Below are 144,179 nucleotides of genomic sequence, written 5' to 3' on the forward strand. Positions count from 1 at the left end.
GCTGTTGATGAAGGGCTGGCCATGCTGAACCTTAATACAAACTGTGTTTTGTTTTACGTTTGTTCTAAAGCTACAAAACAGACAGTAAGCTACGTACAGTAGCATAAGATAAAACAGTCAGTAAGCTCAGTCAATCAGCATAAAGTAAGCTACTTACACAGTAGCATATCATGAAACAGACAGCTAGCTAAGTAAAGTGGCATGTCATAAAAGAGATGGTAAGCTAAGTAAAGTAGCATGTCATTAAAAAGACAGTACGCTAAGTAAAGTAGCATGTCATAAAACAGGCAATAAACTAAGTAAAGTAGTATGTCATTGAACAGACAGAAACCTAAGTAAAGTAGCATGCCATAAAACAGACAGTAATTTGAAAGGAACGACTTTCTTATTACTATGACTATAATCAAGCCTGCTATATATGAAATAAACCTGAAGATAGTTGAGCAGATGGATTCAGTCTTTATTGTATTGGCGTCGGTTTGACCCCAGATGACGCCACTGAGCTGGTATGGAGATATGCACACACACTGCTTTCACGGGAATCCCGTGAAAGACTTCTGAAAACCTCAGCCATAAATTTCCTCTGACTTTCTATCACTCAAGAGACACGGTGCACATCTGCTAAAACTGTATATAATTTGAATAGCTACAGTTCGCTGCTCACAGAATACGTTAAATGAAACACATCTTAGTGATCTTTGTTTGGTCTTTGACTCATAGATAGACATCAGAAATATGTTACTGTTTCCACCACTCACTATGCTCTGGTTCCTATGTCTTGGTGAGAGACACTCAATGTTTTTTGAGACATATTTTTACATGTTTCTTAGTTTGTATCTGCATAAATCTTTACATCTCTCTGAACTACTAAGTGACAGAAAATCAGCATGACACACATGGGTCATTTCAGCAGCAGTGGCTCTTTGACTGACCCTGGTCCACTGAATACAGTGAACACACTTTACAAGGACATCAACACAACCAACACTTTGCTCATTCAGAGATGCACACTAAAGCTTTAACCCATCTTTCATAATGGTTTTGAAGTTTGTTTAATAAAGATAACAGAGGTGTTATACACTCATTAGAAGCAACGCTAATTTGAAAATACAGAAGATAAACAATAGTAAATGATGAGAGGAAAGAATTTATTCTATAGATCTTTATTAAATATTCAGCATGTTACAACCCCAAGAAAGGGATACAAAACAGAAAGCATAATGTTAATGGATCAATATTTTTTTTTTTTTAAATCATCAATTATACTACAACAATAGCCAAAACTAATATTTTGGAAAACACATAATGAACAAGGACATATATGAAACAAATGTAGCTAATTATACCTAAAATACAAAACTCTGTACAACAGTATATATTTAAACTGTGTACTCAATTTATCTAGCGAACAAATAACAATCAATAAAAAGTATAAATAACTTGAATTAGTTTCAAATCATCCAAGCTAATTTATTCTACAACAGTTAAATATGTAAAAAAAATTGCAAATGCAAAGAAAAGTGTCCTTCTACTTACAGTCAACGATGAGTTTGGTGCCTCCACCAAAAGTGTTCCACAGTGATACAAACGCTTTGAGGGGCTGTACAAAAACCTTGCGTACATTAAAGACTCATCTTGCTGACACACAAACGTCTTGCTTTTCACCCAAATGCATGAATTAGTCGATATTTGGTTCACTGGAAATATTATTTTTTATGTATATTAATTCTTTGAATGCAAATTGATTTAATGAAATACATTTATCTTACATTTATTTTCGTAACCTTTTTTAAAGCACACTTATAAACGGTTGTATGGTTGAACAGTATTCCGATAATTTGACTAAATAAAAAACATTTAGGAAGATGTTATAATCATGCATTTATAATAAACATAACAATATGTTTTTTATCTATTATTCTAGTCTCATGTTATAATGTTATGAGAATGTTTTTCGTACAAATTAGAAATTTGAAAGATTTCATACAAACCAAGATAGAATTCATCCAGATAAAATGTTATAAACTATAAATTCCAATTGCTTACACAAAATACATTTTTGTATTTCAAAAGTGTGAATGTAGAAGAGTGGTCCCCCGAGAATGTCTGCAGTAACTCTCACCCCCAGACTGATGAGTGGAAACAGGTCATTTCCATATAGAGGAAGCTTTGCATGCTCAGCTGAAACTGGGGTTCTGAGAGGGGTTAAAGTCCTCTGAGTTCAACACTGCAGGACTCTGAGCTGTCACTCAACACCCCAGAAACCGTGGACACCATGAATCACCTCTTCCTCCTTTTCTGGACAGTGCTCTGTGGATCCTTAACAGGTTGGTTCATTCCACTCAATCAAAATGTGGACAACACTTCTTTGTTTGCGTGTGTTTTCTATTGGATAACTCATTGTTTGTTTGTTTTCTATAGGAACCAGCAGTCAGGTGACGGTGACTCAGACACCAGTAGTGTCTTTTACTTCAGGATCCACAGTCACTCTGACCTGTAAAACAAACCCAGCCATTTATAGCAATGTTCTAAACTGGTACCAACAGAAACCTGGAGAAGCCCCAACGCTCATCATAAAATATACAAATACACTTGTATCACCAACACCAGCTCGGTTTAGTGGCAGTGGAAGCAGCACTGACTTCTCTCTGACCATCAACGGCGCCCAGCGTGAAGATGCAGCAGTTTATCACTGTCAGAGTTTCCACTATCCCACCAGTGTTGATGTGTTCACATAGTGATTGAGAGCCGTCAATAACAATTAGGGCATTTAGCAGACGCTTTTATCCAAAGCGACTTAAATTGGTTAATACACACTTTTGACACACCGACGGCAGGGTCAACCATGCAAGGTTAAATTCTGATGAAACAAAAGCATACTACCCCAGATTATTTAAGTTATTGTTAAAGAGGTGAACAGAGTTGAGTTGAGGTGAACATCGGTTCTCATTCTCCTTGACTTGTCTGCAGCATTTGACACTGTGAACCACCAGATCCTCCTCGCCACTCTCGCCGAGCTTGGCATAGCTGAATCTGCCCTTTCTTGGTTCACGTCCTACCTGATGAATCGCACTTATCAGGTAACATGGAATGGCTCCTTGTCCAAACCTTGCACGCTTGATACAGGTGTCCCTCAAGGCTCGGTACTGGGGCCTCTTCTGTTCTCCCTCTACACCAGATCTCTGGGCTCTGTAATTACATCCCACAGCTTTTCCTATCACTGCTATGCTGACGACACTCAGCTATTTCTCTCGTTTCCCTCATCTGACAAAGCCCTGATTGCAACACACATATCTGAATGTCTGGCAGAAGTCAGCACCTGGACAACTGCCCATCACCTGAGGCTTAACCTCAACAAGACTGAGCTCCTCCTAATACCAGGGAAAGATTGCCCACACATGGATTTACTGGTCACTGTTGAGAACATCACTGTATCTCCTTCTCCAACTGCCAAAAACCTTGGTGTAGTGTTGGACAATCAGTTATGCTGCACCGCAAACATCACTGCGGTGGCCCGGTCCTGCAGATTTGCACTTTACAACATCCGCAGGATCCGGCCCTTCCTCACAAGGGAAGCAGCTCAGCTTCTAGTCCAATCACTGGTCATCTCCCGCCTCGACTACTGCAACTCGCTCCTGGCTGGACTCCCTGCCTCTGCGATTAAACCCTTGCAGCGGATCCAGAATGCAGCAGCGCGCCTCGTGTTCAACCTACCAAAGTTCTCACATGTAACCCCCCTCTTCCGAGACCTCCACTGGCTCCCTGTAATAGCTCGCATCAGATTCAAGATGATGGTACTGGCATGCAAGGCATTCGATGGAACTGCCCCTGCCTACCTCCAAGCATTAGTAAAGCCACACACCCCAGCTCGATCCCTCCGCTCAACTACCTCAGCTGGACGTCTGGTACCGCCATCGCTAAGAGCAAGCAAAGGTCGATCAGCGAAGTCCCAACTTTTCTCTGTTTTGGGACCTCAGTGGTGGAACGAGCTCCCTACCGATGTCAGGATCGCAGAATCGCTCACCAGCTTCCGCAAAAGAACTCACCTGTTCAGAGTTCAACTCGACTCTGTATAGAAACCAATGCACAGCCACTATTGAATGTTGTACGTCCTGGCACTTGTACATTGCACTTATTCAAGGTACTTAATTATGTAGCATCTACAGTAGCTGCTATCTTTGCTTTACATGGGGAATGGGTTAGCCTGGCGATTGTAATACTTGCACTTGGTTCTATGAACATCTTTACTGTACCGACAGCGATATATTGTTTAACTTCTTATGACAAATGTACTTATTGTAACAAATGCACTTATTGTAAGTCGCTTTGGATAAAAGTGTCTGCTAAATGCCCTTAATGTAAATGTAATGTAAATGAGAATGTTTTCCAAGCGATGGGCCAGAGCCTTAGCCAGGATCTTAGCATCCACATTTATTAACGAGAGGGGTCTATATGAACTGCAGAGCTTAGGGTCTTTGTCTTTTTTTAGAAGCAGACTTATTGAGGCTTGCCTCAAAGTGGGAGGCAGAGAGCCATTCTGTAAAGATTCAATGTAAACAGAATGCAACAGGGGGGCCAGTTTATGCTGAAATAATTAAAAAAATTCAACTGGGTATCCGTCAGGGCCAGGAGCTTTATTATTTTGCATGGTTTTCATAGCGCAAGTGATTTCCTCTACCGTTAGTGGTGAGTCGAGTTGTTTGGCAACGTCTGGATTAATTACAGGGAAGTTTATACTGTCTAAGAAAGAATTAGTTTCGGTGGGGTCAGATGATGACACTGACTTATATAGGGAAGAATAGAAAGATGAAAAAAACGAGTTAATGGAAGTAGGGTCAATATGTAAATTGTCAGACGAATCTTTTATCTGAGCGATTATACGCGAGGCTCCTTGGCAGCGTAGCTGGTGAGCCAGGAGTCGACCTGCCTAATCCCCATGTTCATAATATGTAGAGCGTGAGCATAAAAGCAGACGGTCCGCATCAGTGGTTTTGATCTAAATTACCAATATTATTGGAGAGTTCTTGAAGTTTATTTATACGGGTTTTGTTCAAATATGCAGAATAGGAAATAATTTGGCCCCGCAAGACCGCTTTTAGTGATTCCCACAACAATGACGAAGATATAGGTTCCAACTCGTTCTGATTGATCGCAATAAAATCATAAATTGTGGTCGCAATGAACTTATTGAATTTTTGGTCTGACAAAAGTAAGGTATTGAACCTCCATGAACCAGAGTACATAGGTTAAGGGGAGAACTGAATATCCAGAGAGAGAGGGGCATGGTCAGAATTAACAATAGGATGATATTCAGCAGCTTTCACTTTAGAAATCAGTTTGGCATCAATAAAATAATCTATCTGAGAAAAGGACTGATGCATTGGTGAAAATAAGGAGTATTCTTTTAAATGGGGGTTAAGGAATCTCCAAGGATCAATGCAACCCTTTTTTGACATAAAGTCAGAAATTTCCTTTGACATTGACGATGGGGTCAGGGAGCGGGGAGTAGAGCGGTCAAGTTTGGGGTCAATTACACAGTTCATGTCGCCACCAAATATAAGCAGGGTGTTCAACAAAGAGAGGCGCTCAAATAGCTTATTCATAAAGTGTGGGTCATCAAAATTGGGGGCATATATATTTACGAGTAAAATGGGAATATGAGACAGTGTACCTGAGATGATTAAATATCTGCCATTCGTATCAGAAATAATTTTGGAAGCTGAAAATTGAATTTTACTACTAATTAAAACGGCAACCCCTCTGGCTTTAGAGTTGAAATTTGAATGATATACCTCAGAAACCCAGGTGCATTTTAGTCTGACCTGGTCCTTAGTGAGTCTATATATATGAGTCTCCTGTAGAAACACTAAATCAGGTTTTAGACGTCTCAAATGAGCAAATACTTTCGACCTCTTAATGGGGCTCCCCATACCTTTAATATTCCAGCTCACAAACCTCACAGAGGAACCAAAGTGAGGGATTCCCGAAATACTAGTATTAGTAGTCATTTGTTAAATGCTAAGATATAGAAAGACAATGAGCACGGAGCCCCACACCCACCCAAAAAAAAGGGAGAAAAAAAAAAAAAGAAGCATGACAAAAGAAAAGTAAACACAAGGTAGACATAACAGCCAAAATAGCAAACAAAGTCCATTTCCCCCCCCCCCCCCCCTTCCCTCCCTCCCACCCCAAAGCACTTACAACGACCCCATCCCCAAACGATGGAGAACCCAGTGCTGACTCAGAGAGTCGAATCAGTAAGAGACATACTTACAGCTTTGACCTAACAGGAGCAGAATAGTTAAGCTTGGGCTCCTGCAAACTTGGCAGTGATGAACATTAGGGCAAATATAAACAAGTCCACTTTAACGTCATATAACTTGGTGTGAAGATCAAATAAATAGCGAGTGACCATTAAGAGGTAGATTGCAACATCAACATTATTACTCTTTTGACAGTCCTCTTACTTGCTCAGTGTTGTGATGAACGGCTTGGCACTTTCTGGTGATGTGCATTCCCTCTCAGCATCGTTGTGCGTAATAGGGAGGCGCGCCGGGTAGAACAATCCAAAACGAATCCCTGGTATCTCACGAACGTCGTTAAAAGCGGCTCGAGCCCGGGCCGTTTTCGCTGTGTGGTCAGGGAAGACAGAAATAACCATATCGCCAATCTTGATCCGCTGTTCGGCTCTGGCGCGCCACAGGATGTCAACACAGTCCGTGTGATAATGCAGACGAGCGATTATAGGGCGGGGGCGGTCTCCGGGTCACGGCTTCAGTTGAAGAGTACGATGAGAGCGGTCGAGGAGGGGCTCTTTGTGAAGTTTAAATGCCTCCTTGAGCAGAGTAGAGACGGCCGTTGTAGTGGAGGAGTTGGGCGAACCCTCGGGAATACCCAGGATCCTTATATTATTGTGCCGTGATCTAGCCTCAAGATCCTCACATTTATTATCCAACCTTGCGAGTTCGGCTGCCATTTTGTCCACTTTAGCCTGGAGTTCGGCAACGTCGCTGGTGCAAGTGGAGAGGGAAGTTTCCATTTCGCCTACGGTGCACTTTAGAGTGTTTACCTCGGACTGGATGTTGGTTATACTTTGAGATAACGCTGACTTTACTGCCTGAAGCTCCGTCTTGATAGAAGATAAATTCTCGCCCAGAGCTGTATGAAGCTCAGTCTTGAAAATAGCAGCCATCACGGAGCGAGCGGAGCAGCTCGTCCATGTGTGGCGGGGATGTGGTATTCGCGGCAGGCCATTGTGGTTGTGGAGGTAAATTGCTCCCGGGTTTCGGCTTAGGAGGCATTTTGGAAGGCAATAAATCAAAAGTAATGTGTTGGGAAATAAATTCACACCAAAAAAAAGAGTAAAAATGTGCCAAAAGTAAAGAATTTAGCAAATGTTGCAGGAGCTTCCAAAGTCACGTCTTACTCCATTGATCGCTAAGCTGGAAGTTTGTTATAATTAATATTAAAAATAATATTTATTTAGCAAATCCAAAATAACCAAAGTATCGCCACGCTATCACAAGTTTACAGACAAGCTAGGCCTTAAGTCACAACCAACACATTGTCTAGAAATACAAAACTTTGTCGAACATTATACTAGTAAAAAATGGTTATATGCAAAAACACAATGAAAGTCCAACAATAAACACAAACTAAGCAGACGGCGCTGCCATAGTGAAAACAAAAGGGCCAAAAAACGGTGTAACAGCAGTGTTTCCCCTATATGCACCTAGCAACGGCGGTACGCCGCTGCAAGGTGCATATAGGAACAATTTAGGAACAATTTCAATAGCGTCGCCATTATTGACTCTAAAGCCCCAAAACTTGTTCTATAGAGGCATGGCCTCTTTATGGTTCTACTACATCCTTTAGTTTTGAAAAATATATCTCTTCTTATTTTTGAGGATTCTTTATTTAGGAACATTCAATAGCGTTGCCATTATTGACTCTAGAGCCCAACCACGTTTTCCATTGGCATGGGCTCTTTATGGTCTTACTGCAACCAATGGTTTTGCAAAAAGAATATCTCTACTTATTTTTAAGGAATTTGTTTTTTAGCAAAATTGTCAATATGCTTCTTTTTTTAGCAACAATTTCAGTAGCGCCGCCATTATTGACTCTAGAGCCCCAAAACTTGTTCAATAGAGGCATGGCCTCTTTGTTTTTCTTATTGATTGGAGGCACAGACCTTTTCGATTGTTGTGGTATTTGTTTTATGTGATTTTAGTGTAAAGGGTGGTTGTTGATACAATTTATTTTTTGGTAAAAATATGTAAATAATTGTGTAGCAGGTTCAATAAGTGAATGGACACCGGGTTTGCTTGGAAGCACACGCAAGTCTTTTATTTGCTTCAATTACGACAGCCATTGTTGTTCAGGGGCTCCAGTCCAAGATAAAGCAGGCACGTTAATACACACTCCCTGATTGGTCTGATCGCGAGCAGGTTTCCGTAATCAGACCCAATCCCCCCAGCCGATCCGGTGTGCTCCCAACATACTCCCCCCTGCAGGCCAGACGCCGTATGTCCCCCCACAAATTGTTTTAAAGATTAAACTTGTATTATGTTCAATCTCTCCATATTTCCCTTGCTCATTACTGTGTACAAATGTACTGTATTTACACCCTTCTGGGGCCGGCAGACACATAGAAGCCTCCCGGCAGGGTGCACTTTGCGAGCAGGAAAAAAAAAACATTTCATCTCCGCTGCTGCAACTCCACCCTAGGGGAAACACTGAACAGTGTTACACTTGATGTTGCTTTTCGTTAGGCAGGGAAACAGTCACAACTGAGCAGGCAGCACTGCCATAGTAAAAAAAGGTGTGAGGGTTTGAGTGAAGGGGTGAATTGAGATTCACTGTAAGTGTGGTTATGGACCCTAGACTAGTTGACTCATCAATGAGAACTGATACTTTAACTCCTATGGCTTGAATTCTTTTGCCAGGCTTTCTTACCAACCTGCTGCTATGTGGTCTGTTATCTGCGCCGCATTGTACCGAGAGTGCAGGCCTACTCCAAAATCTACCCCTTCTCACACTGTAGATCCAGAGGTCTAAATTGGTCCAAAAACGGCCTGTTGCTCAGGGCTATCATGCACAAGTAGTGTGTTTTTTTTCCAGTGTTGTCCATAATTCTTTGTGTTGATCTTATAACGAAGAGACGTCAGCATTTTGCTCTTCTCTTCACCACACGTAGCGATTGAATAGGAGCGCCATTCATCTCCCAGTCATGGGACTTGGATTTTATTGACTGACAAGTCAGTAATATTAAAGCAAACTTTACAGCCCAACTTCCCGTTCTCCTTGCTGTCAAACCAGGGGTACACCTCCCTTTTCCTGGCCCACATCTTCTCACTCCATATTCGGAACGATGAGCTGCTGGTGCCGGTTGAGCTCCCGACCGCCTCAGCCCTAGCGCTACGGCTAGAGCAAGCCGCAGGAGTTGAGGTGATATCCTCCTTGGTGCTGCCAGCTGTGTCCTTGTGCGACACTGTTGTTCCCATGCGGTTGGTTTCTTTATGAAAATAAAACTTGGTAACTCGTCTTCTAGCCATGTTAAGATAGAGCAATAGAGAGGCACAGAGAGACCCATACAGACCCGGAAAGACCTAGAGAGTCACAGAGTCACAGAGTGCCCTACGGAGACCTACCAAGAGATCTAGACCCAGAGAGCCATAGAGATTCACAAAGAGGCCCAGACAGACCCAGAGAGACCAATAGAAAGATCCAGACCGAAGAACTAGAAAATGCATTTCCTGCAGAAAATGCGTTGAGTGATGTAGTATAAAGTGAGTTTTGAAAATATTTATTTTTTAATAAAGCCACATAGATTAAGACATGAAGAAGTGTTAAATGGCTTAAATCAAGTTAAGGGATTTGAACAAAAGTTCAGTCTAATTGGAGTAAACAATGTAAACATGCACACCATTTAATGTTATGGAACAGAACGTGGAAGGCAGCGGAACCCGGAGGAAAGGCTGGGTGTGGCCCCTAGGACCGCGCACCACACCTGAGAGGTGAACTGAGGGCCCCTGTCAGAAATGATGTCTGCAGGGATGCCATGAAGGCGGAACATGTGCCTGACCAGGAGGTCCGCGGTCTCCCTTGAGGATGGAAGCTTGGGAAGCGCGATGAAGTGTGCAGCCTTGGAAAAACGGTCGATCACCATGAGGATGGTGTTACCCTCGGACGTGGGCAGACCAGTGACGAAGTCCAGGGCGATGTGAGACCAAGGTCGGCTAGGAATGGGTAGAGGCCGAAGCAGACCGGAACGGGGGCGAGTCGAGGTCTTATTCCGGGCGCAGGTTGCGCACGCTGCAATGAACGCACGGACGTCCGCATCCATGGATGACCACCAGAATCGCCGGCGGATGAAGTCCAAGGTGCGGGTGACTCCTGGGTGGCAGGTAAGCTTGGAGGAGTGGGCCCAAACCAGTACCCTGGACCGTACCGCGTCTGGGACGAACAGGCGATTCGGAGGACCGGAACCGGGGTCTGGCTGCTGCCTCTGTGCCAGGCGTAGCGTGGCCTCAATCTCCCAGGTGAGTGTGGCGATCAGACAAGCGGGAGGCAGGATGTTTTCGGGATCAGTACAGGTGTCCTCAGGGGAGTGCAGACGGGACAGGGCATCCGGCTTACCGTTCTGGGAACCGGGACGGTAGGTGAGGGAGAAATTGAATCGACCAAAGACTAAGGCCCACTTGGCCTGTCGAGAATTCAATCTTTTAGCCGACTGAATGTAAGCCAGGTTACGGTGGTCGGCCCAGACTATAACCGGGTGGTCCACGCCCTCCAGCCAATGCCGCCACTCCTCCAAGGCGAGCATGACGGACAAGAGCTCGTGGTTACCGACGTCGTAGTTTCTCTCCAGCGGGGACAGCCAGTGGGAGAAGAAGGCACAGGGGTGGAGCTTGTGGTCAGAGGGAGAGCGCTGAGAGAGGACCGTGCCCACTCCAGTGTCAGAAGCGTCAGCCTCCACCACGAACTGGAGAGCGGGATCTGGTTGCACGAAGATGGGCGCAGATACGAAGCGCTTGAGGTCCCGAAATGCGGTCTCGGCCTCCGGAGTCCACGAGGAAGGGCTCTTGGTAGAGGTCAGGGTTGTGAGGGGTGCCGCGACTTGACTGTAGCCTCGTGTGAACCGTCGGTAGAAGTTGGCGAATCCCAAGAACTGCTGCAGTCTCTTGCGGGTTGAGGGGGAGGGCCACTCAGCCACCGCAGAGACCTTGGAGGGATCCATCCTTATCTGGCCCTGACTGATTATGTAGCCCTGGAAGGAGACGAATGGCACGTGGAACTCGCACTTCTCCGCCTTGACATAAAGTCGATTCTCCAGCAATCGCTGTAGAACCTGCCGGACGTGAACCCGGTGCTCCTCCATGGATCTCGAGAAGATCAGGATGTCGTCGATGTATACAAACACGGAGTGGTTCTACAAGTCCCGGAGGACATCGTTGACCATGGACTGGAAGACAGCGGGGGCGTTGGTGAGTCCGAAGGGCATAACCAGGTACTCGAAGTGGCCCAAAGGTGTGTTGAACGCGGTCTTCCACTCGTCTCCCTCCCGGATGCGGACCAAGTGGTATGCGTTGCGCAGATCAAGCTTGGTGAAGACCATGGCGCCGTGGAGGGGGACAAAGGCGGAACTAATGAGGGGCAAGGGATACTTGTTCTTCACAGTGATATTGTTCCATCCACGGAAGTCGATGCAGGGAGTGAGGGATTCCCCGATGTACTCCTCCATAGACTCACGCTCGGGCCGAGAAAGATTGAACAGGCGACTCCCAGGGAGAGGAGCCCCGGAAAGGTGCTCGATTGCGCAGCATAAGGACGGTGGGGGGACAAAGCGTGGGATTTGCTGAACACCTCCCCAAGGTCGTGGTACTCCTCCGGAACGGAGGATAGGTTAGGAGGTGCGGCGGCAGACTCGAGCTCTGGCGCCCGAGGTGACTGAGCGGATTGCAAACACTGGGACAGGCAGTGTGTACTCCAGGTCATTACACGACCTGTTCCCCAATCGATCTGGGGGATGTGTGTCTTAAACCAGGGGTAACCCAGAACAACCGGGGAGAAGGGGCTGGTAATCACCAGAAGAGAGATGGACTCGTGGTGATTCCCTGAAACGAGTAGGTTGACCGGAACAGTACGGTGCTCCACCCGCGTGATTGTCCTCCCGTCTAGCGCCAGGGTCTCGATTGGGGGGTCAAGCGGAACAGTGTCGATCTTCAAACGAAGAACCAACTCCCGATCAATAAAACTCTCATCAGCTCCAGAGTCCAGGAGGATAGAGAGCGGGAGGGTTTGATCCTGCCACAGGAGGACAGCTTCCAGGAGGGGACGGGAGACCGAGGGGTCACGGGAGCGGCTCGCCAGGATCCCTCGGGTTACTGGCAAGCCCGTTCTTTTCCTGAAAGAGAGGGGCAGGCTGCCCGGAGATGGCCCGGAAGACCACAGTAAAGGCAGGAACCGGAGCGCATACGGCGTTCCCTCTCCTCGGGGGAGAGATGCATGCGTCCGATCTGCATGGGCTCGGGAGAGTGTCCCCGCTCGGGGCGGGGTAGAGCGGAAAACAAAGGAGAGGGCTGAGGTGTTGCAGGCGGTCCGAACGGGTGCGCGGAGGACGAGCATAGACCTCTCTCTCTGCGGTGTTCACGCAAACGATTGTCCAACCGAATGGAGAGAGCGATCAACTGATCCAGACTTGTGGATTCCTCCCGAGAAGTTAGCTGGTCCTTGATGTCATCGGAGAGGGCACTTAGAAAAAACCCCTGCAGAGCCTCCTCGTTCCAGCCGCCCTCAGCCGCAAGGGTGCGGAACTCAACCACGAAGGAGGCGACGCCGCGGGATCCCTGGCGAAGAAGCAGAAGACGCTGAGAGGCCTCTTTCCCCCGGACCGGGTGATTGAACACCTTCCGCATTTCTTCGGTGGAGGCGGAATAGTCAGAACTCGGCCGTCGCCCAGGCGAGGACCTCACCTCGCAAGGAGCCGATCAGGTATGCGATCCATGACTTCTCGGTGGGGTAGGTCTGGGGCTGTAGCTTGAAGACCAGGGAGCACTGAAGCAGGAAGGACCGACAGGAACCCAGGTCCCCTTCGTAGCCTTCGGGAGCTGGGATGAATGGCTCCCGGGAAGAAGCCGATGGACCAGGGGCTGGGAATGGTGGTTCCGGAGAGACGGGGCGCTGGGAGTGTACTGAGATGGTCAACTCACGGAGGTTGGAGGTGATCTCCTGCAGGATCTGGTCATGCTGACCCAGGACTGTACCTTGACAGGAGATCACCTGGCGGAATGCCTCTGTGTCCGCTGGGCCCATGTTGGCCAGTTCGTACTGTTAAGGGAACAGAACGTGGGGACCCAAATGCTGGACACAGGGAGGCAGAGGCGGGGTAAGGGAAACAGGATTTATTGGTAGGCAGGCGGGTAGTCAGGCAGGCAGGTGTCCGATAACAGGCAGGCAGTCAGGCAGAAAGGGGTTCGACGACAGGCGGGTAGTCAGGCAGGCAGGGGTTCGATAGCAGGTAGGCAGTCAGGCAGGCAAGGACGAGACGGTATGCGGGTAGTCAGGCAGGCAGGGGTTCGGTGGCAGGGGGAGAACTAGAGAATAGGAGAGATGGTTACCACGGGGAGAGGTTACGATACAGATGTCTCAAGAGTGCTGGTAGGACCGATACTAACTGAGTAGAAGTAACGACGAACTGGCGCCGGCTGATAGGAGATCCCCGGCTGAAGTAGGGAATGGTGATTGGTGATTGTAAATGGTGATTGGTGTGTCGGGAGAAGGACCAATGGCCTCAAGTAGCCACTAGATGGAGGTATTGGACCGCGTAGCAGGACGCGGCGTGACAGTGTGTGTGTGTTTTAGCATGCGTGGAGGCGTTATTCGATTGCCTGGTACTAATATTCATACTGGTTTAAATGATACATTTGATAGTATTTCCCATCTTGCTGAGCAAGAGTTTTGTTCGAAAGTTCAGTGACTGAAACAAATAAAAGCCCGGGCTATTGAAGTTTTACGGTACCACTGTCATGCACCTACCCGATGTCAAGTGGACCGGGTTGAACTCACTGCGGGTCTCTCTTCTTGTATCCATCTTACAAAAGATATTTTATTACTGTCCTTCTCAACACTCCCTGATCTCACTAAAAGGCTAGCAGCATGAAACAGCAATGTCGACGAGATGCGCTATGCATAGAGAAGAAAGAATACCGACGTTGAATTTGCAACATTTTGCAACAAATTATTCTAAATCTGCCCATACATGGACACGTCAGAACTTTGCGATTTTCACTCGATACAATGTTGCACCTTTGGCTGCTGGTAATGCAACCACAAAGAAGTAAACTCTACGGGGCTATTTTCAGCATTATTATTATTAATAATAATAAAGATCCAGGGCTATAGCCTCGAATGCCCAGGTCTAACGACGCGCCTCTAGAATAATATCGGAGAAAAAAATTGTTGTTCTATTTATAATTTCTGATTAATATATTATTATTCTTAAGGCACTTATGGAAGCATTATTCACTAATAAAACAAGAAATCATCGGCTGAACATTCAGTTTGATCCACTGATTGTTTATTACAATTATGCTTCATTAACAAATACGACAGAAAAATAGTCCCTTACATATGCACAATAAATACGAGGACTAAAACAACAGAAGCAGCAGACTTCAACAGGTGTGCACGTAGCTTTAATAACTGAACATGTTCTGCGGCCGCTTGGTTCCCATGAGAACACAAAAAATCAAGATTCAGTTTAAAGTAATTTACAACATACAACATTATCCCATAGACCTCTTGGTTATTATGAATAAAATATAAAATCTGCTTTAAATCAGGTTGTAAATCAGGGTTATAACAAAAATGATGATATCAGAGCCCATAGGACCAAAACTGGTGACGTCTGAAAATATACAAACATTTACCATCAATAGGTATTTTATATACATTTCAAATAATACATGTGCTTATCTAACTATGGGAGATCTTAAAGGTCTTTTCATGGTTTATCATGCTATACTTTCTAGAAGAGGGAGAGAGGGAAAGAAAAAGAGGGAGAGAGAGAGAGAGAGATAGATAGAGAGGGGGAAAGAGAGAGAGAGGGAGAGAGAGAGAGAGATAGAGAGGGGGAGAGAGAGAGAGAGAGGGAGAGAGAGAGAGGGAGAGAGAGGGGGAGAGAGAGAGGGAGAGATAGAGAGAGAGGGAGAGAGAGAGAGAGAGAGGGAGAGAGAGAGAGGGAGAGGGAGAGAGGGGGAGAGAGAGGGGGAGAGAGAGGGAGAGAGAGCCACTGAGTCATCAGTCCTCTCAGGCCTCCAAAGAGCTTTCATCAAAAGCCTCTCATCCTCTAACTAGTGTGTGTGTGTGTGTGTGTGTGTGTGTGTGTGTGTGTGTGTGTGTGTGTGTGTGCCCGTGTTCCTCCCCTCCCGCGCCATTTTTTTTTTCTACAACCTACACAGAGTCGCTGAGCCCCCCTTCCACCCTCCCACTGGGGTCACCCACCACCCTACCCTAACCCCAGGGAGGAGGTCCTCCTGGGTGAAGGAGGACCAGAAGGTGTGGAGGTGTGTCAGTGTGTCTGAGGACCCTCCTCCACCTGGGGACACTCTGTAGAAGGACAGAGAGCCAGCAGGCCGGTCCAGATACACTCCTACTCTGGTGGAGCCAGCGGGGGGGAGAGGGAGGACTGTTACTCTACTGATGTACCGGGCAGAGTAACCATCATCAGAACAATAAAGACCCCAGGACTTGTTGTTCGCTCCAAGCAGGCTGTCATCACCCTGTCCTCTCCTTGTGATTCCTCTGTATGTCACTCCTATAACAACACCTCCTTCCCACTCTACCTCCCAGTAACAGCGGCCAGTCAGAGCCTCTCTACCCAACACCTGGGCCCAGGTGTCAAATCTCTCTGGCTGATCCGGATACGACTGGTCCTCTCTAACCAGCGTCACCTTCCTGTTGTCCTCAGACAGAGAGAGTCGTCTGTGGGCCGTGTTGGGGTCCAGTGTGAGTTCACAGGAATCTGAGGGAGAACCAGACATGATATGAATACATCAGTGCATAACACATTCAACAGTGTTATGAATACATCAACAACAGTGTTATGAATACATCAACAACAGTGTTATGAATACATCAACAACAGTGTTATGAATACATCAACAACAGTGTTATGAATACATCAACAACAGTGTTAAGAATACATCAACAACAATGTTATGAATACATCAACAACAGTGTTATGAATACATCAACAACAGTGTTATGAATACATCATCAACAGTGTTATGAATATATCAACAACAGTGTTATGAATACATCATCAACAGTGTTATGAATACATCATCAACAGTGTTATGAATACATCAACAACAGTGTTATGAATACATTAACAACAGTGTTATGAATACATCAACAACAACGTTATGAATACATCAACAACAAACATCTCTCCTTGGATGCAGGACTTACCAAAGACAAGCAGCTGAGCGCTGTGATTGGCCGTGCCAGCGCTGTTGCTCGCCATGCAGCAGACCGTGTTCACGCCATACCCCACCCCTCTGACGAAGAGGAAGCCCCTCTCCACCCAGGCCTCTGATTGGTCGTCTGTGCCGTCCCTCTCCAGGGGCCTGCCGTTGTGGAGCCACTCTACTGTGGGCTCCGGCGTGCCGCCGGCGTGGCAGGTATAGCGGGCCGTTTGGCCCACGGGCAACACGTGGGTAGAGGAGTGGAACTCTGTGATGCTGGGGGCCTCCTCCTCCGTGGGCATCACTGAACCTGAAGAAAGCAGGAGGAGAGGAGTGAACGTTTACAACACGGATCTAGAGATGCAGCGTCAGACACTCCCTTCACTCTGTCCTAACACCTGTCCACTAGAGGGCGACCCAGGGGATTCACCCCCAGTATTCTCGCCTGCCTCTTCATACATGATTGAATATCACAGCAGTGTCTACAAAGATCTCCCAGGGAGGGGAAGTCACTCCAGCGCAGAGATTAACGAGGCGGGGGCGGAGCTTGTAGAGAAGAACGCAAAACCGCTCAAAGAGAAACTTTGAGCAGCTCAAAGAGAAACTAGTGCAAGTGAACCCAGAAAGGGTTGACCCTTGTAACCTGACCTTAGTAGACTACAATAGAAACATGACCTCAATAGACCACGATAGAAACATGACCTTGGTAGACCACAATAGAAACCTGACCTCAATAGACCACAATAGAAACCTGACCTTAGTAGACCATGATAGAAACCTGACCTCAATACACCACGATAGAAACCTGACCTCAATAGACCACAATAGAAACCTGACCTGAGGAGACCGCAATAGAAACCTGACCTGAGGAGACCACAATAGAAACCTGACCTTAGTAGACCACAATAGAAACATGACCTTGGTAGACCATAATAGGAACCTGACCTTGGTAGACCATAATAGAAACATGACCTCAATAGACCACAACAGAAACCTGACCGTAGTAGACCACGATAGAAACATGACCTTGGTAGACCACACTTTCTATTGTGGTCTACTGAGGTCATGTTTCTATTGTGGTCTACCAAGGTCATGTTTCTATTGTGGTCTACTAAGTGGACCACAATAGAAACCTGACCTTAGTAGACCACAATAGAAACATGACCTTGGTAGACCACAATAGAAAAATGACCTCAGTAGACCACAATAGAAACATGACCTCAATAGACCACAATAGAACCCTTACCTTAGTAGACCTAAACACATCCAACAACCTTTCATCTCTTAAAGCGTGTATTTACTGTATCAACGGCACAGAGAACAGAAAGGAGGAACCGTTCTCCACTCATGAACACAAACAAAGTCTGCGGACCCTTTTCGTTCCGCTCAACCTCCAGATGATCCAGGTCTACGCTCTTCTCACAGATCCAGTGGTGCAGCCTGTAACATGGTTCTTCGGACCAGCCGTCCTCCCCTGCCACGACACAGTCTCTTGCTTGGCCGTCATCGCGTGGTTTGACGTGTCTCCAACTGAGAACCACGAGGAGGAGACAGAGGAGGTCACTCTGTCACTCTCAGAGAACAGATGCTGCTGAATAGAGTCTTCAGCCTTACCTTGAGGTCATGGGGGTACCATCCACCCACTTGAAGGTCCCCTCTGTCTCTCGATCACTCAGTCCAATCCAGGAAGGACCCATCAATCTGCTGACAAACCTGAAAACCTGGTTCTAAAGGTAAAAGCATCTGTTGTCATGACCACAAAGTACACACACACACACACACACACACACACACACACACACACACACACACACACACACACACACACACACACACACACACCAGTTCTTCTCTGCTGTTGATGACCACCAGGTCTGCCTTCCTCTGCAGACAGTCTTCTCTACTGGCCCTCCAGCCCTTCTTAGTAGTAGAAATAAGGTAGAAACTCTTGTCGTGAAACATCCAGCCCTGAAGTGTCATTTCATCTGTTGAATGTAAAAGAAAATCCTGAACAAACATAGAACTGCTTATCTTACGGTCTTCATTACTGACACACAACCCTGAGACCTGACCTTAACAGACCACATAGAAGCATGACCTGAATAGACTACAATAGAAAGCTGAACTTAGTAGACCCCAATATGAATCACAAAAGCAGAAGGTGTTTTTGAAATGAATGTTAATGACGCGGTTGATTTAATAACTTGGATAAAACCCTCACCGAGTTCACCCAGTAAGTGCTCTCTCCCCTCCCTCCAGGGTGACGGTGAGTCTAGGACAGGACAGAGGAATACAGAAGATATGAGCTCTAAAACAGAACGACATTGTCTCTAAACATCACAGGACCCACAGCCAACCAAACACAAAGTCCATAATATTAATACTAATTCAAATAGCAATAACTACAGTTATCAATATCATTATCGTTGCTATTGTTACAATTATTCATATTAGTAACACAAATTCTAACAAAAACAATAATGATCATTATCATTGCTATTATTACAACTAGAGGTTGAGCGTGCGCATTGCACGCTCAAGCTCTAGTTGTAATTAAACCCATAGCTATAATGTGGAAACCCCAGTCGATATTGTATTTAATTTCTGAGTGCATAATATAATAACATTTTGCCTATAATTTTACAGCGTATAACATTTCGGTTCAGCTGTTACGTAATGAAGCAAGACTAATAATTTTCTCTTTAGTTATGAAGCAAGCATCTATGGGGTCAGAACAGTCTCATTAATATTGAATCCACAGAGAAGGATTTACAAATGTATTTTGTGATTTATATATAAATGATTCTCTTCTCACAAATACATTTCAATGCACACACAAATGGATACCGGTATGTATAAATGTAAAATAAATCCATAGACAAAAATACGTTTCACAAACACATTTCTGATCCACACACAAATGTGTCTTGTTTTAAATAAATGCAATATAAATCCATAAATATATTAATAAAAAACATATTTGCAATTTTCATAAAAAATGTATTTGGATGTTGTTACATTTATATACAAACTGTTAAACTTGAATTAACAAGACGCTTTTCATTTGTTAACTTGTTTGAATTTGTGTGTGAACTGGTCTGTATTTATGTGTGGATTTTGAGACTCTCCTGACGTGACTGGATTCACAAATGCATTTTTTTCAATAAGGAACTCTCTGTAGCCAATCAGATGCCTCCCTCGTTTTCAGCCAATCACATGACTGCAGTCCCGACCTCTGAAGAATAAGTCCAGCCTCCGAGCCTCCCGGTTCCCTCTGTCAAATGTCTATGGGAAATAACGGGGCTTTTGAATGATCGTACATAACAATCTCTAGGTGGCGAAGCAGTCAAAGCTGCGTCACGTTTTCAACTACACACTTTTTCCATCTAGTTTCGACTGGGTTTGGGATTGTCGGCGCCGTTAAAGTAGTAAACGGCACCGACAATCTAAAAACCCAGTCACTGCAGCCATGTGATTGGCTGAAAACGAGGGAAGCATCTGATTGGCTACAGATAGTTCCTTGTTGAAAAAAATGCATTTGTGAATCTAGCCACGTCAGGAGAGTCTCAAAAATCCACATATAAATACTAGGGTTGGATTAAGTGATTGGTTTCAGCGATTCAGTTTGCGTCATTCAGTTCGCCAAGAGGAGTCGTTCGCAAATCGTTTGTTCGTTCGTTCAGTCGAGTTTCCGGTAGCGGTGAGTCGAATCATGGAATGAACGGCTCAGACTCAGCGCCTCCCTCGTTCTCATTCTCATACGTCAACATTAGAACTTTAACCAAACGCAGCGGGATGGGGGGTGTAGTTGATTATTGGATGTTTAACATATCAGCAAAATAATAGACTTGATTTAGCAATGATGGTGGGTGTCCCGGGTGTTTTAGGCTCCCATAAACAGAACCCTGTGCAGCCCAAGACTAAATCTAGCTGCCAAAATTAACACTGCCTTCAAAACGAGAGCTGTTTAATTGTGAAAAATGCATTAAACTGTCATCAGACAACGCGGTTATATGCTATTGTAATGACCTCGCCGGTGACATAACGATGTCCAGTCATGAGTACATGAAGGAACTTTAATGTAACAAACCAGGTCACTGAAAACCCGTAGTCAACGGCAAAAAGCCACACTAACAACAACCGGTTACCCGGGCAACCCCCCAACCCGGTCCCTTCAACGTGCAAGCCCCCACCCTCCTGTTCTCCCAAGGCCCTCCCCCAGCTGACCTGATGATTCGCCCCCCACACTGATTGACAAGAAGAACATCCAATGCATGCACAGAGAACAACTGGCATAATGGACAACGAAATACAATGCAACACATAACACACAAACTCTTTAAATGTCCCAGGGTCGCTACACTATAGACTCTAGAGTTTCTGGTATAAAGGCTGGGACGAATTTCAAATGATAAATATGTACACTTCATGTTGAAAGTATACTGTCGCGATTCCCATTGAAACGAATTGCGCGGTGGCTAGTCTTCACAACGAGAGCTGGTAGGTTGTGAAAAATGTGGTATAAAGGCTGGCACGAATTTCTAAAATTTCTAAATTATAAATATGTACAATGTATCCTTTAAATACGTCCATGCAACAGATGGCCAATGTGAATAATAGATAGCTGGCTCACTAAGCCCAATTGTTTTTTCCCCATTTAACCGGTTGATTTCTGTCTCTCATTGACTAAAATTCAACGAGAGCGTCCTAGACTCAGTCCTAGAACAGCATACGATTGGCTGGCTCTCGTGAGTCGTGACGTCTCTCAGTCGGTCCCTCCTCACCACTCACACAGTGAGTGAACGAACTGTCAGCAAGTCAGCGACAAGTGGGTCTGGGTGGAGTCGAGTCTGAGAACGAACGAGGCAAACGAGACGAACGAGAGAGAGGAACCAGGTCGGTTCGTTCGTCTTAAAGATTCGTTCATTCGAACTGATTCGTTCGCGACGAGCCAACTCTAATAAATACAGACCAGTTCACACACAAATGCAAACAAGTTCACAAATGAAAAGCGGCTTGTAAATTCAAGTTTAAAAGTTTGTATATAAATGTAACAACATCCAAATACCGTTTGATGAAAATTGCAAATATTTAATTCATATATTTATGGATTTATATTACATTGATTTAAAACAAGACACATTTGTGTGTGGATCAGAAATGTGTTTGTGAGAAGAGAGTAAAATATATATAAATCACAAAATACATTTCTGAATCCTTCTCTGTGCATTCATTATTAACGAGACTGTTCTGACCCCATAAGCATCCTTTGCCGCCAACGGAGCTTCATGCCAATTCATTGTCACCCGCGGCCGATAACCACCGTTGTGTCCTCACCTGTTGTGTAAGAGGCAGAGACGTCGAGAACGCTGATTGGCTGTTACGTTACGTCCCTCAGTGGCAACGCTGTTGAACGCTTATTGGCTGTTACGTTACGTCCCTCAGTGGCCACGCTGTTGAATGCTGATCGGCTGTTACGTTACGTCATTCAGTGGCCACGCTGTTCAATGCTGATTGGCTGTTACGTTACGTCCCTCAGTGGCCACGCTGTTGAACGCTGATTGGCTGTTACGTTACGTCACTCAGTGGCCAAGCTGTTGAACACTGATTGGCTGTCATCACCCGAATTTCGCGGCAAAGTTGAAATATTTAAACTCCAGCGAAATGAATATGAAGTACGGTCTAAGTTCGCAAGAGGCGGGATAAGTGCGGCCACTGGCACTGTATTTTGTTTTGGTTTGACCGCAGACAGCACAGAGGCAGAACGGGCAGAATTAATCGCCATCATCTTAGATGATACTGCAACAATGCATCATATATTCCGTTGCATTCACAACATCCGAAGCAACGATCTATGAAAGATTTGAGCACGAGTTAGAGACAAATTGAAGAAAAGACAAGTAAAAAAAAGGCGTCGTGAACGACTGTGTTACCGGAGAAGGAGAGCGTATTTTATTGCTTAAAGGTCCCATGGCATGAAAATCTCACTTTACGAGGTTTTCTAACATTAATATGAGTTCCCCTAGCCTGCCTATCGTCTCCCAGTGGCTAAAGCTTGTGTTTGGTGTAAAACGAGCACTAGGTATCCTGCTCGCCTTTGGAAAAATGGAAGCTCAGGCGTGCTGATTTGGAATGTGGCCCCATATGTCGTCATAAGGGGCCAAGTTACCTCCCCTTTCTCTGCCTTGCCCGCCCAGAGAATTTGGCCTGCCAATCAGACAATGAGCTATGACCATGCGAGCGCCACATGTGTGGCGCTTTGTAGTTGCGATAACCGTTCTGCTTTGATGTTATGGCGCATAAAACGTTGGTTCTTTGACGTCTCTGGTAATTCCACAACGAGACTGTAGTTGGGGTTATCTCCGCCATGGTTGAGAAGGAATTGGGGGAAAGGAACTTTGGCTTTGACTCCCTGAAGTACATGAACCACGACATGGAGGAGAAAGGGATTGTTGCCCGCAATTGTCTCCCGCTTGAGACCCGCTTCTCGCTGCCGAGGGACCACCGCCTCGGCGCTGCAGGAGGCGGTGGTGCCTAAGCGCTGACCGCTGCCGAGGCCTTTGTATAATATGATATTATTTAAAAATAGAGCTCCAAGACTCCCGCCAGAGCACCCGGAGTGTTCTAGAATATTTACATAACACGGCCAAAGGCTGCGTGCGCCTCGCCATTGCGATACATCCACTGTAAACAGGGGGCATGGTACCGTGGCCCCAAGCTGCTCAGGGCCACACCCCCACCCTCCTCCTTGACCCGCCTCTCTCCTCCTCATTTGCATTAAAGCTACAGACACAGAAACGGTGCATTTGGGGAAAGCTCAATGTGCGACTGGCTCGTAGTGGCTGTAATTCTGCACCACGGCTGAATTTCAGGAACGTCTTTAAATACTGTGTTTGGGGCCTACTAATACCTATATTAAATATCCACAAAGTAGCATGCCATGGGACCGCAGTGACTTGGTTTTTAGATTGTCGGTGCCGTTTACTACTTTAACGGCGCCGACAGCTAAGGCAGCAACCTACCTAACTATAGTGAACTAAAGCACGGGCTTGTGTGTGTGTGTGGGGGGGGGGGGGGGGGTGTGAGGGCAAGATTGCCCTCACACCCATTGGCCATTTCTGGCCAAGACAGGCAGCAGTAGCCTACAGTCACACATAGCCTACACATGAAACATAAGAAAAATAAAACAACTAAAACAGTCGGCAGGGGGGGAGGGGGGATTTCTATATCGCAAGACATTTCGGGAGGCTCAGGAGGTGGATAATGCTTAAAGAAAAATAATGTTTTGCAAAAAAGTGTCTATGATAGACATAAGGCTCAGGTGGGAGAGTGTGTCGACGGCGGGGCTGTTATCTCAATCTTGCCGTTGTCTTGAAACATCTGCATCCGCGTGTGTGCAGTGTGTGTATGCACGTGCATGTGTGAGCGTGCGTGTGTGCATGTGTGTGTGGTGTGTGTGTATGCGGTGTTCTGCGCTGCCCTTGTCTTGAAACGTCTGCATCAGCGCGCCCGTGTGTGCAGTGTGTGTCCGTGTGCGTGTGTGTTCGTGCACGTGTTTGTGGATTGTGTGTGCGTGTGTGTATGCGGTGTTTATGTGTGTGCGTGTGGTGTATGTGTGCTAACCCTATTATTATCACTGAATCTAACAAAAACAATATGTATCATTATCATTGCTGTTATTACAGTCATTAATATGATTATACTGTATTGTAATTCTATTCAGGATGATATGATTTAGACTCACTGAAGCGCAGGGAGATGAGGAGAATACTCAGCAGTCCGATGCTCACAATGACAGTGATGTGAAACCATAGAGCTGTTCAGGAGTAGGACACACACACACACACACACACACACACACACACACACGGTCACTTTGGCTAAAAAAGTTTCCTAAAGATAAATCTTAAATGTATTGTGGCATCCCGGCCCCCACCGGGGGGGTCCGGGGGCTTGTGGTGGAGGGCGTGTACCACCGCCATCCACCAGCCGGCGGCAGAGAGCAACACACCCCTCACCCCCATCAGCCGGATGAGGGACACCTGGCCGGAGGGAGGACACTCGGGGGCAGACCTCTAAAAAGGGAGCGGAGGACTGACTCGAGGAGAGCAGGGATAAGGACGACACGGAGGCCCCAGAGACTACGAGGATCGCGGAGACCCTAGCTCGCTATTACCGTTCTTGTTTTGTTGAACTGCTTTGAATAAACGCCGACAACGACTTTCACCCTTGCTTTCTGTGCTATTCTTACCGGGTACCTGACACTTGGGGAAATGGGCTGCCACAGTATTTGGAGGAAAACATACTTTTTTGGATCATTGTTTTGGACTGGATTATTTCTTTTAAATTCTCTATAAAGGACCACCTACCAAATCTTCTCTTACTGGTCTCCTCCCGGTCCAAAGTCGTGTCCTCAGGTTCCTCAGAGAGTCCAGGGTCCGATTCAGAGATGGTGACCATTGTTACTCCCTGACGGCTTCTGAACTTACCCTTCTTCTTTGCTCTATCAGCTGGAAAAACAACGTCACTTGTTTTCATTCTGACCAATTATCAGCTTGCAATCTGATACCATCAGTGTAAGGAAATGTTTTTCTTCCACTACACACAGACTCACAGACTCACTCAAGCACACACACACGGACACACAGAGTATGTAGACACAGATATATTCATACTGCGTGGCTGTCATTCACAGTCCAGACTCCCTACGGTCTGCAGAATCCCTCCCCGTCTTGAAGAAACACCTGAAGACCTCTACTGAGAACACCTCAGTAAGTGATGACTGGTACTGTGGCTCTCGTGTTTAGAACACACTTAAGCAGAGCAAGTACTGGTCTCTAGCGTACATGTTATTATTCCCTCATTATTGACATAAACGCACACATAGTTTACAGTAATACACACAGAAATACATACGTATACACACAGTAATCGAGGGGGGACCACATGTGGCCTGCGTGTCACCACGGTCTTTCACATCGGCCCACGCAGAAAATATGAGGACATGTATTGTGGGATAATTTGAGATATGTTCATATTGATGACAAACTTTATATAATTATGTTAAATTCATAAGTAAACCTGATATCACTTCAGTTAAATGAGCAGCCTTTATTAAAACACAAACTTGTTGATTAAATAAACCATTGTCACTCTAATGTCACGTTGCACTACCATTAATAATAAGTAATGAAAAAACCAAACTTGTGTTCTGCTCCCTAAAGTTACTCTGCACTCTGTTCCACATATATAAAGAACATATATCATGAAACACACAACTACTTGAGATGCCTATCAATAGTCCGTAACTCATGGGCGTAATCACAAGTCAAGCAAGGTTAATGTGAGCTTTTTGCACAGGTCACACACACATGTGGTTATTTAGGAGAATAAATCTGTCTATACGGTCGCTGGTTCATCAGGTCGGTCCCTTTGGCTAAAAATGTTTTCTAAAATTACATTTTAAATGAATGCAGATGCAAACACTTTTTTTTACTGGATAATTTATTTTAAATCCTCTCAAAAGGGCACCTACCAAATCTTCTCTTCCTGCGCTTCCTCCGGTCCAAAGACGTGTCCTCAGGTTCCTCAGAGATTCAAGGGTCCGGTTCAGAGATGGTAACCATGGTTCCTCCCTGACAGCTTCCAATACGTCTGCTCTCAGGAGTCAGCTCTGCTATATCAGCTGGAAAAACCACCTCACATGTTTTAATTCTAACCAATCATCAGCCTGCAATCATCAGTGTCAGGAAGTGACAGTGTTTTTCTTCTACGCTTATCAGATGTCTTCAGTTGACACACAGACTCACGGATGCATGCAAACACAAACAAACACACACACACACAAGATTATTTTTAATTGAATATAAAGATACAACATACATAGGTATAATATAGCAGATAGCGTAGTGGACATGTCTAGGAGTCCACTACATATTTTTATTCAAATTTGAATACAACTTAACTCACCACATTATGGGAACGGCATAATCAGTTTGTTTTGCTGACGTTATGTGTGTGTGTGTGTGTGTGTGTGTGTGTGTGAGTGTGAAAGAGAGCGAGAGAGAGAGAGAGAGAGAGAGAGAGAGAGAGTCTAAAAGCATTTAGGGTTGTTCCAGTAGTTGATGTTACGGTAACACTTTACAATAAGGTACGCATAAACGTAGGTAGTTACTGAGGAACGAATGAGTACCGATTGATTAACAACTGGGGCCCTAACTGGGGCCCTAACGGAGGCCCTGGTTGTTACTCATTCGTTACTCATTTGTTGAGTAGGACACACCTGTTGCTCGTTGACCAATCAGTGGTCAGCAGGTTAACGTATGCTCACTCTGATCCACAGTGTCGTCCAATCACAGGGAGAGGGTTGGGCTCACAGAGGGAATATTAAATTGGGAATCGGGAATTAGGAAGAGTGTGTGTGTAAGGTGTGTGCGAGAAAGACTGTGTGTGAGCGTGTTTGTCTATGTGCGATGAGCATATGAGTGAGTGAGTGAGTGAGTGGGTGAGTGAGTGAGTGAGTGAGTGAGTGAGCCATTTAGAGGTCTTTTGTGTTTAATATTTTTAAGTAAATATATTTTGAGTCCAAGGCTAAAAGTATGAGTTATAATTTATAAAGTGTATGAAATATTAATCTAATTTTCATTCATATGTATATTTATGCATTTTGTGATGATGTGGTGATTAGTCCTTTGTGTCACCTGGGGAAATAGGTGTGTCACGATCTACCTGGAGCCTATTGGAGGCCCTCATATAGGGCAGGCTAACTACTATTGTTCAGGTTTGGAAGGCAGGGAGCCAACAGTTTTCTGACCGCATTATTTACCATTATTGGATACAATATTGGACGCATTATTTCGCATTATCGGACACAATATTGGACGCATTATTTAGCATTATTGGACACAATATTGGACGCATTATTTCGCATTATTGGACACAATATTGGACGCATTATTTGACTTATTATTTTACATGGAAAAGTCCCTTTTTGTACAATACTAAGAACCCTATTTTGGCCCTAACAGTTACATTGTTTGGAGTCTTTATGTTTTGTTATTTCCTGGAAAGTCAACCAGAGTTAACGCGTAATAAATGAATCAACACAAAGTTAAACACTCTCTGTGCGTGCTTCCCAAGAAATGTGTATCGGATTATCTCTGCCTCAGGAACAAATATGGCGAAAAAAGGGTTCGCCACTTCAGGTGGTGTGATTGAGAGGAGGGATATGGCTGTTTTAGTGATATGGTTGACATGGTGTGAATTATTGCAACTGTTTGTTCGTCTGAATTCTGCATTCTCCCTTCACAAACAACATGAAAAATTATTACTTTTGTAAAAGGACGCATTTTTGCTCGGAAAAGTGACTTTTGTGTCTGGTCAAGTGAAAGGTAAATGTACTTATCCGAGGGACAAGGCCTCATGAAAAAGTTATTGTTGACACACACGCACGCACACACACACACACACACACACACACACACACACACACACACACACACACACACACCTTTGCTGTTGTGCAATCTGTGATGGACACTTGTAGACCAACACTATTCTCATTTCAGTCCAAACTAATTTATTTAAAGTAAAATACTTGCAAGCCAGGGCAACATGTTTGTGTTCAGCTGTATGGCTCTGTTGGGGGAAACTGGAGTAGATCACACCGATCTTCATTTCCTGCCTTGCACCGCTGCATCTCCAGATACGTAGAGCTACAGGACGCTACACCCTGAGTCTTATATGTGGTCTGTGTGTGTGTGTGTGTGTGTGTGTGTGTGTGTGTGTGTGTGTATGTGTGTGTCCGGTACCCGCTCCCCGTTGTGTCGTGGTCAAGGATAGATCTCACTGCGAAGTCAGGGTTTAAGCCACACACAGCGATAATTAGCAAGACGGAGAACACATGTACTCGATCTAGGGTCTCCGAGAGCCTCTAGTCCATTGGGGTTTCGAGCTGTTTCCCCATGTCATTCCTGCTGGTCCATCATGCGCTGGAAGGTGGCCGGAGCGCCATGTACTCCGAAGGGGAGGACGGTGTACTGGTACAAGCCCCCTGGAGATGAGAACGCCGTCTTCTCCCGGGCCGCCCGGGTCAACGGTACCTGCCAATATCCCTTGGTCAGGTCCAGGGTCGTGAGATAACGGGCCGGACCAAGGCATTCGATTAGCTCGTCGACGCGGGGCATGGGGTAGGCATCGAACTCGGACGCCTCGTTCAGCCTCCGGAAGTCATTACAGAAGTTATAGGTCCCATCTGGTTTTGGTACGAGGACTACCGGGCTGGACCAGGCACTGCGCGACTCCTCGATGACCCCGAGCTGCAGCATCCGGCGTACCTCGGCCTGTATGGCCTCCCTCCGGGCCTCCGGGATCCTATAGGGGTGGACTCTCACCTTCACTCCCGGCGCCGTCCGGATATCATGGTGGGCGATCGTGGTCCTCCATGGCAGCTCGGAAAACACGTCCCGGTGCTGCATGACGACCTCGTTGAGGTCGTGCTTCTGGGCCGGGCTGAGGTCCTCTCCCACCGGGACCTCCGGGATCTCGCGTCGGGCCGCCAGCGCCAGGGGAGCAGGGTCAGGGGTCCACCTCCCTCCACTGCTTCAAAATGTTAATGTGGTATATTTGGGTAGGCTTTCGCCTCCCTGGTTGTCTAACCCGGTAGTTTACCTCCCCCACACGTTGAACCACCTCATAAGGTCCCTGCTACTTCGCAAGGAACCTACATTCCGCCGTGGGGACCAGGACCAGGACCAGGTCCCCAGGCTGGAAGGTTCGCAGCTGGGCTCCCCGGTTGTAGACCCTCGCCTGGGCCTGCTGGGCTTGCCGGAGGTGTACCTGGACGATGGGCCACACCTGGGCCATGCGGTCCCTCACCTGTTCCACATGGTCCAGGGTGGTGCGGTGGGGGGATGGCTGGCTCTCCCATGCCTCCTTGGCTATTTCCAGGATGCCGCGGGGCCTTCGTCCGTACAGCAGCTCGAAGGGGGAGAATCTGGTGGACGCCTGGGGGACCTCCCATACGGCAAACAATATGTGTGGTAACAGCTGGTCCCAGTTCTTACTGTCCAGGTCCATGGCCTTTTTGAGCATCTGCTTCAGGGTCTTGTTGAACCGCTCCACCAGGCAATCCGTCTGGGGATGGTAGACTGAGGTCCGAAGCTGCTTTACCTGCAGGAGTCTGAGTAATTCTTTCATTACACAGGACATGAAGCAGGAGCCCTGATCCGTTAACACCTCCTTGGCTATCCCTACCCGGCTAAACAGTAGCATTAGCTCCCGGGCGACCGCCTCCGCGGTGCCTGCGCGCAGGGGTAGCGCCTCGGGGTACCGGGTGGCGTAGTCCACCAGTACCAGGATGTATCGTGTCCCCGGCTGGTCTTGGGAAGGGGCCCCACAATGTCCAGTGTTATTCGTTCGAAGGGAGTTTCTATGATCGGCATGGGGATAAGGGGGTTTCTGACTGTGGCCCGAGGCGCTACCCTCTGGCACTCGGGACACCCCTGACAGTGACGCTCGACATCCCTCTTTACCCCCGGCCAATAGAATCTCGCGAGGACCCGTTCCCGGGTCTTGTCCATGCCCAGATGGGCTCCGAGGAGGTGGGTGTGGGCCATGAACAGCACCTTGCTGACGTATGTGTGGGGCACCACTAACTGCTCCCTCTTTGTGCTGAAGTGTGGGTGCGGGAGGTGACTCACCGAGTCTCGGGTCTGTCCGTCGTGGACCAATACGTGCCTCCAGGCATGTTTAATGGCCTCGTCTTGGAGCTGGGCGGTGGCAAACTGGCCGGGTCGGGCTGAGCCTTCCCCCCTCCCCGGCAAGAAGTCCGAGAACTCGGTGAGGGGGGAACTCTCCGGCTCCTCCGGGGGATCTAGCTGCTCGGGTGCCGTGAGGGTTTCCGGGGTGTCGGGGGAAGGTTCCGGTGACCCGGTCCGGACGGGTCCTCTTCCCGTGTGGAGCGGGGACCCCGGTGGGGAGGGTCCGTTCCCCTCGGACTCCTGGTCCTCCGCCGTCAGCTCTCCGGGGGATGACGGGAGCCTGGTGGCCCCGTAGGCCTGCCGAGCTCTCCTCGCCCCTCCGCGGGGAGGTTCTCTCCGGCTCCGGATTTCTCGCGCCGGGTCCCACAGCCGGTGGAAGATCGGGCAGTCCCTTCTGATCAGTAGCGGCACCAGGAGGTGGGGTACGATCCCCGCCCGAGCCGTGAACACCCCGTGTGGGGTCCGGACGACCACGTGGCAGGTTTCGTAAGTTCGGCTATCCCCGTGCACGCAGGCGGGTTCCCCTTCCCTTCCGCCCGCCAAGTCGGGGCGGAGGAGGGTGACCACGCTGCCGGTGTCCAAAAGGGCCTGCGTGTCCCGATTCATAACCCGCGCCGGTATGGTCAGGCTTCCGGACGTCCCCTGCGCCCAACAGGTCGCCAGCACGCAGGGTTGGCCCGTCCCCTTGTCCGCGTAGGCCGACGGCATCGACGTGTCTCGGTCTCCCGGGCAGTAGCGGGCGAGATGGCTGGGCTGGCCGCACTCGTAGCAGCGCCTCCCCTCGCGACTCTCCTGCATCCCGCTCGGCGGGTCGGGGGAGGGTGCCGGGGCCCCGGTCGTGTGTCCCCATTGGTCTCGGCGGGTCTTGACGAGTCGTGGGGTGTTCCGGTTCTGGCGCTCAGGTGCTGGGCCACCTGCCAGTTCTCCAGCTGTCGGACCAGGTCATCCACTGTGTCGGGATGGTGGTGTGCCAGCACCCGTCGGGCGTCCGGCGGGAGCCGACGAAGGGTGTTGTCTATTATCAGCCTGTCGATAGGGCTGGGTCCTTCTCCTGTTGCCAGCCACCGCTTCACCAGTCAACTGTGCTGGGCGATCTGCGTCCGTACGGCGCCCCGGACGTCGAATCGCCAGTCATGGACGCATTGCACGCGAGCCGTGAGGTTGTGACCGTAGTACGCCAGGATCGCCTGTTTGAGGGCCGGGTACTGTCCGGCAGTCTCCGCCGGTAGGTCCTGGCTCGCCTGCTGGGCGGGCCCGGTGAGGAACGGGGCCACAATATGGGCCCACTGCTCCTCTGGCCAGCTTTCCCTCTGGGCGGTCCGCTCAAAGACCTCCAGGTACGCCTCCACGTCGTCGGCGGGCCCCAGCTTGGTGAGCCGGCTGGCAGGGGCAGCGGTCGGGGCGGGCGGACGGCGTGCTGGGTGAGCCGCACTACGGCCTCGCGGAGCAGGGCAATGCTGTCCGAGGTCTCCCGCTGCTGTTGCTGGGCGGCCGTCGCCGCGGTTCCGTCCGGGTTCTGCATGCCGGACTGGTGGTGTAGTGGGGTCCTTCAGACTGCCTGCATTCTCCACCATATGTGGTAGCCCGCTTCCCAATGTACCAGGTTTCAGGTACGAATCACACGTTGAACAAGGGTTAAGCCGCACTCTGCATTTATTCAACAAGAATCAGAAATACAGGTACTCGATCTAGGGTCTCTGTGAGCCTCTAGTCCGCGGGCGTGTCGAGTAATCCCTTTGTGTCGCTCTTCTCCCGTCTCCCGCTCTGTGGTCCTTTTTAAGATGGCTCCGGGGCTTTCTACTCCCTGCGGCCAGGTGTTCCCCATCTCGCTGATTGGGGGGAGAGACGTGGTGCTCTCTGCCACCGGTTGGTAGGTGGCGGCGGTATACCCCGTCCACCACTGATTCTCGGACCCGCCCGGGCCGAGGTTTAAGGGGCGGGATGCCACACACATGTGTGTGTGTCTATGTGAGTGTGTGTGTGTGTGTGGTGTGTGTGTGTGTGTGCGCACTATAACCAACTCAATGACTCTCTCCTTGGGGTTGGACAGTCCCAGAGAGTCCAGTCCTTGTTTACTGATGACCTGCAGAGAGAGACAGCTAGTTAGCCACAGCTAGTTAGCCACAGCCAGTTAGCAACTGCTAGTTAGCCACAGCCAGTTAGCCATAGCCAGTTAGCCACAGCTAGTTAGCCACTAGTCATCAGGTCAGGTCTCCATAGAGTCATTCAGTAGGGTTGGTTAAGTGCTCTCATACTGGGACTGGTTCTGCCTCTCCGCTGGTTTCCAGTTCCATGCCACTCATACAGATCCAGCCCCCGGCAACCTGATTGGTCGACCAAAAGTCTGTGACCTCCGATGGTCCAGCAGCTCAAAGATGGGCGGGGCCTTCCTCTGAGGTGGGCTTGGCCTCCTCTCTGAGGTGGGCGTGGTCTCCCTCTGGGGTGGGAGGAGGACAGGAAGTGCATGGGGAGGAGGACAGGGAGTACATGGGGAGAAGGACAGGAAGTACATTGGGAGGAAGACAGGAAGGGGAACATGAAGAGGAAAGAATACGTTTTCTATCTACAGTGGTTTCAGTTGGCTTGCTAAGGTGAGGCCGTCCAGTACACAACACTGGACTACACAATGCAGTGACGCTGTGCAGTACTCCCAGTACTGGAACATGGCAGCACAGCCCCAGGAGGAGCCCTGACCTGAGCGCGGCTGCAGACGGCCTCGTAGACGGGGTGGAGGGCTGTGACCTGGTAGTCCAGCAGGTTGGTGGAGACCTGGGCCAGCTGGGGCTCCTCCAGGAACCAGCCCAGAGCCTGCACCTTCTGGGGGGGGTCAGGGGGGCTCCCACCGCACACACGCCCCGGGTCGGACCCCAAGGGGGCCCTAACCCCCAGATGAAGACTATCTAACCCCCCTGTATCTGGTCCTGGTACCTCCCCCCTCCCAGATGAAGACTATCTAACCCCCCTGTATCTGGTCCTGGTACCTCCCCCCCCCAGATGAAGACTATCTAACCCCCCTGTATCCGGTCCTGGTACCTCCCCCCAGATGAAGACTATCTAACCCCCCTGTATCTGGTCCTGGTACCTCCCCCCCCCAGATGAAGACTATCTAACCCCCCTGTATCTGGTCCTGGTACCTCCCTCCAGATGAAGACTATCTAACCCCCCTGTATCTGGTCCTGGTACCTCCCCCCCCCAGATGAAGACTATCTAACCCCCCTGTATCTGGTCCTGGTACCCCCCCCAGATGAAGACTATCTAACCCCCCTGTATCTGGTCCTGGTACCTCCCCCCCCCCCCAGATGAAGACTATCTAACCCCCCTGTATCTGGTCCTGGTACCTCCCCCCCCCCCCCAGATGAAGACTATCTAACCCCCCTGTATCTGGTCCTGGTACCTCCCCTCCCAGATGAAGACTATCTAACCCCCCTGTATCTGGTCCTGGTACCTCCCCCCCCCAGATGAAGACTATCTAACCCCCCTGTATCTGGCCCTGGTACCTCCCCCCCCAGATGAAGACTATCTAACCCCCCTGTATCTGGTCCTGGTACCCCCCCCCCCCCCCAGATGAAGACTATCTAACCCCCCTGTATCTGGTCCTGGTACCTCCCCCCCCCCAGATGAAGACTATCTAACCCCCCTGTATCTGGTCCTGGTACCTCCCTCCAGATGAAGACTATCTAACCCCCCTGTATCTGGTCCTGGTACCCCCCCCCCCCAGATGAAGACTATCTAACCCCCCTGTATCTGGTCCTGGTACCTCCCCCCCCCAGATGAAGACTATCTAACCCCCCTGTATCTGGTCCTGGTACCTCCCCCCCCCCAGATGAAGACTATCTAACCCCCCTGTATCTGGTCCTGGTACCTCCCCCCAGATGAAGACTATCTAACCCCCCTGTATCTGGTCCTGGTACCTCCCCCCCCCCAGATGAAGACTATCTAACCCCCCTGTATCTGGTCCTGGTACCTCCCCCCCCCAGATGAAGACTATCTAACCCCCCTGTATCTGGTCCTGGTACCTCCCCCAGATGAAGACTATCTAACCCCCCTGTATCTGGTCCTGGTACCTCCCCCCCCCCCCAGATGAAGACTATCTAACCCCCCTGTATCTGGTCCTGGTACCTCCCCCCAGATGAAGACTATCTAACCCCCCTGTATCTGGTCCTGGTACCTCCCCCCCCCCAGATGAAGACTATCTAACCCCCCTGTATCTGGTCCTGGTACCTCCCCCCCCCCAGATGAAGACTATCTAACCCCCCTGTATCTGGTCCTGGTACCTCCCCCCCCCAGATGAAGACTATCTAACCCCCCTGTATCTGGTCCTGGTACCTCCTCCCCCCCAGATGAAGACTATCTAACCCCCCTGTATCTGGTCCTGGTACCTCCCCCCCCCAGATGAAGACTATCTAATCCCCCTGTATCTGGTCCTGGTCCTGGGGGGTCTCCCCAGCTCCCTGAGGTTCAGCCCGGTGCAGTCCTCCTGCTCCTTGGTGATGATTGGTTTACGTTGAAGGTGAACAGGAAGTGACACGCCCCCGTTACCATGGCGCCCCATGAGGGCACGAAGGAGGCGGGGCCAAAGTCAGGGCCCCCATTCATCCTGCTCCAGCTGGGAGGATGAGAGAGAGAGAGAGAGAGAGAGAGAGAGAGAGAGAGAGAGAGACCGGGTCAGAGCAGGTAGAGGGGAAATAGAAAATATCAACTCATCAGGTTCAAATGTGCTCATGGCTCTTAAAGGGGATGGGAGACGGCGCTCTCATTGGTTTATTGCACGTTACGCCCAAACCACACCTACGGGAAATTAGGCTACTTCAGGGCAACCCTTTTTAGATTTGCGTCGGGCGGAAGACTAATGTATCCACCATTATAATAGCAACAGAGGCAGAGCCCCGCCCACAAAGCTACTTCCGTTTTGCGCTTCTCACTTGCGTTTCAAACCGCTAAAATAGGGCTCTAGGAGTCTATCAGCGGTGTTCTGAACAAGCAGGAAGCTTTTCTGACAGTTTTTCTCAATTGTTTAAACACGTTTTCTGAAACTATAGCTCAATTTCTCAAAACGCTAAGGACAAATCTGAAAAGAGTTAACCATTTTGTCAAAACTCCACAAATCTCTTTCAAAATGAACCACAGCACTCAATACCATGTTTTCTCATCTCAAAACAGATTTTATTCCACCAAAACAAGAAACACAATGATCATATGAATATCTATTAGAGAGCATCAATTAAACACTTGTGTGATACATTTAAAACACTTCCATCAAAATACTGTTTACCTTTGTTTTGACTTTATGAGGCCATGTTACATATTCAAATGTATACAATTGTTTAGATAAAACGTCTTTTTCAAAGTTGCAATTATGTGGTACATACAGTATAAATATTCTTGCCATATTTTAATACAATACTGTGAATATATCACATCAATATTGCATTGACACAATTGTATCTCGATAGGATACAATGCATATTTGTCTATCCAATGAGCTTCAATGGGCTAAACTCACAATCAGAGTCACAGAGTCATGCTGTACACCTATAGTTGATACTGCAACATTGTTGGAGTTCTGAAAATACACCAATGTTACCAATTTTGGCAAAACTCACAGTACAGTAATTGCACTGATAAGTAAAATGAAAAACACTACAGTAAGAGAATGTTTTTTCAGGGGATTTAATGATTAAATCAGTGCACAAGTTCAAAAATGTAACTTATTTGTTACTGTAATACAGTTAAATGTTCAGATGAACTGACTGCAAAAAAAGCTTCCCTTAGGCCAAAAAAAATAGAAAGATTATAAATGAGGTGAAGGTGAAACAGATCTATATGTGTTCGATTTCTGCTCATTTCTAAACTGTTTGTAAAGACTGCGTTGTGTATTTCTCCCTCGTAGTAGTAATTCTTGAAGTGGAAATCAAATCAACTTGCCAGGTTGGGTCAGAGGGTTGAATAGCAGGTTTATTGGAGGATGTAATACAGCACAGGTACAAATTTAGGTGGGATAGTCTCAGTGTAGGAGGTGAGGAACAGTCTCCAGACGTGCTCCTTGGCTGTCGATCCCTCTTCTCACCGAACCAAAGGTTTGAGGCCAGTATTATAGGAAAGAAAGCGTGAATAACAAAATAACAGTGTCTCCCTTGATAAGGTATATGGCGGCCCTGGCTATGTCCCAGGCGACCGGGTTGGTTCGTCCTTGTTGGGACATCACAAATGATGGAATGGAATGTTGGAAATAACACCTCGTACAGTAGGAGAGGCACTGGCCTGGTCCTAGACTAAGAGATGTGAACACAGAGAGGCATTAAAATACACCAACATTCTACATTCCTCCCTCTCCATCAAATTAAACGTAGTTTAAAGATCACCCTTTAAAATGACAATTCAGTGGATCTACTGGTAAGAAATTAACAATTATCTAAATCAACAAAATGAAGCATAAAAGGCAATAGCAAACATAAAAAAGTATACTCATCAACCACAAGTAAACCAGGTGTAGGCTAATTAAAAAATAAAAAACTCATTAGGTTACTCATGATTAAACCAAAACAGATTTTAAATTGTAAAATAAAGGAAATGGACTGTCCAGACACCTCCCTCTGCTGGGCGGTGAAGCTCCACCTTTCTCTGACAGCTCTCTCTGTCCCCAGCAGAAAAGTGGTTCTGTTAGTCTAACAACATTAAAGGGCCCAGAGGAAGGCTTAGCCTTAGAAACGTTGGGGAGTTTGGGGCACCAGACCTTGGGACGGGGTGGGCTCTCTAACACAGCTACCCTGAGGGGGGGCAACAAGATCGGGTCAGTCCCCGGGGGGGTCGGTTGGGGGGTCGGTCATCCGGTGAAACACACAGGGAGATAACTCGATGACCACATAGAGCATAATAACGGAAAGGACAAACGGCAGAGCCATTTGGACTATCTGAGAAAACATAGAGCCACCCAACCCGCTGAGCCATCCCACACATGTAAATCAGTCTGTATCCCACCTCCATCCTGATCAGGCCAGAGCAGCTCATCTCCAACACAGCAGAGCTCACCTGAGGCCTCTTCTATGCTCTCACACATGACTCAAGGGTTCTGCCAGTTGAGTTTGAACAGGAGAGAAGTGAGCGAGACCAGTTGGTAATTGGGTGTCTCACCCTCCCCCCCTCCCCAAGCCCCCCTCACACACCCTTCATGTGTGTGTGTGTGTGTGTGGGCGCATGGTTGTGTCATGTATGCATTATGTAATGCATACATACATGTACTGCATTAAGTGTTATGTATGTGCACGCGTGTGTGGTAATATATGAGAGAGAGAGAGAGAGAGAGAGAGAGAGAGACTATAACTGACACAGAGACACTGAGGCCCCTAACCCAGAACACAGGGACCCTCAGAACCCCACTGTGTGTGTGTGTGTGTGTGTGTGTGTGTGTGTGTGTGTGTGTGTGTGTGTGTGTGTGTGTGTCTGTCTACACCCTCAACCCCCCCCAACTCCCACTCAGAGACACTGAGGCCCCGCCGACCCCCGAGGACCCTACCCAGCACCCTTCGTGTGTGTGTGTGTGTGTGTGTGTGTGTGTGTGTGTGTGTGTGTGTGTGTGTGTGTGTGTGTGTGCATGCGTGCGTGCGTGCGTGTGTCTACAACCGACAGAGAGACGCTGAGGACCCCCATACCCAGACCCCCGGGAGGAGGTCCTCCTGGGTGAAGGAGGACCAGAAGGTGTGGAGGTGTGTCAGTGTGTCTGAGGACCCTCCTCCACCTGGGGACACTCTGTAGAAGGACAGAGAGCCAGCAGGCCGGTCCAGATACACTCCTACTCTGGTGGAGCCAGCGGGGCGGAGAGGGAGGACTGTTACTGTACCGTTGTACTGGGCATAGTAACCATCATCATCACAATAAAGACACCAGGACTTGTTGTTCCCTCCAAGCCTGCTGTCACCACCCTCTCCTCTCCTTGTGATTCCTCTGTATGTCACTCCTATAACAACACCTCCTTCCCTCTCTACCTCCCAGTAACAGCGGCCAGTCAGAGCCTCTCTACCCAACACCTGGTCCCAGTAGTCAAATCTCTCTGGGTGATCCGGATACGACTGGTCCTCTCCAACCCCCGTCACCTTCCTGTTGTCCTCAGACAGAGAGAGGAGTCTGTGGGCCGTGTTGGGGTCCAGTGTGAGTTCACAGACATCTGAGGGAGAACCAGACATGATGAGCTGCTGAACCGCTCTTCATCCTCATCATCATCACTGGTACTGTTCTCCTGAACATGACATGTGAGGGGGGGGGGGGGGTCATGTGATGTTATAGTAACGCTATTGCTTCAGACTCCGCCTTCACCCCCCCCCCCCCTCCCCCGAGCCCAGATGTTATCTTCATGATGATTGGACAGTATTAATATATGGAAGATACATGATGTCAGCCATCATCCTCATTCCCAGTAGGATCTGATCTCACTTCCTGCTGTGTGGATGGACTTTCCATCTCAGTAGTGAGTGTGTGATGTGATGAATCAAACAGACACTTACACTTCTTTAGAGCTGGTTTCAGCCTCCACACTCCACCGTGCTCCACACTGGGGGGGAAACAAAGTGAGAGCAGCACGTTGACACATTCACCTTCATCATCTGCCGTCTCATCACGTTCTACACAACGTGAGTGACAGCTGCCTCTTCAAACCACTTCATCTAGCAGCGGCTTGAATCCTCGTAGGAGACTTTGTCCCTGAGTGGTGAGCTGTCCTCTCCATACCTGAGAGTGTCCAGTCTCCAGCGTGGATCCTCCAGTCCAGCAGAGAGCAGCGCAGCTCCAGAGTCTCCTGGGTGATTGTAGCTCAGGTCCAGCTTTCTCAGATGGGAGGGGTTGGAGCTCAGAGCTGAGGCCAGAGAAGAACAGCCTTCCTGTGTGACCAGGCAGCCAGACAAGCTACACACACACACACACACACACACACACACACACACACACACACATACACACACACTTTATTATATTTATTCTGGTTGAGAGCAGTTCATACTAAAGTAACCACATTTATAAAGTGTATTCATTCCATTTGGAGGACAAGGAGACAGGAAGAGGAAGTTGGGAGATGACATCATCACAGACATCAGAACTTCCTTCACTTGGATGTGAAACAGGATCATACACAAATGCTCCTTTCTCAATAGCTACAACTCAATGAGATATTGTTTGGTTAGAGTCAGGAGAAGTCCGCTGTGTTTGGTACGCTGAGACCGTTTCTTCACAGGTTCTAACATTGTGTAGAACCAGGGAGAGTTTTGTCAGCAGGCAAAAGAGCAACAGAAAGGCATCGTACATGAGCAGCACTACACCAAACTAATGTGAAGTTAATAAAGTCCATCTTTAATGTTCAATATGATTCACTTTACCACGGCCAGTGATGTTCTATGGTGAGGTGTACATTATATTCAGATCACAGCACAGCTAAAGCCTCATCCCCATGTCTACACTAATGACAACCCCTAACCCTCACATCAGCTGGCCAGAGCTACATAACATATAACATACATAACATACTAGTAGTTAACAGGTCAACCCCAACCCTCACATCAGTGGTCCAGACTTACATAACATATAACAAACATAACATACGAGTAGTTAACAGGTCAACCCCTAACCCTCACATCAGCTGGCCAGAGCTACGTAACATATAACAAACATAACATACTAGTAGTTAACAGGTCAACCCCTAACCCTCACATCAGCTGGCCAGAGCTACATAACATATAGCATGCATACCGTCTTGTGTGTTCTTTTCGATAACGGTCCAACTAGTCGTGGACCATCCCTTACATATTAAACAACCCCAAGACCCAGTTTGAAGAGGCTGAAAACTGACCTGAGAGTTTCCAGTGTACAGTGTGGACTCCCCAGTCCAGCAGAGAGCAGCTTCACTCCTGAATCCTGCAGATCATTGGTACTCAGGTCCAGCTCTCTCAGACTAGAGGAGTTGGAGCTGAGAACTGAGGCCAGAGCTTCACAGCATCTCTCTGACAGATTGCAGCCCTTCAGCCTTCACACAAAATAAAGAGAACAGGTTAGGAACTGTGATTAAAATAACTTACATCTTCAACTTATTACATAATGAAGAAATTGTGGTTATTCAAATTGGGTGTAAAATGTATAACAATAAGATAGTTGTTTTGCAGCATTTGAAAAGTCGTTTGTATATTAAAATTACTTTTTGTTGCAGTATTATGTATATTATGTATTGTAATGTTATCAGTTAATCTAAAGCAATGTTTTGTATATAATTAGAAGTTTTATTCCAATATTTTGTATATTGCGTTGTGAGGAGAATAAACATCACAGCGTTCAGGAAAAGACTTTGCTAGCACGAGAACTAAGACAGCATTTGTGCGCTTGGCGTTGTCAGTTTCGTGCTGCTTCACATTATGTGTGCAATTTTATGGTGTTAAATCTGTTAAATTTCTTCTGATATTGAACCTTGTGGTGTAACTGTTTGACAATTGGGTAAAACGGACCTGAGAGTTTCCAGTGTACAGTGTGGACTCCCCAGTCCAGCAGAGAGCAGCTTCACTCCTGAATCCTGCAGATCATTGGTACTCAGGTCCAGCTCTCTCAGACTAGAGGAGTTTGAGCTGAGAACTGAGGCCAGAGCTTCACAGCATCTCTCTGACAGATCACAGCCCTTCAGCCTTCACACAAAATAAAGAGAACAGGTTAGGAACTGTGATTAAAATAAAATACATCTTCAACTTATTACATAATGAAGAAATTGTGGTTATTCAACTTGGGTGAAAAATGCATAACAATAAGATAGTTGTTTTGCAGTGTTTGAAAAGTCGTTTTGTATATTAATATTACTTTTAGTTACAATATTATGTATATTATGCATTGTATTGTAATACATGTTATCAGTTAACCTAATGCGATATTTTGTATGTAATTAGAAGTTTTATACCTATATTATGTATAGTGTGTTGGGATGAGAATAAACATCATAGCGATCAGGAAAACACCTTGCGAGCACGAGAACTAAAGGTACGGCCACACTGAACGCGTTACGCGAGTTTGATTAGGCCTAACCTGCCGCTTCATCATTGTGTGTCACAAAAATGGTTCAACACGCCTACGGAGCTAGATGAGCCGGCCCAAAACTTATTTTACCCCGCTACTTTTCATTTGCTCCACAAACATGGCTGAGATCACCACCATCGCTGCGCTGTATATGTTGTGGGAGTTCGAGGAGAGCAGTCAACCCAAACGCCGTCGTGTTTGGGTGCATGACATCCTCCGTAGGCGCTCACAGCTGGGTGAGTTTCACCACCTCCTCCAGGAACTCCGCCTGGATGACGGCCGGTTCCAGCGGTATTTTGGGTTGACTGGGGCCATGTTCGATGACCTGCTAGCCCGGGTTGGTGCCAGGATCTCCCGTCAGGACACCAACTACAGGCGCTCCATATTAGCTGCGGAGCGCCTGTCCTCCGTCACTCTGCCAGTGACGTCGGGTCAAGCTCAACGCTGATTGGCTATCGCGGCTAAGCGTCACGCGTAGGAGCGTAAAAAGTTCAGTTTTTTGAACTCCGCACATAGGTGCGTTGGGCACGTAGGTGCGCTGGGCGCGTTATTTAGGTGCGTAAAACGCGTCTAACACGCCTAAAGCGCTACTTTTAGCGCGTGTAACGCATCTACGCCCCAAAAACCAATGGTTCCCAATGCAAAAATGCGGATTTTCTACGCCTTTAACGAGCATGAAGCGTTCAGTGTGGCCGTACCTTTAGACAGCATTTGTGCGCTTGGGGATGTCAGTTTCGTGCTGCTTCACTTTACGTGCACACTTTTATGGATGTAAATCTGTTAAATGTCTTCTGATATTGCACCTTGTGGTGTATCTGTTTAACCATTGGGTGAAACTGACCTGAGGGTTTCCAGTGTACAGTGTGGACTCCCCAGTCCAGCAGAGAGCAGCTTCACTCCTGAATCCTGCAGATCATTGGTACTCAGGTCCAGCTCTCTCAGACTAGAGGAGTTGGAGCTGAGAACTGAGGCCAGAGCTTCACAGCATCTCTCTGACAGATCACAGCCCTTCAGCCTTCACACAAAACAAAGAGAACAGGTTAGGAACTGTGATTAAAATAACTTACATCTTAAACTTATTACATATTGAAGAAATTGTGGTTATTCAATATTGGGTGTAAAATGTATAACTATATGAAATTTGTTGTGAAGAGGCGGCAGTAGCTCAGGAGGTATAGCGGGTTGGCTGGTAACCTGGAGGTTGCTGGTTCAATCCCCTCTCCTCCTAGCTGAGTGTTGAGGTGTGCTTGAGCAAGGCACCTGACCCTAACTGCTACCGACGAGCTGGCTGTCGCCTTGCATGGCTGACTCCGCGGTTGGTGTGTGAATGTGTGCGTGAATGTGAGGCAATATTGTAAAGTGCTTTGGGTGGCCAATCGTTAGAAAAGAGCTATATTAATGCAGTCCATTTACATTTGTTTTGCAGTGTTTGGAAATCGTTTTGTCTATTAATATTACTTTTTGTTGAAGTATTATGTATATTATGTAATGTATTGTAATACATGTTGTTAGTTAATGTAAAGCAATGTCTTGTGTATAATTAGAAATTTTATTCCACTATTACGCATATTGTGTTTAGAGGAGAATAAATATCATAGCGATCAGGAAAACACTTTGAGAGCATGAGAACTAAGAAAGCATTTGTGCGCTTAGGGATGTCAGTTGCTTGCTGCTTCACTTTATGTGTGCACTTTTATAGATGTAAATCTGTTAAATGTCTTCTGATATTGCACCTTGTTGTGTAACTGTTTGATCATTGGGTAAAACTGACCTGAGAGTTTCCAGTGTACAGTGTGGACTCCCTAGTCCAGCAGAGAGCAGCTTCACTCCTGAATCCTTCAGCCGATTGGTACTCAGGTCCAGCTCTCTCAGACTAGAGGAGTTGGAGCTGATAACTGAGGCCAGAGCTTCACAGCATCTCTCTGACAGATCACAGCCCTTCAGCCTTTACCCAAAATGAAGAGAACAGGAACTGTGATTAAAATAACATACATCTTTAAGTTATTCAATAATGAAGGAATGATATTAGTTTAACAAAAAAACCTAAATAATTAGATGTATAAATAAATAATCCTATATTCTATTGTTCTGAATGTTCTCTTATGTGTACTATAATACACTACCCATTAATAGGACACCTACAGAGATGTTTTGTATATTATTATGACTAGTATGTTTATTCTGTTATGAGCAGAATAGTAATACATGTTGTAATGAACCTACAGAAACCTACCTTATATTTCAGTTGTATTTATATTGTGTAGTGTGTATTGTAATACATGTTATCAGTGAACCTACAGAGATGTTTTGGAGGCTTTGACCACTGGCAGCAGCCTCAGAAGACCATCTTCTGAAGCAGAGTATTTTTTCAGGTCAAACACGTCCAGCTCCTCTTCTGATGTCAGTAAGATGAAAACCAGAGCTGACCACTGAGCAGGGGAGAGAGATTCTCCGGAGAGACTTCCTGATGTCAGGTACTGTTGGATCTCCTTCACTAGAGAACAGTCGTTTAGCTCATTCAGACAGTGGAACAGATTGATGCTTCTCTCTGGAGATAGGTCTCCTTTTATCTTCTCCTTGATGTAAGACACTGTTCCCTTATTGGTCTGTGAGCTACTTCCTGTCAGTCGCAGCAGACCTGTTTTAATCTGAGTGGTCAGTGATCTTTTTTTCTGTCCCAGCAGACCTCGTAGGACAATCTGATTGGTCTCCAGAGAGAGGCCCAAGAGGAAGCGGAGGAACAAGTCCAGGTGTCCGTTCTCACTCTGTAAGGCCTTGTCCACAGCACTCTGGTAGAGGAGGAGTTTATCTTTCCTGGAGTTTGAGAGCAGATTGACACCAGTATCGATGAAGGACAAAAATACATAAAGGGCAGCCAGAAACTCCTGGATGCTCAGATGGACAAAACAGAACACCTTGTCCTGGTACAGACAACCCTCCTCTTTAAAGATCTGGGTGAACACTCCTGAGTACACTGAGGCTGCTCTGATATTGATGTCACACTCTGTCATATCTGCCTCGTAGAAGATCAGGTTCCCTTTCTCCAGCTGGTTAAAAGCAAGTTTTCCAAGAGAAAGAATGATCTCCTTGCTCTCTGAACTCCAGTCTGGATCTGTTTCAGCCCTCCCATGGTACTTCCTGTCCCCCTGTATGGACTGAACCCTCAGGAAGTTGCTGTACATCTGAGTCACGGTCTTGGGCATCTCTTCGATCTGGGATTTTTTGAAGATATCTTCCAGAACTGAAGTAGTGATCCAACAGAATACTGGGATGTGACACATGATGTAGAGGCTTCGTGATTTCTTGACGTGGGAGATGATTGTGCTGGCCAGCGTCTCCTCTCTGAATCTCTTCCTGAAGTACTCCTCCTTCTGTTGGTCGGAGAACCCCCTCACCTCTGTCACCATGTCAACACACTCAGCAGGGATCTGATTGGCTGCCGCAGGGCGTGTTGTTATCCAGATGCGAGCAGAGGGAAGCAGTTCACCCCTGATGAGGTTTGTCAGCAGCACGTCCACCGAGGTGGACTTTGTGGCATCATTCCATATCGGGTTGTTCTGGAAGTCCAGAGGAAGTCGACACTCATCCAGACCATCCAAGATGAAGACTACTTGGAACCGGTCGAATCTGCAGATTCCTGCTTCTTTGGTCTCAATAAAGAGGTGATGAAGAAGTTCCACCAAGCTTAACTCTTTCCCTTTCAGTAAATTCAGCTCTCTGAAAGTGAGGGGAAATGTGAAGTGTATGTCCTGGTTGGTTTTGCCTTCAGCCCAGTCCAGAGTGAACTTGTGTGTTAAGACGGTTTTACCAATGCCGGCCACTCCAGTTGTCATCATTGTTCTTATTGGTTGATTGTGTCCAGGTAATGGTTTAAAGATGTCTTCACATCTGATTGGTGTTTCTTCCTTGGCTGGTTTCCTGGAAGCTGTTTCAATCAGTCTGACCTCATGATCCTTGTTGACCCCACTGCCTCTCTCTGTGATGAAGATCTCTGTGTAGAAGTCGTTCAGATTTGTTCGCTCTCCTGCTTTAGCGATTCCCTCAATCACAAACCTGAACTTCTTCTTCAAATGAGACTTGATTTTATTTTGGCAATCGACAGCATCAGATCCTAAATGAGAAATCAACAGATGATATCAGTTAGTGGATGGTGATCAGTGGAGCCAGGTCAATATTTCCTGTTAAATGACCAACTTCATGATATTTAGTGGCTTCATTACTTGTGGTCGGAAGAGCTGGTTGTGAAGGACTGCATGTTACAGATACAAAATGATAAGGACTATTGTTTCAACAGCAATATGATTGGTCTAATAATAGTAATAATGATAGTGAATCAGTGTAAAGTGATTTGCTATGCTGATACAACAAGACAGGGTTTCATCACTTCCACTGAGTTGTTCTGCTGTTGGTCTGCAGTATTATGTTTAATGTTAATGTGGCTTCATAACTTGTGGTCGGAGAAGCTGGTCGTGACAAAGACTGCATGTTACATATTCAAAATGTTCAGGACTGTTTTTTCCACAACAATATGATTGGTCTAATGATAATAATAATGACAGTGAATTGGTGTACAATGACATGCTGATATAATAAGACAGTGTTGCATCTCTTCCACAGAGTTATTCTGCTGTTGATCTGCAGTTTATGTTTAATTTTATTAATAATAATAATAATAATAATAATAATAATAATAATAATAATTACAATTGAATAAGTTTTCTTTCAAGGCGCCTTTCATGACACTCAAGGTCGCCTTACAATTCATGAAACAATCTAGGGTCAAAAACAGCAAGAGCTGCATCGCCAACAGCATGATCAAAACAAGACACAAGACCCAAGTAGGAGGGGGTAAGAACAGTGAGGAGACCCAGGTAGGAGGGGGTAAGAACAGTGAGGAGACCCAGGTAGGAGGGGGTAAGAACAGCAGTGAGGAGACCCAGGTAGGAGGGGGTAAGAACAGTGAGGAGACCCAGGTAGGAGGGGGTAAGAACAGTGAGGAGACCCAGGTAGGAGGGGGTAAGAACAGTGAATAGACACAGGTAGGAGGGGGTAAGAACAGTGAGGAGACCCAGGTAGGAGGGGGTAAGAACAGTGAGGAGACCCAGGTAGGAGGGGGTAAGAACAGTGAGGAGACCCAGGTAGGAGGGGGTAAGAACAGCAGTGAGGAGACCCAGGTAGGAGGGGGTAAGAACAGCAGTGAGGAGACCCAGGTAGGAGGGGGTAAGAACAGTGAGGAGACCCAGGTAGGAGGGGGTAAGAACAGTGAGGAGACCCAGGTAGGAGGGGGTAAGAACAGTGAGGAGACCCAGGTAGGAGGGGGTAAGAACAGCAGCACAACGGGGATACGAGGGGAACCCACGGTAGGGGGTCATTACAGCGAGCAGGCCAGTGGGAACACATGTGTTTTGAGGAGGGATTTCAATGTTGTCAGGGCGTCTCTTTCAGTTCAGCTGAGAGCCCTAGCACCCACGGTGCTGAGAGCCCTAGCACCCACGGTGCTCAGAGCCCTAGCACCCACGGTGCTGAGAGCCCTAGCACCCACGGTGCTGAGAGCCCTATCACCCACGGTGCTGAGAGCCCTTGCACCCACGGTGCTGAGGCGGGAGGTCGGGACGGTGAAGACCAGCTGAGGATGACGAAGGGAGCGGCAGGGCCTGTCCTCCTGGAGGAGGTCGGGGAGATAAGTGGGGGCCACGTTGTGGAGGGCTTTGTCGGTGAGCAGAAGGGTTTTAAGGTCAATCCGGTGTTGGACACTGAGCCAGTGTAGTTGGACGAGAATGGGGGTGATGTGGTCGGGGGAATTGGTGCTGGTAATGATGATGTTTAACATTCTTTAAGCTGAGACCCCCACTATTACCCTTTATATCTGGATCAAACCATTTAACCTGATACCCAACAACAACCATACATACTGGATCAAACCATTTAACCCCAAAGAGGAAAGATTGTCTCCACATGGAAGTGTGAAATGTGTAAGTCTCACATTATGTCATTTAGTCTGAAGAGAACAAATAATAATATCCTACTGCTCATCAAAATGTGTATTTCTTCTCTGTTTTCAAGATAAGAGTCTCTTACCGCCCCCCAGTGTGTCGGCCAGTTCCTCCTGGTTCATCTCCATCAGGCAGAGCTTTGTGATGTCCACCACTCCCTCTATGGCGCGCCTCCTCTGCTCCTCATTCTTACCATCCACCTCCTCCTCCTCCACTCTCTGACCCTCTGAGCATTGTGGGTAATCTGAGAAGAGATCCCTCCAGAGCTTCTTCAGCTCCTTGTCTAGAAAAGCGTGTGCGTTCTCCTCAGCCCTCTGGAAGAGAACAAACATCAAGGAGAACTTTACTCTGAACTAACTGAGACATCAGAGGCATCTGTCCTGGATCCATGTCCCGCTGGACAAGAGATGCTTTCTAATGTCCATGGAGAGCTGAAGTCAAACGTCTTGGTGGACATTTACACACCTTGATCAGCTCTGTTTGATGCTGCTGTAGAGACTGAGCAATGGTAACCTTTGACATCTTCTGGTGTCTGTGGGGAACACAGACACGCACACACACACACACACCAACACACACACACACACACACACACACACACAATTATATTTCGCCAGACTTGTAGACATCAGTATCAGTAGAGTCTGATAACAACCAACTGGTCCGTTTTCCTCGTCTGTTTGAATGTCCTACCTCTCCTCTCTGGAGGGACGTCCATCTTTAAAGTTCGATGGTATACCCATAGAGCGGTCACTCTTCATGGAGACACAGCTGGGTCCAGGGGAGTCTGCTCTCTCCTTCTTGGCTCTTCTACAAAAACAAAAACCAGGATTTATGGACTTTTGGTAGAAGTTGTGTCTTTATGATCTCTGATAAATCCTCACCTCCTCTCAATAGACTGGTTTCCATCTTTAAAGTTATCACAATGTTCCATAGGGGGGGCACTCTCAAAGGAGTCACAGCTGGAGCTGGATTCAGGGGAGTCTGCTCTCTGCTGCTTCTCTGGGCTTCAACACCCACACACACACACACACACACACACACACACACACACACACACACACACACACACAATTATGTTTCCCCAGACATGTAGATATCAGTATCAGTAGAGTCTGATAACAACAGACTGGTCTGTTTTCATCGTCTGTTTGAAACCCCTACCTCTCCTCTCTGGAGGGGCGTCCATCTTTAAAGTTCGATGGTATACCCATGGAGCAGTAACTCTTCATGGAGACACAGCTGGGTCCAGGGGAGTCTGCTCTCTGCTGCTGCTCTTGGCTTCAACACACACACACACACACACACACACACACACACACACACACACAGCTTTTACTCAGACTAATGATGTCATGATGTATCACTGCTGAGCTCTAAGATGGACAACAGTCACAGACAGAGAGATCCTCTTCTTACCTCTTAGCTTTGCTCCGGCGGCCATGTTCCCCAGACAGAGTGGTCTTAGAGGCAGGACCCCCCTCCTCTCTCTCCTCATCCATAGTAGACTGGAGACCTGGACACAAACACAACTCCATTCTGTTTCTACTGCCACTCGCCGTTGGTTTACTCTCTACTTTTATATGAGCTGTGTATTCTGCTCACAGGGGGCCGTTGTCTCTGTTAACTTTGGACAAGACGCAGACGCAGATTCATAGACGCAGATTCATAGACCTTCTCAATCCCAGACATTTCTCATATACTCTTTAAAAAAGTATCATCATTCAACACAGAAGGTCTCTAAAGGCTACAAAATGTGTCTGATAAGATCAAGTTCACCGAGCGGATATCATACCAACTGCTCCCTGTGCTGGTTAAACCGCTCTGAAGGCAGGACCATACATGGACTTCCTCATGTGGTGACATCACAACCAGATCTGGGAGGCAGGCCCACAGAGAACAAGACCCGGTAAGAGAGGACGTTTAAACACCTTCACAAAGCAAGATGGCCGTCTTCCTGTCTAAATAATGATATCATAATACTGCACCACAAATATAACAGCTGTACATTCTGTCCTAAGTACCTTTAGAGTCACCCAAGGAAACAAGGAGACACAAGAAGGAAAAGTCATTATTAACGTCAACCTGACACCTGACTCCATCATGCGCGGAGCTTGGGGGTGGCTTTCGGGACTGAAGCCCCGAATCTCACGTCAAAAGCCCCGGATCTTTTTTAAGCTTTTGAAGGTATGACAACCCTGACATGTTCCCTCATGTTTCGACTGGTAGTGATTTTCACCTCTTGAATTTGATTTATTTTAATTTTGAAAGAAACAACACATGGAAGCAATGGAAAATGCCATCTCTCGTTCGGTTGTTTAGAACGGTTGCCAGGACAACGTGACGTTTTCTAAACATTCACGTCTCTCAGCAGTCTTGTTAAAGTAGCCTCAGGGTGTGGAACAAACATTACCATGGACATTAGAAATTATTGTTCTAAACCAACATCCAGTGATACCGTAGCAGCAGCAGCAGCCCCAGCCAATGACCTGTCAAATGTTTCAGCTCAGTGAGATTACCTTGATGCGGGCTGGTGCTAGTGCTAACTAGCCTGCCTCGGCTAGCTAGGCTGCTATGATAATTACTCCTTTCACACAAAATAGATTACCAGCGTTGTTTAAAATGTCAGAAATCTGTTTTTCTGATTGCGATTCTGTCTCAGGCAATATTGTACAGTGTTGTGTGTTACCAAATGTTACCTTAAATTAAATGTTGAGGTGCACTGAATATCATGAAGAGGTAAAAAATATCCATGTCTGACTTATCGGTTATTTTAAACCCAAACTTTATTAACGATTTAGATAAGAAATGTACAGATAGCTCGTTGCTGCATTCGCTGTTCGACCAGCAGCCAACATGTTACCGATGTTACCGATGCGTGGCGGGTGCTAGACCGTCTTGTTGACTTTCAGCTTGCGTCCATATCCACGTTCATTGAACTTTGACCCCTTTTTAAATGAGTTCTACCAGAGTGATAAATGCGGACAAACCTCTGAAACAATGTAGTACTTATTTGTCTGCATATGTATAATACTTCAGAGCATTATCATTATTATTTTAAATTAAAATAAAATTAAATAGATAATGATAATGCACTGATATTTCAGTCAGTGAGTAGGCCTAATGATGTTGTTAATCTAGATGGATTCATGTAAAAAAATATATATTTATTTTGACCTACTTTTAGCCCTAGTTGTATTAATTATATTATCTGATATTATATTATATATTTAAATTAGATTGTATCATATCATATTATATAGTCCAAATTTTTATGAGTCTACTTTGTTACACAGATGAGTCAGGTGAAATCAGGGACGAGGCAGAAGAGACGTCACAGCAAGAAACAGCCAGTGGAATTGCTAGGTGTTTGATCCCAGAAGGAGACCAAAACAGGGCAGTGGAAGAACAGGCCGAGCGAGGGCCAGCAGGTGGAATGGCAGGGTGTGACCTAGGATCTCCAGAAAGTGGTCCGGAGCAGGTGCGCCTGTCACTATATCCCTTCAGCCAGTTTGGATCTCAGAAAAGAGCTTTCAACAAAAATTGGTTTGAGAAATTCAAATGGCTTGAGTATTCTGCGGAGGGCAATTCTGCATTCTGCTTTTCCTGCCGTGTATTCGGAAAGCAGAATACACGCATTAATAAAGATTCACTCAGTGGATCTGGTTTTTCCAACTGGAAAAGGGCTTTGGATACATTCCGGGAGCATGAAAAGAGTACCTTCCATGTCTCAACCATGTCCTGCTGGCATGGCTTCAAAACCACAAAGAGCAAAGGAGATGTGATAACCCAGCTTCATGCTACAAATGCAGCTGAAATTTTAGAAAGAAGAGAATACCTTCGGCGAATTGCAGCCATCACCACCTTCCTTGGCAAACAAGGAATTCCATTTAGAGGCCATGATGAGCAAGAGTCTAGCCTTAATCAAGGCAACTTCTTGGAATGCTTCAAGTTCCTTAACGAATTCAATCTTTTTTTACATAATTACACTCCGAGTTCAGCTGCCACCTATCTTTCTCATTTTTCCCAAAATGAGGTGATCACAGGTGTTTCAAGAGAGGTTACAGGGAACATAGTGAAGCAGATCAAGGCGGCAGGAATGTACTCTGTAATGGCAGAGGAGGCCAGAGACGGACACACTGAGCAGCTTGCTGTGTGGGCGTTTCGTGACCAAAGAGGGCCAAGTCACAGAAGGTTTTCATGGGCTATGGAAACTGAAGGGATTTGATGCCAAGTCCATTACAGATGCAATTGAGGAACTGCTGCAGTCACACACGTTGGGAGGTCTGCTGTGTGTTGCCCAAGCTTATGACGGTGCATCCGTCATGAGTGGAGAAGTGGGGGGTGTGCAGGCCTGCTTCAGGGAGCTACACCCTGAAGCAGTATATGTGCACTGCTATGCACACCAATTGAATCTTGTTTTGTGCTTTACATGCAAAGCAGTACCAACAGCTTCCAAGTTCTTTGAGCTGTTGGAAAATCTGTACACCACTTTCAGTACTTCCCTAGTGAACCACAACAAGTTCCTAGAAGTACAGAATGAACTTGGATTAACACCATCTGAACTGGTGCAGCTCTCCACCACACGATGGGCATGCAAGCTGAGGTCTATCAAAGCTGAGCTGAGAAACCTTCCTGCCATCCTGTCCTGCCTCAGCTCAACGAAGACCTCCATGAACAAGGGGATCCTATCAAACCTCTGCAGGCCAAAGACGATGTACATGCTGCTCATGTTTTCCAAACTCCTTGGAATAACGGAAGGATTACACAGGTATCTTCAGGGGGAAAGTGTGGACTTGGGCAAAGCTGCCCAGTACAAAATGGCAGTACATCAGACTTTGAAACGACTCTGCACAGATACATCATATTCAGCTTCCAGCTGGTCCCAGACAAAAGCAAAAACGCTTTGATGATTTTGTGGTGGAGTCAGCCTGTGGATCAACCTCAAGCATGACCAGCTCAGATGATTTCAAATGTCAGCTTTTTTATCCATGCCTGGACAGGATGTTGGAGGAGCTCACCTGTCGGTTTTCAAGTGTGGGAGAAGAGGTTATGTCAGGTATTCAAGCCTGCAACCCAACATCTGAGGTCTTTCTCTCTGAAGATTTCCTCAAAAACCTTGCCCGCCATTACAAGATTGAGCTGAGGTCAGAAGAAGTTCTGGTGACTACAACATTCATCTGGAGAAAGATGGAAACCCAGACCATCCCTGACACTGCTAGTGTCTTCCAAATGCTGGATGCTGACATGTTTCCCACTCTCAGAGCTGTAGTTCAAGTTGCTTTGACTATTCCAGTCAGCAGCTGTAGCTGTGAGCGTTCCTTCGGTGCCTTGCGGCACCTTCACACTTGGCTTAGGAGCACTATGGGCCAAGAAATGCTCAACGACCTGGCCGTTATGATGATTAAAAGAGAAAACGTGTCCGTCATAAGCAGGGATAGCGTAATTGACAGGTTTGCTAATCTCAAACCACGCAGGTATAGCCTTATGTTGCCACCACACAACTAGGATAATCACTGGGGTAGGGGTAGACAATAGTTGGAATGGAGTGTGAAGAAGAAATTAAATGAGAAGTGTAAGAATCCATAGAAGAACAGACATATAAGAGAAAAAGAAATGGGGTCAGAATAAAGATGAATCATTTTTAGACTTGATTCCTTCAGTTAAAACATTTTGGCTCAGCTTTAATACAGTTAATTGAATCAGTCTCTCACCATAATTCATTCAATATTTTATTCATTCATTCAGTCATTCAATTTGTTCTCATTTACAATAAAGAGATGTACCAACTAAGGAATGAGAATCTTGTTTCACAATACTTTGCATTTGTAATATGTTTTCTTTCCATTAATAAAGTTGCCTTATAGGAGAAACCTTTCAGTCTCTTCCTTTTTTAAATAAAAAATAAAAATGGCATTTAACATGACAAGGCACTTTGAATCTACTGAAAGTTAGTCTCAAATTATAATTCTCAATTTTCCCATTGTAGTTTACATAAAAATCTCTAGAAGTCAATAGTTAAGTGGTTATTGTTTCTTTCCATTAAATAGTATTGTCTTGAGCAGGCCCTGCAACTGAAAATGTAGGCTATGAAATAGAAGAGACTTAGGATTTGCCAATGTCCAGCAGGTCACCCTAAAATGGAATAGAATGCAGGAAATCGCATTTTAGAAATTCAAATTTTTCAGGGGGAGGACTCCCAAACCCCCCTCAGGGCTAAGCCCCGGATGTACACAAAGTCTGGCTCCGCCTCTGGACTCCATGCTGGAAGGTTCTGGGTTCGATCCCCAAAGCCCACAGTCTAACATGTATCATTCTACAGAGCAGAAATCTTAAAAATGTTCAACCTACTAATAAGATTAAAAGTTATTCATATTTATGATCTATCACAGATAATAGTGTACTACAGTATCTTACTCTTCTTCCTACAGTGATAAAGTCAGCCAAACCAAACCATCCGACTCTTAACAAGGAAATGGTGAACCAACCAGTTGGACCAGCTCCCCTCCCAGTTCATACTCCTCCCAGACTAACCTCTTATAGGCGGCTGATCCATGACCTCATTCAGTGATGAATAGTAATCACTGTTTTAAATATGAAGAATGGACAGAGAGCTCTGAGCTCTGTCCACTCTGAGTACAGAATACTCAGTGGACAGAGTACTCAGAGTGCACAGAGTACTCAGAGTTCACACACACACACGCAAGAAAAAAATTCACAAATGGTCTACTCTTCTGCAGTCTGTGATTCATTCAACTCCAGCGGTAGTAAATTGGATCATTTTGCTAGGTCCGTTTTGAAACCCTCGAAAAGGTGCACTGCAGCACCACCTGCTGGTGAGAGGATGTCAGTGGGATTGGCTGAGCTGAAGAACACTAACCAGTTGTCACCAGTGACTTCTGTGTTGAGGCGGTCGCGGCAGTGTTAATTCACCTTGAAGGTCATGTCCCTCTCATACGAGTGATGCTCTCAGATATAGAGTAGGCCTATACTACTGCAGAATGATGCAGGCCCACAGAGAACAACACCCAGTACAAGATGACGTTTAAACACCTTCACTAACCAAGATGGCTATCTTCCTGTTGAAATAATGTAATAATAATACCGCACTACACTAACAACTGTCCATTCTATCCTCAGTACCTTTAAAGGTAACACAGGACTTTTGACTAAGAACTAATACTGAATCTGACAGTCATTATTAACCTCAACCTGACGCTTGAGTCAAGGCTGAAAGTTCCTGGGTTCGATCCCCAAAGCCCACTGTCTAACACATAGCATTCTACAGAGCAGGAATCTTCAAAATTATTCAATAGTAATTTTGACAAATAGCAATGCATCCATACATTGACTAATGTTTTTAACCATGTGGTTTACAGGAAACTAACTATCAACCTATTGATAAGACTAAAAGTTATTCATATTTATGATCTATCATGGATCAGAGTGGACTACAGTACCTTAGTCGTCTTCCTGCTGTGATGAAGTGAGCCACAACAAACCGTCTGACTCATATCAAGGAAATGATGTCCAACCAGTTGGACCAGTTCCCCTCCCAGTTCATACTCCTCCCAGACTCTGCTTTAATATGAGCTGCGTTTTTCCGCTCACAGGGGGCTGTTGTGTCTGTTAACTTTGGACAAGAGGCAGGGTGGTCTTTCCTGGACGCAGATTCATAGACCCTCTCATCGAGTACAAGACCCAGTACGAGATGACGTTTAAATGTCTCCACTAACCAAGATTCCTGTCCGAATAATGTTATCATAATACCGGACTGCAAATATAACAACAGTTCATTCTGTCCCAAGTACCTTTAAAGTCACCCAAGGCCGCAAAAAGGCACAAGAAGAAAAAGTAATTCTTAACTTCAACCTGACAGCTGACTCCATAGCTGCATCTTATAGAGCAGGAATCTTAAAAATGATCAACCTACTGATTCAAAGTAATTCATATTTATGATCTATCACGGATAATAGTGGACTACAGTATCTTAGTCTTCTTCCTGATGGACCAGTTCCCCTCCCAGTTCAAACTCCTCCCAGACCAACCCTGAATAGGCGGCTGATCCATGACCTCACTCAGTGATAAATTATAATCAGCTTAATGAAGCATGGACAGAGAGCTCTGAGCTCTGTCCACTCTGAGTACAGAATACTCAGAGTGGACAGAGTACTCAGCGTACACAGTACTCAGAGTACACAGAGTACTCAGAGTGAACACACACACAGACACACACACGGATGCCACCGTGGACGGTGAGGCTCTCGTACCTCTGGAATCTCCCGACACCATTACAGGTCTTACTTCACTGGACGCCATTGTATTGGCAGTTTAGGTGTCATGAGGCTGGTGACGGTGTTGTCTCTTCACCCTGCTCCACCTAGGGAACACAACACAATGATAACCTCACTTTAGTACACAATACAACACAACGATGATCTCACTTTAGTACACAATAGAACACAACCATGATCTCACTTTAGTACACAATACAATGATGATCTCACTTTAGTACACAATACAACACAATGATGATCTCACTTTAGTACACAATACAACAGAATGATGATCTCACTTTAGTACACAATACAACACAATGATGATCTCACTTTAGTACACAACACAATGATGATCTCACTTTAGTACACAATACAATGATGATCTCATTTTAGTACACAATACAACACAATGATGATCTCACTTTAGTACACAACACAATGATGATCTCACTTTAGTAGACAATACAATGATGATCTCACTTTAGTACACAACACAATGATGATCTCACTTTAGTACACAACACAATGATGATCTCACTTTAGTACACAATACAATGATGATCTCATTTTAGTACACAAAACAACACAATGATGATCTCACTTTAGTACACAACACAATGATGATCTCACTTTAGTAGACAACACAATGATGATCTCACTTTAGTACACAACACAATGACGATCTCACTTTAGTACACAACACAATGATGATCTCACTTTAGTACACAACACAATGATGATCTCACTTTAGTAGACAATACAATGATGATCTCACTTTAGTACACAACACAATGATGATCTCACTTTAGTACACAACACAATGATGATCTCACTTTAGTACACAAAACAACACAATGATGATCTCACTTTAGTACACAACACAATGATGATCTCACTTTAGTAGACAATACAATGATGATCTCACTTTAGTACACAACACAATGATGATCTCACTTTAGTACACAACACAATGATGATCTCACTTTAGTACACAACACAATTATGATCTCACTTGAGTCCACTCTTTTGACGTCAGGAGACAAGATGGAGGCCGGTGTTGTGGCAGTTTGTACAGTTGGTGTTGTGGTGCTCCTGGTCTCTGGCGGGAACCCAGGCTGCAGCTACTGGGGCTTTCCACAGCCAACACTCAGCACACCATGTGACCCAGGCAGCCAATCAGGTCACCCAGGCTGACTGTCTCCAAACCAGTCAGATCAGTCCTGGGCCAGCAGCCATCTTGGTTCTACACGCTAGCTGGGTGGGGAACTGAATAAGGATTCATACATTCTATTATTTGATATGCAGAAAGATTATATCTCTGTTTTCTTGATGTTAAACAATACATATTATGGTGTTTTCCCACAAGTAAACAAAGTATTTGACTTCCAGAAAACATGTTTTTGAAGCTCTTTGCCTGAAATAGCTTTTAGGAAAAAACAATTCTCCTATTAGTATTCCTCTCTGTTTCAGTCCCTTCAGAATGCACTGTTTCTGGTGTCTGTAGCTTTAATGCAAATGAGCTGCTGCCCATTGACCAATGAGCTGTCAGACTGAACCACCGCATGGAGGAGAAGGGATTGTTGACGTTTGCGGACTCCTGGAGCTCTATATCTATATAATATAATATAATAATAATATTATACATGGGTATTTATATAATATTATATCTAATATCAAGGCCAAAAGCTATGTGCACCTCGGATGATATTATGAATCATAAAGACTGCGTCTGACGTCTCTGGTACTTCCACAACAAGTTAAGACTCGTAGTGGGGGATATCTCGGCCATGGTTGAGAAGAATTCGGCGAAAGGAACTTTGGCCTTGACTCTCTGAAGTCCATGAACCGCGACATGGAGGAGAAAGGGATTGTCAGCCAAGCTCACACACACATACACACACACACACACACACACACACCTATACACACACACAGATCTGACTGGGGATAGGAGAGGTTAATTCACTTGAGGTGGCATAACCTGTTTAAAAACAGGTTATGTTTTTAAACTGCTTATTCTCTTGACAGAAGGACTATCTAGACTAGGCTACTTATAAATATTTGTGAATATTTTTACTTTTATTTAATTTATTTTACCCAAAAATTATATTCAGGGATAATTAAATAAAATCCGGGGCTTTAGCCCCGAATAAAACAGCATGGTGACGCCCCTGGGTTCAGGGTCTGTGTTTAGGATGTCTGGGTTTAGGTTCTGGGTTCAGGGCCTTATAGACCAGGTTAACACGCGTCCTGCCATCCTCTGAGCTCCAGGAAACGCACCAAGTTCCAGGTGGTTATTATTTAACTCACTCGTTCCCTCAATACATTCATGATCCAAAATGTGACGGCAGCTGACCTCAGATCTGGTGAATTGGGCTTTTATTTCTTTCACTTCATACGGTTTGACCAATCCGGTTGCTGGAGGCAGAGTTATTTGCAGAAACTAGACCAGCACATGAACATTTTAAAATGTAAATACACGCACACATTCCTGTACAATTAATTGAGGTGTATGACAGCTCCCTCTGCTGGACAGTTTGGACAACAGTCTCACACCAAACTACATTTTCCGTTTGAACCAACGTAGCTATAGTACATTGACAGTGTTGAGAAGGATACTTTTAAAATGTATCCAGTTACAGAATACAGAATACATGCCGAAAAATGTAATATGCAACGTGTTCCTTATCATCACTCAATCTGAGTCTTGCATTCTGAATACTTGGATTACTTCCACATTGAATTGCATTGTATAATGGTAGGAATGCGGCATCAAATCCTGCTGACTAAACAGGCCTATTCTGGTGTGTTCTTCTGTTCAAACTGGCCGAATGTGTCCCTGAAAGTGCACTATTTTATATAATTTGCTGTAGTGGAACAAAGACTATAAGGGTATGTTCATGCGAAAGATATTTGCTATTACATCTAACATTTTTTTCACTGAACTAAGTGCATAGGTGTTGCCTATAAAATCGCCTTAATATAGAGAGAGAGAGAGAGGAGAGAGAGGAGAGAGAGAGAGAGAGAGAGAGAATCGTTCAATCATTGGACAAAAAGGTCTAGGGCGGTAGTGGACCGGTCGAACTCCTTCTGCCTCATCCTGATGCTGAATGTGTTAAATGCATCCGCATTTTTATGTGTTTTTTCCAGCATACGTTTTATGTGGGTGTCTGTCCAAATTCCCAGACGGTCCGACAATTTGCTGCTAGTCTTGGAGTTACCTGTTGCGTCCAAAGATGCATGTACTTTGTAGAACTGGATCGGACCGAGGTGCGTTCGCTTTCACATCTCAAGCGAACCGTACCAGGGTTCGTTTGGAGGCGAACCGAGACCAGCTGTTTAGGGAGGTCTCGGTCGGCTGATTTGGTTCACATCAAAGTGAGGTGGTTGCATTCAGACCAACGCACCGAACCAAGGGACCAAACTCGTTTAGTGCGCACCAAATGCTGTTGGTGTGAAAGCACGAAAAAACTGCTGAAACGGAAGTATCGTCATGTTAGCCATTGATTTCAATGTAACTGTATTCTAAATAGCAACTATTAAAATTGTAACTAACGGAATACAGTTAGCTATAATTTGTATTCTGAATACGTAACGCCGGTACATGTATTCCGTTACTCCCCAACACTGTACATTGATGTGAGACCGGGTTGGTGGTTTGAACATGTTGTAGCAGAGAATAGCCTGCGGGGGCAGTATGTACATTGTTAAATACATTAATAGGCTTGAATTTAGTAGAAATATGGATGTTTTATATTTTTACAAAATGGATTGTGAACATTGCTGAATAACATTCATCATGTATATTAAATGTATTGCAAGAGTTTAGCTTAACATTAACCAAGTTAAAAGACAATTAATGAACCGCACCAAACATGCAGAAGTCAATGTAGGATTTTTATATACAGTATAATCAAAAACACTTGACTGAAGTTTAATACACCCTTTTGTAAAGGAAAGCAGAGGAAAACATTTTCCCAAATTAATCATTTCAAAATGTCCCCACCATTCAGAAAGCAACTGAAGAGGTTAGTGTAAAAGCAGTCCTTCCTGACCAGCTCTGTCCCTCACTCTAAACCCTGACTCTCAACCCTAACGCTGAACCCTCTGAGGGCAGGAAGACGCTCCTTCAGTGTAAAGGTTCAAGAAGACACTCCTTCAGAGTAAAGGTTCAAACAATGGAGAAGGAAGAAGAAGGGGAAGGAGTAGAGAGTAGTGAGGTTAGTGACAGACGTGAGGGAAAGGCGTGTGGAAGCACACGGGTACATGTGGGGTCAAGAAGATCACTCCCACTGGAGGTCATTGATCCATCAGCCTCAGACCGCTGAGCTCAGCAGGTCTTCTGGAGGATGAGGCTCAGGTGAACTGAGGAGACGGGACCAGCAGGATGTCAGGATCAGGTGGGGTTCAGCTCAGGTGAGTCTGCCCCCGACCAAACCGGATCATGTGGGGTTCAGCTCAGGTGAGTCTGCCCCCGACCAAACAGCATCAGGTGAGGTTCAGCTCAGGTGTGTCTGCCCGGACCAAACAAGGACATGGATTAGGTTCAATATTCAAAAGATGCAACATTATCTGAACCAAAGAGACATCATTAAGGAGGAGGCAGGCTTTAGGGCGCCTTGAGAATTGAACCCCCAACCCCCTACCTAGTCTACCATGTCCAGATAATGCAAACTTACGAGGAATCCTTGATGGTAGAGCCCTGGTCGTCCTCAGGATTTGCCTTCCAGATGTATGGCTTCTCCGTCAGTCCTCCAGATTCCTGGTCTGGTTACAAACATAATTGGTCTCTAATGTAAGGTCACAAACACAGTAGTAGTTGGGCTCTAAAGCCGCGTAATAAATTAGCAGCTGTAGTTTGTGTGGTAACCAAGCTCAGTAGTATGCCTTAACTTGTACTGGACAAAGTAATCCTGCGTTACATCAAGTCCTCTGTTTACTTTATGCAAACTTATGAGGATCCTTGTTGGTAGAGTGATGTCATCCTCCAGAGTCTTGGCTCCTCCATCAGCGGTCCTCAGAGTCCTGGTCTGGAACAAGCAGCGCAAGTCTGGCCCCAACATCGAGTAACAAACATGTAGTTTGTCTTATTTTTAAGCCCTTTATTTCCACTTTGTTACGTTAATACAAACTTACAATCCTTGTTGGTAGAGTGATGGTCATACTCCAGATTCATGCCTCCCCTACCAGCTTGCCTCCGCTCCAGAAACGCTTTCCAGTAAGAAAACACAGCGGTAGTTTGTTAACACATGTCAAAGGAACAGCAGTATTTTGCCCTTTAAGTCAAACATGTTAAGTAAATACAAACTCACGAGGAATCCTTGTTGGTCGATTCCTAGTCGTCCTCCAGCGTCTCAGCTCCTCCACCAGCTCTCCTCAGACAGAGGCCTGGTCTGGAACAAACAGCGGAAGTCTTGTGTCACCGTGTGGTAAAACAGATGTAATTGTCTGGTATATTAACCAACGCCGGTAGTTTGTGGTAGCAGTATTCTACGAGAAGTGGCAGTGAGTGTGATGATCACTTCAGAGTCAGGCTCCATCTACCCCAAGACAGACATCAGCTCCTCCACCAGGCAGGGCCTCCATCAGCTCCACCACCAGGGAGGGCCTTCAGCACGGCTCCTCCATCAGCTCCTCCACCTAGCAGGGCCTCCATCAGCTCCTCCACCAGCCTCCATCAGCTCCTCTACCAGGCAGGGCCTCCATCAGCTCCTCCACCAGCCTCCATCATGGCCTCCACCAGCTCCTCCACCAGGCAGGGCCTTCAGCAGGGCTCCTCCATCAGCTCCTTCAGCCATGGATTCCTGGTCTGGTTACAAACACCGTTGGTCCCAGCAGTAAATCACCTGGGGACGCAACACACCCCACCTCCTGCATCTTAATCTCTTAAATAAGACAATGTCTACAGATTGACGCGTTCAGCAATTCATCCACTACGGTCGTAGCAGCACTATTAACAATAATGGCTCATATGACTCCTACATAACCCCGGTATGAATTAACTCAAATCACAGCTTGGCACAGATTTAAAGTCATAAGATGTTCAAAACCAGACGTAAACTACCAAGGATTTTAGTGTTTCAGATGAGCTTGGTGATGGTTACCCTCTGGTCCGGTGCTGCAGGCCCCTGGTCTCCAGCCTCAGTCTCCGGTCCATCCTGGCACCACAAGCCTCCGGTCCCCATCCTCTCAGCTACAGCAGCAGGTTTATATCAGCATTTGCCCAACAATAAACTTATTTGACTCTTCCGAAACCGAGTTATACAATTAATTTAACTATTTAATAACTCAAGGCTAGAAAAGACTGGAGAGACCAGACATGAGCATCCCGTTTTGGGAATGAAGACAGAGCAGTCCAAAAGTTTAAAGAAGTGGTTCAGCCCATGCATTGAAACTGACCTGAGAAGACTCTACTCACACACCAGAGCACTGACCTGTTCTGGAGGACTTCTGACAGGAGGTGGAGGTCTGGCTCTGGGTGAGGAGGTGGAGGTCTGGCTCTGGGTGAGGAGGTGGAGGTCTGGCTCTGGGTGAGGAGGTGGAGGTCTGGCTCTGGGTGAGGAGGTGGAGGTCTGGCTCTGGGTGAGGAGGTGGAGGTCTGGCTCTGGGTGAGGAGGTGGAGGTCTGGCTCTGGGTGAGGAGGTGGAGGTCTGGCTCTGGGTGAGGAGGTGGAGGTCTGGCTCTGGGTGAGGAGGTGGAGGTCTGGCTCTGGGTGAGGAGGTGGAGGTCTGGCTCTGGGTAAAGAGGTGGAGGTCTGGCTCTGGGTGAGGAGGCAGACACCTCGGGACAAAGTACATGTTACCTTTTTGACCTTGTACAGTTCTAGAGTGTCTTCTACTGTAACATGTGGGAAAGACGGCCATTATTTTAGCTTTGATATTATCTGGTTGGTAACTCAGCACCAAAGTCATTGTTTGAAGTCATTCTATTGGGTAGGGTTTAACTTCTGTGGCAATTAATGACAGATATTTAGAACGTACAAAAGCTGAAGTAAAAGAACACTAAGTAGAATCGATATAAAGTCAAATATACTCAGCCATATTCAGGTGCAGGGTTCCGTTGAAGAAATGCCAAATCGTCTTCCACCTTGAAATGATTTTCAGCCTTCACTGATGGTCAGAAATGCAAGCAGAACGCTGTTTTGTACGCAGCGAGTCCCGTCAACGTGGTTAAAAGTACGGCGCAACCATCGGAAATTATCAACATATTGTACGATGTACGTGTCAGTATGTATTTAATATCAAATTTAAGTTGTTTAAGATAAGGGGCAACAATTCCCAATGGAAACCGACTGAAATATAGTTTCCATTGGCAACGGCTCGAGGTTACGCAAATAAAATCCAGAACGTTCGGCCAGATACCCAGATTCACGTCCAACTAACTGCCACGTGGGTTCTTATGGTTGTCAAGACTACAACGTTCTATGCTAACCATTGAGGCTAAATCAAGTGACCGCACTCAGAACCTTCCACGGCGGGAAGCACAAGCCATCCGACTGGAATCCGAACATTCCGGCCAGAACCAACCAAAGAAAAAAAAACAGAACCAGCGCCTCACCTTGAGCTGAACAGAGGAAGATCCTGAAGTCCAGCGATGGTCTTCATTAAAACACAGCCAACAGACTTACCTTGATGTGATCTGTTTGTTGCTGTTGGTCATTACTACTATTCAGTGTACCTTTACATTATTATGCACCCAGTGTGTACAAGTTATATCACTCAAAACCGTATGAAGAACTACCATGTACTTCCCACAACAACTTTTAACCTCAAATCCTTGCCTAAAAACAATGGAATCATTCAATACAAAACCGTGTCTACATTTTAGAATAAACAATCATCTAGATTATTCAGGGTAGAAACTATAGAGAGCAAATCTAAATGTTGAGCTCACAGAGAGCCGACCATAGCCCTGCAACGTCACCCTGACCGCCTCATCACCAACAGCAAATCATGCCAGCCAGCCAACACATGTACAGGTCCAGTGAGAAGTGGACATTTGAGCGAAAGGACTGCCCATAACATGAAGACCAATTCCTGAACTATCCAACCATCTTCATGGATTAAAGATTTACAGATTGACATGCCATTGTGTTCTAATCACCTTTGTCTGCTCCCTCGTTACTTATAAAACTCTACATCTCCATTGTCAGTGTTGCATCCTACTCATGAGGGTGTGGTCTGAGTGAGCAGAGATGCATGCTGGGATACAGTGCTGTCTGAAGTCTTCAGTTCTATAGACACGCCCCTCAGGAGAAACCAAGTGTTTGAGAATCTGTCGTGACATCAGTTACATGAGCTGGAATATCCTTCAAGATGGCACCAGGATTCTCAGAGGAGAAAGGCCAAGAGAAAGATGTGAGGGTTCTTCCTCTCAGCCAGTGGAACACAACGGTCATCAGAGTACCATGGAACACTTTGAAATGTTCTCCTCCATACACCGTGAAGCCCCGGTGAAGGTTTCTTTACCTCCTCATCTGAAGAATAAAACTTCAGCTTGAAGAGTGCACTACTTGGAGTTCCCACATTGGTTCTGATTTAAGGGAACCAATCGTTCAGCTAGTCCTGTACGAAACAAACAGTTCAGCCTGAGAAGACGTGCAACTGAGAGCCAGACAAGATCCACAGGGCTCTCCATCAATCCAGCCAGGTAGGAAGAGCCGCCTCACTACAGGTCATCTTGAATATCCATTGAGGTCCCTTTCCAACTTCAGACTCCTTGTGGAATGCCTTTAGGTGTCCATCCTCCATTGATCCTGATTGGTGTAGTCCTAGTTTGAAGTCACTGATCTGAACACGCCGCCCACATCCTTTTACACTTGATTTGGATCCTCTCCTTCCTGCCCAGTGTGTTGGACGTCGCTCCGGGCTCTTCATGTCTACTGGAGGCCTCAAGCAAACGTGTGGCCGTCCATCAGGTATGATTTAGTTGACCATTCCAATATCCCAAGCCAACCACATAGACCCCCGTATGAACATTATCACTGTCAAAGCAAGCAGGACGCACACACGTAGAACCCAGGACACACATAGAACCGCATGGAGACACACGAGTAGAACCCAGGACACACACATAGAACCGCATGGAGACACACGAGTAGAACCCAGGACATACACATAGAACCGCATGGAGACACACGAGTAGAACCCAGGACACACACATAGAACCGCATGCCAGGTGTGAGTGGGACACACACACACACACACACACACACACACACACACACACACACACACACACACACAAACCCTAGTGATGCTCAAATATCATCCATCTCATGTCAAACCCACACACTGAGCCATAAAAGGCCAAACACTCATGCAGGGTAAAAACCTCATGCCGAATAACATTCCATCATCCACCCCAGCTCTCCTGCCAGTACACCCAGAACAGAACAATCATTGTCTCCAGAGACGTAAATTATGTACAACATTCTTCAGTGGCGTCCCACATTGGTGATGGATTATGCTTGGTGTCTCCAAAATGTGTCCCAGGTTGATTCAACGTCTCTGAAGTCATGTCTTTGTAGTCCAGTGGTTTCCTGAATGAGGGGCCTTCACAGATGCAAACGGTGCAGCTTCAGTCAGCCTGAGGACAGGAAGGAGGTCATCTGTTCAGAATACCACCCAGTGGAGGGGGGTGGCTCTTGAGGAGCAGGATCCTTCTTGGAATGGCCCCGAATAAGACCTTCTTGGAAATTAAACTGTTCCTGAGGAGTCACGATGCCTGGAGGGGACTGTTGAATGTGTTCCATGGTTCTCTGTGTCAGACTGAAGTTGTGTTTTAGTCGTTGAGATGAGGAGCCCCCTCATCTCCACCTGGTGTTTCTCCTTCTGAATCCCTGTCACCATCTTAAAGAACATTCTAGTTCATGGAACTGACGCCACGACAGTTTCTCAAACACTCGGTTTCCCCTGAGGGGGCGTGTCTACAGACCTGTAGACTTCAGACAGCTCTGTATCCCAGTATGCACCTCTGCTCACTCAGACCACACCCTCATCAGTAAACCAACACTCATATGATGAAGATGCAGAGCTCAGGAGAGTAGCTGGAAAGAAGACTGAAGACGTCAGAACCAAAACCATTACCTCGGCTTACAACAATAACTTAGTACCTGTAACCATTTTAACAAACCATTACAACCAACATAAACCAAACGCCTAAGTAACCCATGATCCAAATAAACATCCTTACTCCTCAGATCAACCTTCAGCTAAAGGGTTAACTCACCAGGAAGCCAAAATACATCAATGTGCCCAAGAGTAATAAGATACTAATGACTTACAGTTCACAGTCCATCTTCATGTTTAAGTTGGGATACTCACAGAACTGCAGGTAAATATCCATGATAGACCTTTGAAGGAACGAACAGTTTACTCATTATTGTCCCCAAACTTGGCCACTGTCCCACAGTTCAACATCTGCCATCTCCATTAAATCAGATAAATTAATGACGGTATAAAGTCAGGGCTTTTGGGATAATCCAACATTTAAATAATGATTAAGATAATTAACTAATCCAGCTTTTTAATATAAATTATACAAATTATTTGACTGTCATTAGTCAAGAGTGATTTTCCTCTTTAACAAGTTTGAATGTATAGTCTCTAAAATGTTACTTTCAGGTAGAATCATTATTTAAATTTGAAATGAGAGTTATACCACCACAATCCCCGATTTCCTTCACACATTATCAGTGATTTATATTCAACATACAAGTCAACACAGTTGTGCTTTTCTACACATTTCTACTCACATCAGGTCCAGATGAGATGCTCCTCTTTACTTCAAAAAGTGTTTAACCTGTGAAACAGGAAGAGATGACAAATAAGTCACAACAAAGCTCAACAGAACATTACACACACGTTCTGGTTTCTGGGAAAACAACAACATACCGCGTTTGGGAGACGCTACACTGCCAAACAGTGGAGGACACCAACGTACTGTCCGGTTCCCTTTTAAGTGAAACGCACCAGATGCAACCAATTAACGAATTAAGAAAACCACTTGCCGCGCGAGCTGCGGCAGGTGAGCTAATTAGTAAAACTCAACGCAGGTTCGGCGCCCTCTGGTCACCTTGGTAACAGTGAGAGTCTATTTCAGCTCGGTGTTTGATCTTAAACGACCTCTCTCATTTTAATTAAAGGGATGAGTCTGATTTGACTGATTTAGATTCATACTTCAAAACAAAGAAAGTCTTCATTCAATTCACCTTACTGTGTGCATGAGTGTGCGTGAGTGTGTGTGTGTGTGTGTGTGTGTGTGTGTGTGTGTGTGTGTGTGTGTGTGTGTGTGTGTTACTACTGTTTGATGTCAAGTTGGTGAAAAGGAAGTCATGTGTGATCTTGCGTCCCTGTGTGTGTAGTGAGCGGATGTGGACAGCAGAGGGCGATGTTTCCACACGAGAACATCTGCTCTCTGCAAGCTCTGCGAGATACCGTCTCCATAGCAACCGTAACTTGGCAGCATCCTGAACAGCCCTTTGAGGAGCGAGAAGGAAGCCTTCATCAAAGAGACCAGAGAGACTCATTCACTGGTTAAACTGGAGTCATTGCCAACCACCACACATGTCACATGGGGCTCCAGGTGGGATGTCAGAGGTCAGAACATGTCCTTCCTGTATCTGTGGATCAGCTCTGAGACGTCCTCCTTACACACCTTCAACCAGCCGTCCGACTTCATGTGGTACACTACACACACACACACACACACACACACACACACACACAGAACATACAGACACACACATATAGATTCACACACAATATCGATACGCACAACATATAGATACAAACCATATGCACACACACACGATAGATACAAACCATATATATACACACACAGACAATAGGTAGACACCATACAGATACACACACACCATGAATACACACCATATAGATACACACCATAAAGATAAACACACTAAATAGCCACACACAAAAGATGAACTTAATATAGATAAAAACTATATAGATACACACAAACGCACGCACGCACGCACGCACAGACAGACAGACAGACAGACAGACAGACACACTCCATACAGTTCTGGTCACTAAATACTACTCCTCCTCTCTTCTCCTTCTCCCCTCTAATCCTTTTCTCTCCGTCTCTCTGTCTCGCATATCGTTCTGTATTTTTATTGCCTCTATTCAAGGGGGTAGATTTGGGTGGGGATTTCTAGGTTTCATAAACATCTGGGGCTTAGCCCAGAAGGAAAAATAAAATGCGTGCACATAGCTCGCTCCAAATTTATTTGTATGCTTCATTGTGCAATTTGTTTCGTATTGCTTTACCTAAATAAACAAAATATGCGGTATATGATAGCTTTAAATAGCTACCTGACTGCTGTGCTGCTTATCCCCAAACATCTAGTTCCATTAAAGTTATTTCAGAGACACACACACACACACACACACACACACACACACACACACACACACACACAGATCTGACTGCGGATAGGATAGGTTAATTCACTTGAGGTGGTAAACAGGGTATGTTTTTAAACTGTTTATTTTCTTGCCAGAAGGACTATCTAGACTAGGCTACTTATAAATATTTATAAATATATTTACATTTACATTTAGGGCATTTAGCAGACGCTTTTATCCAAAGCGACTTACAATAAGTGCATTTGTTACAATAAGTACATTTGTCATAAGAAGTGAAACAATATATCGCTGTCGGTACGGTAAAGACATTCATAGAACCAAGTGCAAGTATTACAATCGCTAGGCTAACCCATTCCCCGTGTAAAGCAGCGATAGCAGCTACTGTAGATGCTACACAATTAAGCACCTTGAATAAGTGCAATGTACAAGTGCCAGGACGTACAACATTCAATGGTGGCTGTGCATTGGTTTCTATGCAGAGTCGAGATGAACTCTGAACAGGTGAGTTTTGAGTCTTTTGCGGAAGCTGGTGAGCGACTTTGCGGTCCTGACATTGGTAGGGAGCTCGTTCCACCACTGAGGTCCCAAAACAGAGAAAAGTTGTAACTTTGCTGATCGACCTTTGCTTGCTCTTAGCGATGGCGGTACCAGACGTCCAGCTGAGGTAGTTGAGCGGAGGGATCGAGCTGGGGTGTGTGGCTTTACTAATGCTTGGAGGTAGGCAGGGGCAGTTCCATCGACTGCCTTGTATGCCAGTACCATCATCTTGAATCTGATGCGAGCTATTACAGGGAGCCAGTGGAGGTCTCGGAAGAGGGGGGTTATTACATGTGAGATCTTTGGTAGGTTGAACACGAGGCGCGCTGCCGCATTCTGGATGCGCTGCAAGGGTTTAATCGCAGAGGCAGGGAGTCCAGCCAGGAGCGAGTTGCAGTAGTCGAGGCGGGAGATGACCAGTGATTGGACTAGAAGCTGAGCTGCTTCCCTTGTGAGGAAGAGCCGGATCCTGCGGATGTTGTAAAGTGCAAATCTGCAGGACCGGGCCACCGCAGTGATGTTTGCGGTGCAGCACAACTGATTGTCCAACACTACACCAAGGTTTTTGGCAGTTGGAGAAGGAGATACAGTGATGTTCTCAACAGTGACCAGTAAGTCCATGTGTGGGCAATCTTTCCCTGGTATTAGGAGGAGCTCAGTCTTGTTGAGGTTAAGCCTCAGGTGATGGGCAGTTGTCCAGGTGTTGACTTCTGCCAGACATTCTGATATGCGTGTTGCAATCAGGGCTTTGTCAGATGAGGGAAAGGAGACAAATAGAGTGTCGTCAGCATAGCAGTGATAGGAAAAGCCGTGGGATGTAATTACACAGCCCAGAGATCTGGTGTAGAGGGAGAACAGAAGAGGCCCCAGCACCGAGCCTTGAGGGACACCTGTATCAAGCGTGCAAGGTTTGGACAAGGAGCCATTCCATGTTACCTGATAAGTGTGATTCATCAGGTAGGACGTGAACCAGGAAAGGGCAGATTCAGCTATGCCAAGCTCGGCGAGAGTGGCGAGGAGGATCTGGTGGTTCACAGTGTCAAATGCTGCAGACAAGTCAAGGAGAATGAGAACCGATGAGAGGGACGAGGCTCTGGCCGCCCGGAGGGACTCAGTCACCGCGAGGAGAGCCGTCTCAGTGGAGTGTGCTTTTTTGAAGCCTGACTGGTGAGGGTCAAGCAGGTTGCTAGATGAGAGATAGGAGGACAGTTGGTTAGCGACGGCACGTTCCAATGTTTTAGAGAGGAATGAAAGAAGAGATACCGGTCTGTAATTCAGGATGTCAGTGGTATCAAGCGTTGGTTTTTTGAGGAGAGGCTTTATTCTGGCAGTCTTGAAAGACGTTGGAACAACGCCAGAAGTGAGGGAGGAGTTAATAAGTGCGGTTAGAAATGGCAGGATGTCGTTTGACACAGCCTGGAGGAGGGAGGAAGGGATAGTGTCAAGGGGGCAGGTGGTGGCATGGTTAGATGTTATAATTCTGTTGACCTCGTCTGAGGTGAGAGGGATGAATTGGGTAAAGACAGAGGTGGGGGTCGGGGGAGGGAGGATGGTGGCAGTGATAAAAGATGAGCTAATGTCCTTTACTTTCTGGGTAAAGTAGGTAACAAAGTCATCAGCAGTGAGGCAGGAAGGAGGAGGAGGGGAGGGAGGGTTGAGGAGGGAAGAGAACAAGGAAAACAGTTTCCTGGGGTTTGAGGCGGAGGAGTGTCTGCTGTCCATACATTGGACAGCAGACACTGCAATCCATACTGAGGACCCTCCACTCACCACCCCCGATTGCTGGGGGGCAGCCCACTTCTAACCCCCCTGGTTTAACCTGTTTTTATCACCAGATCCACTGTTCTCTTCTGCTTTGATTCATCTGATTGTTTTTATCCCTTTTTATGTTGCCCTTGCCTGGCTTTCTATTCTTGTTTGGTCACCATGTTGCACTAGGGATCTAGATATGAGCCCCGTTCCCACTCTAGTGGAGACACGGACACACACACACACACACACACACACACACGCACACACGGAAACACACACACACACACACACACACACACACACACGGAAACACACACACACACACACACACACACACACGCACACACACACACTCACGGACACACACACACACACGCACACACACACACAGACACACGGACACACACACACACATGCACGGACACACACACACACACACACACACACAGACAACCAGCCCCCAACACACACCCCCTACCTCCACTCACCCACATCACCAAGACATACTTTAAAACGATACGAGCAGTTCACCACCAAGCAGTCATCCCCCCATCACCACCAGCACCCCCCCATCAGAGGGTTAGACAGGGGAACACATGAGCAGAGTCCATTAAACCTGCCCCCCCCCCATACCTTCCACAGGGTGGAGCAGAACACGGACGACTGGCTGAAGCAGAACCTGCTTATTCTACAGCAGCCCTCCGCCTCACTTTAACCCCCCTCCTTCTAATAACGCCCCCCCCCCGCCCGGTACTTCCCTTAGCCCCCACCTTAGACCTCCCGGCCGGCAGAATGGTCCCCGCGGGGGCCCAGGTCCTCAACACGGCCCCCCACTCACTGAGGGGCCCGTTGACCTCACAGCGTTCACCCACCGCCACCCAGAGACAGCCCCCCGCAGCTCCACATAGTTACCCTGGTCTCCCCCTCAATAGAATTACATCTCAGTCCACCCCCCACTCACTCTGTTCCTCCCCCTCCTGTAGATTCCACCAAGCAGCGGCCCCCACCACAGACCCGGACTGGTACAGGTACAGCAGAGAGACTCAACGAGGTGGCTGAACAGAACACCATGATGATGGGTCAAAGCAAAGGGAAATGTCCCACAAAGCAATCCCAATCTGAAGCCACCTCTAACGACACCAAGTCTCCTCCGCTGTCCGTCCAGTCCACGAGCACACCCTCACAGCGCACTGTGCAGCTTAGACTCCGCCACGCCCTTAATTCGGCCACGTTAAGTCCCCTCACCATCACTCCCGAGCGCCGACGGCCGAGTGTAACCACCGACCCGAAGCCTCGACCGAACAAGACGATATTCAAAATGACCAGGCACGATCCTACAGGGCATAAAGTTAGGGATTGGACTCTTTGATCCATTAAGCCCGTTGTGATCATCGGTGACTCAAACATGAGTCGGATGCCTCCCCACACACACACAGACATCCACATTGACAGTTATCATGGAGTCAAATACCAACACATCACACAGATCTTAGATGAAAATCCTCCCAATTCACACACCAAGATTGTGGTGGTCGCTCTGGGCATCAACCACAGGGACAACCTGTTGGAGTCGATGACGGACAAACCCGCAGGCCACCCTCTATGTCCCCATCATTCATTTCTCGCATCATTTAGCTGCACCACATCAGACCCTATTAACAAGACTTAATGCATTCATCACTACATAATACAACTCACCTTTTGAAATACACCACTCTGAATTCCACACAACTCACGACCACATACATTGGACAGCGGACACTGCATCACACATACTACAACATCGCTTGACTCAGTTAAATTTCGGGCGGGGGCTACGTCCCAACAGGGACCCCCCCGTCCCCAGGATTCTAACATTTTAAACCTATCCACCGTCTTCCATCTGTCAGAAACTGAGACTCAGCTGCTGCAGAGGGGCCTTAGTTTCATCCCCACCCCCCGTCCACCATTACAACCGGTCACTTAAAATGATTAGAACCCTTCCATGGCCGTCCCGGTGGGCCCATTCCACCGTTTCAGGGGCAGTCCAGCTGGGAACCACCGCCGGGCGCCTTGTCGGAGAACCTCACCACACTCCTCCGTACCAATAAACACACAGCCATACATAACCACTCAACAACACTTTAGAAACACCCAACACTACTGAACAAGAATATACAGCACTGGACACCTGCCTAATTACAAACACATAGTCATTAAACCTGCAGACAAAGGCTCCAAAATAGTCATCTTAGATACACAACAATACCTCTTAGAAGCACACACACAGTTAGGGAATCCATTACATTACAGACCCATACAGGATTCACTCCAATTGGCCACACAACATCAAACTCGCAATATATTTACTGACCTCCATCAACGCAATACATCACACATAGACAGAAAATATACTTAGACGGTCCAGACACGCGAACGCCTGTTTTATGCTCTGCCAAAGACCCACAAGGCGCCCGAGTCCTGGACGGTCCCTTTCTTAGTGCCGCCGGGGCGACCAATCATCTCCCACTGTGGGAGCGAGTCCTCTGCAGCAGCTGAGTTTATAGAGTACCACCTCAAGCCCATCTCCCAGAAACACCCCAGCTATCACCTCATCCAAACACTGAATAACACACCGGTTTACACACAAGCCTTTTTATTTACAGTTGATCTAGATTCATTCTACACCAACATGGACATGGATTCTGGCCTGGGGGCTGTCCGCTCTGCACTCCTCCGGTACCCAGACCCCCGACAGCCCCCCCAGTCACCTGTTGGAGTCACTGACCCCTCGTCACCCACTCCGTCTCACCTTAACCCCTCGTCACCCACTCCGTCTCACCTTAACCCCTCGTCACCCACTCCGTCTCACCTTAACCCCTCATCACCCACTCCGTCTCACCTTAACCCGCCTGGGGCCTCCACTGCGGACCCCCACCACCTCCCTAACCCTAACCAGCTTCCCTCCTCTACGTCTCACCTTAACCGGCTCCCCTCCCACACTGGAGGGGCCGACTTAGGGTCCGCCCCCGTCCACAGGCCGACTGAGGGGGGCCCCCACTAGGAGGGCCTGGATCCCTGAGTCAGGTGGTCTTCCCGGACAGGTTCCCTGAGGGGACCCCTGACATCAGGAGCGGAGACGATCAGGGGGGGGGCAGCCACACACACACATCATACCCCTCATCAGCACATTGACACCAAACATTACACACACTCCAAAATGAAACACGCATTCACACGCGCACAACACAACAACCCCACACTCCAAAACCATAAAATAATATTGGCCTACTTAAAAAAACGGAACATACAAGATGTCCTGGTGCGAGCCCCCTCTGAACACCAAGGCCATTTTCAGCAGCTGGCAGTCATCAGGAACCAGCACGCCTCCACCTCCAGCCCTGTTCCGCAAAAACTCACCATGCAGGACAAAAACATCATCTACGCCATCACATGCTCCGAATGCCACATCATTTATGTCGGCGAAACAAAGCCCAGGATACTCACCAGACTTAAACAGCAGTTATATACTACACACATAGGCACACTCAACACTCAAACGGTCCAACACTTCCAAACACACCCCATCACCTCACTATTCATCACCGGGCTGGAGATGAAGGCGTGCTGGTGGGACAGACAGAGGAAGGCGGCGGAGCATAGGTGGATAGCCAAGCTTAGGACCCTTCCCCCCTTGGGCCTGAACATCAGGGAGTAGGGGCCGCGCTGGGACGCTGCTGGGGGCGCTGGGGGGTCCTGGGACTCCTCCTTGGGGGTTCCCTGCATGGCGTCGGGTCCACTGTGTGTTTTAATATGTTGCATGTTTTTATCTTTACTGTGTGCTTCCTCTGCATCATTATTTAACTGAGGCCTTCCACCTCTTTCACTCCCCCATTTATTACAATGGAGGCTTCTTTTATGTGAAAGGATGGTATGAATGTGTGAATGGTTTTTGAATGTGTGAATGAGCACTTATTTTTCCCTGTGTGTTTTTAATACTTCTTGCATGCTTTTACCATGTTTTTATAGATATGTATATTTGTAAATTGTTACATTAAAGGGGTTCCTGTATTTTTCACCCATGAATTCCTCAGATTGCAGTGTGCTCATTTTTATTCCTATATTTTGTATTCATGTGCAAGATTTACTATTTATGAGAGGATGTGTATGGATGGGCCTGGATGCGTGGATAAATGTGTTTGTGTATGTCTCTCTCTCTACACATGTTTATATGTGTATATAAATATACATATATATATATATATATACTTTTTTTTATATGCATGTATGTGCGGTCTTCAGATCCCGCCCGTGTGTGTGTGTGTGTGTGTGTGTGTGTGTGTGTGTGTGTGTGTGTGTGTGTGTGTGTGTGTGTGTAGTGTACCACATGAAGGCGGATGGCTGGGTGAAGGTGTGTAAGGAGGACGTCTCAGAGCTGATCCACAGATACAGGAAGGACATGTTCTGACCTCTGACCTCCCCCCTGGAGCCCCGTGTGACCCGGCCAGAGGACGGGCTCTGACCTCTGACCTCCCACCTGGAGCCCAATGTGACCCGGCCAGAAGACGGGCTCTGACCTCTGACCTCCCACCTGGAGCCCCGCGTGACCCGGCCAGAGGACGGGCTCTGACCTCTGACCTCCCACCTGGAGCCCCGCGTGACCCGGCCAGAGGACGGGCTCTGACCTCTGACCTCCCACCTGGAGCCCCATGTGACCCGGCCAGAGGACGGGCTCTGACCTCTGACCTCCCACCTGGAGCCCCATGTGACCCGGCCAGAGGACGGGCTCTGACCTCTGACCTCCCACCTGGAGCCCCATGTGACCCGGCCAGAGGACGGGCTCTGACCTCTGACCTCCCACCTGGAGCCCCATGTGACCCGGCCAGAGGACGGGCTCTGACCTCTGACCTCCCACCTGGAGCCCCATGTGACCCCGCCAGAGGACGGGCTCTGACCTCTGACCTCCCACCTGGAGCTCCATGTGACCAGGCCAGAGGACGGGCTCTGACCTCTGACCTCCCACCCGGAGCCCCATGTGACCCGGCCAGAGGACGGGCTCCTGATCAACTCTCATCATCACATCACTCATGATCACCGAGCGTCGTGTCCAGGAATGTTTTAATAAAGCGCTGAGAGCAGAACGCTGGGACTCCTGTGAGCTCATTACACCAAACATACCCAACGCCTTTAGTTCCAAGACGTTTTCATCTACAAGCTTCAGTTAAAACCCCTAAACAGCGTCGCTCTGGTATATTGGAACTCCCTTGAAAAGGTGATGAGTGATTAGTGACTTTTCCTTTGTTTTTCCTGACCTTCCAAGCCCTCTAAGACAGACTTCCAGTGGTGGCGTCAGATAAAACACAAAGTCTTGGATAAAGTGAAGAGAAGATTCAGTTAATCCTGTAAAATGTGCATCTGAAAAGTTTATACACACAATTTCAATGTGTTTCAATCACACATTATAGCCAAGCTTGTGTTGTTGTTAGTGTAGGATCAATAGGTCGATTAGTGAAGCTCCAGATTGATGCTCCGTTTTCCCCTCGATGCATACCTCACCCAATATCCACAAAAATTAAGTTTAAAAGGTTTACTTGTCAGACGCAAACTACAAAAATCCTTTTCCACAAGATGAGGTTTTGATTAGTGGTGAGAGATAGAAAGAGAGGTCAAAAAACTGTGTGGCTCCACATTGTTATCCTGACTGTCTGTCACCGGTAGGTAACACCAATAAGTTCCTCTCACACTTCAAAATAAAGTAACTAAATGTGAGCATACAACAAAAATATTGCAAGTGAATTTCAAAATAAAATTCTATGTATTCAGAAATAACACAATTGACTATTATATTATTTCACTTCTGAAAAATCCATAAAATATGGATTTTATGGATTATGGATTCATGGAACCCCTAAACAGCATCGCTCTGGTACATTAGAACTCCACTGAAAAGGAAGTTCATAAAATATGAACTTAAATAAAGTAAACAGGCATTTAGGCTCCTACATTAAGCATGAATGCTACGTTCAGGTATCCAAATGATCTAGTGGTATTCAGGTTGGCTACAGGCTACGTGATAACTAAACCAACATCTAGACATTGGTAATTCATGAATAGTAGTGATTGGTAATAAATACATTGTGGTACATCGTAGTACTCGGTGTCCGTGACAACCTGACGCAGCGCGCACTGTGAAGAAAACACCAGCCTGCGTGGGGGGGGGGCTCCTGGGTCTTCACCACCCACCGGGTCCTGACCCCCGTCCCGGGGAAGTACGAGTTGCTAGGCAACGGCGCCCTGGTGGGGCACCGGGTCCAGCGGTCCGAGGGCGGGACCTACACCTGCTGGGTGGGGGAGGGGCGTTGCCAAGGGCGACCACGGCGCTGGAAGTGCTGCTGACTCCGCCCTCCAACGGACGCCGCTGAGAAGAGAGAGACCCCCCCACCCGTCTACAGGGCTAGACACACACACACACATGAACTTACATAGACACACACACACACACATGAACTCACATAGACACACACACACACATGAACTTACATAGACACACACACACATGAACTTACATAGACACACACACACACACACACACACACATGAACTCACATAGACACACACACACACATGAACTTACATAGACACACACACACATGAACTTACATAGACACACACACACACATGAACTACATAGACACACACACACATGAACTCACAGACACACACACATGAACTCACATAGACACACACACACACACACACACACATGAACTCACATAGACACACACACACACACACATGAACTTACATAGACACACACACACACATGAACTCACATAGACACACACACACACACACACACACATGAACTTACATAGACACACACACACACCCACACACACACACATGAACTTACATAGACACACACACACACACACACACACATGAACTTACATAGACACACACACACACACATGAACTTACATAGACACACACACACACACACATGAACTCAAAGACACACACACACACAAACACACACACACACACACATGAACTTACATAAACACACACACACACACCCACACACATGAACTTACATAGACACACACGCACACACACACGAACTCACATAGACACACACACACACACACAAACTCACATAGACACACACACACACACGAACTCACATAGACACACACACACACACACACATGAACTTACATAGACACACACACACACACATGAACTTACATAGACACACACACACCCACACACATGAACTTACATAGACACACACACACACACATGAACTTACATAGACACACACACACATGAACTTACATAGACACACACACACACACACTGAACACACGCACACGCACACCGAAACGGAGGGAGACGGGGGGGAGGGAAACGGGGGGAGAGGGAGAGGGGGGGAGAAGGAGAGGGGGGGGGAGACGGGGGGCAGGGAGACGGGGGGGGGGAGAGGGAGACGGGGGGTGGAGGGAGACGGGGGGGAGGGAGACGGGGGGGGAGGGAGAGGGGGGGAGAGGGAGACGGGGGGGAGGGAGACGGGGGGAGAGAGGGAGACGGGGGGGGAGGGAGACGGGGGGAGAGGGAGAGGGGGGGGGAGACGGGGGGGAGAGGGAGACGGGGAGAGAAAGAGAGACAGAGTGTGTCCGTCCGTCTGTCTGTGGTTTCTTTCCACAACCGACAGAGACACTGAGAACCCCCCCAACCAAAACCCAGGTAGGAAAAACATTTGTGGTTTTATTTAGAATTTCTGATTAATATTAGGGCTGTCAAGCGATTAAAAAACATAATCTAATTAATTACAGGCTCTGTGATTCATTAATCTAAATTAATCTCATGCTTACATTTTTCCGAGAAGGTATTTCAAAATTAATTTAATTCAAGTAAATTATGGCAGATGAGTGTCTTTCATTAACATACGGTGCATGTTAAGATCAAATGAATAACATTTCCATCTCACTCAGGATTCAATGCATCTCAGTCGAGTGTGGCTTGACGAGGCTGGCTGCTAGCGCCAGCTTCAGGGGCGGTGGCAGCTCGTACCTGCCAGCTTGCTACCAAACGTTTTGCGTTGAGGTGATATTTAAGGGTTGATGAACTCCGGTGATAGGAAGATTCCTTACTACAGAGATTGCAGATAACGGTGTTCCTATCTGCAGTTCCGTCTGGGAGTTTAAACTTGAACTTTCCGTGCACGGGGCCGAGCAGCGTCTTCTCGTCTGCCTCCATTTTGTTTCAACGCAAATGACGCACCGGGTCAAAGGGCACTATAGAAGCGTGATTAATCTGCGTTAATTTTTTGAACGCGTTATTTTTTTTGTGATTAATTAATCGGAATTAACGCGTTAATTTGACAGCCCTAATTAATATATTATTTTTCTTAAGGCACTTATTGAAGCATTATTCACAAAAGAAGAAAAAATCGGCTGAACACACGAGAACATTCACTTGGATCCACCGAGTTGTTTATTGCAATTATGCTTCATTAACAAATACAACAGAAAAATAGTCCCTTACATGTACACAATAAACAGGAGGACAAAAACAATAGAAGCAGCAGACTTTACAAAGCATCAACAGGTGTGCACATATCTTTAATAACTGAACATGTTCTGTGGATGCTTGGTTGCCATCAGAACACAAAAAATCAAGATTCAGTTTAAAGTAATTTACAACATGCAACATTATCGCATAGACCTTTTGGTTATTATTAATAAAATATAAAATCTGCTTTAAATCAGGTTGTAAATCAGGGTTATAACAAAAATGATGATATCAGAGCCCTTAAGACCAAAACTGGTGACATCTGAAAACATACAAACATTTACCATCAATAGGTATTTTATATACATTTCAAATAATAAATGTGCTTCTCTAACTATGGGAGATCTTAAAAGTCTTTTCATGGTTTATCATACTATACTGTCTAGAAGAGAGAGAGGGAAAGAAAAAGAGAGAGAGAGATACAGGGAGAGAGAGAGAGAGAGAGAGAGAGAGAGAGAGAGAGAGAGAGAGAGAGAGAGAGAGAGAGAGAGAGAGAGAGAGAGAGAGAGAGAGAGAGAGAGAGAGAGAGAGAGAGAGAGAGAGAGAGAGAGAGAGATACAGGGAGAGAGAGACAGGGAGAGAGAGAGAGAGAGAGAGATACAGGGAGAGAGAGACAGGGAGAGAGAGACAGGGAGAGAGAGAGAGAGAGATATACAGGGAGAGAGACAGGGAGAGAGAGAGAGAGAGAGAGAGGGGGAAAGAAAGAGAAAGAGAGACAGATACAGGGAGAGAGCGAGAGACAGATACAGGGAGAGAGAGAGAGAGAGAGAGAGAGAGAGAGAGGGAGAGAGAGAGACTATAACTGCAACAGAGACACTGAGTCATCAGTCCTCTCAGTGTGTGTGTGTGTGTGTGTGTGTGTTTGTACTGCAGCACTGCAGCCGACGGTCCTCCTCCCCCGCGCCCGCTTTTTTTTCTTCTACAACCGACACAGAGTCACTGAGCTCCCCCTCCTCCCTCCCCCTGGGGTCCCCCTCTGCCATACCCCGACCCCAGGGAGGAGGTCCTCCTGGGTGAAGGAGGACCAGAAGGTGTGGAGGTGTGTCAGTGTGTCTGAGGACCCTCCTCCACCTGGGGACACTCTGTAGAAGGACAGAGAGCCAGCAGGCCGGTCCAGATACACTCCTACTCTGGTGGAGCCAGCGGGGGGGAGAGGGAGGACTGTTACTGTACCGTTGTACACGGCAGAGTAACCATCATCATCACAATCAAGACTCCAGGACTTGTTGTTCACTCCAAGCCCGCTGTCACCACCCCGTCTTCTCCTTGTGATTCCTCTGTATGTCACTCCTATCTCAACCCATCCTTCCCACTCTACCTCCCAGTAACAGCGGCCAGTCAGAGCCTCTCTACCCAACACCTGGAGCGGGGAGTCAAATCTCTCTGGGTGATCCGGATACGGCTGGTCCTCTCTAACCCACGTCACCTTCCTGTTGTCCTCAGACAGAGAGAGTCGTCTGTGGGCCGTGTTGGGGTCCAGGGTGAGTTCACAGGCATCTGAGGGAGAACCAGACATGATGAGCTGCTGAACCGCTCTTCATCCTCATCATCATCACTGGTACTGTTCTCCTGAACATGACATGTGAGGGGGGGGGGGGGTCATGTGATGTTATAGTAACGCTATTGCTTCAGACTCCACCTACACCCCCCCTTCCCCTCCCCCTCCCCCGAGCCCAGATGTTATCTTCATGATGATTGGACAGTATTAATATATGGAAGATACATCATGTCAGCCATCATCCTCATTCCCAGTAGGATCTGATCTCACTTCCTGCTGTGTGGATGGACTTTCCATCTCAGTAGTGAGTGTGTGATGTGATGAATCAAACAGACACTCACATCTCTGTGGAACTGGTTTCAGCCTCCACACTCCACCGTGCTCCACACTGGGGGGGAAACAAAGTGAGAGCAGCATGTTGAAACATTCACCTTCATCATCGGCCGTCTCATACATTGTACACAACGTGAGTTACAGCTGCCTCTTCAAACCACTTCATCTGGCAGTGGCTTGAATCCTCGTAGGAGACTTTGTCCCTGAGTGGTGAGCTGTCCTCTCCATACCTGAGAGTGTCCAGTCTCCAGCGTGGATCCTCCAGTCCAGCAGAGAGCAGCGCAGCTCCAGAGTCTCCTGGGTGATTGTAGCTCAGGTCCAGCTCTCTCAGATGGGAGGGGTTGGAGCTCAGAGCTGAGGCCAGAGAAGAACAGCCTTCCTGTGTGACCAGGCAGCCAGACAAACTACACACACACACACACACACACACACACACACACACACACACTTTATTATATTTATTCTAGTTGAGAGCAGTTCATACTAAAGTAACCACATTTATAAAGTGTATTCATTCCATTTGGAGGACAAGGAGAACAGGAAGAGGAAGTGGGGAGATGACATCATCACAGACATCAGAACTTCCTTCACTTGGATGTGAAACAGGATCATAAGCAAATGCTCCTTTCTCAATAGCTACAACTCAATGAGATATTGTTTGGTTAGAGTCAGGAGAAGTCCGCTGTGTTTGGTACGCTGAGACCGTTTCTTCACAGGTTCTAACATTGTGTAGAACCAGGGAGAGTTTTGTCAGCAGGCAAAAGAGCAACAGAAAGGCATCGGACATGAGCAGCACTACACCAAACTAATGTGAAGTTAATAAAGTCCATCTTTAATGTTCAATATGATTCACTTTACCACGGCCAGTGATGTTCTATGGTGAGGTGTACATTATATTCAGATCACAGCACAGCTAAAGCCTCATCCCCATGTCTACACTAATGACAACTCCTCAGCTCACATCTGCTGACCAGAGTTACATCACATATAACAAACATAACATACTAGTAGTTAACAGGTCAACCCCTAACCCTCACATCAGCTGGCCAGAGCTACATAACATATAACAGACATAACATACTAGTAGTTAACAGGTCAACCCCTAACCCTCACATCAGCGGGCCAGACTTGCATATTAAACAACACCAAGACCCAGTTTGAAGAGGCTGAAAACTGACCTGAGAGTTTCCAGTGTACAGTGTGGACTCCCCAGTCCAGCAGAGAGCAGCTTCACTCCTGAATCCTGCAGATCATTGGTACTCAGGTCCAGCTCTCTCAGACTAGAGGAGTTGGAGCTGAGAACTGAGGCCAGAGCTTCACAGCATCTCTCTGACAGATCACAGCCCTTCAGCCTTCACACAAAATAAAGAGGACAGGTTAGGAACTGTGATTAAAATAACTTACATCTTCAACTTATTACATAATGAAGAAATTGTGGTTATTCAATATTGGGTGTAAAATGTATAACTAAATGAAAGTTGTTGTGAAGAGGCAAGGTGTGCTTGAGCAAGGCACCTGACCCTAACTGCTCCCGACGAGCTGGCTGTCGCCTTGCATGGTTGACTTCGGTGTGTGTGTGTGTGCGTGCGTGCGTGCGTGCGTGCGTGCGTGCGTGCGTGCGTGCGTGCGTGCGTGCGTGTGTGTGTGTGTCAATAGTTACAAAAGCGCTATGTAAATGCAGTCCATTTGCTTTGCAGTGTTTGAAAATCGTTCTGCATATTAGTATTACTTTTTGTTGCAGTATTATGCATATTATGTATTGTATTGTAATACATGTTACTAGTTCATGTAAAGCGATGTTTTGTATATAATTAGAAGTTTTATTCCAATATTATGTATATTGTGTTTTGAGGAGAATAAATACCATAGCGATCAGGAAAACACTTTGCGAGCACGAGAACTAAGACATTATTTGTGCGCTTGGGGTTGTCAGTTGCGTGCTGCTTCACTTTACGTGTGCACTTTTATGGATGTAAATCTGTTAAATGTCTTCTGATATTAAACCTTGTGGTGTAACTGTTTGACCATTGGGTAAAACGGACCTGAGAGTTTCCAGTGTACAGTGTGGACTCCCCAGTCCAGCAGAGAGCAGCTTCACTCCTGAATCCTGCAGATCATTGGTACTCAGGTCCAGCTCTCTCAGACTAGAGGAGTTGGAGCTGAGAACTGAGGCCAGAGCTTCACAGCATCTCTCTGACAGATCACAGCCCTTCATCCTTCACACAAAATAAAGAGGACAGGTTAGAAACTGTGATTAAAATAACATACATCTTTAAGTTATTAAATAATGAAGGAATGTTATTGGTTAAACAAAAAATACTAAATAATTAGATGTATAAATGTTAAATTGTTGTTTAGTTGAGATTGAAAATGTTGAAAATGAATACTCCTATATTCTATTGTTCTGAATATTCTCTTATGTGAATTGTAATACATTACAATTCATTACAAGTTAATAGGACACCTACAGAGATGTTTTGTATATTATTATAACTAATACGTTTATTCTGTTATGATATATTGTTATGAACCTATGGGATCTTTTTCATATTATTTTAACCTTATATTCCAGTTTTATTTATATTGTGTAGTGTCTTTTGTAATACATGTTATTAGGGAACCTACAGAGATGTTTTGGAGGCTTTGACCACTGGCAGCAGCCTCAGAAGACCATCTTCTGAAGCAGAGTATTTTTTCAGGTCAAACACGTCCATCTCCTCTTCTGATGTCAGTAAGATGAAGACCAGAGCTGACCACTGAGCAGGAGAGAGAGATTCTCCGGAGAGACTTCCTGATGTCAGGTACTGTTGGATCTCCTTCACTAGAGAACAGTCGTTCAGTTCATTCAGACAGTGGAACAGATTGATGCTTCTCTCTGGAGATAGATCTCCTTTTATCTTCTCCTTGATGTAAGACACTGTTCCCTTATTGGTCTGTGAGCTACTTCCTGTCAGTCGCATCAGACCTGTTTTAATCTGAGTGGTCACTGATCTTTTTTTCTGTCCCAGCAGACCTCGTAGGACAATCTGATTGGTCTCCAGAGAGAGGCCCAGGAGGAAGCGGAGGAACAAGTCCAGGTGTCCGTTCTCACTCTGTAAGGCCTTGTCCACAGCACTCTGGTAGAGGAGGAGTTGATCTTTCCAGGAGTTTGAGAGCAGATTGACACCAGTATCGATGAAGGACAGAAAGACATAAAGGGCAGCCAGAAACTCCTGGATGCTCAGATGGACAAAGCAGAACACTTTGTCCTGGTACAGCCCACACTCCTCTTTAAAGATCTGGGTGAACACTCCTGAGTACACTGAGGCTGCTCTGATATCGATGTCACACTCTGCCATATCTGCCTCGTAGAAGATCAGGTTCCCTTTCTCCAGCTGGTTAAAAGCAAGTTTTCCAAGAGAAACAATGATCTCCTTGCTCTCTGAACTCCAGTCTGGATCTGTTTCAGCCCTCCTATGGTACTTCCTGTCCCCCTGTATGGACTGAACCCTCAGGAAGTGGCTGTACATCTGAGTCACGGTCTTGGGCATCTCTTCGATCTGGGATTTTTTGAAGATGTCCTCCAGAACTGTAGCAGTGATCCAACAGAAGACTGGGATATGACACATGATGTGGAGGCTTCGTGATTTCTTGACGTGGGAGATGATTGTGCTGGCCAGGGTCTCCTCTCTGAATCTCTTCCTGAAGTATTCCTCCTTCTGTTGGTCGGTGAACCCCCTCACCTCTGTCACCATGTCAACACACTCAGCAGGGATCTGATTTGCTGCCGCAGGGCGTGTGGTTATCCAGATGCGAGCGGAGGGAAGCAGGTCGCCCCTGATGAGGTTTGTCAGCAGCACGTCCACCGAGGTGGACTTTGTGACATCATTCCATATCGGGTTGTTCTGGAAGCCCAGAGGATGTCGACACTCATCCAGACCATCCAAGATGAAGACAACTTGGAACTGGTCGAATCTGCAGACTCCTGCTTCTTTGGTCTCACTAAAGAGGTGATGAAGAAGTTCCACCAAGCTAAACTCTTTCCCTTGCAGTAAATTCAGCTCTCTGAAAGTGAGGAGAAATGTATAGTGTATGTCCTGGTTGGTTTTGCCTTCAGCCCAGTCCAGAGTGAACTTGTGTGTTAAGACGGTTTTACCAATGCCGGCCACTCCAGTTGTCATCATTGTTCTTATTGGTTGATCGTGTCCAGGTAAGGGTTTAAAGATGTCTTCACATCTGATTGGTGTTTCTTCCTTGGCTGGTTTCCTGGAAGCTGTTTCAATCAGTCTGACCTCATGTTCCTTGTTGACCTCTCCACTGCCTCTCTCTGTGATGAAGAGCTCTGTGTAGAAGTCGTTCAGATCTGTTCGCTTTCCTGCTTTAGCGATTCCCTCAAACACACACCTGAACTTCTTCTTCAAATGAGCCTTGATTTTATTTTGGCAATTGACAGCATCAGATCCTAAATTAGAAAACAACAGATGACATCAGTTAGTGGATGGTGATCAGTGGGGCCAGGTCAATATTTCCTGTTAAATTTCCAACGTCATGATATTTAGTGGCTTCATTACTTGTGGTCGGAAAAGCTGGTTGTGAAGGACTGCATGTTACAGATTCAAGATGTTAAGGACTATTATTTCCACAGCAATATGATTGTTCTAATGATAGTAATAATGATAGTGAATCAGTGTAAAGTGATTTGCTAAGCTGATACAACAAGACAGGGTTTCATCACTTCCACTGAGTTATTCTGCTGTTGGTCAGCAGTATAATGTTTAATGTTAATGTGGCTTCATAACTTGTGGTCGGAGAAGCTGGTCGTGACAAAGATTGTGTGTTACGGATTCAAAATGTTCAGGACTTTGTTTTTTCCACAGCAATATGATTGGTCAAATGATAATAATAATGATAGTGAATTGGTGTAAAATGACATGCTGATATAACAAGATAGTGTTGCATCTCTTCCACAGAGTTATTCTGCTGTTGATCTGCAGTTTATGTTTAATATTATTAATAATAATAATAATAATAATAATTACATTAAATAACATTTTATTTCAAGGCACCTTTCATGACACCCAAGGTCCCCTTACAATTCATAAAACAATCTAGGGTCAAGAACAGCAGGAGCTGCATCGCCAACAGCATGATCAAAACAAGACATAAGACCCAAGTAGGAGGGGGTAAGAACAGTGAGGAGACCCAGGTAGGAGGGGGTAAGAACAGTGAGGAGACCCAGGTAGGAGGGGGTAAGAACAGTGAGGAGACCCAGGTAGGAGGGGGTAAGAACAGTGAGGAGACCCAGGTAGGAGGGGGTAAGAACAGTGAGGAGACCCAGGTAGGAGGGGGTAAGAACAGTGAGGAGACCCAGGTAGGAGGGGGTAAGAACAGTGAGGAGACCCAGGTAGGAGGGGGTAAGAACAGCAGTGAGGAGACCCAGGTAGGAGGGGGTAAGAACAGCAGCACAACGGGGATACGAGGGGAACCCACGGTAGGGGGTCATTATAGCGAGCAGGCCAGTGGGAACACATGTGTTTTGAGGAGAGTTTGAATGTTGTCAGGGCGTGTCTTTCAGTTCAGGTCAGAGCCCTAGCACCCACGGTGCTGAGAGCCCTAGCACCCACGGTGCTGAGAGCCCTAGCACCCACGGTGCTGAGAGCCCTAGCACCCACGGTGCTGAGAGCCCTAGCACCCAGGTGCTGAGAGCCCTTGCACCCACGGTGCTGAGGCGGGAGGTCTGGACCGTGAAGACCAGCTGAGGATGACGAAGGGAGCGGCAGGGCCTGTCCTCCTGGAGGAGGTCGGGGAGATAAGTGGGGGCCACGTTGTGGAGGGCTTTGTCGGTGAGCAGAAGGGTTTTAAGGTCAATCCGGTGTTGGACACTGAGCCAGTGTAGTTGGACGAGAATGGGGGTGATGTGGTCGGGGGATTTGGTGCTGGTAATGATGATGTTTAACATTCTTTAACCTGAGACCCCCACCATTACCCCACATACTGGATCAAACCATTTAACAAAGAAGGAAAAATTGAAAGAGGAAAAACTCAAAGAGGAAAGATTGTCTCCACATAGAAGTATGAAATGTATAAGTCTCACACTATGTAATTTAGTCTGAAGAGAACAAATAATAATCTCCTACTGCTCATCAAAATGTGTATTTCTTATCTGTTTTCAAGATAAGAGTCTCTTACCGCCCCCCAGTGTGTCGGCCAGTTCCTCCTGGTTCATCTCCATCAGGCAGAGCTTTGTGATGTCCACCACTCCCTCTATGGCGCGCCTCCTCTGCTCCTCCTTCTTACCATCCACCTCCTCCTCCTCCACTCTCTGACCCTCTGAGCATTGTGGGTAATCTGAGAAGAGATCCCTCCAGAGCTTCTTCAGCTCCTTGTCTAGGAAAGCATGTGCGTTCTCCTCAGCCCTCTGGAACAGAACAAACATCAAGGAGAACTTTACTCTGAACTAACTGAGACATCAGAAGCATCTGTCCTGGATCCACGTCCCGCTGGACAAGAGATGCTTTCTAATGTCCACGGAGAGCTGAAGTTAAACGTCTTGGTGGACATTTACACACCATGATCAGCTCTGTTTGATGCTGCTGTAGAGACTGAGCACTGGTAACCTTTGACCTCTTCTGGTGTCTGTGGGGGATCACGCGCACACACACACACACACACACACACACACACACACACACACACACACACACACACACACACACACACACACACACACACACACACACACACACACACACACTTTAATTCTTCCTGCCTTGGAAACATCAGTGCCAGTAAAGTCTGATAACAAGAGCCTGCTCGCTCCTGCTGGACGCTTTTAGAAAAACAAGAACCAGGATTTATGGACGTTTGATAGTAGCTGTATCTTTATGATCTCTGATGAATCCTCACCTCTTCTCAATAGACTGATTTCCATCTTTAAACTCGTCAGGGTGAGCCATAGACCAGTCACTCTTCATGGAGTCACAGCTGGGTCCAGGGGAGTCTGCTCTCTGCTGCGGCTGGACTCTTCTAGAAAAACAAGAACCAGGATTTATGGATGTTTCATAGAAGCTGTACCTATATGATCTCTAGGGCTGTCAAATTCTGGTCAGTTGGTTGATTGGTTAATCAATATTCACTTGTTGGACCAAATTCTCTTTGGTCGGACAATGGCTGGTGTTCCTTTCATAAGAACAAAGAGCTTCTTAATCCATTATTTTAGGGCTGGGAGGGACAAATGCAGACCGATGTGTTTCATATTTGAGAAGGGCTATATCGTGTGAGAAATAACATGAATTATGAATAAAAATTTGTTTGAAGGCTCCGTAGTTTCTGTTTTAATAATCATATTGTTAAATAAACTATAAGGCTTTTAAGACAAGAGGTCAAACCCCTGGGTTTCTCAACGTTGAACTGGCAGCTAAGGAAGACCGCTAGTCCTAACTTACTGAACCTTTACTCCGCTACTAACTCATTGATTCCAACAAAGTCATCGATGTGGCAGCATTTGGTTAAAAAGGACAACAAAAAAGTATGCAAAGTGTAGAGTAAGTTTGTGGGCAGATCAGCAAAAATGGTAAGGCATGAGTACTTTTTTCTTAATATGTCTGTGATTCTTCATCTCCCTTCATATTTAACGCTCACTAGGCTTTGAGTGGGAACACATCAGAATTGGCTTCTTGGCACGAATCCCAGCAGCAGCCAGTGGGCCCCATTATATTACACACAGATAAAAGCTCAAATCAATTCTTGGGTTGTGTCGTCTATAAACGACGCTGGCCGATGCTCCGTGGCTCGTCCTCTGTCTGCTTCATATTGAACCTCTGCTCTAACCGAGTGGACTCGGACCGAGAGGGGGTCTGAAACCCACTGACCTTCAAACAGCCCTTATGTGATATTGAGGCTTGCAGGTAGAGTAGAACGCACTGTGGTAGATTATGTTGATCTAGAGATAACGTGCGCATTGTTTTATAATCATCTTTTCACCATAGACCAATCGATTGGTCAGAGAGATGGTTGAATTTAAGACTACAGCCCAAATCATCATCTCTAATCAATACTTACCTTTTCTCAATAGACTGATGGAGGAAAATACGTTCAGTCCCATACGGTAAAAAGTTATAAAAGTATAAATGTAAGGGAAGAAAGGGAGGTTAAAGTGTTTATAAAACACAGGTGAAAGGTTTTCAAAGCGGAGAAAGAACAGCTCCTCGCTGCGACGAACCGTTCAGATGAGGAAGTAACTTAGCTGAACCGACCTCTCAGCCCATGTCACATGTTTTCTGGGAAAATGAATGTGTGTGTGTTTGTGCAGTGTGCACGCGCGCACACACACACACACACGCGCACGCACACACACACACACACCGAACTGTTGGAAGGGGAAGTACTTGAGGAACCGAGAGAGAGCGCAAGAGAGAGAGAGAGAGAGAGAGAGAGAGAGAAGAGAGAGAGAGAGAGAGAGAGAGAGAGAGAGAGAGAGAGAGAGAGAGAGAGAGAGAGAGAGAGAGAGAGAGAACAGCAGAAGTAGAGAAGGAGGGGGATAGGGAGAACACAGACAGCAGCAGGGTCAGTGAACTAGTATATTCTGCATTTCTGGTGTGTCAGTTATATATTGTGATTGAATATAGATATATCCCAGATATTTTGAGCCACAAGCAAGTTGAAATGCCACATTGTGACTTTAATTCAAATCCAATCCAGTTAAACGTTAAGTACTACTGTAATTAGTTTCCACTGCAGTGACCCCCAGTGACCACCTGATGTCCCCAAAACACGATAAAGACCGTTCGGATGTTCACACTCAGGGTTGTTTAGGCTGGAAGTGCGCCACATGCCCTGGACCGATCCAGAGGGGTTTTCCATCAACCAAGCTAAAGGCAAAGCCGGTCTTATTTCGCTTAGCCTTGCTACTTCCAGCTAGAGTTGCGTTCCATGAACCTGACTTAAGGGAATCTCCGCTAAGTAACCAGTGCAATTTATCCGACCAAACTAACCTGCTCGGTACCAGGCCAACTGTCAGACTTTCTGGAGCGGTGTTTCAGAGAAGTCCATCTGTCGGAAACAAGTGTATCATCAGAAGGTTCCGCCAAGCCTAGTCCTCACGATTTTGTCATAAATGTACATATATTAAGTACAAACAGCGTATATTTTCACTGTCTAAGATTAAATGATGCAAATAAAATAATTAAATGAATTGCTATCTATTGTTATCGTGGATATTTTCTCAAGACATTTTTATACAAATGTATGTATTCTATAGAATTTATCAACCAGCAGTAGAGTGAGTGGTCTAGCATTTGCCCTGTAGAGCGGGTTTTTCGAGTTCAAGTCCTGAGTACGTCGTTGAATTCTTGGTGTTGAGTTACTTTTGTAATTTCCTTTATATCAGAGAAATTAGGCCTAACAATTGACTTTTTACATAATAAATATGTCTAACAATATCCCTAGGAACAAAATATAACTTGCAAAAACCCATAGTAATGTTAATGTTAATATTAATGTTCCTGTAGTGAAGCCTTTGTCACAATGACAAAGATACTGCTGCATGGGAAATTGTCAGCCACATAAATTCTATTCATGTGAGTTTCTCGGCAGGCTGCCAAGACCACCTCTGTTGAGATAAATACTACGGTCAGTCCAGTGGTTCATTTGAGCCGGATCCTGCCAGTACAAGATCCCAGACCTCTTAAGTTTGCCCTCCCTGTGTTCCGGTACTTATTTGGGCAGATCCGGTACCTCACATAAAAAAAGAAAAAAAAACATTTACAGAACAAATCCCAAGAATTTCATGTTGTTTATTAAGATTTAACGTATTTTGAAAGTGTCAGAGATCTGTTGACGCACTGAAAAGCTGCGGGCCAACAAACCACGCCCGACACTTCTGAAATTCGCCGCGAGAGGAAAAAACGGTTACCATGCATGACTACATGTGCGCCACGCACAAGTTAATAGAAATTATGATAAATTATATATCCCAGAGCAGGATTGTGAACGTTTACAATAGCTCATGTCAATTTACAATAGGCTAAATGTGTCAGCATTGGCTGACTAACTCTTTTTAATTATGATATTAATCCTGCGCGCCTCCTCTTTGCAACGGAATTTGTCTAAGATATAAAACCGTTTAATTGAACATACACTCACTAAAACAGATATTTTTGTTTATATTTAGAAACGAAAATTCATGTTTCCCGCAGTGTGCGTCTCTTTATTGAGCGGGTCGGCAGGAAGCAGGGTCACACTCTGCACAACCAAGTTGGTAAAAAAGTCACGGTCACGCACGACTCCGTAATCAACGCTTTCCAAGCATCCGTGGTGATGGCGACTTTCTCCGCTAAGGACAGGATCTCACGGAGGGAGGCTGCTGCTTCGCTGTACATTTTCTCCAGCCGCAAAGTCATAGTTTGGCGACATGGCACTGTGTAATCCGCCTCGAGAAATGCGTTCAGATCACGGAAGACTACATCACGTCTCTGGCAAAGGCTGCCGTATATAAAATAGCATGCATATGCATCAGTAATATTCTCAATTAAATTTACAGAGCACTCCCTACAAAGTATTTAGGTTAACTATATAAGAGACTAGGTTTAGTTTGTGTCTGACAGAGGGCGTGCCATCACGATGGTGGCCCTCCATCCTGATGTCAGTCAGCCATCACGACGGAAGATGACGTCGTCCATCGGCACAACCCTACTAGGCAGTGTATATGTTTTTGTTCCATTACCTCTAACCCCCGTACTAAGTCACCGGATCCAACCCCCCTCTGCGTTCCGGGACCTCCCATTTTACAAATTAAGCACTGGGTCAGTCAATTTAGAATATTTAAAGAAATAGAAAAAAATGGCACGAAAAGTTCTTTGATTTCTCCAGTAATCCTTCCTAAACTACTAATTGCGTGGGGATTGAACCCCAGACGACCGGGTGCAAGTCCGACCCGCAACCGATCGGCGATTTTTTGCAAGATATCCTCCCTGTATTTATGAATGGTTATGGTGGTCCCCTTTTGAGTTATTATATGCTTGTACTCCTCATAGACCTCCACAAGCAGCTTCTGTTCCCCGCTGGAAAAGATTCCGTTCGGTCCTTTTCGGACATTTGATCCATGATTCGACATTCACGGTACTGGGCTGGTTACATATCTTGTGAGGAAGAACACTATGCTGGGATCCTACTGGATCTCAGCACTGGTTTAGGGCCTTTCAACGATGAGGCTCATGACAGAGCCTTCAGGCGGGCCCACCAGGCTATGGCAGGCGACTGACTTCATCCTCCATCACCACACTACACTCCCTGTTAACCACCTCGGCCCCCCACCGCTCTTATACATTTATTTTGTTTTTTTGCATTTATTTTAGCTAAAGTTAATTTTGTATTATACCTGCTTGTGCCCGTGCCATTCTCTCTCCTCTTGTGCCACTAGTTGGTATATAGGTTTGAGCACCTCCTCTAGCCTAACCTTGCCAGGGCCTAGCTATAACCTATGACTTTATGCTTCATTATAAATGCATCCCCTCCGCCCGTCCCCATGATTTCTGGTTTTGATTGGTTGCCTGTTGAGCCACTCCCACTCCTGGTAACTTTCCATTCCTCCTGCCCCTCCTCCTCTCCCGATTGGCTCATACCCTGGTGAGGGATTTGGAGCATACCCATTGGTTAATCAAACAGACGGAGCTGGTATCCAATTTGTTTTTAGCTTATTTTTATTTTCGCCTGCTTGGCTTGGGCCTTTTTGCCTATTGTTTTAACCCTATTAAATACTTTTTCTAACTGCTCTTGAAGTATCAGTTAGCTTACCTTTATTCAACCTGGTTTTTGGTGTGACAAGAGTTTGTCTGGCCCTCTACCCTGATCCCGCTTCTCCCGGTTGCTTCGACCGGTTGGTGCGTACCCCAACATCTGCGTGTTCAGCATTTAAGTGTGTACACACTGAAGACTACAAACACACAAAGAGAGAGAGAGACACCCTCCAGCTAAATGACCCCTCTCCATCGAGGCTCCTAGAGCGGCAGCAAGCTGCTCCGGCCTTCCCTGGCGGCCCCATCTTCAACCCTCCCAGAGCGGGGAACACTCCAACACCTAAGGGTCACAGCAAAGGAAAGAGTGACCTGAGAGACCTGACCCTTGCTACGGCCGACTCCCCCCCTGTAAATGACCCATATAATTTTGTTTTATCATATTTTCTATTATTGAGATTGGTTTATAGTGCCTTGGATATCACATTTGTTCATTCAAATTTGTATGGTGCCCTAAATATGTTTCTGATTAATATTCATAGCGAATTTTACTTGCACCTTGTTGTGTGACCTTTATTTTGAAAGGCCACAGAGACGTTTACCTGCCGTCTCTCGGTGCACGACTCAGACGGAAAGGAAGGTTTAAGAGGTGAACACGTTTGTTCATGCTTAGAACTGTTCACAAAACATATGAAGCATTGTTCATCCTTTTAATAGCACCTAGCTGGAAGGCGAACAGGTATGTGTGTTGATAAACTGTGGAATTAAGTTCTGTTACGTTTTGTTTTTGATATATGTGTAAGAGTATGCATTTTTGGAGTTAGCTAATGCTAGCTAGTGCTATTCACCTCGTGGTGGTAGCTAGCTGTGGGGAAAGCATGGTCATATTAAGAGTGCATGATTGTGCCTTTTTATTTGCTTTCAGCTCTTACGGTGTATCTGTGGTGTGGATGTGTGAAAATAAATGGTTGATACCGCACCATGGGCCATCAGTCATCTTTATGGAGTGCATCGCTAATTAAAGTCTGAATAAAGTCCAGCTGGGAATGCTACAGTAAGAGCTAGACCCTTCATCAACCCTGCCACCACGCTGCCAGAGAGGAGAGGTCTACGAAGACGAACCACGGACCCAGGTTGCAGCACGACTAGGGGAGACTGGGGATAGATGTCCCACGGCCGACACCTCATGTAGGGAGCAACTCGGCTCCATTCTACGGGTCTTCTAGACAAAGGGACTTTAAGTCATCATGCAGCTGGCTTAAAGGTTTGGTGTGACGGTCAGACATTAAAGGTATGGAACATTTAATTGACTGGAAAGGAACGATTCATCTTCACTAAGAACATTCATATTCATCTGTAACGGTTTAAGAAGAAAGAAATTAAGAAGAAAATTATTTCAACAAAAATGGACATTTATTGAATTTTCTTCTACTAAATGTAAAGCTTATAGGACCTTTAAGAAAAAAATAAGGTACTCTTCACACAAAGAAAAAACAAGTGAATTTTGTGACTTTGTTTATGTTTATTGACTGCTATGCTACTGTACATTTTCTGATCATCCTTCCTGTTAACTCCAAATAGAAAAAGAAAAAAAAAGAAAAAGGGGTGTTTCAATGTGTAACAATGTACAGTCTAAATGTTAACTGAATTTTGTATTAATTGGAGAGGTTGATTTCATTTTAACATTGCAGTCAATCATTTAACAATCAGCCTACAGTAATAGGCTCTAGTCCTCTGAGTGGTCTGTATTTATGTCATATTATCTGCTCCTATCTTCGTGTAGTCTAAATATTAAGGATTCTTCTTCCCGCTGTACAGTCTATAGGCTATTGTAAAGACGAACATTTTATCATATCAATAATGGCAGAATTGAATATTAAAGGAGCAGAGAATCCTACCCCACAGTCAGAGCTAGAGAAACAGATAGATAGCCTACAGCATAAAATAGGAAGGCTTAAAGGGGCTCTTGATGAAACACTGGTGACTACAGAGAGAGAACGTTTAGAGAAGGAAATTCAAAGTAGAGAAGAAACATTAAGTAGCCTCCAAGGTCAACTTCAAGAACAGGAAGAGGATAGCCGCCGATGCTCAACTCGAACAAAAATCCTGACTCCAAAAGTGCTTGAACTTCAACAAGATGAGGCGAAGAAGAAGGAAAGAAAGATCCTCACAGCGTATGAAAAATGGAAGAGTCAAGCCCGTGAGTCAAGAGAGCAGTTAAAGAAAGACCTCAATGAAAGTGAGCTGGCATCTCTGCTCGATGCTCTGGAGAAAGATAAAGAGTCAGTGGTGAAAACATATTCCGAAGCACTAGTTCACTTCATACCGTCAGCCGTATTGAGAAACCATGTTGACGCATGTGAGGCAGCTACAACAGAAATTAAGAAAATCGCCTACGAGAGGATTGTAGACATCGATTTAGATTTTGATGCAAAACAAGCACAGCGCCGTCTCAAGGAGCTACTGAAAAACGGCTATGCGCGCTCCGTTTATGGATCCACTGTCTCTAGAATGTCAAAGTCAGTCAACGGTTCTGAAGACACTACTTTAACAGCCAAACGCAACGCTGCAGCAGAGCTTGCCGTGAAGGAAGTTGAGTTGGAAGGATTTCTGGAGGAAGAGAAACAAAGGGAGAAGATCCAACTTCTAGAAGAGCAACAAAGGACACTAGAGGAGCAACAAAGGAAGCAGCTTGAAGTTGAAAAACGCGCTCTTGAACGCATACAGGCCGAGAAGGAAATCAAGGCAGCTCGGGCCAGACTACAAGTCTACAACCAGGAAGCTCCACAAGAGGGCAGCGTCCACTCCTCAAATAGTCATAGTGGCTCCATAGCTCCAAGTAGACAACCCCCTAACGTCACAGTCTCGTCATCTGAGCTAAATATGTCGTCCCTAGCCAGGGCCCTCCAAGATAGTATGGCCCTAAATAGACTTCCAGTGCCAGAGCCATCAGTATTTAATGGTGACCCTATCCAGTTTATTGAGTGGAAAACTTCATTTATGTCACTCATTGACTCAAAGGCCATCTCCTCAGCAGATAAGCTTTATTATCTGAGGAAGTATGTAGGCGGTCCAGCTCGTAAGACACTGGAAGGGACCTTCTATAGAAATGATAGCGAGGCTTACAGGGACGCTTGGGACAAAATGAACCACAGATATGGCCACCCCTTTGTTATACAGAGAGCCTTTAGAGATAGGCTGACAGAGTGGCCTAAAGTCCAACCTAAGGATGCAAGAGGGGCTTCGGGACTTTTCAGATTTCTTGAACGCCTGTCAAGATGCAATGTCACATGTGAAAAACCTTGAAATACTGAACGACTGTGAAGAGAACAGGAAGCTAGTCCACAAACTGCCAGACTGGATAGCATCTAGATGGAACAGGAAGGCTACGGAAGCCTTGGACTCAATTCGAGAATTCCCCAGTTTTAAGGACTTCACCACCTTCATAGCAAAGGAGGCAAGGATTGCCTGTAATCCGATCACCTCACCATATGCCTTCCACAACTCCGAGTCTAGCCCAGCTAAAAGGAATAACAGGGACCCCAAGAGGAACAAGGCGAGTGTTCTGAGTACTCAAACCGAAACCAAAGCCGACGGTGAAAGGCAAAGGCCAGCGAAGGGGAAGGAAAAGCCCCCTTGTGCGTTCTGTCAAGACACTCAACACAGGCTACACGGATGTCCCAAGTTCATCGCCAAGACTCTGGCAGAGAGAAGAGAATTTGTGAAAGAGAACAAGCTCTGCTATGGCTGTACCAAACCTGGCCATAGTGCAAAGGACTGCCGACATAGACATTCCTGCAACACCTGCAAAGGCAAACATCCAACCTGTCTTCACGATGAAAACTATGTAAAAAGGGAACGGTCCAAACCTTGGGAAACCATATCCCCAAGCAACACACATCGAACAGATCCTGCCACGACTGTGATGTCACATGCCGTCACGACTGGACAGTCTACCAACACGTCGATGATTGTGCCTGTTTGGGTGTCATCCAAGAATAACTCACAAACTGAAAAACTTGTCTACGCCCTGCTGGACACACAAAGTGACACCACATTCGTCGACGAGGAAGTGAGCAAAACTTTAAAGGTAGACTCCTGTCCAGTAACACTGAAGTTAACAACTATGATAGGATGTGACACCATTGTGAAAAGCCAACGAGTTTCGGGGCTTCGTATACGAGGTTACGAGTCCCCCATCCACATCGACCTTCCTCCTGCCTACACGAAAAGCTGTATTCCAGTGAACCGCACCCACATTCCTACAAGCGAAACGGCCAGACAATGGAATCATCTCTCCACAATCGTAGACAAGATTCCACCGCTGCAGGATTGTGAGGTTGGTCTTTTAATAGGATACAACTGTGCAAGGGCAATGGCACCAAGAGATGTAATATCAGGAGGAAATGAAAAGCCTTACGCAGTTTGTACCGATCTAGGATGGAGTATAGTTGGATGCTCTTCGCCATGCCTTGACGCTCCAAGTGTGGCAAGACGGTGTTTCCGGATAGCTGTCAAGGAGCTCCCTCCAGTCACCCCTGTAGATGCTATTCGTGTTCTGGAATCCGATTTTAAGGATGCCAAGGAGGATGGGAAAACGGTGTCCCAGGAAGACATCCTGTTCCTGGACACACTGAAAACTGGCATCAGGAAAAATAGCCAAGGTCACTACGAAATGCCCTTACCCTTTAAGGAGAGACCCAACTTACCTGACAACAGACAGCTTGCCGTCGTTCGTCTCAACCATCTCAAGAGGAAGCTGTCGAGGGATGAAAGGTACAAGGAACAGTACATCAAATTCGTGGAGGATGTCATAGAAAAGGGTGACGCAGAGGAAGTCAATGATGGTGGGAAGGAAGGAGAAAAATGGTACGTACCTCATCATGGCGTCTACCACGCCAAGAAGCCAGACAAGCTGCGCGTGGTATTCGACTGCTCCGCCAAATACAAGGGAACCAGTCTAAAAATCATCTGCTCACCGGACCCGACTTGATGAACAATCTCAATGGTGTTCTCCTTCGCTTCCGACTACACTCCACGGCGTTGATGTGCGACGTAGAAAGGATGTTTCACCAATTTCATGTGAGCAAGATGGACCAGGACTATCTGCGCTTCCTTTGGTGGAGGAAAGGAGATCTCAGCGCGCAGCCTCAGGAGTACCGTATGAAGGTGCATATCTTCGGCGCTGCCTCATCGCCTGGTTGCGCGAACTATGGCTTGAAGTATTTAGCTACCGAGAACAGAGACCTATACCCTCTAGGTTCACAGTTCATTATGAGAGACTTTTATGTCGATGACGGGGTCGCAAGTATGGACAGTACGGAAAAGGCTATTCAGCTCGCTCAAGAAGCCAGAGAACTTTGTGCCCTAGGTGGTCTTAGGCTCCTCAAATTTGTGTCCAACGACAGAGCTGTCTTAGAGAGCATACCGTCATCTGAACGTGCATCAGACATTAAAGATCTCAACCTTACCTTTGATGATCTACCTGCAGAAAGAGCATTAGGTATCCAATGGCATGTCGAGTCAGACTGCTTAAAGTTCAACGTCAACCTCAAGGACCAACCTGCAACACGAAGAGGTATACTGTCTATGGTTGCCTCCTTGTATGACCCCTTAGGGTTTGTCGCCCCATTCTTGCTAATCGGAAAAGGAGTGCTGCAGGAAATGTGCAGACAGGGAACGGGTTGGGATGATCCCCTGACTGAAGAACTTCGTCCACGGTGGGAGAGATGGAAAAATGACCTTACCAACATGGAGAAGATAGACATCCCCCGGAGTTACGCACCTGCAAACTTTGGAAGGGTTACGAGACAAGAGATACACCACTTCTCCGATGCAAGCATGATTGGCTACGGGCAGTGTTCATACCTGAGACTCAGAAATGAAGAAGGAGACATCCACTGTGCCCTAATCATGGCAAAGTTTCGTGTTGCTCCTACGAAGGTCACCACAATCCCGAGATTAGAGCTAACAGCTGCAGTCATCTCAGTGAAGACCAGCAATGTGTTAAAAGAAGAACTTGGATACGCTGATGCCAAGGAGTACTTCTGGACTGATTCTAAAGTCGTTATAGGGTATATTAACAACGAGGCTCGACGTTTCCACACGTTCGTGGCCAACCGCATCCAGAAGATACACCTCAGCACGTCTCAACAGCAATGGAGATATGTCCCCACTGACCAAAATCCGGCGGATCACGCCTCCAGAGGCCTAACCATCAGTGAGCTGATATCATCAGACTGGTTCCAAGGACCTGCGTTTTTATGGGAAAGGGAAATCGGCCTCTCAGAGGAGGTGATCTCGGAACTGCCACTTGGAGACCCAGAAGTGAAAGGCGCTCAGACACTGAGCACAGAAACTACAGAGCAAGACTCCCTGGCAGATCGGCTGTCAGGGTTCTCATCTTGGTCCCGGGCTGTTAGAGCAGTGGCGCGTATCCTTCGACGAATCAACAAAGACAAATCCAATGGTCTCTCTACAGTGGAGGAACGAGAGGACGCGGAGCGCCTCATAATCAAAGATTTACAGAGACAGACATATCCAGAGGAATTGAAGTTTCTGAAGAAAGGCTCTCGGCTGCCACTCCACAACGAGATGCATCGCCTCGTCGCCTTTCTGGACAATGATGGTGTGATCAAGGTGGGAGGTAGACTCGGTGACTCAAATCTCCCTCACGCAGCCAAACATCCTGCGATCATTCCGAAGGAACATCACGTCACGAAGATGATCATCGTCCACTGTCATGAAAAGGCTAAACATCAAGGTAAAGGAATGACCATCAACGAAATCAGGTCAAAGGGCTACTGGATATCGGGGATTGGTCGAGCCGTGGCATCTCATCTTCGCCAATGTGTAATGTGTAGAAAGCTCAGGAGACACACAGAAGAGCAAAGAATGGCCGATCTCCCACCAGAGCGTTTGGATCCATCTCCACCATTTACATACTGTGGAATGGACTGCTTTGGACCCTTTTACACCAAAAAAGGACGGCGTGTGTGCAAAAGATATGGCCTTCTCTTCACCTGCTTCTCCTTCAGAGCCATTCATATCGAAATGCTGGAGGACATGTCAACAGATTCCTTCATAAATGGACTGCGCTGCTTCATTGCCATACGTGGTGCAGTGCGCCAGATAAAATCTGACCAAGGAAGCAACTTCCTAGGAGCTAAAAATGAACTGAAGGAAGCTCTTAAGGAAGTTGATATTGACAAACTGGCAATCTTTCTCTCTGAGAATCAGTGCGACTTCATCATGAATGCACCAGGTTCAAGCCACGTCGGCGGAGTGTGGGAGCGTCAAATTAGGACGGTCAGGAGTGTCCTCAACTCGACCCTCTCTCTCTCTCCTGGTAATCTGGACGATGCGTCCCTCCGAGCATTCTTCTATGAAGCAATGACAATAGTTAATAGTCGCCCTCTCACTGTTGAAAACCTCAATGATCCCAACAGTCTTGAGCCGCTTACCCCTAACCAACTTCTTACCATGAAGTCTACCCCAGCTCTTCCTCCCCCCGGCAAGTTCATCAGAGAAGATATGTATGCGAGAAAGAGGTGGCGCCATGTACAGTACTTAGCGGAGCAGTTCTGGAGCCGTTGGCGTAAAGAGTATTTATCCAACATCGCCATCCGGCAACGCTGGCACACCCCGAAGAGAAACCTACAAAAAGGGGATGTAGTGATGATGAAAAATGATGATCTGCCTAGAAATGAATGGAGGTTGGGTAGAGTTTCAGAAACTACAGTGGATAGGGATGGACTGGTTAGGAGGGTGAAAATCTGTCTAGGTGATAGAAAACTAGGCAAGAAAGGTGAACGTCTCACCAAGCAGTCAGTGCTTGAACGGCCTGTTCAGAAACTGGTCTTGTTACTAGATAGTGACTAGTTAGTTACAAACTAGCACATGCCTTGCATCTATTAAGATGTGTTTTCATTTGTTTTGAAGTACTTGACACTTCTTCCTTACCAGGTCTATGGTCTATGGTTATTTTGAGTTAAAAAATCATTTGTGTTTGCACATGGTTGATTTGACTATATTTGAAACACTAATGATTTGGTGGGAGTGTAAATGACCCATATAATTTTGTTTTATCATATTTTATATTATTGAGATTGGTTTATAGTGCCTTGGATATCACATTTGTTCATTCAAACTTGTATGGTGCCCTAAATGTGTTTCTGATTAATATTCATAGCGAATTTTACTTGCACCTTGTTGTGTGACCTTTATTTTGAAAGGCCACAGAGACGTTTACCTGCCGTCTCTCGGTGCGCGACTCAGACGGAAAGGAAGGTTTAAGAGGTGAACACGTTTGTTCATGCTTAGAACTGTTCACAAAACATATGAAGCATTGTTCATCCCTTTAATAGCACCTAGCTGGAAGGCGAACAGGTATGTGTGTTGATAAACTGTGGAATTAAGTTCTGTTACGTTTTGTTTTTGATATATGTGTAAGAGTATGCATTTTTGGAGTTAGCTAATGCTAGCTAGTGCTATTCACCTCGTGGTGGTAGCTAGCTGTGGGGAAAGCATGGTCATATTACGAGTGCATGATTGTGCCTTTTTATTTGCTTTCAGCTCTTACGGTGTATCTGTGGTGTGGATGTGTGAAAATAAATGGTTGATACCGCACCATGGGCCATCAGTCATCTTTATGGAGTGCATCGCTAATTAAAGTCTGAATAAAGTCCAGCTGGGAATGCTACATGCGGTATGCCGAAGCCGGAAATGACAAACGCACAGTCGCACACACTCATCGAATGCAAAACAATCCGTTTTATCATAAACATTCAGTCACTGCAAAGATTTAAAGACTAGCCTCTTATCATAAGTTAGAATGGACCCAAAGTGTGTGATTGATACAGTCTGGTTTAGCTGTCGATTGCTCTCCCTTTTTAGTATGACTCGTTCTCAACATTACGTCATTCTTCTGTTAGGTGCACATGGCTAATTTGCATACGTGCACAGGACTGGCTGGCTCCGCATGGCAAATAATAGAACATATTTAATTATCCTAGGGGAAAAGAGAATCAATTGCAAACCGCTAAAATAGTACCTACTTTGTCGTATTACATTCCGTTTTGTGATACCTAACAACATGAAATAAAATGGATAACAGTTTAAATCTGTATTAAGAACAAGCAAATTGCACACACTTGTTGGAAAATAAACCCTGCAACACGGACTTTAAAGTCTAGACATCTCCGAATTCTTTGCAACCGTTCTCCAAGGGAACACGCGTGGGCAGCGTTCAGCCCATCTGAACGAGTACTAATCATACTTACCTGGCAAGGGAGATACCATGATCAAGAAGGTGGTTCACCCATGGTGAGGCTCGGCCATTGCACTGCGGCTGTTGCTGACCCGTGCGAATTCCCCAAATGTGGGAATCTCGATTGCATAATTTCTGGTAGTGGGGGACTGCGTTCGCGCTCTCCCCTGATCATGTTGTTGTAAAGAAATAAGAGCTATGAATGACTGCTTCGCTTGACCTGCTGCAGTCCATCGCAGCGTTTGAAACGCTATGTTTCTTCAAAGGTTCACGCAAACGAGCACACACGCCAACTCGGTGTATTGCATTGCGTTTTGATATGGTACTTTGAGTCCGGAATAAAGTATTCATTCATTGCTTTCCTTCATTATTGATCTAATAATTGTTTCTGTACAAGTCTGGTCTATGGTCACGGCAGCGCTCTCAGTCCTTATGTGCTCCTGCTGTTTAAAAGCTACTTTGGATGCGGCTATACTCGCTTACGGCCATACCACCCTGAACACGCCCGATCTCGTCTGATCTCGGAAGCTAAGCAGGGTCGGGCCTGGTTAGTACTTGGATGGGTGACCGCCTGGGAATACCAGGTGCTGTAAGCATATTTATTTTTCTGCTCGAGATCAATGGCTGCAATGGTCTGCCGTGCCCTGATCTTTAGCGCCCACTGTTTGGGAGAATTTAAGCAACATACAGACACTGACAACGTCTCTCCAAACTCTATTTGTGAAAAATGCAGACACTGTTGTGACGCCGGCAGCAGGGAGCATCAGAGGGCTGCAACGACAGAGATACATTGCAGTCTATCCCTGGTGTTGCAACGCTACATTTCTTCAAAAGATCACTCAACCGCACACGCAGTGTATTGCATTGCGTTTTGATATGGTACTTTGAGTATGGAATAAAGTCTTTATGCATTGCTTTCCTTCATTATGGATCTAATCATTGTTTCTGTACAAGTCCCGTCTCTGGCCACGGCAGCGCTCTCAGTCCTTTTGTGCTCTTGATGAATAAAACGTAGTATGGACCCGGGAACATTTGCGTACGGCCATACCACCCTGATCACGCCCGATCTCGTCTGATCTCGGAAGCTAAGCAGGGTCGGGCCTGGTTGGTACTTGGATGGGTGACCGCCTGGGAATACCAGGTGCTGTAAGCATTTTTATTTTTCTGCTCGAGATCAATGGCTGCAATGGTCTGCCGTGCCCTGATCCTTAGCGCCCACTGTTTGGGAGAATTTAAGCAACATACAGACACTGACAACGTCTCTCCAAACTCTATTTGTGAAAAATGCAGACACTGTTGTGACGCCGGCAGCAGGGAGCATCAGAGGGCTGCAACGACAGAGATACATTGCAGTCTATCCCTGGTGTTGCAACGCTACATTTCTTCAAAAGATCACTCAACCGCACACGCAGTGTATTGCATTGCGTTTTGATATGGTACTTTGAGTATGGAATAAAGTCTTTATGCATTGCTTTCCTTCATTATGGATCTAATCATTGTTTCTGTACAAGTCCCGTCTCTGGCCACGGCAGCGCTCTCAGTCCTTTTGTGCTCCTGCTGAATAAAAGGTAGTATGGACCCGGTAATATTTGCGTACGGCCATACCATCCTGATCACGCCCGATCTCGTCTGATCTCGGAAGCTAAGCAGGATCGGGCCTGGTTAGTACTTGGATGGGTGACCGCCTGGGAATACCAGGTGCTGTAAGCATTTTTATTTTTCTGCTCGAGATCAATGGCTGCAATGGTCTGCCGTGCCCTGATCCTTAGCGCCCACTGTTTGGGAGAATTTAAGCAACATACAGACACTGACAACGTCTCTCCAAACTCTATTTGTGAAACATGCAGACACTGTTGTGACGCCGGCAGCAGGGAGCATCAGAGGGCTGCAACGACAGAGATACATTGCAGTCTATCCCTGGTGTTGCAACGCTACATTTCTTCAAAAGATCACTCAACCGCACACGCAGTGTATTGCATTGCGTTTTCATATGGTACTTTGAGTATGGAATAAAGTCTTTATGCATTGCTTTCCTTCATTATGGATCTAATCATTGTTTCTGTACAAGTCCCGTCTCTGGCCACGGCAGCGCTCTCAGTCCTTTTGTGCTCCTGCTGAATAAAACGTAGTATGGACCCGGGAACATTTGCGTACGGCCATACCACCCTGATCACGCCCGATCTCGTCTGATCTCGGAAGCTAAGCAGGGTCGGGCCTGGTTTGTACTTGGATGGGTGACCGCCTGGGAATACCAGGTGCTGTAAGCATTTTTATTTTTCTGCTCGAGATCAATGGCTGCAATGGTCTGCCGTGCCCTGATCCTTAGCACCCACTGTTTGGGAGAATTTAAGCAACATACAGACACTGACAACGTCTCTCCAAACTCTATTTGTGAAAAATGCAGACACTGTTGTGACGCCGGCAGCAGGGAGCATCAGAGGGCTGCAACGACAGAGATACATTGCAGTCTATCCCTGGTGTTGCAACGCTACATTTCTTCAAAAGATCACTCAACCGCACACGCAGTGTATTGCATTGCGTTTTCATATGGTACTTTGAGTATGGAATGAAGTCTTTATGCATTGCTTTCCTTCATTATGGATCTAATCATTGTTTCTGTACAAGTCCCGTCTCTGGCCACGGCAGCACCCTCAGTCCTTATGTGCTCCTGCTGTATAAAACCTAGTATGGACCCGGAAATGTTAGTTTACGGCCATGACAGCCTGATCATGCCCGATCTCGTCTGATCTCGGAAGCTAAGCAGGGTCGGGCCTGGTTACTACATCGATGGGGGACCACCTGGTGCTGTAAGCACATTTATTTTTCAACTCGAGCTCATTGGCTGCAATGGCCTGCCGTGCCGTGATCTTTAGCGCCCACTGTTTGGGAGAATTTAAGCAACATACAGACACTGACAACGTCTCTCCAAACTCTATTTGAGAAACATGCAGACACACTAGTGACGCTGGCAGCAGGGACCAGCAGAGAGATGCAGCGACCTCGGCATTTTTCTTCAGCTTTCACAAACACGCACACAGGGTGACTGGTCTTCTATTTGTTTTGTCGTCGTCTGTCAAACCGCTAAGTGGAGCGACGTGTTTGGGAAGCTGGACTCTTGGTCTGAGCATGTGTGGGCATCGCTTCTCGGCCTTTTGGCTAAGATCAAGTGTAGTATCTGTTCTTATCAGTTTAATATCTGATACGTCCCCTACCCGGGGACCATATATTAAATTGTTTTTTGGAACTGGGAGATGGAATAGGGGCTTGCTCCGTCCACTCCACGCATCGACCTGGTATTGCAGTACCTCCAGGACCGGTGCACCCCTCTCTCACTGTGAAAAATAAAGTCCAATCACTCCAACTTATCCAACTGTAAGGCTAAGCTGCTTCACTAAGAAAGTAACTCACCACGAGGCCTTCATGACCATGCGGTATGCCGAAGCCGGAAATGACAAACACACAGTCGCACACACTCATCTTATGCAAAACAATCCGTTTTATCATCAACATTCAGTCACTGCAAAGATTTAAAGACTAGCCTCTTATCAAAAGTTAGAATGGACCCAAAGTGTGTGATTGACACAGTCTGGTTTAGCTTTCGCTTGCTCTCGGTTTTTAGTATGACTCGTTCTCAACATTACGTCATTCTTCTGTTAGGCGCACATGGCTAATTTGCATACGGGCAGAGATCTTTAGCGCCCACTGTTTGGGAGAATTTAAGCAACATACAGACACTGACAACGTCTCTCCAAACTCTATTTGTGAAAAATGCAGACACTGTTGTGACGCCGGCAGCAGGGAGCATCAAAGGGCTGCAACGACAGAGATACATTGCAGTCTATCCCTGGTGTTGCAACGCTACATTTCTTCAAAAGATCACTCAACCGCACACGCAGTGTATTGCATTGCGTTTTCATATGGTACTTTGAGTATGGAATAAAGTCTTTATGCATTGCTTTCCTTCATTATGGATCTAATCATTGTTTCTGTACAAGTCCCGTCTCTGGCCACGGCAGCGCGCTCAGTCCTTTTGTGCTCCTGCTGAATAAAAGGTAGTATGGACCCGGTAACATTTGCGTACGGCCATACCACCCTGGTCACGCCCGATCTCGTCTGATCTCGGAAGCTAAGCAGGGTCGGGCCTGGTTAGTACTTGGATGGGTGACCGCCTGGGAATACCAGGTGCTGTAAGCATATTTATTTTTCTGCTCGAGATCAATGGCTGCAATGGTCTGCCGTGCCCTGATCTTTAGCGCCCACTGTTTGGGAGAATTTAAGCAACATACAGACACTGACAACGTCTCTCCAAACTCTATTTGTGAAACATGCAGACACTGTTGTGACGCCGGCAGCAGGGAGCATCAGAGGGCTGCAACGACAGAGATACATTGCAGTCTATCCCTTGTGTTGCAACGCTACATTTCTTCAAAAGATCACTCAACCGCACACGCAGTGTATTGCATTGCGTTTTGATATGGTACTTTGAGTATGGAATAAAGTCTTTATGCATTGCTTTCCTTCATTATGGATCTAATCATTGTTTCTGTACAAGTCCCGTCTCTGGCCACGGCAGCGCTCTCAGTCCTTTTGTGCTCCTGCTGAATAAAAGGTAGTATGGACCCGGTAACATTTGCGTACGGCCATACCACCCTGATCACGCCCGATCTCGTCTGATCTCGGAAGCTATGCAGGGTCGGGCCTGGTTAGTACTTGGATGGGTGACCGCCTGGGAATACCAGGTGCTGTAAGCATATTTATTTTTCTGCTCGAGATCAATGGCTGCAATGGTCTGCCGTGCCCTGATCTTTAGCGCCCACTGTTTGGGAGAATTTAAGCAACATACAGACACTGACAACGTCTCTCCAAACTCTATTTGTGAAACATGCAGACACTGTTGTGACGCCGGCAGCAGGGAGCATCAGAGGGCTGCAACGACAGAGATACATTGCAGTCTATCCCTTGTGTTGCAACGCTACATTTCTTCAAAAGATCACTCAACCGCACACGCAGTGTATTGCATTGCGTTTTGATATGGTACTTTGAGTATGGAATAAAGTCTTTATGCATTGCTTTCCTTCATTATGGATCTAATCATTGTTTCTGTACAAGTCCCGTCTCTGGCCACGGCAGCGCTCTCAGTCCTTTTGTGCTCCTGCTGAATAAAAGGTAGTATGGACCCGGTAACATTTGCGTACGGCCATACCACCCTGATCACGCCCGATCTCGTCTGATCTCGGAAGCTAAGCAGGGTCGGGCCTGGTTAGTACTTGGATGGTTGACCGCCTGGGAATACCAGGTGCTGTAAGCATATTTATTTTTCTGCTCGAGATCAATGGCTGCAATGGTCTGCCGTGCCCTGATCTTTAGCGCCCACTGTTTGGGAGAATTTAAGCAACATACAGACACTGACAACGTCTCTCCAAACTCTATTTGTGAAAAATGCAGACACTGTTGTGACGCCGGCAGCAGGGAGCATCAGAGGGCTGCAACGACAGAGATACATTGCAGTCTATCCCTGGTGTTGCAACGCTACATTTCTTCAAAAGATCACTCAACCGCACACGCAGTGTATTGCATTGCGTTTTCATATGGTACTTTGAGTATGGAATAAAGTCTTTATGCATTGCTTTCCTTCATTATGGATCTAATCATTGTTTCTGTACAAGTCCCGTCTCCGGCCACGGCAGCGCTCTCAGTCCTTTTGTGCTCCTGCTGAATAAAAGGTAGTATGGACCCGGTAACATTTGCGTACGGCCATACCACACTGATCACGACCGATCTCGTCTGATCTCGGAAGCTAAGCAGGGTCGGGCCTGGTTAGTACTTGGATGGGTGACCGCCTGGGAATACCAGGTGCTGTAAGCATATTTATTTTTCTGCTCGAGATCAATGGCTGCAATGGTCTGCCGTGCCCTGATCTTTAGCGCCCACTGTTTGGGAGAATTTAAGCAACATACAGACACTGACAACGTCTCTCCAAACTCTATTTGTGAAAAATGCAGACACTGTTGTGACGCCGGCAGCAGGGAGCATCAGAGGGCTGCAACGACAGAGATACATTGCAGTCTATCCCTGGTGTTGCAACGCTACATTTCTTCAAAAGATCACTCAACCGCACACGCAGTGTATTGCATTGCGTTTTGATATGGTACTTTGAGTATGGAATAAAGTCTTTTTGCATTGCTTTCCTTCATTATGGATCTAATCATTGTTTCTGTACAAGTCCCGTCTCTGGCCACGGCAGCGCTCTCAGTCCTTTTGTGCTCCTGCTGAATAAAACGTAGTATGGACCCGGGAACATTTGCGTACGGCCATACCACCCTGATCACGCCCGATCTCGTCTGATCTCGGAAGCTAAGCAGGGTCGGGCCTGGTTAGTACTTGGATGGGTGACCGCCTGGGAATACCAGGTGCTGTAAGCATTTTTATTTTTCTGCTCGAGATCAATGGCTGCAATGGTCTGCCGTGCCCTGATCCTTAGCACCCACTGTTTGGGAGAATTTAAGCAACATACAGACACTGACAACGTCTCTCCAAACTCTATTTGTGAAAAATGCAGACACTGTTGTGACGCCGGCAGCAGGGAGCATCAGAGGGCTGCAACGACAGAGATACATTGCAGTCTATCCCTGGTGTTGCAACGCTACATTTCTTCAAAAGATCACTCAACCGCACACGCAGTGTATTGCATTGCGTTTTCATATGGTACTTTGAGTATGGAATAAAGTCTTTATGCATTGCTTTCCTTCATTATGGATCTAATCATTGTTTCTGTACAAGTCCCGTCTCTGGCCACGGCAGCGCTCTCAGTCCTTTTGTGCTCCTGCTGAATAAAAGGTAGTATGGACCCGGTAACATTTGCGTACGGCCATACCACCCTGATCACGCCCGATCTCGTCTGATCTCGGAAGCTAAGCAGGGTCGGGCCTGGTTAGTACTTGGATGGGTGACCGCCTGGGAATACCAGGTGCTGTAAGCATTTTTATTTTTCTGCTCGAGATCAATGGCTGCAATGGTCTGCCGTGCCCTGATCCTTAGCGCCCACTGTTTGGGAGAATTTAAGCAACATACAGACACTGACAACGTCTCTCCAAACTCTATTTGTGAAAAATGCAGACACTGTTGTGACGCCGGCAGCAGGGAGCATCAGAGGGCTGCAACGACAGAGATACATTGCAGTCTATCCCTGGTGTTGCAACGCTACATTTCTTCAAAAGATCACTCAACCGCACACGCAGTGTATTGCATTACGTTTTCATATGGTACTTTGAGTATGGAATAAAGTCTTTATGCATTGCTTTCCTTCATTATGGATCTAATCATTGTTTCTGTACAAGTCCCGTCTCTGGCCACGGCAGCGCTCTCAGTCCTTTTGTGCTCCTGCTGAATAAAAGGTAGTATGGACCCGGTAACATTTGCGTACGGCCATACCATCCTGATCACGCCCGATCTCGTCTGATCTCGGAAGCTAAGCAGGATCGGGCCTGGTTAGTACTTGGATGGGTGACCGCCTGGGAATACCAGGTGCTGTAAGCATTTTTATTTTTCTGCTCGAGATCAATGGCTGCAATGGTCTGCCGTGCCCTGATCCTTAGCGCCCACTGTTTGGGAGAATTTAAGCAACATACAGACACTGACAACGTCTCTCCAAACTCGATTTGTGAAACATGCAGACACTGTTGTGACGCCGGCAGCAGGGAGCATCAGAGGGCTGCAACGACAGAGATACATTGCAGTCTATCCCTGGTGTTGCAACGCTACATTTCTTCAAAAGATCACTCAACCGCACACGCAGTGTATTGCATTGCGTTTTCATATGGTACTTTGAGTATGGAATAAAGTCTTTATGCATTGCTTTCCTTCATTATGGATCTAATCATTGTTTCTGTACAAGTCCCGTCTCTGGCCACGGCAGCGCTCTCAGTCCTTTTGTGCTCCTGCTGAATAAAAGGTAGTATGGACCCGGTAACATTTGCGTACGGCCATACCACCCTGATCACGCCCGATCTCGTCTGATCTCGGAAGCCAAGCAGGGTCGGGCCTGGTTAGTACTTGGATGGGTGACCGCCTGGGAATACCAGGTGCTGTAAGCATATTTATTTTTCTGCTCGAGATCAATGGCTGCAATGGTCTGCCGTGCCCTGATCTTTAGCGCCCACTGTTTGGGAGAATTTAAGCAACATACAGACACTGACAACGTCTCTCCAAACTCTATTTGTGAAACATGCAGACACTGTTGTGACGCCGGCAGCAGGGAGCATCAGAGGGCTGCAACGACAGAGATACATTGCAGTCTATCCCTGGTGTTGCAACGCTACATTTCTTCAAAAGATCACTCAACCGCACACGCAGTGTATTGCATTGCGTTTTGATATGGTACTTTGAGTATGGAATAAAGTCTTTATGCATTGCTTTCCTTCATTATGGATCTAATCATTGTTTCTGTACATGTCCCGTCTCTGGCCACGGCAGCGCTCTCAGTCCTTATGTGCTCCTGCTGTGTGAAAGCTAGTATGGACCCGGTAACATTTGCATACGGCCATACCACCCTGATCAAGCCCGTTCTCGTCTGATCTCGGAAGCTAAGCAGGAACGGGCCTGGTTAGTACTTGGATGGGAGACCGCCTGGGAATACCAGGTGCTGTAAACTTTTTTTTTTTCTGCTCGAGATCAATGGCTGCAATGGTCTGCCGTGCCCTGATCTTTAGCGCCCACTGTTTGGGAGAATTTAAGCAACATACAGACACTGACAACGTCTCTCCAAACTCTATTTGTGAAAAATGCAGACACTGTTGTGACGCCGGCAGCAGGGAGCATCAGAGGGCTGCAACGACAGAGATACATTGCAGTCTATCCCTGGTGTTGCAACGCTACATTTCTTCAAAAGATCACTCAACCGCAAACGCAGTGTATTGCATTGCGTTTTGATATGGTACTTTGAGTATGGAATAAAGTCTTTATGCATTGCTTTCCTTCATTATGGATCTAATCATTGTTTCTGTACAAGTCCCGTCTCTGGCCACGGCAGCGCTCTCAGTCCTTTTGTGCTCCTGATGAATAAAACGTAGTATGGACCCGGGAACATTTGCGTACGGCCATACCACCCTGATCACGCCCGATCTCGTCTGATCTCGGAAGCTAAGCAGGGTCGGGCCTGGTTAGTACTTGGATGGGTGACCGCCTGGGAATACCAGGTGCTGTAAGCATTTTTATTTTTCTGCTCGAGATCAATGGCTGCAATGGTCTGCCGTGCCCTGATCCTTAGCGCCCACTGTTTGGGAGAATTTAAGCAACATACAGACACTGACAACTTATATCACTCCAACTCATCCAACTCCAAGGCGAGGCTGCTTCACTAAGAAAGCAACTCACCACGAGGCCTTCATTACCATGCGGTATGCCGAAGCCGGAAATGACAAACGCACAGTCGCACACACTCATCGAATGCAAAACAATCCGTTTTATCATAAACATTCAGTCACTGCAAAGATTTAAAGACTAGCCTCTTATCATAAGTTAGAATGGACCCAAAGTGTGTGATTGATACAGTCTGGTTTAGCTGTCGATTGCTCTCCCTTTTTAGTATGACTCGTTCTCAACATTACGTCATTCTTCTGTTAGGTGCACATGGCTAATTTGCATACGTGCACAGGACTGGCTGGCTCCGCATGGCAAATAATAGAACATATTTAATTATCCTGGGGGAAAAGAGAATCAATTGCAAACCGCTAAAATAGTACCTACTTTGTCGTATTATATTCCGTTTTGTGATACCTAACAACATGAAATAAAATGGATAACAGTTTAAATCTGTATTAAGAACAAGCAAATTGCACACACTTGTTGGAAAATAAACCCTGCAACACGGACTTTAAAGTCTAGACATCTCCGAATTCTTTGCAACCGTTCTCCAAGGGAACACGCGTGGGCAGCGTTCAGCCCATCTGAACGAGTACTAATCATACTTACCTGGCAAGGGAGATACCATGATCAAGAAGGTGGTTCACCCATGGTGAGGCTCGGCCATTGCACTGCGGCTGTTGCTGACCCGTGCGAATTCCCCAAATGTGGGAATCTCGATTGCATAATTTCTGGTAGTGGGGGACTGCGTTCGCGCTCTCCCCTGATCATGTTGTTGTAAAGAAATAAGAGCTATGAATGACTGCTTCGCTTGACCTGCTGCAGTCCATCGCAGCGTTTGAAACGCTATGTTTCTTCAAAGGTTCACGCAAACGAGCACACACGCCAACTCGGTGTATTGCATTGCGTTTTGATATGGTACTTTGAGTCCGGAATAAAGTATTCATTCATTGCTTTCCTTCATTATTGATCTAATAATTGTTTCTGTACAAGTCTGGTCTATGGTCACGGCAGCGCTCTCAGTCCTTATGTGCTCCTGCTGTTTAAAAGCTACTTTGGATGCGGCTATACTCGCTTACGGCCATACCACCCTGAACACGCCCGATCTCGTCTGATCTCGGAAGCTAAGCAGGGTCGGGCCTGGTTAGTACTTGGATGGGTGACCGCCTGGGAATACCAGGTGCTGTAAGCATATTTATTTTTCTGCTCGAGATCAATGGCTGCAATGGTCTGCCGTGCCCTGATCTTTAGCGCCCACTGTTTGGGAGAATTTAAGCAACATACAGACACTGACAACGTCTCTCCAAACTCTATTTGTGAAAAATGCAGACACTGTTGTGACGCCGGCAGCAGGGAGCATCAGAGGGCTGCAACGACAGAGATACATTGCAGTCTATCCCTGGTGTTGCAACGCTACATTTCTTCAAAAGATCACTCAACCGCACACGCAGTGTATTGCATTGCGTTTTGATATGGTACTTTGAGTATGGAATAAAGTCTTTATGCATTGCTTTCCTTCATTATGGATCTAATCATTGTTTCTGTACAAGTCCCGTCTCTGGCCACGGCAGCGCTCTCAGTCCTTTTGTGCTCCTGATGAATAAAACGTAGTATGGACCCGGGAACATTTGCGTACGGCCATACCACCCTGATCACGCCCGATCTCGTCTGATCTCGGAAGCTAAGCAGGGTCGGGCCTGGTTGGTACTTGGATGGGTGACCGCCTGGGAATACCAGGTGCTGTAAGCATTTTTATTTTTCTGCTCGAGATCAATGGCTGCAATGGTCTGCCGTGCCCTGATCCTTAGCGCCCACTGTTTGGGAGAATTTAAGCAACATACAGACACTGACAACGTCTCTCCAAACTCTATTTGTGAAAAATGCAGACACTGTTGTGACGCCGGCAGCAGGGAGCATCAGAGGGCTGCAACGACAGAGATACATTGCAGTCTATCCCTGGTGTTGCAACGCTACATTTCTTCAAAAGATCACTCAACCGCACACGCAGTGTATTGCATTGCGTTTTGATATGGTACTTTGAGTATGGAATAAAGTCTTTATGCATTGCTTTCCTTCATTATGGATCTAATCATTGTTTCTGTACAAGTCCCGTCTCTGGCCACGGCAGCGCTCTCAGTCCTTTTGTGCTCCTGCTGAATAAAAGGTAGTATGGACCCGGTAATATTTGCGTACGGCCATACCATCCTGATCACGCCCGATCTCGTCTGATCTCGGAAGCTAAGCAGGATCGGGCCTGGTTAGTACTTGGATGGGTGACCGCCTGGGAATACCAGGTGCTGTAAGCATTTTTATTTTTCTGCTCGAGATCAATGGCTGCAATGGTCTGCCGTGCCCTGATCCTTAGCGCCCACTGTTTGGGAGAATTTAAGCAACATACAGACACTGACAACGTCTCTCCAAACTCTATTTGTGAAACATGCAGACACTGTTGTGACGCCGGCAGCAGGGAGCATCAGAGGGCTGCAACGACAGAGATACATTGCAGTCTATCCCTGGTGTTGCAACGCTACATTTCTTCAAAAGATCACTCAACCGCACACGCAGTGTATTGCATTGCGTTTTCATATGGTACTTTGAGTATGGAATAAAGTCTTTATGCATTGCTTTCCTTCATTATGGATCTAATCATTGTTTCTGTACAAGTCCCGTCTCTGGCCACGGCAGCGCTCTCAGTCCTTTTGTGCTCCTGCTGAATAAAACGTAGTATGGACCCGGGAACATTTGCGTACGGCCATACCACCCTGATCACGCCCGATCTCGTCTGATCTCGGAAGCTAAGCAGGGTCGGGCCTGGTTTGTACTTGGATGGGTGACCGCCTGGGAATACCAGGTGCTGTAAGCATTTTTATTTTTCTGCTCGAGATCAATGGCTGCAATGGTCTGCCGTGCCCTGATCCTTAGCACCCACTGTTTGGGAGAATTTAAGCAACATACAGACACTGACAACGTCTCTCCAAACTCTATTTGTGAAAAATGCAGACACTGTTGTGACGCCGGCAGCAGGGAGCATCAGAGGGCTGCAACGACAGAGATACATTGCAGTCTATCCCTGGTGTTGCAACGCTACATTTCTTCAAAAGATCACTCAACCGCACACGCAGTGTATTGCATTGCGTTTTCATATGGTACTTTGAGTATGGAATGAAGTCTTTATGCATTGCTTTCCTTCATTATGGATCTAATCATTGTTTCTGTACAAGTCCCGTCTCTGGCCACGGCAGCACCCTCAGTCCTTATGTGCTCCTGCTGTATAAAACCTAGTATGGACCCGGAAATGTTAGTTTACGGCCATGACAGCCTGATCATGCCCGATCTCGTCTGATCTCGGAAGCTAAGCAGGGTCGGGCCTGGTTACTACATCGATGGGGGACCACCTGGTGCTGTAAGCACATTTATTTTTCAACTCGAGCTCATTGGCTGCAATGGCCTGCCGTGCCGTGATCTTTAGCGCCCACTGTTTGGGAGAATTTAAGCAACATACAGACACTGACAACGTCTCTCCAAACTCTATTTGAGAAACATGCAGACACACTAGTGACGCTGGCAGCAGGGACCAGCAGAGAGATGCAGCGACCTCGGCATTTTTCTTCAGCTTTCACAAACACGCACACAGGGTGACTGGTCTTCTATTTGTTTTGTCGTCGTCTGTCAAACCGCTAAGTGGAGCGACGTGTTTGGGAAGCTGGACTCTTGGTCTGAGCATGTGTGGGCATCGCTTCTCGGCCTTTTGGCTAAGATCAAGTGTAGTATCTGTTCTTATCAGTTTAATATCTGATACGTCCCCTACCCGGGGACCATATATTAAATTGTTTTTTGGAACTGGGAGATGGAATAGGGGCTTGCTCCGTCCACTCCACGCATCGACCTGGTATTGCAGTACCTCCAGGACCGGTGCACCCCTCTCTCACTGTGAAAAATAAAGTCCAATCACTCCAACTTATCCAACTGTAAGGCTAAGCTGCTTCACTAAGAAAGTAACTCACCACGAGGCCTTCATGACCATGCGGTATGCCGAAGCCGGAAATGACAAACACACAGTCGCACACACTCATCTTATGCAAAACAATCCGTTTTATCATCAACATTCAGTCACTGCAAAGATTTAAAGACTAGCCTCTTATCAAAAGTTAGAATGGACCCAAAGTGTGTGATTGACACAGTCTGGTTTAGCTTTCGCTTGCTCTCGGTTTTTAGTATGACTCGTTCTCAACATTACGTCATTCTTCTGTTAGGCGCACATGGCTAATTTGCATACGGGCAGAGATCTTTAGCGCCCACTGTTTGGGAGAATTTAAGCAACATACAGACACTGACAACGTCTCTCCAAACTCTATTTGTGAAAAATGCAGACACTGTTGTGACGCCGGCAGCAGGGAGCATCAAAGGGCTGCAACGACAGAGATACATTGCAGTCTATCCCTGGTGTTGCAACGCTACATTTCTTCAAAAGATCACTCAACCGCACACGCAGTGTATTGCATTGCGTTTTCATATGGTACTTTGAGTATGGAATAAAGTCTTTATGCATTGCTTTCCTTCATTATGGATCTAATCATTGTTTCTGTACAAGTCCCGTCTCTGGCCACGGCAGCGCGCTCAGTCCTTTTGTGCTCCTGCTGAATAAAAGGTAGTATGGACCCGGTAACATTTGCGTACGGCCATACCACCCTGATCACGCCCGATCTCGTCTGATCTCGGAAGCTAAGCAGGGTCGGGCCTGGTTAGTACTTGGATGGGTGACCGCCTGGGAATACCAGGTGCTGTAAGCATATTTATTTTTCTGCTCGAGATCAATGGCTGCAATGGTCTGCCGTGCCCTGATCTTTAGCGCCCACTGTTTGGGAGAATTTAAGCAACATACAGACACTGACAACGTCTCTCCAAACTCTATTTGTGAAACATGCAGACACTGTTGTGACGCCGGCAGCAGGGAGCATCAGAGGGCTGCAACGACAGAGATACATTGCAGTCTATCCCTTGTGTTGCAACGCTACATTTCTTCAAAAGATCACTCAACCGCACACGCAGTGTATTGCATTGCGTTTTGATATGGTACTTTGAGTATGGAATAAAGTCTTTATGCATTGCTTTCCTTCATTATGGATCTAATCATTGTTTCTGTACAAGTCCCGTCTCTGGCCACGGCAGCGCTCTCAGTCCTTTTGTGCTCCTGCTGAATAAAAGGTAGTATGGACCCGGTAACATTTGCGTACGGCCATACCACCCTGATCACGCCCGATCTCGTCTGATCTCGGAAGCTATGCAGGGTCGGGCCTGGTTAGTACTTGGATGGGTGACCGCCTGGGAATACCAGGTGCTGTAAGCATATTTATTTTTCTGCTCGAGATCAATGGCTGCAATGGTCTGCCGTGCCCTGATCTTTAGCGCCCACTGTTTGGGAGAATTTAAGCAACATACAGACACTGACAACGTCTCTCCAAACTCTATTTGTGAAACATGCAGACACTGTTGTGACGCCGGCAGCAGGGAGCATCAGAGGGCTGCAACGACAGAGATACATTGCAGTCTATCCCTTGTGTTGCAACGCTACATTTCTTCAAAAGATCACTCAACCGCACACGCAGTGTATTGCATTGCGTTTTGATATGGTACTTTGAGTATGGAATAAAGTCTTTATGCATTGCTTTCCTTCATTATGGATCTAATCATTGTTTCTGTACAAGTCCCGTCTCTGGCCACGGCAGCGCTCTCAGTCCTTTTGTGCTCCTGCTGAATAAAAGTTAGTATGGACCCGGTAACATTTGCGTACGGCCATACCACCCTGATCACGCCCGATCTCGTCTGATCTCGGAAGCTAAGCAGGGTCGGGCCTGGTTAGTACTTGGATGGTTGACCGCCTGGGAATACCAGGTGCTGTAAGCATATTTATTTTTCTGCTCGAGATCAATGGCTGCAATGGTCTGCCGTGCCCTGATCTTTAGCGCCCACTGTTTGGGAGAATTTAAGCAACATACAGACACTGACAACGTCTCTCCAAACTCTATTTGTGAAAAATGCAGACACTGTTGTGACGCCGGCAGCAGGGAGCATCAGAGGGCTGCAACGACAGAGATACATTGCAGTCTATCCCTGGTGTTGCAACGCTACATTTCTTCAAAAGATCACTCAACCGCACACGCAGTGTATTGCATTGCGTTTTCATATGGTACTTTGAGTATGGAATAAAGTCTTTATGCATTGCTTTCCTTCATTATGGATCTAATCATTGTTTCTGTACAAGTCCCGTCTCCGGCCACGGCAGCGCTCTCAGTCCTTTTGTGCTCCTGCTGAATAAAAGGTAGTATGGACCCGGTAACATTTGCGTACGGCCATACCACACTGATCACGACCGATCTCGTCTGATCTCGGAAGCTAAGCAGGGTCGGGCCTGGTTAGTACTTGGATGGGTGACCGCCTGGGAATACCAGGTGCTGTAAGCATATTTATTTTTCTGCTCGAGATCAATGGCTGCAATGGTCTGCCGTGCCCTGATCTTTAGCGCCCACTGTTTGGGAGAATTTAAGCAACATACAGACACTGACAACGTCTCTCCAAACTCTATTTGTGAAAAATGCAGACACTGTTGTGACGCCGGCAGCAGGGAGCATCAGAGGGCTGCAACGACAGAGATACATTGCAGTCTATCCCTGGTGTTGCAACGCTACATTTCTTCAAAAGATCACTCAACCGCACACGCAGTGTATTGCATTGCGTTTTGATATGGTACTTTGAGTATGGAATAAAGTCTTTTTGCATTGCTTTCCTTCATTATGGATCTAATCATTGTTTCTGTACAAGTCCCGTCTCTGGCCACGGCAGCGCTCTCAGTCCTTTTGTGCTCCTGCTGAATAAAACGTAGTATGGACCCGGGAACATTTGCGTACGGCCATACCACCCTGATCACGCCCGATCTCGTCTGATCTCGGAAGCTAAGCAGGGTCGGGCCTGGTTAGTACTTGGATGGGTGACCGCCTGGGAATACCAGGTGCTGTAAGCATTTTTATTTTTCTGCTCGAGATCAATGGCTGCAATGGTCTGCCGTGCCCTGATCCTTAGCACCCACTGTTTGGGAGAATTTAAGCAACATACAGACACTGACAACTTATATCACTCCAACTCATCCAACTCCAAGGCGAGGCTGCTTCACTAAGAAAGCAACTCACCACGAGGCCTTCATTACCATGCGGTATGCCGAAGCCGGAAATGACAAACGCACAGTTGCACACACTCATCGAATGCAAAACAATCCGTTTTATCATAAACATTCAGTCACTGCAAAGATTTAAAGACTAGCCTCTTATCATAAGTTAGAATGGACCCAAAGTGTGTGATTGATACAGTCTGGTTTAGCTGTCGATTGCTCTCCCTTTTTAGTATGACTCGTTCTCAACATTACGTCATTCTTCTGTTAGGTGCACATGGCTAATTTGCATACGTGCACAGGACTGGCTGGCTCCGCATGGCAAATAATAGAACATATTTAATTATCCTAGGGGAAAAGAGAATCAATTGCAAACCGCTAAAATAGTACCTACTTTGTCGTATTACATTCCGTTTTGTGATACCTAACAACATGAAATAAAATGGATAACAGTTTAAATCTGTATTAAGAACAAGCAAATTGCACACACTTGTTGGAAAATAAACCCTGCAACACGGACTTTAAAGTCTAGACATCTCCGAATTCTTTGCAACCGTTCTCCAAGGGAACACGCGTGGGCAGCGTTCAGCCCATCTGAACGAGTACTAATCATACTTACCTGGCAAGGGAGATACCATGATCAAGAAGGTGGTTCACCCATGGTGAGGCTCGGCCATTGCACTGCGGCTGTTGCTGACCCGTGCGAATTCCCCAAATGTGGGAATCTCGATTGCATAATTTCTGGTAGTGGGGGACTGCGTTCGCGCTCTCCCCTGATCATGTTGTTGTAAAGAAATAAGAGCTATGAATGACTGCTTCGCTTGACCTGCTGCAGTCCATCGCAGCGTTTGAAACGCTATGTTTCTTCAAAGGTTCACGCAAACGAGCACACACGCCAACTCGGTGTATTGCATTGCGTTTTGATATGGTACTTTGAGTCCGGAATAAAGTATTCATTCATTGCTTTCCTTCATTATTGATCTAATAATTGTTTCTGTACAAGTCTGGTCTATGGTCACGGCAGCGCTCTCAGTCCTTATGTGCTCCTGCTGTTTAAAAGCTACTTTGGATGCGGCTATACTCGCTTACGGCCATACCACCCTGAAGACGCCCGATCTCGTCTGATCTCGGAAGCTAAGCAGGGTCGGGCCTGGTTAGTACTTGGATGGGTCACCGCCTGGGAATACCAGGTGCTGTAAGCATATTTATTTTTCTGCTCGAGATCAATGGCTGCAATGGTCTGCCGTGCCCTGATCTTTAGCGCCCACTGTTTGGGAGAATTTAAGCAACATACAGACACTGACAACGTCTCTCCAAACTCTATTTGTGAAAAATGCAGACACTGTTGTGACGCCGGCAGCAGGGAGCATCAGAGGGCTGCAACGACAGAGATACATTGCAGTCTATCCCTGGTGTTGCAACGCTACATTTCTTCAAAAGATCACTCAACCGCACACGCAGTGTATTGCATTGCGTTTTGATATGGTACTTTGAGTATGGAATAAAGTCTTTATGCATTGCTTTCCTTCATTATGGATCTAATCATTGTTTCTGTACAAGTCCCGTCTCTGGCCACGGCAGCGCTCTCAGTCCTTTTGTGCTCCTGCTGAATAAAAGGTAGTATGGACCCGGTAACATTTGCGTTCGGCCATACCACCCTGATCACGCCCGATCTCGTCTGATCTCGGAAGCTAAGCAGGGTCGGGCCTGGTTAGTACTTGGATGGGTGACCGCCTGGGAATACCAGGTGCTGTAAGCATATTTATTTTTCTGCTCGAGATCAATGGCTGCAATGGTCTGCCGTGCCCTGATCTTTAGCGCCCACTGTTTGGGAGAATTTAAGCAACATACAGACACTGACAACGTCTCTCCAAACTCTATTTGTGAAAAATGCAGACACTGTTGTGACGCCGGCAGCAGGGAGCATCAGAGGGCTGCAACGACAGAGATACATTGCAGTCTATCCCTGGTGTTGCAACGCTACATTTCTTCAAAAGATCACTCAACCGCACACGCAGTGTATTGCATTGCGTTTTGATATGGTATTTTGAGTATGGAATAAAGTCTTTATGCATTGCTTTCCTTCATTATGGATCTAATCATTGTTTCTGTACAAGTCCCGTCTCTGGCCACGGCAGCGCTCTCAGTCCTTTTGTGCTCCTGCTGAATAAAACGTAGTATGGACCCGGGAACATTTGCGTACGGCCATACCACCCTGATCACGCCCGATCTCGTCTGATCTCGGAAGCTAAGCAGGGTCGGGCCTGGTTAGTACTTGGATGGGTGACCGCCTGGGAATACCAGGTGCTGTAAGCATTTTTATTTTTCTGCTCGAGATCAATGGCTGCAATGGTCTGCCGTGCCCTGATCTTTAGCGCCCACTGTTTGGGAGAATTTAAGCAACATACAGACACTGACAACGTCTCTCCAAACTCTATTTGTGAAAAATGCAGACACTGTTGTGACGCCGGCAGCAGGGAGCATCAGAGGGCTGCAACGACAGAGATACATTGCAGTCTATCCCTGGTGTTGCAACGCTACATTTCTTCAAAAGATCACTCAACCGCACACGCAGTGTATTGCATTGCGTTTTGATATGGTACTTTGAGTATGGAATAAAGTCTTTATGCATTGCTTTCCTTCATTATGGATCTAATCATTGTTTCTGTACAAGTCCCGTCTCTGGCCACGGCAGCGCTCTCAGTCCTTTTGTGCTCCTGCTGAATTAAAGGTAGTATGGACCCGGTAACATTTGCGTTTGGCCATACCACCCTGATCACGCCCGATCTCGTCTGATCTCGGAAGCTAAGCAGGGTCGGGCCTGGTTAGTACTTGGATGGGTGACCGCCTGGGAATACCAGGTGCTGTAAGCATATTTATTTTTCTGCTCGAGATCAATGGCTGCAATGGTCTGCCGTGCCCTGATCTTTAGCGCCCACTGTTTGGGAGAATTTAAGCAACATACAGACACTGACAACGTCTCTCCAAACTCTATTTGTGAAAAATGCAGACACTGTTGTGACGCCGGCAGCAGGGAGCATCAGAGGGCTGCAACGACAGAGATACATTGCAGTCTATCCCTGGTGTTGCAACGCTACATTTCTTCAAAAGATCACTCAACCGCACACGCAGTGTATTGCATTGTGTTTTCATATGGTACTTTGAGTATGGAATAAAGTCTTTATGCATTGCTTTCCTTCATTATGGATCTAATCATTGTTTCTGTACAAGTCCCGTCTCTGGCCACGGCAGCGCTCTCAGTCCTTTTGTGCTCCTGCTGTATAAAAGGTAGTATGGACCCGGTAACATTTGCGTACGGCCATACCACCCTGATCACGCCTGATCTCGGAAGCTAAGCAGGGTCGGGCCTGGTTAGTACTTGGATGGGTGACCGCCTGGGAATACCAGGTGCTGTAAGCATATTTATTTTTCTGCTCGAGATCAATGGCTGCAATGGTCTGCCGTGCCCTGATCTTTAGCGCCCACTGTTTGGGAGAATTTAAGCAACATACAGACACTGACAACGTCTCTCCAAACTCTATTTGTGAAAAATGCAGACACTGTTGTGACGCCGGCAGCAGGGAGCATCAGAGGGCTGCAACGACAGAGATACATTGCAGTCTATCCCTGGTGTTGCAACGCTACATTTCTTCAAAAGATCACTCAACCGCACACGCAGTGTATTGCATTGCGTTTTCATATGGTACTTTGAGTATGGAATAAAGTCTTTATGCATTGCTTTCCTTCATTATGGATCTAATCATTGTTTCTGTACAAGTCCCGTCTCTGGCCACGGCAGCGCGCTCAGTCCTTTTGTGCTCCTGCTGAATAAAAGGTAGTATGGACCCGGTAACATTTGCGTACGGCCATACCACCCTGATCACGCCCGATCTCGTCTGATCTCGGAAGCTAAGCAGGGTCGGGCCTGGTTAGTACTTGGATGGGTGACCGCCTGGGAATACCAGGTGCTGTAAGTATATTTATTTTTCTGCTCGAGATCAATGGCTGCAATGGTCTGCCGTACCCTGATCTTTAGCGCCCACTGTTTGGGAGAATTTAAGCAACATACAGACACTGACAACGTCTCTCCAAACTCTATTTGTGAAACATGCAGACACTGTTGTGACGCCGGCAGCAGGGAGCATCAGAGGGCTGCAACGACAGAGATACATTGCAGTCTATCCCTGGTGTTGCAACGCTACATTTCTTCAAAAGATCACTCAACCGCACACGCAGTGTATTGCATTGCGTTTTGATATGGTACTTTGAGTATGGAATAAAGTCTTTATGCATTGCTTTCCTTCATTATGGATCTAATCATTGTTTCTGTACAAGTCCCGTCTCTGGCCACGGCAGCGCTCTCAGTCCTTTTGTGCTCCTGCTGAATAAAACGTAGTATGGACCCGGGAACATTTGCGTACGGCCATACCACCCTGATCACGCCCGATCTCGTCTGATCTCGGAAGCTAAGCAGGGTCGGGCCTGGTTTGTACTTGGATGGGTGACCGCCTGGGAATACCAGGTGCTGTAAGCATTTTTATTTTTCTGCTCGAGATCAATGGCTGCAATGGTCTGCCGTGCCCTGATCCTTAGCACCCACTGTTTGGGAGAATTTAAGCAACATACAGACACTGACAACGTCTCTCCAAACTCTATTTGTGAAAAATGCAGACACTGTTGTGACGCCGGCAGCAGGGAGCATCAGAGGGCTGCAACGACAGAGATACATTGCAGTCTATCCCTGGTGTTGCAACGCTACATTTCTTCAAAAGATCACTCAACCGCACACGCAGTGTATTGCATTGCGTTTTCATATGGTACTTTGAGTATGGAATGAAGTCTTTATGCATTGCTTTCCTTCATTATGGATCTAATCATTGTTTCTGTACAAGTCCCGTCTCTGGCCACGGCAGCACCCTCAGTCCTTATGTGCTCCTGCTGTATAAAACCTAGTATGGACCCGGAAATGTTAGTTTACGGCCATGACAGCCTGATCATGCCCGATCTCGTCTGATCTCGGAAGCTAAGCAGGGTCGGGCCTGGTTACTACATCGATGGGGGACCACCTGGTGCTGTAAGCACATTTATTTTTCAACTCGAGCTCATTGGCTGCAATGGCCTGCCGTGCCGTGATCTTTAGCGCCCACTGTTTGGGAGAATTTAAGCAACATACAGACACTGACAACGTCTCTCCAAACTCTATTTGAGAAACATGCAGACACACTAGTGACGCTGGCAGCAGGGACCAGCAGAGAGATGCAGCGACCTCGGCATTTTTCTTCAGCTTTCACAAACACGCACACAGGGTGACTGGTCTTCTATTTGTTTTGTCGTCGTCTGTCAAACCGCTAAGTGGAGCGACGTGTTTGGGAAGCTGGACTCTTGGTCTGAGCATGTGTGGGCATCGCTTCTCGGCCTTTTGGCTAAGATCAAGTGTAGTATCTGTTCTTATCAGTTTAATATCTGATACGTCCCCTACCCGGGGACCATATATTAAATTGTTTTTTGGAACTGGGAGATGGAATAGGGGCTTGCTCCGTCCACTCCACGCATCGACCTGGTATTGCAGTACCTCCAGGACCGGTGCACCCCTCTCTCACTGTGAAAAATAAAGTCCAATCACTCCAACTTATCCAACTGTAAGGCTAAGCTGCTTCACTAAGAAAGTAACTCACCACGAGGCCTTCATGACCATGCGGTATGCCGAAGCCGGAAATGACAAACACACAGTCGCACACACTCATCTTATGCAAAACAATCCGTTTTATCATCAACATTCAGTCACTGCAAAGATTTAAAGACTAGCCTCTTATCAAAAGTTAGAATGGACCCAAAGTGTGTGATTGACACAGTCTGGTTTAGCTTTCGCTTGCTCTCGGTTTTTAGTATGACTCGTTCTCAACATTACGTCATTCTTCTGTTAGGCGCACATGGCTAATTTGCATACGGGCAGAGATCTTTAGCGCCCACTGTTTGGGAGAATTTAAGCAACATACAGACACTGACAACGTCTCTCCAAACTCTATTTGTGAAAAATGCAGACACTGTTGTGACGCCGGCAGCAGGGAGCATCAAAGGGCTGCAACGACAGAGATACATTGCAGTCTATCCCTGGTGTTGCAACGCTACATTTCTTCAAAAGATCACTCAACCGCACACGCAGTGTATTGCATTGCGTTTTCATATGGTACTTTGAGTATGGAATAAAGTCTTTATGCATTGCTTTCCTTCATTATGGATCTAATCATTGTTTCTGTACAAGTCCCGTCTCTGGCCACGGCAGCGCGCTCAGTCCTTTTGTGCTCCTGCTGAATAAAAGGTAGTATGGACCCGGTAACATTTGCGTACGGCCATACCACCCTGATCACGCCCGATCTCGTCTGATCTCGGAAGCTAAGCAGGGTCGGGCCTGGTTAGTACTTGGATGGGTGACCGCCTGGGAATACCAGGTGCTGTAAGCATATTTATTTTTCTGCTCGAGATCAATGGCTGCAATGGTCTGCCGTGCCCTGATCTTTAGCGCCCACTGTTTGGGAGAATTTAAGCAACATACAGACACTGACAACGTCTCTCCAAACTCTATTTGTGAAACATGCAGACACTGTTGTGACGCCGGCAGCAGGGAGCATCAGAGGGCTGCAACGACAGAGATACATTGCAGTCTATCCCTTGTGTTGCAACGCTACATTTCTTCAAAAGATCACTCAACCGCACACGCAGTGTATTGCATTGCGTTTTGATATGGTACTTTGAGTATGGAATAAAGTCTTTATGCATTGCTTTCCTTCATTATGGATCTAATCATTGTTTCTGTACAAGTCCCGTCTCTGGCCACGGCAGCGCTCTCAGTCCTTTTGTGCTCCTGCTGAATAAAAGGTAGTATGGACCCGGTAACATTTGCGTACGGCCATACCACCCTGATCACGCCCGATCTCGTCTGATCTCGGAAGCTATGCAGGGTCGGGCCTGGTTAGTACTTGGATGGGTGACCGCCTGGGAATACCAGGTGCTCTAAGCATATTTATTTTTCTGCTCGAGATCAATGGCTGCAATGGTCTGCCGTGCCCTGATCTTTAGCGCCCACTGTTTGGGAGAATTTAAGCAACATACAGACACTGACAACGTCTCTCCAAACTCTATTTGTGAAACATGCAGACACTGTTGTGACGCCGGCAGCAGGGAGCATCAGAGGGCTGCAACGACAGAGATACATTGCAGTCTATCCCTTGTGTTGCAACGCTACATTTCTTCAAAAGATCACTCAACCGCACACGCAGTGTATTGCATTGCGTTTTGATATGGTACTTTGAGTATGGAATAAAGTCTTTATGCATTGCTTTCCTTCATTATGGATCTAATCATTGTTTCTGTACAAGTCCCGTCTCTGGCCACGGCAGCGCTCTCAGTCCTTTTGTGCTCCTGCTGAATAAAAGGTAGTATGGACCCGGTAACATTTGCGTACGGCCATACCACCCTGATCACGCCCGATCTCGTCTGATCTCGGAAGCTAAGCAGGGTCGGGCCTGGTTAGTACTTGGATGGTTGACCGCCTGGGAATACCAGGTGCTGTAAGCATATTTATTTTTCTGCTCGAGATCAATGGCTGCAATGGTCTGCCGTGCCCTGATCTTTAGCGCCCACTGTTTGGGAGAATTTAAGCAACATACAGACACTGACAACGTCTCTCCAAACTCTATTTGTGAAAAATGCAGACACTGTTGTGACGCCGGCAGCAGGGAGCATCAGAGGGCTGCAACGACAGAGATACATTGCAGTCTATCCCTGGTGTTGCAACGCTACATTTCTTCAAAAGATCACTCAACCGCACACGCAGTGTATTGCATTGCGTTTTCATATGGTACTTTGAGTATGGAATAAAGTCTTTATGCATTGCTTTCCTTCATTATGGATCTAATCATTGTTTCTGTACAAGTCCCGTCTCCGGCCACGGCAGCGCTCTCAGTCCTTTTGTGCTCCTGCTGAATAAAAGGTAGTATGGACCCGGTAACATTTGCGTACGGCCATACCACACTGATCACGACCGATCTCGTCTGATCTCGGAAGCTAAGCAGGGTCGGGCCTGGTTAGTACTTGGATGGGTGACCGCCTGGGAATACCAGGTGCTGTAAGCATATTTATTTTTCTGCTCGAGATCAATGGCTGCAATGGTCTGCCGTGCCCTGATCTTTAGCGCCCACTGTTTGGGAGAATTTAAGCAACATACAGACACTGACAACGTCTCTCCAAACTCTATTTGTGAAAAATGCAGACACTGTTGTGACGCCGGCAGCAGGGAGCATCAGAGGGCTGCAACGACAGAGATACATTGCAGTCTATCCCTGGTGTTGCAACGCTACATTTCTTCAAAAGATCACTCAACCGCACACGCAGTGTATTGCATTGCGTTTTGATATGGTACTTTGAGTATGGAATAAAGTCTTTTTGCATTGCTTTCCTTCATTATGGATCTAATCATTGTTTCTGTACAAGTCCCGTCTCTGGCCACGGCAGCGCTCTCAGTCCTTTTGTGCTCCTGCTGAATAAAACGTAGTATGGACCCGGGAACATTTGCGTACGGCCATACCACCCTGATCACGCCCGATCTCGTCTGATCTCGGAAGCTAAGCAGGGTCGGGCCTGGTTAGTACTTGGATGGGTGACCGCCTGGGAATACCAGGTGCTGTAAGCATTTTTATTTTTCTGCTCGAGATCAATGGCTGCAATGGTCTGCCGTGCCCTGATCCTTAGCACCCACTGTTTGGGAGAATTTAAGCAACATACAGACACTGACAACGTCTCTCCAAACTCTATTTGTGAAAAATGCAGACACTGTTGTCACGCCGGCAGCAGGGAGCATCAGAGGGCTGCAACGACAGAGATACATTGCAGTCTATCCCTGGTGTTGCAACGCTACATTTCTTCAAAAGATCACTCAACCGCACACGCAGTGTATTGCATTGCGTTTTCATATGGTACTTTGAGTATGGAATAAAGTCTTTATGCATTGCTTTCCTTCATTATGGATCTAATCATTGTTTCTGTACAAGTCCCGTCTCTGGCCACGGCAGCGCTCTCAGTCCTTTTGTGCTCCTGCTGAATAAAAGGTAGTATGGACCCGGTAACATTTGCGTACGGCCATACCACCCTGATCACGCCCGATCTCGTCTGATCTCGGAAGCTAAGCAGGGTCGGGCCTGGTTAGTACTTGGATGGGTGACCGCCTGGGAATACCAGGTGCTGTAAGCATATTTATTTTTCTGCTCGAGATCAATGGCTGCAATGGTCTGCCGTGCCCTGATCTTTAGCGCCCACTGTTTGGGAGAATTTAAGCAACATACAGACACTGACAACGTCTCTCCAAACTCTATTTGTGAAAAATGCAGACACTGTTGTGACGCCGGCAGCAGGGAGCATCAGAGGGCTGCAACGACAGAGATACATTGCAGTCTATCCCTGGTGTTGCAACGCTACATTTCTTCAAAAGATCACTCAACCGCACACGCAGTGTATTGCATTGCGTTTTGATATGGTACTTTGAGTATGGAATAAAGTCTTTATGCATTGCTTTCCTTCATTATGGATCTAATCATTGTTTCTGTACAAGTCCCGTCTCTGGCCACGGCAGCGCTCTCAGTCCTTTTGTGCTCCTGCTGAATAAAAGGTAGTATGGACCCGGTAACATTTGCGTACGGCCATACCACCCTGATCACGCCCGATCTCGTCTGATCTCGGAAGCTAAGCAGGGTCGGGCCTGGTTAGTACTTAGATGGGTGACCGCCTGGGAATACCAGGTGCTGTAAGCATTTTTATTTTTCTGCTCGAGATCAATGGCTGCAATGGTCTGCCGTGCCCTGATCCTTAGCGCCCACTGTTTGGGAGAATTTAAGCAACATACAGACACTGACAACTTATATCACTCCAACTCATCCAACTCCAAGGCGAGGCTGCTTCACTAAGAAAGCAACTCACCACGAGGCCTTCATTACCATGCGGTATGCCGAAGCCGGAAATGACAAACGCACAGTTGCACACACTCATCGAATGCAAAACAATCCGTTTTATCATAAACATTCAGTCACTGCAAAGATTTAAAGACTAGCCTCTTATCATAAGTTAGAATGGACCCAAAGTGTGTGATTGATACAGTCTGGTTTAGCTGTCGATTGCTCTCCCTTTTTAGTATGACTCGTTCTCAACATTACGTCATTCTTCTGTTAGGTGCACATGGCTCATTTGCATACGTGCACAGGACTGGCTGGCTCCGCATGGCAAATAATAGAACATATTTAATTATCCTGGGGGAAAAGAGAATCAATTGCAAACCGCTAAAATAGTACCTACTTTGTCGTATTACATTCCGTTTTGTGATACCTAACAACATGAAATAAAATGGATAACAGTTTAAATCTGTATTAAGAACAAGCAAATTGCACACACTTGTTGGAAAATAAACCCTGCAACACGGACTTTAAAGTCTAGACATCTCCGAATTCTTTGCAACCGTTCTCCAAGGGAACACGCGTGGGCAGCATTCAGCCCATCTGAACGAGTACTAATCATACTTACCTGGCAAGGGAGATACCATGATCAAGAAGGTGGTTCACCCATGGTGAGGCTCGGCCATTGCACTGCGGCTGTTGCTGACCCGTGCGAATTCCCCAAATGTGGGAATCTCGATTGCATAATTTCTGGTAGTGGGGGACTGCGTTCGCGCTCTCCCCTGATCATGTTGTTGTAAAGAAATAAGAGCTATGAATGACTGCTTCGCTTGACCTGCTGCAGTCCATCGCAGCGTTTGAAACGCTATGTTTCTTCAAAGGTTCACGCAAACGAGCACACACGCCAACTCGGTGTATTGCATTGCGTTTTGATATGGTACTTTGAGTCCGGAATAAAGTATTCATTCATTGCTTTCCTTCATTATTGATCTAATAATTGTTTCTGTACAAGTCTGGTCTATGGTCACGGCAGCGCTCTCAGTCCTTATGTGCTCCTGCTGTTTAAAAGCTACTTTGGATGCGGCTATACTCGCTTACGGCCATACCACCCTGAACACGCCCGATCTCGTCTGATCTCGGAAGCTAAGCAGGGTCGGGCCTGGTTAGTACTTGGATGGGAGACCGCCTGGGAATACCAGGTGCTGTAAGCTTCTTTTTTTTCTGCTCGAGATCAATGGCTGCAATGGTCAGCCGTGCCCTGATCTTTAGCGCCCACTGTTTGGGAGAATTTAAGCAACATACAGACACTGACAACGTCTCTCCAAACTCTATTTGTGAAAAATGCAGACACTGTTGTGACGCCGGCAGCAGGGAGCATCAGAGGGCTGCAACGACAGAGATACATTGCAGTCTATCCCTGGTGTTGCAACGCTACATTTCTTCAAAAGATCACTCAACCGCACACGCAGTGTATTGCATTGCGTTTTGATATGGTACTTTGAGTATGGAATGAAGTCTTTATGCATTGCTTTCCTTCATTATGGATCTAATCATTGTTTCTGTACAAGTCCCGTCTCTGGCCACGGCAGCGCTCTCAGTCCTTTTGTGCTCCTGCTGAATAAAACGTAGTATGGACCCGGGAACATTTGCGTACGGCCATACCACCCTGATCACGCCCGATCTCGTCTGATCTCGGAAGCTAAGCAGGGTCGGGCCTGGTTAGTACTTGGATGGGTGACCGCCTGGGAATACCAGGTGCTGTAAGCATTTTTATTTTTCTGCTCGAGATCAATGGCTGCAATGGTCTGCCGTGCCCTGATCCTTAGCGCCCACTGTTTGGGAGAATTTAAGCAACATACAGACACTGACAACTTATATCACTCCAACTCATCCAACTCCATGGCGAGGCTGCTTCACTAAGAAAGCAACTCACCACGAGGCCTTCATTACCATGCGGTATGCCGAAGCCGGAAATGACAAACGCACAGTCGCACACACTCATCGAATGCAAAACAATCCGTTTTATCATAAACATTCAGTCACTGCAAAGATTTAAAGACTAGCCTCTTATCATAAGTTAGAATGGACCCAAAGTGTGTGATTGATACAGTCTGGTTTAGCTGTCGATTGCTCTCCCTTTTTAGTATGACTCGTTCTCAACATTACGTCATTCTTCTGTTAGGTGCACATGGCTAATTTGCATACGTGCACAGGACTGGCTGGCTCCGCATGGCAAATAATAGAACATATTTAATTATCCTAGGGGAAAAGAGAATCAATTGCAAACCGCTAAAATAGTACCTACTTTGTCGTATTACATTCCGTTTTGTGATACCTAACAACATGAAATAAAATGGATAACAGTTTAAATCTGTATTAAGAACAAGCAAATTGCACACACTTGTTGGAAAATAAACCCTGCAACACGGACTTTAAAGTCTAGACATCTCCGAATTCTTTGCAACCGTTCTCCAAGGGAACACGCGTGGGCAGCGTTCAGCCCATCTGAACGAGTACTAATCATACTTACCTGGCAAGGGAGATACCATGATCAAGAAGGTGGTTCACCCATGGTGAGGCTCGGCCATTGCACTGCGGCTGTTGCTGACCCGTGCGAATTCCCCAAATGTGGGAATCTCGATTGCATAATTTCTGGTAGTGGGGGACTGCGTTCGCGCTCTCCCCTGATCATGTTGTTGTAAAGAAATAAGAGCTATGAATGACTGCTTCGCTTGACCTGCTGCAGTCCATCGCAGCGTTTGAAACGCTATGTTTCTTCAAAGGTTCACGCAAACGAGCACACACGCCAACTCGGTGTATTGCATTGCGTTTTGATATGGTACTTTGAGTCCGGAATAAAGTATTCATTCATTGCTTTCCTTCATTATTGATCTAATAATTGTTTCTGTACAAGTCTGGTCTATGGTCACGGCAGCGCTCTCAGTCCTTATGTGCTCCTGCTGTTTAAAAGCTACTTTGGATGCGGCTATACTCGCTTACGGCCATACCACCCTGAAGACGCCCGATCTCGTCTGATCTCGGAAGCTAAGCAGGGTCGGGCCTGGTTAGTACTTGGATGGGTCACCGCCTGGGAATACCAGGTGCTGTAAGCATATTTATTTTTCTGCTCGAGATCAATGGCTGCAATGGTCTGCCGTGCCCTGATCTTTAGCGCCCACTGTTTGGGAGAATTTAAGCAACATACAGACACTGACAACGTCTCTCCAAACTCTATTTGTGAAAAATGCAGACACTGTTGTGACGCCGGCAGCAGGGAGCATCAGAGGGCTGCAACGACAGAGATACATTGCAGTCTATCCCTGGTGTTGCAACGCTACATTTCTTCAAAAGATCACTCAACCGCACACGCAGTGTATTGCATTGCGTTTTGATATGGTACTTTGAGTATGGAATAAAGTCTTTATGCATTGCTTTCCTTCATTATGGATCTAATCATTGTTTCTGTACAAGTCCCGTCTCTGGCCACGGCAGCGCTCTCAGTCCTTTTGTGCTCCTGCTGAATAAAAGGTAGTATGGACCCGGTAACATTTGCGTTCGGCCATACCACCCTGATCACGCCCGATCTCGTCTGATCTCGGAAGCTAAGCAGGGTCGGGCCTGGTTAGTACTTGGATGGGTGACCGCCTGGGAATACCAGGTGCTGTAAGCATATTTATTTTTCTGCTCGAGATCAATGGCTGCAATGGTCTGCCGTGCCCTGATCTTTAGCGCCCACTGTTTGGGAGAATTTAAGCAACATACAGACACTGACAACGTCTCTCCAAACTCTATTTGTGAAAAATGCAGACACTGTTGTGACGCCGGCAGCAGGGAGCATCAGAGGGCTGCAACGACAGAGATACATTGCAGTCTATCCCTGGTGTTGCAACGCTACATTTCTTCAAAAGATCACTCAACCGCACACGCAGTGTATTGCATTGCGTTTTGATATGGTATTTTGAGTATGGAATAAAGTCTTTATGCATTGCTTTCCTTCATTATGGATCTAATCATTGTTTCTGTACAAGTCCCGTCTCTGGCCACGGCAGCGCTCTCAGTCCTTTTGTGCTCCTGCTGAATAAAACGTAGTATGGACCCGGGAACATTTGCGTACGGCCATACCACCCTGATCACGCCCGATCTCGTCTGATCTCGGAAGCTAAGCAGGGTCGGGCCTGGTTAGTACTTGGATGGGTGACCGCCTGGGAATACCAGGTGCTGTAAGCATTTTTATTTTTCTGCTCGAGATCAATGGCTGCAATGGTCTGCCGTGCCCTGATCTTTAGCGCCCACTGTTTGGGAGAATTTAAGCAACATACAGACACTGACAACGTCTCTCCAAACTCTATTTGTGAAAAATGCAGACACTGTTGTGACGCCGGCAGCAGGGAGCATCAGAGGGCTGCAACGACAGAGATACATTGCAGTCTATCCCTGGTGTTGCAACGCTACATTTCTTCAAAAGATCACTCAACCGCACACGCAGTGTATTGCATTGCGTTTTGATATGGTACTTTGAGTATGGAATAAAGTCTTTATGCATTGCTTTCCTTCATTATGGATCTAATCATTGTTTCTGTACAAGTCCCGTCTCTGGCCACGGCAGCGCTCTCAGTCCTTTTGTGCTCCTGCTGAATTAAAGGTAGTATGGACCCGGTAACATTTGCGTTTGGCCATACCACCCTGATCACGCCCGATCTCGTCTGATCTCGGAAGCTAAGCAGGGTCGGGCCTGGTTAGTACTTGGATGGGTGACCGCCTGGGAATACCAGGTGCTGTAAGCATATTTATTTTTCTGCTCGAGATCAATGGCTGCAATGGTCTGCCGTGCCCTGATCTTTAGCGCCCACTGTTTGGGAGAATTTAAGCAACATACAGACACTGACAACGTCTCTCCAAACTCTATTTGTGAAAAATGCAGACACTGTTGTGACGCCGGCAGCAGGGAGCATCAGAGGGCTGCAACGACAGAGATACATTGCAGTCTATCCCTGGTGTTGCAACGCTACATTTCTTCAAAAGATCACTCAACCGCACACGCAGTGTATTGCATTGTGTTTTCATATGGTACTTTGAGTATGGAATAAAGTCTTTATGCATTGCTTTCCTTCATTATGGATCTAATCATTGTTTCTGTACAAGTCCCGTCTCTGGCCACGGCAGCGCTCTCAGTCCTTTTGTGCTCCTGCTGTATAAAAGGTAGTATGGACCCGGTAACATTTGCGTACGGCCATACCACCCTGATCACGCCTGATCTCGGAAGCTAAGCAGGGTCGGGCCTGGTTAGTACTTGGATGGGTGACCGCCTGGGAATACCAGGTGCTGTAAGCATATTTATTTTTCTGCTCGAGATCAATGGCTGCAATGGTCTGCCGTGCCCTGATCTTTAGCGCCCACTGTTTGGGAGAATTTAAGCAACATACAGACACTGACAACGTCTCTCCAAACTCTATTTGTGAAAAATGCAGACACTGTTGTGACGCCGGCAGCAGGGAGCATCAGAGGGCTGCAACGACAGAGATACATTGCAGTCTATCCCTGGTGTTGCAACGCTACATTTCTTCAAAAGATCACTCAACCGCACACGCAGTGTATTGCATTGCGTTTTCATATGGTACTTTGAGTATGGAATAAAGTCTTTATGCATTGCTTTCCTTCATTATGGATCTAATCATTGTTTCTGTACAAGTCCCGTCTCTGGCCACGGCAGCGCGCTCAGTCCTTTTGTGCTCCTGCTGAATAAAAGGTAGTATGGACCCGGTAACATTTGCGTACGGCCATACCACCCTGATCACGCCCGATCTCGTCTGATCTCGGAAGCTAAGCAGGGTCGGGCCTGGTTAGTACTTGGATGGGTGACCGCCTGGGAATACCAGGTGCTGTAAGCATATTTATTTTTCTGCTCGAGATCAATGGCTGCAATGGTCTGCCGTACCCTGATCTTTAGCGCCCACTGTTTGGGAGAATTTAAGCAACATACAGACACTGACAACGTCTCTCCAAACTCTATTTGTGAAACATGCAGACACTGTTGTGACGCCGGCAGCAGGGAGCATCAGAGGGCTGCAACGACAGAGATACATTGCAGTCTATCCCTGGTGTTGCAACGCTACATTTCTTCAAAAGATCACTCAACCGCACACGCAGTGTATTGCATTGCGTTTTGATATGGTACTTTGAGTATGGAATAAAGTCTTTATGCATTGCTTTCCTTCATTATGGATCTAATCATTGTTTCTGTACAAGTCCCGTCTCTGGCCACGGCAGCGCTCTCAGTCCTTTTGTGCTCCTGCTGAATAAAACGTAGTATGGACCCGGGAACATTTGCGTACGGCCATACCACCCTGATCACGCCCGATCTCGTCTGATCTCGGAAGCTAAGCAGGGTCGGGCCTGGTTTGTACTTGGATGGGTGACCGCCTGGGAATACCAGGTGCTGTAAGCATTTTTATTTTTCTGCTCGAGATCAATGGCTGCAATGGTCTGCCGTGCCCTGATCCTTAGCACCCACTGTTTGGGAGAATTTAAGCAACATACAGACACTGACAACGTCTCTCCAAACTCTATTTGTGAAAAATGCAGACACTGTTGTGACGCCGGCAGCAGGGAGCATCAGAGGGCTGCAACGACAGAGATACATTGCAGTCTATCCCTGGTGTTGCAACGCTACATTTCTTCAAAAGATCACTCAACCGCACACGCAGTGTATTGCATTGCGTTTTCATATGGTACTTTGAGTATGGAATGAAGTCTTTATGCATTGCTTTCCTTCATTATGGATCTAATCATTGTTTCTGTACAAGTCCCGTCTCTGGCCACGGCAGCACCCTCAGTCCTTATGTGCTCCTGCTGTATAAAACCTAGTATGGACCCGGAAATGTTAGTTTACGGCCATGACAGCCTGATCATGCCCGATCTCGTCTGATCTCGGAAGCTAAGCAGGGTCGGGCCTGGTTACTACATCGATGGGGGACCACCTGGTGCTGTAAGCACATTTATTTTTCAACTCGAGCTCATTGGCTGCAATGGCCTGCCGTGCCGTGATCTTTAGCGCCCACTGTTTGGGAGAATTTAAGCAACATACAGACACTGACAACGTCTCTCCAAACTCTATTTGAGAAACATGCAGACACACTAGTGACGCTGGCAGCAGGGACCAGCAGAGAGATGCAGCGACCTCGGCATTTTTCTTCAGCTTTCACAAACACGCACACAGGGTGACTGGTCTTCTATTTGTTTTGTCGTCGTCTGTCAAACCGCTAAGTGGAGCGACGTGTTTGGGAAGCTGGACTCTTGGTCTGAGCATGTGTGGGCATCGCTTCTCGGCCTTTTGGCTAAGATCAAGTGTAGTATCTGTTCTTATCAGTTTAATATCTGATACGTCCCCTACCCGGGGACCATATATTAAATTGTTTTTTGGAACTGGGAGATGGAATAGGGGCTTGCTCCGTCCACTCCACGCATCGACCTGGTATTGCAGTACCTCCAGGACCGGTGCACCCCTCTCTCACTGTGAAAAATAAAGTCCAATCACTCCAACTTATCCAACTGTAAGGCTAAGCTGCTTCACTAAGAAAGTAACTCACCACGAGGCCTTCATGACCATGCGGTATGCCGAAGCCGGAAATGACAAACACACAGTCGCACACACTCATCTTATGCAAAACAATCCGTTTTATCATCAACATTCAGTCACTGCAAAGATTTAAAGACTAGCCTCTTATCAAAAGTTAGAATGGACCCAAAGTGTGTGATTGACACAGTCTGGTTTAGCTTTCGCTTGCTCTCGGTTTTTAGTATGACTCGTTCTCAACATTACGTCATTCTTCTGTTAGGCGCACATGGCTAATTTGCATACGGGCAGAGATCTTTAGCGCCCACTGTTTGGGAGAATTTAAGCAACATACAGACACTGACAACGTCTCTCCAAACTCTATTTGTGAAAAATGCAGACACTGTTGTGACGCCGGCAGCAGGGAGCATCAAAGGGCTGCAACGACAGAGATACATTGCAGTCTATCCCTGGTGTTGCAACGCTACATTTCTTCAAAAGATCACTCAACCGCACACGCAGTGTATTGCATTGCGTTTTCATATGGTACTTTGAGTATGGAATAAAGTCTTTATGCATTGCTTTCCTTCATTATGGATCTAATCATTGTTTCTGTACAAGTCCCGTCTCTGGCCACGGCAGCGCGCTCAGTCCTTTTGTGCTCCTGCTGAATAAAAGGTAGTATGGACCCGGTAACATTTGCGTACGGCCATACCACCCTGATCACGCCCGATCTCGTCTGATCTCGGAAGCTAAGCAGGGTCGGGCCTGGTTAGTACTTGGATGGGTGACCGCCTGGGAATACCAGGTGCTGTAAGCATATTTATTTTTCTGCTCGAGATCAATGGCTGCAATGGTCTGCCGTGCCCTGATCTTTAGCGCCCACTGTTTGGGAGAATTTAAGCAACATACAGACACTGACAACGTCTCTCCAAACTCTATTTGTGAAACATGCAGACACTGTTGTGACGCCGGCAGCAGGGAGCATCAGAGGGCTGCAACGACAGAGATACATTGCAGTCTATCCCTTGTGTTGCAACGCTACATTTCTTCAAAAGATCACTCAACCGCACACGCAGTGTATTGCATTGCGTTTTGATATGGTACTTTGAGTATGGAATAAAGTCTTTATGCATTGCTTTCCTTCATTATGGATCTAATCATTGTTTCTGTACAAGTCCCGTCTCTGGCCACGGCAGCGCTCTCAGTCCTTTTGTGCTCCTGCTGAATAAAAGGTAGTATGGACCCGGTAACATTTGCGTACGGCCATACCACCCTGATCACGCCCGATCTCGTCTGATCTCGGAAGCTATGCAGGGTCGGGCCTGGTTAGTACTTGGATGGGTGACCGCCTGGGAATACCAGGTGCTGTAAGCATATTTATTTTTCTGCTCGAGATCAATGGCTGCAATGGTCTGCCGTGCCCTGATCTTTAGCGCCCACTGTTTGGGAGAATTTAAGCAACATACAGACACTGACAACGTCTCTCCAAACTCTATTTGTGAAACATGCAGACACTGTTGTGACGCCGGCAGCAGGGAGCATCAGAGGGCTGCAACGACAGAGATACATTGCAGTCTATCCCTTGTGTTGCAACGCTACATTTCTTCAAAAGATCACTCAACCGCACACGCAGTGTATTGCATTGCGTTTTGATATGGTACTTTGAGTATGGAATAAAGTCTTTATGCATTGCTTTCCTTCATTATGGATCTAATCATTGTTTCTGTACAAGTCCCGTCTCTGGCCACGGCAGCGCTCTCAGTCCTTTTGTGCTCCTGCTGAATAAAAGGTAGTATGGACCCGGTAACATTTGCGTACGGCCATACCACCCTGATCACGCCCGATCTCGTCTGATCTCGGAAGCTAAGCAGGGTCGGGCCTGGTTAGTACTTGGATGGTTGACCGCCTGGGAATACCAGGTGCTGTAAGCATTTTTATTTTTCTGCTCGAGATCAATGGCTGCAATGGTCTGCCGTGCCCTGATCTTTAGCGCCCACTGTTTGGGAGAATTTAAGCAACATACAGACACTGACAACGTCTCTCCAAACTCTATTTGTGAAAAATGCAGACACTGTTGTGACGCCGGCAGCAGGGAGCATCAGAGGGCTGCAACGACAGAGATACATTGCAGTCTATCCCTGGTGTTGCAACGCTACATTTCTTCAAAAGATCACTCAACCGCACACGCAGTGTATTGCATTGCGTTTTCATATGGTACTTTGAGTATGGAATAAAGTCTTTATGCATTGCTTTCCTTCATTATGGATCTAATCATTGTTTCTGTACAAGTCCCGTCTCCGGCCACGGCAGCGCTCTCAGTCCTTTTGTGCTCCTGCTGAATAAAAGGTAGTATGGACCCGGTAACATTTGCGTACGGCCATACCACACTGATCACGCCCGATCTCGTCTGATCTCGGAAGCTAAGCAGGGTCGGGCCTGGTTAGTACTTGGATGGGTGACCGCCTGGGAATACCAGGTGCTGTAAGCATATTTATTTTTCTGCTCGAGATCAATGGCTGCAATGGTCTGCCGTGCCCTGATCTTTAGCGCCCACTGTTTGGGAGAATTTAAGCAACATACAGACACTGACAACGTCTCTCCAAACTCTATTTGTGAAAAATGCAGACACTGTTGTGACGCCGGCAGCAGGGAGCATCAGAGGGCTGCAACGACAGAGATACATTGCAGTCTATCCCTGGTGTTGCAACGCTACATTTCTTCAAAAGATCACTCAACCGCACACGCAGTGTATTGCATTGCGTTTTGATATGGTACTTTGAGTATGGAATAAAGTCTTTATGCATTGCTTTCCTTCATTATGGATCTAATCATTGTTTCTGTACAAGTCCCGTCTCTGGCCACGGCAGCGCTCTCAGTCCTTTTGTGCTCCTGCTGAATAAAACGTAGTATGGACCCGGGAACATTTGCGTACGTCTATACCACCCTGATCACGCCCGATCTCGTCTGATCTCGGAAGCTAAGCAGGGTCGGGCCTGGTTAGTACTTGGATGGGTGACCGCCTGGGAATACCAGGTGCTGTAAGCATTTTTATTTTTCTGCTCGAGATCAATGGCTGCAATGGTCTGCCGTGCCCTGATCCTTAGCACCCACTGTTTGGGAGAATTTAAGCAACATACAGACACTGACAACGTCTCTCCAAACTCTATTTGTGAAAAATGCAGACACTGTTGTGACGCCGGCAGCAGGGAGCATCAGAGGGCTGCAACGACAGAGATACATTGCAGTCTATCCCTGGTGTTGCAACGCTACATTTCTTCAAAAGATCACTCAACCGCACACGCAGTGTATTGCATTGCGTTTTCATATGGTACTTTGAGTATGGAATAAAGTCTTTATGCATTGCTTTCCTTCATTATGGATCTAATCATTGTTTCTGTACAAGTCCCGTCTCTGGCCACGGCAGCGCTCTCAGTCCTTTTGTGCTCCTGCTGAATAAAAGGTAGTATGGACCCGGTAACATTTGCGTACGGCCATACCACCCTGATCACGCCCGATCTCGTCTGATCTCGGAAGCTAAGCAGGGTCGGGCCTGGTTAGTACTTGGATGGGTGACCGCCTGGGAATACCAGGTGCTGTAAGCGTATTTATTTTTCTGCTCGAGATCAATGGCTGCAATGGTCTGCCGTGCCCTGATCCTTAGCGCCCACTGTTTGGGAGAATTTAAGCAACATACAGACACTGACAACTTATATCACTCCAACTCATCCAACTCCATGGCGAGGCTGCTTCACTAAGAAAGCAACTCACCACGAGGCCTTCATTACCATGCGGTATGCCGAAGCCGGAAATGACAAACGCACAGTCGCACACACTCATCGAATGCAAAACAATCCGTTTTATCATAAACATTCAGTCACTGCAAAGATTTAAAGACTAGCCTCTTATCATAAGTTAGAATGGACCCAAAGTGTGTGATTGATACAGTCTGGTTTAGCTGTCGATTGCTCTCCCTTTTTAGTATGACTCGTTCTCAACATTACGTCATTCTTCTGTTAGGTGCACATGGCTAATTTGCATACGTGCACAGGACTGGCTGGCTCCGCATGGCAAATAATAGAACATATTTAATTATCCTAGGGGAAAAGAGAATCAATTGCAAACCGCTAAAATAGTACCTACTTTGTCGTATTACATTCCGTTTTGTGATACCTAACAACATGAAATAAAATGGATAACAGTTTAAATCTGTATTAAGAACAAGCAAATTGCACACACTTGTTGGAAAATAAACCCTGCAACACGGACTTTAAAGTCTAGACATCTCCGAATTCTTTGCAACCGTTCTCCAAGGGAACACACGTGGGCAGCGTTCAGCCCATCTGAACGAGTACTAATCATACTTACCTGGCAAGGGAGATACCATGATCAAGAAGGTGGTTCACCCATGGTGAGGCTCGGCCATTGCACTGCGGCTGTTGCTGACCCGTGCGAATTCCCCAAATGTGGGAATCTCGATTGCATAATTTCTGGTAGTGGGGGACTGCGTTCGCGCTCTCCCCTGATCATGTTGTTGTAAAGAAATAAGAGCTATGAATGACTGCTTCGCTTGACCTGCTGCAGTCCATCGCAGCGTTTGAAACGCTATGTTTCTTCAAAGGTTCACGCAAACGAGCACACACGCCAACTCGGTGTATTGCATTGCGTTTTGATATGGTACTTTGAGTCCGGAATAAAGTATTCATTCATTGCTTTCCTTCATTATTGATCTAATAATTGTTTCTGTACAAGTCTGGTCTATGGTCACGGCAGCGCTCTCAGTCCTTATGTGCTCCTGCTGTTTAAAAGCTACTTTGGATGCGGCTATACTCGCTTACGGCCATACCACCCTGAAGACGCCCGATCTCGTCTGATCTCGGAAGCTAAGCAGGGTCGGGCCTGGTTAGTACTTGGATGGGTGACCGCCTGGGAATACCAGGTGCTGTAAGCATATTTATTTTTCTGCTCGAGATCAATGGCTGCAATGGTCTGCCGTGCCCTGATCTTTAGCGCCCACTGTTTGGGAGAATTTAAGCAACATACAGACACTGACAACGTCTCTCCAAACTCTATTTGTGAAACATGCAGACACTGTTGTGACGCCGGCAGCAGGGAGCATCAGAGGGCTGCAACGACAGAGATACATTGCAGTCTATCCCTGGTGTTGCAACGCTACATTTCTTCAAAAGATCACTCAACCGCACACGCAGTGTATTGCATTGCGTTTTGATATGGTACTTTGAGTATGGAATAAAGTCTTTATGCATTGCTTTCCTTCATTATGGATCTAATCATTGTTTCTGTACAAGTCCCGTCTCTGGCCACGGCAGCGCTCTCAGTCCTTTTGTGCTCCTGCTGAATAAAAGGTAGTATGGACCCGGTAACATTTGCGTTCGGCCATACCACCCTGATCACGCCCGATCTCGTCTGATCTCGGAAGCTAAGCAGGGTCGGGCCTGGTTAGTACTTGGATGGGTGACCGCCTGGGATTAGCAGGTGCTGTAAGCATATTTATTTTTCTGCTCGAGATCAATGGCTGCAATGGTCTGCCGTGCCCTGATCTTTAGCGCCCACTGTTTGGGAGAATTTAAGCAACATACAGACACTGACAACGTCTCTCCAAACTCTATTTGTGAAAAATGCAGACACTGTTGTGACGCCGGCAGCAGGGAGCATCAGAGGGCTGCAACGACAGAGATACATTGCAGTCTATCCCTGGTGTTGCAACGCTACATTTCTTCAAAAGATCACTCAACCGCACACGCAGTGTATTGCATTGCGTTTTGATATGGTACTTTGAGTATGGAATAAAGTCTTTATGCATTGCTTTCCTTCATTATGGATCTAATCATTGTTTCTGTACAAGTCCCGTCTCTGGCCACGGCAGCGCTCTCAGTCCTTTTGTGCTCCTGCTGAATAAAACGTAGTATGGACCCGGGAACATTTGCGTACGGCCATACCACCCTGATCACGCCCGATCTCGTCTGATCTCGGAAGCTAAGCAGGGTCGGGCCTGGTTAGTACTTGGATGGGTGACCGCCTGGGAATACCAGGTGCTGTAAGCATTTTTATTTTTCTGCTCGAGATCAATGGCTGCAATGGTCTGCCGTGCCCTGATCTTTAGCGCCCACTGTTTGGGAGAATTTAAGCAACATACAGACACTGACAACGTCTCTCCAAACTCTATTTGTGAAAAATGCAGACACTGTTGTGACGCCGGCAGCAGGGAGCATCAGAGGGCTGCAACGACAGAGATACATTGCAGTCTATCCCTGGTGTTGCAACGCTACATTTCTTCAAAAGATCACTCAACCGCACACGCAGTGTATTGCATTGCGTTTTGATATGGTACTTTGAGTATGGAATAAAGTCTTTATGCATTGCTTTCCTTCATTATGGATCTAATCATTGTTTCTGTACAAGTCCCGTCTCTGGCCACGGCAGCGCTCTCAGTCCTTTTGTGCTCCTGCTGAATAAAAGGTAGTATGGACCCGGTAACATTTGCGTACGGCCATACCACCCTGATCACGCCCGATCTCGTCTGATCTCGGAAGCTAAGCAGGGTCGGGCCTGGTTAGTACTTGGATGGGTGACCGCCTGGGAATACCAGGTGCTGTAAGCATTTTTATTTTTCTGCTCGAGATCAATGGCTGCAATGGTCTGCCGTGCCCTGATCCTTAGCGCCCACTGTTTGGGAGAATTTAAGCAACATACAGACACTGACAACTTATATCACTCCAACTCATCCAACTCCAAGGCGAGGCTGCTTCACTAAGAAAGCAACTCACCACGAGGCCTTCATTACCATGCGGTATGCCGAAGCCGGAAATGACAAACGCACAGTCGCACGCACTCATCGAATGCAAAACAATCCGTTTTATCATAAACATTCAGTCACTGCAAAGATTTAAAGACTAGCCTCTTATCATAAGTTAGAATGGACCCAAAGTGTGTGATTGATACAGTCTGGTTTAGCTGTCGATTGCTCTCCCTTTTTAGTATGACTCGTTCTCAACATTACGTCATTCTTCTGTTAGGTGCACATGGCTAATTTGCATACGTGCACAGGACTGGCTGGCTCCGCATGGCAAATAATAGAACATATTTAATTATCCTGGGGGAAAAGAGAATCAATTGCAAACCGCTAAAATAGTACCTACTTTGTCGTATTACATTCCGTTTTGTGATACCTAACAACATGAAATAAAATGGATAACAGTTTAAATCTGTATTAAGAACAAGCAAATTGCACACACTTGTTGGAAAATAAACCCTGCAACACGGACTTTAAAGTCTAGACATCTCCGAATTCTTTGCAACCGTTCTCCAAGGGAACACGCGTGGGCAGCGTTCAGCCCATCTGAACGAGTACTAATCATACTTACCTGGCAAGGGAGATACCATGATCAAGAAGGTGGTTCACCCATGGTGAGGCTCGGCCATTGCACTGCGGCTGTTGCTGACCCGTGCGAATTCCCCAAATGTGGGAATCTCGATTGCATAATTTCTGGTAGTGGGGGACTGCGTTCGCGCTCTCCCCTGATCATGTTGTTGTAAAGAAATAAGAGCTATGAATGACTGCTTCGCTTGACCTGCTGCAGTCCATCGCAGCGTTTGAAACGCTATGTTTCTTCAAAGGTTCACGCAAACGAGCACACACGCCAACTCGGTGTATTGCATTGCGTTTTGATATGGTACTTTGAGTCCGGAATAAAGTATTCATTCATTGCTTTCCTTCATTATTGATCTAATAATTGTTTCTGTACAAGTCTGGTCTATGGTCACGGCAGCGCTCTCAGTCCTTATGTGCTCCTGCTGTTTAAAAGCTACTTTGGATGCGGCTATACTCGCTTACGGCCATACCACCCTGAACACGCCCGATCTCGTCTGATCTCGGAAGCTAAGCAGGGTCGGGCCTGGTTAGTACTTGGATGGGAGACCGCCTGGGAATACCAGGTGCTGTAAGCTTTTTTTTTTTCTGCTCGAGATCAGTGGCTGCAATGGTCTGCCGTGCCCTGATCTTTAGCGCCCACTGTTTGGGAGAATTTAAGCAACATACAGACACTGACAACGTCTCTCCAAACTCTATTTGTGAAAAATGCAGACACTGTTGTGACGCCGGCAGCAGGGAGCATCAGAGGGCTGCAACGACAGAGATACATTGCAGTCTATCCCTGGTGTTGCAACGCTACATTTCTTCAAAAGATCACTCAACCGCACACGCAGTGTATTGCATTGCGTTTTGATATGGTACTTTGAGTATGGAATAAAGTCTTTATGCATTGCTTTCCTTCATTATGGATCTAATCATTGTTTCTGTACAAGTCCCGTCTCTGGCCACGGCAGCGCTCTCAGTCCTTTTGTGCTCCTGCTGAATAAAAGGTAGTATGGACCCGGTAACATTTGCGTACGGCCATACCACCCTGATCACGCCCGATCTCGTCTGATCTCGGAAGCTAAGCAGGGTCGGGCATGGTTAGTACTTGGATGGGTGACCGCCTGGGAATACCAGGTGCTGTAAGCATATTTATTTTTCTGCTCGAGATCAATGGCTGCAATGGTCTGCCGTGCCCTGATCTTTA

General features: G+C 46.7%; 2 protein-coding genes across 11 annotated transcripts; both read right to left on the minus strand.

The window, feature by feature from the left end:
• Positions 1-12,939: 12,939 nt before the first annotated feature.
• Positions 12,940-24,280, minus strand: LOC307091597 (uncharacterized protein; the record flags this gene model as incomplete). Its single annotated transcript, XM_079759226.1, has 8 exons — positions 24,214-24,280; positions 18,691-18,741; positions 18,312-18,454; positions 18,084-18,196; positions 17,842-17,999; positions 16,474-16,779; positions 13,549-13,595; positions 12,940-13,329 (listed from the first exon to the last, which is right to left on the minus strand). The coding sequence occupies exons 3-8, from the start codon at positions 18,447-18,449 to the stop codon at positions 12,940-12,942; spliced, it is 1,152 nt and encodes a 383-aa protein (XP_079615352.1). The 5' UTR covers positions 18,450-18,454; positions 18,691-18,741; positions 24,214-24,280.
• An 11,107-nt stretch (positions 24,281-35,387) lies between these two features.
• LOC307091601 (NACHT, LRR and PYD domains-containing protein 3-like) lies at positions 35,388-88,793 on the minus strand. Of its 10 annotated transcripts, XM_079759227.1 has the most exons (16): positions 56,548-56,632; positions 55,527-55,636; positions 48,676-48,772; positions 48,421-48,537; positions 48,141-48,263; positions 47,950-48,066; positions 47,722-47,788; positions 47,342-47,570; positions 43,562-45,374; positions 43,035-43,208; positions 42,105-42,278; positions 40,708-40,881; positions 40,062-40,235; positions 38,951-39,124; positions 38,728-38,774; positions 35,394-38,390 (listed from the first exon to the last, which is right to left on the minus strand). In XM_079759227.1, exons 2-16 carry the CDS (start codon positions 55,573-55,575, stop codon positions 37,843-37,845), a joined length of 4,077 nt encoding a protein of 1,358 aa, XP_079615353.1. In that variant the 5' UTR covers positions 55,576-55,636; positions 56,548-56,632; the 3' UTR covers positions 35,394-37,842. The 10 variants fall into 10 exon arrangements, with proteins under 10 accessions (XP_079615354.1, XP_079615358.1, XP_079615361.1 ...); XM_079759228.1 differs by lacking the exons at positions 43,562-45,374; positions 47,342-47,570; positions 47,722-47,788; ... (4 more) ...; positions 55,527-55,636; positions 56,548-56,632 and adding exons at positions 80,837-81,010; positions 81,785-81,958; positions 82,649-82,822; ... (3 more) ...; positions 87,492-87,611; positions 88,647-88,793 and having other exon boundaries at positions 35,388-38,390; XM_079759233.1 differs by lacking the exon at positions 40,062-40,235.
• Positions 88,794-144,179: the final 55,386 nt, after the last annotated feature.

This window comes from Pollachius pollachius (genome assembly GCF_949987615.1).
Source record: "Pollachius pollachius genome assembly, contig: scaffold_32, whole genome shotgun sequence".
Classification (NCBI taxonomy): domain Eukaryota; kingdom Metazoa; phylum Chordata; class Actinopteri; order Gadiformes; family Gadidae; genus Pollachius; species Pollachius pollachius.

Coding starts and splice junctions, on each gene's coding strand:
- LOC307091601 (XM_079759228.1), bottom strand. CDS start 87,559: ATGAAGAGTGACTGGTCTATGGCTCACCCTGACGAGTTTAAAGATGGA. Junction 87,004..87,154: donor ATCAAACAGAGCTGATCATG/GTGTGTAAATGT, acceptor GTTCTGTTCCAG/AGGGCTGAGGAGAACGCACA. Junction 42,279..43,034: donor TGTACACTGGAAACTCTCAG/GTCAGTTTTACC, acceptor TTTTGTGTGAAG/GCTGAAGGGCTGTGATCTGT.